Source organism: Panthera leo, chromosome C1 (assembly GCF_018350215.1).
Source record: "Panthera leo isolate Ple1 chromosome C1, P.leo_Ple1_pat1.1, whole genome shotgun sequence".
In the NCBI taxonomy this organism is placed as follows: Eukaryota; Metazoa; Chordata; class Mammalia; order Carnivora; family Felidae; genus Panthera; species Panthera leo.
The window spans coordinates 190,621,754-190,765,932 of NC_056686.1; the positions used below are offsets into that span (position 1 = coordinate 190,621,754).

The 144,179-nt window shown below is 40.6% G+C and overlaps 3 protein-coding genes and 2 non-coding genes across 12 annotated transcripts; 3 read left to right on the plus strand and 2 right to left on the minus strand.

Moving 5' to 3' along the window:
- Positions 1-29,131: 29,131 nt before the first annotated feature.
- Positions 29,132-58,550, minus strand: NDUFS1 (NADH:ubiquinone oxidoreductase core subunit S1). Of its 6 annotated transcripts, none has more exons than XM_042949885.1 (20): positions 58,454-58,544; positions 58,296-58,369; positions 54,093-54,157; positions 53,478-53,569; positions 51,672-51,779; positions 50,896-50,972; positions 49,745-49,826; positions 49,523-49,653; positions 48,896-49,081; positions 47,205-47,339; positions 46,409-46,523; positions 45,279-45,424; positions 44,438-44,566; positions 43,343-43,472; positions 40,695-40,855; positions 35,728-35,882; positions 33,592-33,767; positions 32,904-33,038; positions 32,730-32,802; positions 29,132-30,892 (listed from the first exon to the last, which is right to left on the minus strand). In XM_042949885.1, the coding sequence occupies exons 3-20, from the start codon at positions 54,151-54,153 to the stop codon at positions 30,801-30,803; spliced, it is 2,184 nt and encodes a 727-aa protein (XP_042805819.1). In that variant the 5' UTR covers positions 54,154-54,157; positions 58,296-58,369; positions 58,454-58,544; the 3' UTR covers positions 29,132-30,800. The 6 variants fall into 6 exon arrangements, with proteins under 6 accessions (XP_042805819.1, XP_042805814.1, XP_042805817.1 ...); XM_042949880.1 differs by having other exon boundaries at positions 57,249-58,369; XM_042949883.1 differs by lacking the exon at positions 58,296-58,369 and having other exon boundaries at positions 58,454-58,550.
- Positions 58,551-58,846: 296 nt separating this feature from the next.
- EEF1B2 (eukaryotic translation elongation factor 1 beta 2) lies at positions 58,847-61,710 on the plus strand. The gene is made up of 6 exons (XM_042953099.1): positions 58,847-59,207; positions 59,657-59,779; positions 60,421-60,547; positions 60,803-60,869; positions 61,279-61,404; positions 61,512-61,710. Exons 1-6 carry the CDS (start codon positions 59,128-59,130, stop codon positions 61,664-61,666), a joined length of 678 nt encoding a protein of 225 aa, XP_042809033.1. The 5' UTR covers positions 58,847-59,127; the 3' UTR covers positions 61,667-61,710.
- Positions 60,645-60,722, plus strand: LOC122229058. The gene has a single exon (XR_006206918.1). It is a non-coding gene; the product is annotated as a small nucleolar RNA SNORD51 (small nucleolar RNA).
- Positions 61,018-61,150, plus strand: LOC122229062. Its single transcript, XR_006206922.1, has one exon. It is a non-coding gene; the product is annotated as a small nucleolar RNA SNORA41 (small nucleolar RNA).
- Positions 61,711-69,057: 7,347 nt separating the features above from the next.
- CMKLR2 (chemerin chemokine-like receptor 2) lies at positions 69,058-103,398 on the minus strand. Of its 3 annotated transcripts, XM_042949886.1 has the most exons (4): positions 99,675-99,826; positions 94,882-94,959; positions 81,556-81,625; positions 69,058-72,295 (listed from the first exon to the last, which is right to left on the minus strand). In XM_042949886.1, exon 4 carries the CDS (start codon positions 72,263-72,265, stop codon positions 71,198-71,200), a length of 1,068 nt encoding a protein of 355 aa, XP_042805820.1. In that variant the 5' UTR covers positions 72,266-72,295; positions 81,556-81,625; positions 94,882-94,959; positions 99,675-99,826; the 3' UTR covers positions 69,058-71,197. The 3 variants fall into 3 exon arrangements, with proteins under 3 accessions (XP_042805820.1, XP_042805821.1, XP_042805822.1); XM_042949887.1 differs by lacking the exons at positions 94,882-94,959; positions 99,675-99,826 and adding an exon at positions 103,359-103,398; XM_042949888.1 differs by lacking the exons at positions 81,556-81,625; positions 94,882-94,959; positions 99,675-99,826 and adding an exon at positions 74,560-74,682.
- Between the last annotated feature and the right edge of the window lie 40,781 nt (positions 103,399-144,179).

The following is a 144,179-nucleotide window of genomic DNA, read 5'->3' on the forward strand; positions in this document are numbered from 1 at the left end:
ACTTTCTGTGTCACAGAGTGGAAAAATGTGTGTTTTTGTTAGAGTTGATATGTTGTTAGTTCTTAACTTCCAGTGTGCTGCCAGCTGTATAAATCACTTTTAATATATTGCAGTGGTTGTCACAGACCTACTTTTTTTAAATGAGCACAGCTTAGTAGATAAATGGGATCAAAGTTACCCAAAGCTGAGGTAGCACCGAGATCCGAGAAGGGTACCGCCCACTTGCAACAATTCCCATGGACTCTTACTGGAGGAGAATAAGTTACAGAGATATTTTCCTATTTTTGCGAAGAAAGAGAAGAATACCAGAAAAATTATCAGAGGAACTTCTTATATGTTCTACAGGGAATGATGAACTGAATCTTGTACTAAAAGTTATTTTTCTGACATACGTTGGCCAACCGAGTGGGAATGGATTTGTGATGTTAGTGCCTTGAATCAACAGAATATTTAATTTCTCTCATTTAAAATGTATTGCAAAGCATTTAGAAATGACTGATGACTCCACTTAAAAATGTTTATTTTTTGAGATGCCAAATTTAGAAGAAATTCCCATAAGGTAAAAGTGAGTTCAGATAATGCATGTATCAGATAATTATTATTTTCATGTTGACCCCATCTTTGTCCTCTAAATTTGAATACAGTACCTGAATACTTTGGGTTTTCTTTTTGTGGCCTTTTATTTTTCTCTGTAGTAGAAAAATCTGAAATAATTAAGGTGTAAAGTTAACAGATTCTTATCATCTTGGAAACCTCAATTGTGAAGTTGTGTTCTATGTACAACTTTTTAAAAAACATTTGGAGAGCAAACACATTGGTCATAACAAGGAAATTACTTCTCTTAATGTGGAACTCTAGTGGACTCAAAAAACGGGTTTTTGAACTTGTTCCTATATATGATGTGACCTTATAGGTATGCTTTACATTTTCAAGAAATTAAGATGTGTTCGCTTTAAGCTGACTGCACCCTTTTATGCAATCCCTCTTGTGACACCCAAACTTATTTGTGTGATAGGGATATGGGATATGATGCATAATCTTAGCATCTCAGTGTCTTTCTCTTTATAAAGCTTGACTTGTACATGGCTATAATCCATGATGTTTATCCACCAGCTGAGCTAAATAACCCAGACCTGGGGAATTACAGCTTAACCAAGAAAGAAATCTCACTACATTTTGCAATATTGGTGAATTTAATTGGCCAGTATTTCAGGTGATAATTGAATTCCTTTTAGGTGCTATGTCTCCCCAGTTCCTAGATGCTAAAGGTGCTAACAAAACTACTGACATAATTAATCTTAAATAACCCTATTTTTGCTCAATAAAATTCCCAATATTCAAATCTGTCTAACATTATTGAGCACCTAGTGCATTTTGGTAACCTTGTTGGACACTTTATGTATGTGCTCTCATTTAATACCCCCAAGAGCTCCAAACAGAGTTATTTTTCCTTCTTTTCTCTTCTCCTCCTCCTCCTCCTCCTCCTCCTCCTCCTCCTCCTCCTCCTCCTCTTCTTTTTCCTTTCTTTACTTAAATACTGTTGGGATCACTTCTTGGCCCTAAAACTTACTAAAAAAATTTCAAATTCTCCTCTAGAATTTCCAAGGTGCCTGCCACAGCTCTATGTTCTGGATCTGGAAATGCTAAATTCCTGCCATGTGCTCTGTGCCAAAACCAAATGTTGAGTAGCCAGCAGTTGGAGCCCTCTTCATCAGTGACAAGTGGCCTAGCTCACCTTCGTGAGCTGGTAACTAAGTCTCTCCATTGTGTTAAAGAACGCAAAAAGATATAGTTGCCAATTGAAATAGCACTGTGATTGAGAGACTTCCTCTTGATCCTGAAAACTAACAGTATATGTTGTAAAGTACTAGCATAATTGGAAATGCCACCTGTGGTTGTCAAGTTATGCTATTTCATAAAGATCTAGTTAACGGATGACAGTGCATCCATGAATGCCAGGTTTACCTTATGTGATACGTGGAGCAATAGTGTCTTTTATTTATTCTGTTAATTTCGGAAGCCTTAATTTCACAGTTTGGCCTGTAGGTGAAGTAGGGAATGTTTGCCTTAATATTTTTACTATTGGAATCTTTAATTGATCTGTATTTTGGTATTAATGATTGTAATTTTGTAAAAATTAACCACCTTATTGTGAACATTATAGTGAAGTGAAGAAAATACCACCTGTATATCCTTTAAAGGTCTCATTCATAGATTGTGTGGATTTCAAGTGGAAGAGTTTTGCATACTTAATATATTAGACATCTTTAAGCAATAAAGCCATGACTTTATTGGCAAATGTTTGCTGACAGAATCATTAAATGTTTAAAAAGACAGTGACAGCAGACATGGTTATATAAATTACACATGGGATTTTTTTGGAGGGATAAGGCTATGGATATAAACCTTCCCTAATCATACAAATGTTTTTCCTAACATTTCTAAAAGCGGACTCTAAAGGGGCGCGTAGGTGGCTCAGTAGGTTAAGCGTCCGACTTCAGCTCAGGTCACAATCTCGCGGTCCGTGAGTTCCAGCCCCGAGTGGGCTGTGGGCTGATGGCTCGTAGCCTGGAGCCTGTTTCCGATTCTGTGTCTCCCTCTCTCTCTGCCCCTCCCCCGTTCGTGCTCTGTCTCTCCCTGTCTCAAAAATAAATAAACGTTAAAAAAAAAAAAATTAAAAAAAAAAAAAAAGCAGACTCTAAATTCGTATCAAGAGTCCGTAGCCAGTGTAAAAACTCCCAAGGAGGTGAAAAGACAGGAGTGGGGTGTGCGGTGTGTGTACAGAGCCTGAGTTTTCAGAGCCACGCTATTAGGATGGCCATAAACACAGTTTTTTTTCACTTGAAGCATTGCTGTTTTGGAAACATTTGTTGGTAATGTTTCTATCTAAAACAAAGATTTGGTTTTATTGTGGTTACCGTGTCCTACAAGACAATGTTTCTGAGACCGGCATATTTGGCAGACATCGACACCATAGTTGTAGATTATCGGAGTATGAAATTTCTGTAATACAGATTCACCTGTAGTCAAAACACACATGATCAGGTAATCTCCAAGTTCTAAACACCTAATCCAGGGGCACGGAGCCCTGGAAATTACGACCTGATGCCAAACCAGAAACCAAGAAAAGTTGTTTTATTTAATCCCCGCAAGGGCCAAAAGATATCCTCCGGGAACCTGATGGTCACTGGCAGCAGCAGGGGCAAGACGTGTCCCTGGTGCCGTTTCACTGCCTTATCGTGCTGTAGGCAGAAGAATGTAACAGCCTAGGCTGTCTGCCTTCTAGGGCCGTTCCATGGACTACTAACCTTACACTAAGGAAAACAACTCTCTAACTGAAGTTACGGTTTAGGTAATGATTAGTAAAAAGAAATACCCAAAAGCAGTATTAATGATTGGATTTGAGTAGAATTATAAGTGATGGTCAACCTTTGCTATAATTTCAAATGAAAAACTGTCCCTAAAGTGGTGGTTAGCTAAAACATTGTAGTAAGAAGAGAAGTCCATAGAGCCCTCAGAATAACAAGCAAAGGTCAACACGAAGATTACAGTGTTCGTTTCTGCTACATTCCTGGGTAAGGGAACTTTTGTAGACCCAGTGGGAACTTAACCACTATTTCCATGGGAAAATAAATTCCAGGTTCCAAATAGCTCATCTACAATGATGTTCTGGAACATGTCCATTAATTAGTTTGGACCTGCTACACTGTGACATCTTTGTCATATATTTGTTATAGAATGCCAGAATTCAATAGTAAGGTTGGAGAAAGGGGGGGAATTCTCTCATTCAGTTAAAGTAAGGAGTAACTAGGGGCCCTTGGATGGCTCAGTTGGTTAAGCGACCGACTCTTGAGTTCGGCTCAGGTCACGATCTCATGGTTTGTGGGACTGAGCCCCGGGTCTGTGTTGGCGGTGCAGGGCCTGCTTGGGATTCTCTCTTGTTCTCTCTCTGCCCCTCTCCTGCTCACACGCCCGTGTGCTCTCTTTCTCTGTCAAAATAAATAAGCGTTACAAAACAAAAAACTTCCTATCTTCTCAGTTTGTTTAAAAATATAAATAAGGGGTAACTGTTAACACAATTCAAACAGCTGATTCAAATTCAGGTGAGGAGGATGATCAAATTATAAAACGGTAAGGCCAATTGTACACCAGGAGGAAGACCTCAGTAACCAAAAGTTGTATTTTCACCTTAGCTGCATACATTGGTGTTTCTGTTTTACGCATATCTGGGTGCTATATGAGCTTACAAGTAGGTGTTTGCTTTTTTTTTTTTTTTTTTTTTAAGTTTATTTTGAGAGAGAGAGCGAGGACGAGCCGGGGAGGGGCAGAGAGAGAGAGAGGGAGAGAGAGCGAGAATCCCAAGCACGGTCTGTGCTGGCAGTGCAGAGCCCAACACAGGGCTAGATCACACAAACGCATGAGATCATGCCCTGAGCCAAAATCAAGAGTGGGTCACTCAACCGACTGAGCCATCCAGGGGCCCTGCATTTTGTTTTATTAAGGAAAACCAGAAAGAGAAAGAAATGGACAGAAGTAGATACGATTCTACTAAAAATTACCCAACCTCATTCTTCTATTAGGTCATTGCTGTTTTTTTCCCCACGCCACAAGCCACGGCCATTCTTGTCTTCATGCCTCCTTTCTGAGCTCTGCCAGTTAAATCCTTGAGTTTTCTAGGTTTTGTTTGTTTCGTTTGTTTGTTTGTTTCCACATGTGTTCCTCTTGTGCAAAAGGGCCTGATGTGGTTGGGAGTTCAGCCATCAATCAAGGCTATCTGGTTCAGGAACTTGGCTTTACCACTTTCCTTGGTAGTGTGATCCTGGGCAAGCTACTTAACCTCTCCGTGTCCTCCTTTGTCAAAATGAGGTTTACAGAGTTGTGAGGATTCAGTGGCATAGTGCATGTAAGGCCCGAGGCAGGGTCTCCTGCACCTAGTAAGTGCTATGTAAAGGTCAGCTGCTCTTTTTGATTGCTTGCCAATAAACACTTTACAGGCAGTACGGCTCAAGGTCAGGGAGAACTGTTTTGTTTTTGTTTTGTTTTGAAACACTACCAAGACAGTGGGCTTAGCAGCACTAGACACAAGTTGACCTCAACACAGAAAAAGATCAAAGACTATGATTATGGTATACCAAATATCTGCATTAAAATATAAACAGTCCATTGACTTTTTTTCCAGATAGTGTTGAATACCCAGGTAAGTGACAGTCTGCAATAAAGAATTTTAAGTTTAGCTGAGATTTTTGGTGTCCTTCAGACTCCATCAAAGTGTTAAGAAATATAAAATGGGGTACAGGAAGAGTACACACAGAATGCACAACAGGAGAATATGGTCACCATTATTAACCCCTCCGTTAGCCATCCTAAAGAATGAGAAATGCATTTCAGCTTCAATATGAGGTATTGAAGAAGAATTTGCTGACAATGAATCATAAAAAAGATGATGAAACATCTTCAAAAAGAGCCATCCCACAAAGGACCGAGTAGATGTTTGATGTGTAACATTTCCAACTAACTTGTTTTAGCGGGCAGGTATTCGTTTTAAAATGCAAATACAGTTCAGGGTTAAAGTGTGGGGTTTAGATCAGAAAACCATGTGTGAATCCAATAGCTAATATTTATTTACTAGCTATGCAAACGGGCAAGTTCCCTAGTCTCTCAGACCTCAATGCTCTCATTCTTAACACCATTGCTTGAATAAGATGATTTATAGGACCATCTGTGGTATAATATCTGACACCTAACAGCCACTCCACAACTGTCCATTCCTATTTCTTTTCTCTGAATTCATAGAAAGCAACTGGAATCAAAGTAGGACTTTCATTAGAAAATGGAAAGGGGCCAGAGGGCGCCTGGGTGGCTCAGTTGGTTAAGTGGCTGACTTCAGCTCAGGCCATGATCTCGTGGTTCATAACTTTCAGCCCTGCGTCTGGCTCTGTGCTGACAGCTCAGAGCCTGGAGCCTGCTTTGGATTCTGTGTCTCCCTCTCTCTCTGCCCCTCCCCTGTCTCTCTCTCTCTCTCAAAAATAAAACATTAAAAAAAATTTTTTTTAAGTATTGAACAAATACCACATTAATTAGAACCCTATTTACATATTTATTATTTGCTTGGAAGATTTATGTGAGATTTCTCTTTGAAGTTATTAGTGGTCTTGATGAAATGAAAGTTTAATTTTAAAAACCATGATTGAACTATACATTTTCACAGCGAGAACGGATTCAGCCAACACAAAGCCACAAGTGTTTTATTCACTCAGCTATGTGCCAGACTGATAGGCCTTTACCTAGAACTTGGCTCCAATGGAAAATGATCACAGGGGTCTTCCTTTATAGGGTACTAGGTGATATAATGCCAAGAGAACTCACCTCAACTCTGTGGCATATTGTGTTTGAAACAGGGAACTTAAGAAATCAACTTCGCAGCTAATGACCTACTAAAAAGAATAGAATGATAGAACGGAAAATATCCAGAGTCATTGTGGTCAAAGTTTATTTCACGAAACCGTTCCCTTCAGTTACATGCGCACGTATGTGCTTTTATGGTGAACCTGAACAAAAAGTTTTAGAGCTACTGCTGTGTATTCTGAGGCTGAAATTTGTAGCGTCCTGCAGGGGATAAGTAGTGAACCAGACAGGCCTTGTCCTCGTGGGCTTTACAGCTGAAGCGTAGGATAAAGGTCTGAACAGGCCTAGATTGAAGACTATAGGGAGAGGTGGAGCCGGAGAGGCGCATGAGACCAGTGGGCTTAAAAATATTAAGTTTCTTTTTCTCTTTTCTCAACTGCTGGCCAAACATTCTGGGGGCAAATCTGCTGGCTGATGAGAGAACACGTGACCCTGGATAGGTTATCTCATGAAAATGCAGTTTGTCCACGCAGTTTAGCTTGCCGTATCTCAAAGACGTTGTGTGGTCAAGGATGAAAGAAAACCTGGAAACACTAGGACTTCTGTGCTTGGAAAATATGAACAGGGTTGTGATTAAAGTCACTGAAGGAAGTAGATCAGCTGAACATTAAATCGTTTACATAAAGTCAAAGATAACTAAAATCTCAGGTGAAGTATTTAAGACTAAAAGGAAGTATTTTTTCACCCAGCAAGCTCTGACCATGTAAAACTTAATTCAAAAGGCGGAATTTGTGGGGCACCTGGCTGGCTCGGTTCAGAGATTGTGTAACTCTTGATCTTGGGGTTGCAAGTTCAAACCCTGCATTGGATGCACAGGTTACTTAAAAATAAGGTCTTAAAAAAAAAAAAAAGATAGAATTTATTGCAAAGGTTAACTTTGTAACAGTTGAAAATAGGAGACTCAGCCCAAATTGGTTAGCCTTCCTTCAATTAGGGAAATATTTATTGAGAGCTTGCTGGGCACGGCACTCGGACTCTGTGGGGAAGTAGAAGATAGTACATAGTTGGGCACAGGGAGCTTACAGGCTAGCTGCAAAGATAAATAACATCCTGGAAGCCCTGGAGACAAGCAAGGGCTCACAGTAGGGAACCAAAGGGGCAGAGTAAGGAGAGAAGGCCAGGTCCAGGCCCTACTGGGTAGCTCAGTGACCCTGGGCTGCTCTCAGAACTCTGAGCTTCTTTCACTCCTTCTAAAAACCTGCGAGTGTGCTTGTGTACGTTCAAGAAAAGATGTGAAAATCTATAGCACAGTCCTGGCACATGGAAGATCCTAGATGAGTGTTTGTTGAACCTAAAGGGAGAGGGTTTTTATTTATCTGGGACAGAGGAAGTGGTATGAGGTAAAGCAAGAGTGCTGTGTCTTACAGTATCACAAGAGTGTGCTGAAAAATAGAAATTAAAGACGAAAGGTAGGGCCCGAGTGAGAGAACTTCGAAAGCCAAGCTGAAAAATCTAAACAGATACAATAGGCAATAAAGAAGCATTATTTGTACTTAAGCAAAAAGGATCTTCTGCTATTTAATTATTCAAGGAATACCTATTAATCATTTATAGTGTGCCGGGCACTGCAGTTAGGATACTGGGAAAACAGTAGCCCCTGCCCTCAAGTGGCTTCACTCTGGCAAGAGAGAAGAGAATTATTGTTTTAGAGATGTTTTAGTTTATACAGATCCCACTCTAAAAAATGTAAGTACCATGAAGGCTAGGGTTTTTTCCTTTATTATTCTTATTTTTTATTTTAAAAGGTTTTTTTAATGTCTTATTTTTGAGAGAGAGCAAGAGTGGGGGAAGGGCAGAGAGAGAGGGAGAGGCAGACAGAGGATCTGAAGCTGGCAGCACAGAGCCCAATGCAGGGCTCAAACCCATGAACTGTGAAATCATGACCTGAGCCAAAGTTGGACACTTACCCAACTAAGCCACCCAGGCACCCCTTAAATTTATTTTTCTTTATTCATTTTTAAAGTAGGCTTCATACCCAATGTAGGGCTTGAACTCATGACCCTGAGATCTACTGACTGAGCCAACCAGGCACCCCTCCTTTTTTTTTTTTTTTTAACCTATTTTGTTCACTAAGCGTCTAGAAAAGTGCCTGGCACAAAATTTGCACCATAAATATTTATTAACTTAATAGTTTAGATTTTGAATTCTTAAATAGTACAATGTCTTCAAGACTATTACATAATTAAGATATGGCTATTTGAGGGCACCTGGGTGGCTCAGTCGGTTAAGCATCCAACGTCAGCTCAGGTCATGATCTCGCAGTTCACAAGTTTGAGTTGACAGCCCAGAGCCTAGACCCTGCTTCGGATTCCGTGTCTCCTTCTTTCTCTGCCCCTCCCCTGTTCGTGCTCTGTCTCTGTCTCTCTCAAAAATGAACATAAAAAAACGTTTTTTTAAAGATATGGCTATTTTATAGGTTGAATGAGAAGAGTTCTGAGGAAGCAAATGTGGACTTTCAATCTCACTAAGAGTCCCAAGGTGATTAGTAAAATATCTGTACAATTCTAATGATGCCAATATATTCCAATTGTCCATATTATAGTGTAGGCTAAAAAATCTGGGAGCAGTGGAAAGTATGCTACTTTTTTCTATTGGCTTATTTCTCTTGTACATTTTTTATTGCCAAAAAAAACTTTAAATGTATGCATACTCTATTTTTAAATGATTAATGCCACATCATATTGAAAACTCTACAGGTTAAAAAGTAATATAAAAGATCACCTGAAATAAAAACAAACATACAAGAGAAGAAAAATATGGTTTTATGGGGCACCTGAGTGGCGTAGTTGGTTAAGTGTCCGACTCTTGATCTCAACTCAAGTCATGATCTCACAGTTTGTAAGTTCGGGCCGCACATCGGGCTCTGTACTGATGGTGTGGAGCCTGCTTGGGATTCTGTCTCTCCTTCTCTCTGACCCTCCCCTGCTTGTGCTCTCTTTCTCTCTCAAAATGAATAAATAAATAAATCATTAAAAAAAAGAAAAATATAGTTTTAGTTACAGTCTTTTGTATGGAAACTCTGTAGCATACTTGAGGAAAGATCTTTAAGTATTCCCTTCCCCCATTTTGTAGGACATAATCAATTATTCCATCTGCTCTTTTGGGTAACTTAGCATCTGCTAATTGACTAACATTCTTCCCTGAGTTTCCTGTAGCCATAGATGGTTCTAGAACATAAAAACAAAAGATATCTAAGAATAGCTTTCATAATACAAGTTTCCTTTAAATTATAGAGGAAAAAGGGAGGGGGTGGAGGGATGGGTTAAATAGGTGATGGGGATTAAGGAGTGCACTTGACGTGGGGAGCACAGGGTGATATATGGAATTGTTGAATCACGATATTATACACCTGAAACTAATATGATACTGTATGTTAAGTAACTGGAGTTTAAATAAAAACTTTAAAAATAAATAAATAAATAAATAATAAAGTATAGAGGGGGGAAAAAAGAATCAATATTGACCAACTGGGAAGAACTAAATAAATATTTACATAGTCATAAATCATTTTAGTTTTCCCAGAGATTTTATGATGTTTTAAAGTATTAATATATAAAGCAGAAGCAATTAAGCAATTTAATACCAACAGAATTTATACTTCAGATGGGGGAAGAATGGATCATCTCAGTTTGTGGTCAGATACACAGATGCTTCCTGTTACTCTGTCCAGAACGATGTTAACATTAACCTCGGAGGAGGCCGTTAAGCCAGTCTTGAGCTGGAAATGGTAAGCATTGTGTTTCTCTCTATGGAGGAAGGAGGGAAGAATTATGTTACCTAAAATGTACAAGCAGCAAAGTTAGAGTACTTTATACAGTTATCACTGATGATGTGATAAAGCATCATTCAATCCACACCATATGTGTCCATCTCTCTGAAATAAAGCTGACAAAAAATTATAGGGGAAGAGACTCATGATACCATACTTGGAAAGCTCATGGAGGGGCACCTTGGTGAAGCAGTCAGTTAAGCGACTAACTCTTGGTTTCGGCTCAGGTCATGATCTCATGGTTCATAAGTTTGAGCCCCGGGTCCTCTGCACTGACAGGGCAAAGCCTGTTTGTGATTCTCTCTCTCTCTCCTCCTCTCTCTCCCCACCCTCCCCCTGCTCATGCTTGCTCTCTCGAATTAAATAAACTTTGAAAAAAAAAAAGAAAGCTCTTGTAAATACTCCATGTAGTCCATTTGTCCTTTTTTTTTTTTTTCCCCTATTAGAAGGGGGTTTCTATCTTGTCTGAATCAAACTGTTTGAATGGTGTGTTACTGAATTCTTTTTTGGTTGCCTCTCTTTATCCTGACTTGAATTCAGAAAATTTCTGAAATGTTCATTCTTTTAAACCGTAAAAGGATTTTGTGTATTTGTTGTTTATGCCAACTCTTTAATTTGAAATAAAAAGAAAATTCAAAGAGCAAAGCAATAACCGCAAAAAGCCTCCACAATGTACTAAGTTGTCCAGATTTTCATTTTTGGATTATATCCATTCATAGTATTTGCTTTCATTAATCTGTATCAGCACATCAAAATCATTACAATGTTAAAGCACACTAAGTCTTCCAAAACATACCAACTCTTCCAAAATTAAGCTTTCTTAAAGGAAAACAGAACTACTAAAAAACAAACAGTAAGCGACTATTTCAGCTAAGAATCTGTTATTTATTTTTTTTAAAGTTTATTTTGAGAGAGAGAGAGAAATGAGCGGGAGAGGGGCAGGGAGAGACAGAGAATCCCAAGAGGACTTCATCATGACCTGAGCTAAACCAAGAGTCAGACACTTAACTGACTAAGCCACCCAGGCACCCCTCAGCTAAGAATCCTAAAGTACCACTACAAACTCACTGTTTGTAACAACTGGAAAAACCAAGTTCTAGCAAGTGATTTGTTTCCGGTTACATAGCCTAGCCAGTTCTAGAGAGAAATGACTGTGTTTTGTTGTAGTTTTTGTTGTTAACTAAATTGCAGATTTCACCAGTTTACCACTAAAGTCCTTTTTCCACTCCAGACACTCAGTCTTTCCTTGTCTCTCATGATCTCAACTGTCTTGAAGAGTACTAGTCAGGCATTTTGTAGAATCTCTCTCCATTTGGGTTCCTCTTATGTTTTCCCATGATTAGATGAGTTAATTTATTTTAGGCAAGAAAATCTCGTATGCGATGTGTCCTTTTCAGAGCACCCTATTGGGGCATGATGTTGAGATATGTTATGGTTGCCTGTATAGTTTTCTTCCGCTGCCAGAGTAAATCACCACAGACCCAGTGCGGTAAGACACCACCCGCTTATTATCTCATGGATTCTAGAGGTGAGAAGTCCAGGCAAGTTGAAGCTGGGCTTCCTGCTCGGGGTCTCACAAGGCCGAAACTGAGGTGTCAGATGGCTGCATTCGCATGTGGAGCTCGTATCCTTCTTCCCAGTTCATGCAGGTTGTTGGCAGAATTCAGCTTCTTGGTTATAGAACTGACCTGTCTTCTGGCTATCTGGCAGCCAGGGATCACTTTCAGTTCCTAGAGGCCACTCTCAAGTTCTAGTTGTGTGGTGCCTCCACCTACAATGGCAGCAGGAACACCTCCCAGACAATCCCTCTCACACCTCGAATCTCTGACTTCTAGGCCAAGATTTAAAAGACTCAGAAAGGGGCACCTGGCTGGATCAGTTGGGAGAGCATGGGACTCTTGATCTCCAAATTATAGGTTTGAGCCCCATGTTGGATATAGAGATTACTTAAAAATAAAATCTTACAAAAAATAAATAAGTAAAATAAAAGGCACATATGATTAGGTCAGGCCCCAACCCATCATCTCCCTTTCTTAAAGTCAACAGTGTCACATAATATAACCTCATTACAGGATTTAAATCCATTATATTCACAGCCTGGAGGCAAGGCATATATATCAAAGGTAGCAAGGACAGAGGAAGTGAGCAGACATCTTAAAATTCTGCCCGACACACTAGTGATTATTGATCTTGATTACTTGGTTAAGCTTCTTCTAGATTTCTCCACTGTCAAGTTATAATTATATTAAAAAAATTGTAATTTAAATATATCATGGGAGGGGCACGTGGGTGGCTTGGTCGTTTAAGCATCCAACTTCCACTCAGGTCATGATCTTATGCTTTGTGAGTTTGAGCCCTGTGTTGGGCTCTGTGCTGACAGCTCAGAGCCTGGAGCCTGTTTCAGATTCTGTGTCTCCCTTTCTCTCTGCCCCTCCCCTGCTCATGCTCTGTCTTTCTCTGTCTCAAAAATAAATAAAAAACAAAAAATTTAAAAAATAAATTAATAAATAAGACTTAAAAAAATTTTTTTAATGTTATGGGAGACATACTTTGAACTATGTAAATATTCTGCTTTTCCTCAAACTTTCTCACATTAATTTTTTCCCCCACATTAACATTCTTCAATGGAATTGTCCACTCTCCTCCATTTATGTATTTATGTATGTATTTATTTTATTATGGACTCATGCATATATATTTATACTTAATTTGGGGAGTTATAATCCAAATTATCATTATTTTGTTGTTCAACTTCCAGCTTTAGCCATTGATACCTTTTTCAGGTAGTGTCTGTACCCTTTTGACATACCCTCAATCTTTTTTGAGCACTTCTTCACTTTCTGATACCAAAAGATGCTCTAGATTCAATTATATTTTTTCCTACCCCAGCCCTGGAATAAATCACTTTTCCAAGGATAACTCCAGTTTTGTTTTGTTCATTTTTTCATTTCATTTATTTTTAAAGTAGATTCTATACCCAACATGGGGCTCGAACTTATGCCCTAAGATCAAGAGTTGCCTGCTCTACCGACTCAGCCAGCCAGACACCCTAAGATAACTCCAGTTTTAATCCAAGAGAACTAGAAGTAAATTTCAGTTTGTACTGACTACAAATTAGTGTCTCCATAAATTAGGTGCAGATTAATGAATGTATAATAGAAACTTGCTGTCCTAACAAAGTGCCACAAATTTAGTGGCTTACAAAAACACGGTTTAGGGTCACCTGGGTTGCTCAGTCAGTTAAGTGTCTGACTCTTGATTTCAGCTCAGGTCATAATCTCATGGTTTGTGAGATCAAGCCCCACATTGGGCTCAGCACGGAGAGCATGGAGCCTGCTTGGGATTCTCTCTCTTTTCTTCTCTGTCTTGCTCTCTTTTTCCCTCCCCCTCCTTTCTCTCTCCCTCTCTCAAAAAATAAACTTAAAAAAATACAATAAAATGAAAACAACATAGATTTTTAACTTACAGTTCTGTGGCTCAGAAGTCCAAAATGGGTTTTACAGGGCTGAAATTAAGCTATCAGCAAGGTTGCATTTCTCTGGAGGCTCCAGGGGATACAATCTGTTTCCTTGCCTTTTCCAGCTTCTAGAAGCTACCTGAATTCCTTGACTCATGATCTCTTCCTATATCTTTAGAACCAACAGCACAGGGTCTTCCAGTCTCCTCTGTCTCTTGTCCTTCCTCCTGTCTCGCTGTATTAGGATCCTTCTGATTACATTGGGCCCCCACTCAGATAATTCAGAATAATCTCCCCATCTGAAGATCCTTAACTTAATCATACTTACAAAATTGATTTTGCCATGCAAGGTAACATATTCATATGTTCAGGAAATTAAGACACAGACATTTTGGGAGCCATCATTCAGCCTACCACATGAATATATTTAGACTAATTAATATATATGGACTAATGGGACAATCAGGCCACATAAATCAAGCAAAAGGGAAATATCTCTTTAATAACAGGTCCCTTTTTATTTTTTCATAGCTCAGTAAGTCACTTTTTTAAAAATTGCAGTACGGGGGAGTCTGGGTGGCTCAGTTGGTTAAGCATCCGATTTCAGCTCAGGTCAAGATCTCACGGTTTGTGAGTTCAAGCTCCGCATTGGGCTCCATGCCAACAGCGTAGAACGTGGAGCCTGCTTTGGATTCTGTGTCTCCCTCTCTGTCTGCCCCTCCCCCACTCACACTGTCTCTCTCTTTCTCTCTCTCTCTCTCTCTAAAAAAAAATAAACAGGGGCGCCTGGGTGGCACAGTCGGTTAAGCGTCCGACTTCAGCCAGGTCACGATCTCGCGGTCCGTGAGTTCGAGCCCCGCATCAGGCTCTGGGCTGATGGCTCGGAGACTGGAGCCTGTTTCCGATTCTGTGTCTCCCTCTCTCTCTCTGCCCCTCACCCGTTCATGCTCTGTCTCTCTCTGTCCCAAAAAATAAATTAAAAACGTTGAAAAAAAATTAAAAAAAAAAAATAAACAAACGTTAAGAAAAAGTACGAAAACACAAAATAAAATGTATTTAAAATTTTTTTTCAATAAAAAGTAAAAATTGCAATATGTTTGTAAATATGTCTAAATCCTTCATAAAAGTAAATGTCGGTAATCTTCCATTGGTAGGACATTGGTTTTGATTTGTCCTCCAGCAGGAGTGAAGAACTCTTGCTGATCCATCTATCTGTCTTCCTCCTCCATTTGCCACCAAGAGCACAGAATTTTACAGGATCACACGCAGTTGTAAAAGCAATGATTATAATTTCCTATGATGCATTACTCTGTGGACCAAAGAGCTTGATTCATATAACCTGTATGCACTTTGCTGGTTGGGAATTACATTGCTGGAACTAAATGAAAAAAAAAAAAAATTAAACACTCTCTTCATACTCTTGGCTTTAACTGTGAATTTACTTTTTATTCATGTATTTATTGAGCTAATGTTTGAATGCCTGACTGTGCAAGGCACTGCAATAGGTACTTGTGATGACTACTACTGGGCATGTAATAAATCATGATTCAAAATAGGGGATATTGCTTTTAGTAGCTAAACCTCAGGGAGTAATCCAGGTATCCAAAATTTATATACTTATTTTCTGTCTGGAAGTTACTTCTAAAGACAAGGTTTCCCCATTCTTATTACTTTCAACTGACTAGAAATAAAATTTTTGATATAAAGCATTATGTGGAAAAAGCCATAAGGCTTTCTACTCTAGTCCTAAACTATAGATGGGTTGCACTAAATCACAGACTTCTAAACACACATTTTTAAAAAAGTAATCTCTACACCCAATGTGGGGCTCAACTCACAACCCTAATATCAAGAGTTGGATGCTCTACCAAACTGAGCCAGCTAGGCATCCCTAAGTATACATTTTCATTCTTTCTTTTTAAAGGATGAAATAACAACTAACACTTATTAAGCACTACTCTTGCTTAGTGCTTTATATATATTATTTAGTTAACTCTACGAGGCAGGTGTAATTATCCTTGTCATTTCCATTTCAATAGGTAATAGTAATAGAAATGACATAGCTGATAAGTGGTCAAGCCAGGATTCAAATCTGGGCAATTAACTGATTCCAGAACTTTCTTTCTTAACACACAAATCAGTGTGTACATTAAAAAAAAATTTTTTTTTTAACATTTATTCATATTTTGAGAGAGAGAGAGAGAGAGACAGAGTGCGTGCAGGGGAGGAGCAAGAGAGAGGGAGACACAAAATCTGAAGCAGGCTCCAGGCTTAGCTGTCAGCACAGAGCCTGACGCAGGGCTCAAACTCACGAGCCGTGAGATCATTAGCTGAGCTAAGTCGGAGCTTAACCAACTGAGCCACTCAGGTACCCCACAAATTAGTGTGTACATTATCACATAGTGCTGCCACCCAGTAAATAGTGTTGGATATAATGACTGCCCCAAAAAGAGTGAAGAGAAATTTTAGAAACAGCTTCAATGCTGCAAACGCTTAGTAAATCAAAGTCTTGTTGAGTACACACGCAATAACTAGAACTTAAGTTCATCATTGAGTTCGTTGTCTATTTGATAGCATGACTCAGAAAATATAGGTCCCAGCACAGTTATTCAGAATAAAGTAGAACTTCATACTAGTATCTGTTTTGCATTGGCAATTACTTTCCCATAACTGAGGAGGACTGCTGTCGAGTTGGGTATTTGTTGATTTATTTGTTATGATTTATTCAAACATTTATTTGAATGCTTGTGTCCCTTCAAAAATTATATGTTGAAATCCTAATGCCCAGTGTAATGATTTTAGGAGGTGGGACCTTTGGGAGGCGCTTCAGTCATGAGGATGGGGCTTTCACGGATGGGATCAGTGCTTTTATGAAAGAGACCTCAGGAGCCTTGTGCTCCCTTCTACCTTGTGAGGCACCGTAGGAGGTGGCAGTCTGCAACCTGGAAAGGGCCTTCACCAGAACCTAACCATGCTGGCACCCTGATGGTGGACTTCCAGGCCCTGGAACTGTGAAAAATAAATTTGTTCATGAGCTACCCAGTCCGTGGTATTTTTTTATAGCAACCCCAGACTAAAACAATATTATTTTTCCAGTTCTTGGGAAAATCCTGAAACTCTTGAGTATAAAAATTTTGGCTGCTTAGTGATAAATTCTTTAAAAATATTCTAATCTGGGGCACCTGGGTGGCTTAGTTGGTTAAGTGTCTCAGGTCATGAGCTCACGGTTCATGAGTTGGAACCCGTGTTGGGCTCTGTGCTGACAGCTCAGAGCCTGGAACCTGCTTCATTTCTGTGTCTCCCCTCTCTCTCTGCCACTCCCCCCCTTGCATTCTGTCTCTCTCTCTCTCAAAAATAAGTAAATGTTAAAAATTTTATACATACATATATACATATATATATATATATATATATATATATATATATATATTCTATCTATCCCTAATTAGAAAGAATGTTTTTCTTGTTTATTTCTACATTTGAGTACATACATGTGTCATTCATAGAAAGGTATAGTTTTCTATTCCAAAACACCTAAGTGTAAAATATTTTCATATTAGGAGTCTGGGTGGCTCAGTCAGTTAAGTATCCGACCCTGGATTTTAGCTCAGGTCATGATCATACAATCATGAGGCTGAAATTGGGCTCTGCACTGGGCATGGAGGCCAAGATTCTCTTTCTCCCTCTGCCCTTCCCCTGTTCATACATGTGCTAAAAATAAATAAATAATATTTCCATGTTGAAGTTGGTAGATATTTCCTAACTTAGTTTAAAAAATATATAAATCTAGGGGTGCCTAGCTGGCTCAGTCAATAGAGCAAGCAACTCTTGATCTCAGGGTCGTGAGTTTGAGCCCCAGTTGGGCATAGAGCTTACTTAAAAAAATAAATACACACACACACACACACACACACACACACACACACACACACAAAGTTGGAAAAGGGGGAAAATGGATTCAATTTATATCCACATTTGTACAAATATTTGAAATATGGATACACTCAACAAGAAAGAACATTATTCAAGATAATTGAAAGTTTTAGAATAAAATAGAAGATGAAATTTATAAAAAGTGACTTATATAGTCCAGTAAAATACACATAATCTAAGATATAATTTGAAAGTTTTGTCAGCATATATATGACCACATATGACTAATTTCTACTAGATTGCTAATCACTTGGAAGTGATTCACAAATAGGGTTGTCTATCAACAAATTTAAAGAAATGGAAGATAGTATCCTGAAGGACCAATAAATTATACAGCATAAGGGTTACTAGTTAATAAATGGATTATTTTTCTACATTTTTCTATTTTCCAAATTTATAGAGAGGCAGTTACTCAACATTTGACAACCTAGATAACTTCAGACTCTGCTCTGGGTGATTTGCTTATTAGTTTACCCAAGACCAAAATTTAAGACCTTAAGCCATATTACGAACATAGTTCTCCTAAAGAAGACATAGATATTCATTATTTAGGGGAAAAACAAAGTGCTAAAAATTCTTTTCTTTTTTTTTTTTTTTAAAGGACGTTTGTATTAGCTTTGGAAAATTGATGACCAGCATTGGAAACTTTGTTCAGGGCACTTGGGTGGTTCAGTCAGTTAAGCATCCAACTCTTAGTTTTGGTTCAGGTCATGATCTCACAACGAGCTCCATGTCAGGCTCTGCACTGACAACAGGAAGCCTACTTGAGATTCTCCCCCTTCCTCTCTCTCTGCTCCTACCCTGCTAGCTTGCTCTCTTCCTCAAAATAAATAAACTTAAAAAAAGAAAGAAAACTTTGTTCATTAATTTATTCATAAAATATTTATAGTAAGCCTACCTGATAAAAGTATACTAAGACTTATACAGATGGTCACACACAATAAATGGTTGAGAAATTATTGTCTCTGCCCGAGTTTCTAATGCACATGTATGAGTGAAGCACATGTATGCATTTAGTGACCCAAAAGATACCAGATCTCAATTTCCTAATGGGCCCTATAGTTCTCTCGCCTGGTTCCTAGATAGGTATCCCTCCATTATAAGTGTTCTTAATGATACATATGAACAATGTATACATTCATATTTGTGTCTCTAAACCCATACGTGGGAGATAAAGTAAGTAGTACTTAATGTCCCCATTTTACAGATCAAAAAAAAAAAAAAAAATCAAAGACCTTGTCATTATTTTTTATTTAAAAAAAAATTTTTTTAACGTTTTTTTAATTTATTTTTGAGACAGAGACAGAGCATGAACAGGGCAGGGGCAGAGAGAGAGGGAGACACAGAATCGGAAGCAGGCTCCAGGCTCTGAGCCATCAGCCCAGAGCCCGACGCAGGGCTCGAACTCATGGACTGCGAGATCGTGACCTGAGCTGAAGTCGGACGTTCAACCGACTGAGCCACCCAGGCGCCCCAAAGACCTTGTCATTTAATTCAATCACTGAACTACCATGACCCAGGCCCCAGTCTAGGGCTCTTCGGCTTGCAATTTACTTGTGTGCACTCCTAATCAAATAACAGCAATGATAGGAGGAAAGGACCACTTAGATAATCACTCCCTCAGATAAAGGACTAAGATGACTTTCTAGTACTTCTGCTAGTAAATTTTTATTTTATGTTCTATTTTATTTTTTAATAAGATTTATTTTATTTACTTATTTTTAAATTGTTTATTTTTGAGAGAGAGAGCAAGCAGGGGAGGAGCAGAGATAGGAAGACAGAGGATCCAAAGTGGGTGCTATGCTGATAGCAGGGAGCCCGATGTGGGGCTCCAACTCATGACAAGATCACTAACCTGAGCTGAAGTCAGATGCTCAACCAGCTGAGCCACCCAGATGTCCTGCTAGTAAAAATTCAAATACCGTAAGAGGACAGCATGTTGCCTCTGATAAAAATGCTGCCTCCCCCAAACAAATGATACATTTGGAGGAGAAACTTTTCCTGTTCAAATAAAAGTGTGTTGCTCTTTGACCTCATAATGTCATTTCAAGGAATTTGTCCTTACTGATATACTTAGAAAATGGGGCACCTGGGTGGCTCAGTCAGTTGAGCATCCACCTCTTAATTTCAGCTCAGGTCATGATCCCAAGGTTGAGGGATCAAGCCTCACATCAGGTTCCATGCTGAGCATGGAGCCTGCTTGGGATTCTCTCTTTCTCTCCCTCTATCCCTCTCCTGTAGTCGTGCCCTCTCTCTCTCAAAAAAAAAAAAAAAAAAAAAAAGTAAATATTTATGTACTAGGGTATTCATTACTGCATTATCTATATTAAAAAAAAAATCTGGGGCGCCTGGGTGGCGCAGTCGGTTAAGCGTCCGACTTCAGCCAGGTCACGATCTCGTGGTCTGTGAGTTCGAGCCCCGCGTCAGGCTCTGGGCTGATGGCTCAGAGCCTGGAGCCTGTTTCAGATTCTGTGTCTCCCTCTCTCTCTGCCCCTCCCCCGTTCATGCTCTGTCTTTCTCTGTCCCAAAAATAAATAAAAAACGTTGAAAAAAAATTAAAAAAAAAAAAATCTAAAGGAATCTAGAGAAAGGCCTAAATATCCCATCAACAGGGAAGAACTATAGCATAGTGGTTAAGAATTGCCTAGATTCCAATCCCATCTGCACAATTTACTAGCTATGTGATCATGGACAAATTACCCCACTGTGCTTTTGGTTTACCAAAAGCTAATAATAGAATTTACTTCATTGGGCTATGATATTTAGAACAGTGCCGAACCCACAGTATATGCTCAATACATTTTAGCTATCATTATGGATAGGAATTGGGATAGATTTTGGTAGAGGCACACAATGGATGACTAAGTAACTAGTAAACTAGTAAAGAGAACCCTATATACTCTACTTAACCAGAAAGCAATCTCTGCCAACTTAGTCTCCCTCCAATGCCTAAGAAAAAAATTTAGCTAAACTTAAGTTGGCTAAACTTAGCACATATATACTGAAGAACAAAGAGTAAATTCTTTGAACTCTGGTGGAAAAAGCATTTGGGGGTTTTGGAGAAGGAAGGTGAGAAGCTTTGGAGAAACTGGAGTGTGAGGAGAGAAGAGGGTAGCCAACATTTTTGATGCATTAGCTTTGTGAGTGGGTTCAGGAGAGAAAAGCGACCAGGGAAAGAACTAGGGGCCTTATTAGAAATTGAGATTGGTATCTTTTTGGTCACTAATTGCATCCATGTGCTTTACCGCATCAGAAACTCTTAGCAGAGACAATAATTTCTCAACTGTTTATTGTGTGTAATCATGCTGAGTCAGAGAGTGAGTCAATGCAGCTCTCTGGGAGGGAGGTACTCACATGGGAAAAGGAATGACCTCTTCTGGGCAGATAGGCCAGTTTAGGAAAATTCCTTGCCCATGCCCTAATCATTGTATCTTGGTGCCCGGGAAAAATTACCTATTATTCCCAAGAATGAGCAGTTGAGTTGTTCTACTCACCCTTGAGGATCAGGCATAATAACTCAAGTTAACATCAGATGTTCACATATACAGAGCACGTTGGGTACTGCCCAGGGAATAAAATTGAATAGGCACAGTTCTTGCCTAGTAACCTTAATTGTCAAGCTATTAAGGATATTAGCAGGTGACTGTTAAAAGCACAGAAGCTCCTAATAATCTCTTTAGTAGTTCACCTGGCAGAAAAGTTTCCTACCCCTCTTAGGGTGTTTTTCATTTTCCTTGTTAAAATTGCTTTTCTTGGGGCACCTCTGTGCTGACAGCTTAAAGCCTGGAGCCTGCTTCAGATCCTCTGTCTCCCTCTCTCTGCCCCTCCCCTGCTTGCACTCTGTCTCTCTCTCTCTCTCAAAAATAAATAAACATTAAAAAAATTTTAATTGCTTTTCTTGCACAGGAACTTAATGAACTAAACCATAAAACATGAATGGAAGAACTAATTCTCATCAAAAAGTTCACAGTAGAATAAGATGTGGATTCTTAAGACTCAAATATATTATTGAAAATGATTACGTATCTCTTTTCTGGCCATCAATAGGTTTATACAGGGCACCGCATGTTCCTAAAACCATTCCCTTACAAGATATTTGTCCTAATATTCCAGTTTCAGATGAGGGTTTTACCAAAGGGCAATACATTTTCTATACCGAGTCACAGTGAAGGAAAGATGCAGAGTACAGGGGAGGACAATGATAAATTGGAACTGGTAGAAAATGCATCTCAAGTATAAGTGGGAACGACATGAGAGGGAAATAATAGGTAAGAACACTTGAGGCAAACCACTAGAGATAGAGTGAAAGGAATATGGAACACATCTCATCTCCTATGGAACAAAAGGTTTAAAGGGAGATGGACACGCACATTGGCTGGTAAAGTGGATAAAGGAGAGGGCATAGGTCACAAGAGTGAGGACACACACAGGAGTTACTGAGGAATAACCCCAATTTCCCAAGGGAATGCTGCTGCCCAGGGATACACTACCCTTCCTTATCATTCCCTCCGGGTTTGCAGGTACAAAACAAGCCCCAACCCATCAAGAGGTGTGGCTGTTTAGTTCCTGCTTCTAAGTAAATAATACATTTCCACTTCATGCTTTATGGGAATTGTAGTTTGAGATTTGGGGAGCTAAAGGAAGGCATATGTTATCTTATTACTTAACTTTATCTACATAATGTTGCCCTTCAGATAGAGACCAGGTTGCTTCCAGTCTTTTTTTTTTTTTTTTTTTTAATGTTTATTTTTGAAAGACAGAGTACGAGTGGAGGAGGGGTAGAGAGGGAGACACAGAATCCAAAGCAGGCTCCAGGCTCTGAGCTGTCAGCACAGAACCCGACTGGGGGCTCGAACCCATGAACCATGAGATCATGACCTGAGCCAAGTCAGACACTTAACCAACTGAGCCACCCAGGCGCCCCAGGTTGCTTCCAGTCTTAAAAAAAGAAACGAAACAGGCAAAAAATGTGTGGCCCTTATTCTTCTTGACAGGGGAAAAGGAGATTAATGAAATTTAGTCATGCTTTACTGCTCCTTTTAGATTTCCAACATTATCCCAGGCCTTTCCAGCAGCAAAGTAGATGCTTCTATTCTAGAACAATGGGGTGAGGTCACCCTATCCCTAGGAATACGAGGAAAATCCCAAAATCTTGGAAGAGTTTAAAGATCTCAGTATGCTCAGTTCCTGTCCTAGTTTGCCTTTGTGATTACAAAACTTTCTTTTTTGGGGGTGTCTGGGTGGCTCAGTCAGTTAAGCATCTAACTTTGGCTCAGATCATGATCTCATGGCTCCTGGGTTCAAGCCCTGTGTCGGGCTCTGTGCTGACAGCTCAGAGCCTGGATGCTGCTTCAGATTCTGCCGCCCTCTTTCTCTGCCCTCCCTGTCTCATGCTCTGTCTCTCTCAAAAATTATAAATAAACATTAAAAAAAAAAAAAAATTAAAAACCCAACTTTCTTTTTTTTAATTCAGAAAAAAATTAATATACAGTAGACTGTTGGCAGAGAGGTTACTTATCCTGCTGAATAATGTAGTAAATCCTTTAAATGGAAATGGAATGGAAGTCCCTAGAAAACTACAGTTCGGGGTCCATTGTGGTGCTCAAACTGTGATACTAAATATGTCACCTGAGGAACACTACTTCGTTTGGACCTAGTACTTACCAATCTATAGCACCCCAGCCTGGACAATCTGCAAGCAACCTAACAAAGACTCATTTCCTCCTATAAATAACCTTAAGCCCACAAAGAACATTTCAGTTACATATGCCAAAGATCCTGAGCTATATTTAAAAGCTTAAAGAATTTGAGCCAAAGGGAAGGGCCTCAATGCTATCTAGTATATAACAAGACACTTACCAACTCTGTAATGGATACAAAAGTACTAGAGTTGTGTATGTAGTAAGTAATTAGAAAATAGTTATGGATTAATTGATATATTATAGAAACTTCATTTTATAGTTGTTAATGGTCTCTGGCTTTCCTTCTCTCTCTATTTCCCTCTTCACTGCTGTGGTACAGACTCGGGACCTATGGCAGGAACTAATTGTCCCTCAATATTCACCCTTGTGGCAGTTTTAATTCTTTGACACTCCTCCCATGGGATGTATGTTTCCTCCTCCTGAATCTGGGTGCACTCTAAGACTGTGGACAGTGGAAGTGATGCTATAGAACTTCCAAGGGTAAGTCATAAAAAACCTTGCGGCTTCCTCATTGGTCTCCAGGAATGCTCTTGCTCTTGGAGCCCTGAACACTCTACGATCATCCTGAGACTGTCATGCTAAATAGGCCACAAGAGATGCTCTTGAAGACAATCCCATCTGAAACTGTCCTTCTAGCATTCCAGCCCAGGAGCCAAACTTGTGAGTGAAGACACTATCTGGGAACGGAGTCTTCCCGCCACAGGTGCTCCAGCCCCAAGCTGTTTCAGTCATCTTGTAGAATTCCATTCATCCAGCTGAGGATCCAGCCTTATGGAACACAGATCGATCACCCCATCTCTACTGTGCCCTTTCTGTACTTTGCACTTATGGAGTCATCTCATAAGCATAGTAAGATAGTTGTTGTTTTATATAATTAAGTTTTAGGGTAGTTTGTTACACAGCAAAAAATAACTAGAACACCATCTCTTAGAATCTTTGTTTTAGGGGCACCTGGATGGCTCAGTTGGTTAAGTGTCTGACACTTGATTTGGGCTCAGGTCATGATCTCATGGTTTGTGGGACTGAGCCCCACATTGGGCTCCATGCTGACAGCATGGGGCCTGCTTAGGATTCTCTCTCTCTGCCCCTCTCCTGATCCTGCTTGCTCTCTCTCTCTCTCTCTCAAAACTAACTAAATTGGAATCTGTTTTAGTTAGGTAGATGGCTTTAGTTGGGTATATTTCCCAGCCTCCTCTCTTGCAGATGAATGTGGCTATTAAGTCTTACCTATAATATATGAGTGGAAATGATGCAATTTCTACGTCAAGTCAATAAAATGTTAAAAGGCAGGGTGCCTGGGTGACTCAGTCGGTTGAGTAGCCAACTCTTGATTTAGCTCAGATCATGATCCCAGGGTTGTGGGATCCAGCCCCACATCAGGCTCCACGCTGAGCGTGGGGCCTGCCTGAGACTTTCTCTCTTTCTTCCCTTCTTTCCAATTTACACACTCTCTCTCTAAAAAATAAAGTAATAAAATAAAATAAAACTCTACTTCCTCTCTCTCATCCATCCATGTCTTGCTGGCTGAAACAGTGATAATTGGAGCAGCTATCTAGGATACATAGATATTCCGGATGGCTATCACAGACTGGATTCCCCACGTAGCAGACTCTGAGAAGAGTTTAGTGTACAGAATATTTATTTAATTTTTTTTAACGTTTATTTATTATTGAGAGACAGAGAGACACAGAGCATGAGCAGGGGAGGGGTAGAGAGAGGAGGAGACACAGAATTCAAAGCAGGTTCCAGGCTCTCAGCTGTCAGCACAGAGCCCAACACGGGGCTCAAACCCACAAACTGTGAGATCGTGACCTGAGCCGAAGTCTGTTGCCCAACCAACTGAGCCACCCAGGCACCCCAGTGTACAGAATATTTATTAAGGAGTTTCCTGAAGGTCAACACCTGTTAAGGAGGGAAAGAAAACAGGAATGGGCAGAGGGAAAGGCTGAGCTGTAGTGCAGGCCCAATGACAATCTCATCCAAACCCACAAAGAGCTCAGAAGCTAAGATATAAGAAAGCCCTTTAGAGTTGTCCTCCAGTGGATCTAGAAGGTCAGGCCTTTACACTCCCACATGGGTCAGTCATTGTATGTGAGTCATCCTACCATATGCTTTTGCTAGGTTATAATTACAGCATATTAGTGATCTATTATTACATAACAAAATAACCCAAAACTTAGTGGCTAAAAACAACAAACATTTAGTACCTCAGTTTCTGTGTGTCAGGAATCTGGAAGTCTATGGGTTATAGCCATCTCAACTGGGGGCCAAAGGGTTCAGCTTACTCAAGTGGTTGCTGAATCCTTAGCTGATGACTGCTGGTTCCTTAGCACATGGTCCTTTTCATAGGCTGCCTATGTGTCCTCTCAACACGGTAGGTGGTGATCTGAGAGGGAGAGAATAAGAGAACATCCAAGATGAAAGCCAGTCTTTTAAAAACCTAATCTCAGCAGGGACATCCCTACTGATTACAAGTGAATCAGTAAATCCAGCCCACACTTAAGGAGAGGGGATTACATAAGGACATATGGGCATGAATCCCAACAGGCAGGGATGGTGGGGGTCATTTTCAAGGCTGCCTACCACACATAACATGCGCATAATTTTGTATCCTATTTTTAGTTGTCATCGACTTTGATGTTTTGTTTCACTACATATTCATTAAAAAAAACCTTTTTTTTAATGTTTATTTTTGAGAGATACACTGCGAGCAGGGTAGGGACAGAGAGAGGGGAGACACAGAATTCAAAGCAGGCTCCAGGCTCTGAGCTGTTAGCACAGAGCCCAACGTGGGGCTTGAACTCGTGAACCACAAGATCATGATCTGAGCTGCAGTTGATACTTAACTGACTGAGCTACCCAGGTGCTGCTACATATTCTTCATTTAAATAAGAGTATTGGGGTACCTGGGTGGTTCAGTTTGTTAAGCACCCGACTTCGGCTCAGGTCATGATCACACAGCTTGTGGGTTTGAGCCCCATGTCAGGTTCTGTGCTGACAGCTCAGAGCCTGGAGCCTGCTTCAGATTCTGTGTTCCTCTTTCTCTCTGCCCCTCCCTCACTCGCACTCTTGTCTCTCAAAAAATGAATGTTAAAAAAAAAAATAGTAAAAAACCCAGCTGTTTCTAATTAAAAAACCTGCCTCTAATTTGTCCTTAATTCTCTATTTCCACAATTACAAAATGCATATGTAATACTAGATTTCTTTCTATAGTCCTTTCCAGATCCAAAATTATATGCTTCCAAATAAATGTTATTCATCTTGTGATCTCTTTACATACCAATTCAAATTAAATATTATAAACTAATGACTAGTCGTAAACCACCCATTTGCCATGTTTTTCAATACCAACATATGCTTTGTAGTGTAAGTTATTTTTGAAATATTAAGATGTCAAAGATCTTGAATATCAGTCATAGGTAAATCAATCTTCAAAGTTTTTCAATGGTAAAATTCACAAATACTTTAAGCAAAAGGTATTTGTTTCCAAGATCCTTGTTCTCTTAAAATCTAGACCTGAGATCTAGTCATAGTGTTCTCATTAACATGGTCTCTTAGGCTAAATTAAACAAAATAAAGTACTATGCAATTAAGATATTTTAAAATATTCGTTATTAAAAAATTATTAGGGAGTTACTAGCGATCTTCATCATTATTAAAAGGTGGCCATTTTTGTCTCTCTATATTTTTTTCCAATAGATCTTTATCAGATTTTTTCCCACTCGTTTCCAAAAGTTGAGTCAATCACTAACAAGGTCTAGGCATGCTAAGACACGACTAGCCTCACCAAATGTCCTAAAAAAAATAGCCTGTAATATTAATGTGTATCATAATTTCTATTTGAACCCTCATTTTCACAGCCATACAAGACCTTTGCTACCAACAGATTTGTAGTATTACCAGGGACATCTTAACAGTAGTCATGACATGTTAACATTAAAAAAACAAAAAAACAAAAAAACAAACAAACAAAAAAACACCTCTTAGCACTGCTTTCTTTTCTCATGTGTTGAATAGTGGCAGTGTAATTGGTTAGAGTAACAATAAGGCTGAGTTTATATTAGCTAGAAGTTTATGTTGGCAAAAGGATCCACTGGCCTCCTTTGTGCACATCAATAGCTCTGACCCTCTATTACCTTACTATCTTACTACCCTTACTTTACTAGCAAGTATTTTCCCCCTCTTCTGATAGCATTGTTTTTATGGTTTTGCTCTTAGAAGTAATCTCTTTTAAGGGTTAGAGCGCAACAGTTAGTAAATCTACTTGACTGGTAAAAGTTCTATCAAAATAAGCAGAGTTCTACATAATAAATTTCACAACCTTGGTGGACGGTCTGTAGTAGCAGTGTTTTGTTGATTAGGTTGACCTTGGATAAGTCAATTTAATTCCTTGGAGCCTTAGGAAAGGAATGCATTTCTTTAGAAAAATGTAAGCTGGAGGTTATATTAGGCATGACTTTCATAATCAATAGTCTGAGTTTTTCACTTGATTCATTTAGAATGGAACTTTTAATTTTAGGATAAAGAACTTCCATGGGGGTGCCTGGCTGGCTCAGTCAGTAGAGTGACTCCTGAACTCTTGTGAGTTCAAGCCCCATGTTGGGCAGGGCACAGAGTTTAAAAAAAAAAAGAATTCCCACGGATGGTTCACTGCAACCTCCTGAAACTGAGCAAAATTTTGAGTACACGTTTTCCTCTAATAATGGTCTTCAGTTATTGAGCACATTAAACATTTACTATGTGTCAGGAAGAAAGCTAAGAGTTTCATAGGTTTTCTGACCTACTCCTCAAAACAACTCTTTGAGGTCAGAAGTAAATACAATTATTCGATTTTTATCCCCGTTTTACAAACGAACAATATTAAAATTTTTCTAAATACCTTTCCAAAGTTGAACTAGATCTGTCAGACCTGGCAAGAAGTGGTGTTTAAACAACTCAGCAACAAACAATAATGATTGTATACTGAGTATTATTAAGAAGGCATAATACTTTTTATTCACGTATTTGTTATAATACAATTCACAATAAATTTGGGGAGCATTCTGTATGGAGCTTAGGCATTAAGATTCTTCTTGTACATGTACTCAATTTTCATACTGTCCAAAAGGTTTACATTTGAGGCAACATGGGACAATAAAAATATCTCGAATTTAAACTCCCTTACCTTTAGTCTGTAACTCTGTAGCTTTAGGCAAGTTACTTCATATTTCCTGGGTCTCAAACCTATTAGTTGCAGGTTTTTTTGTGAAATTAGACATAACGTACTTCAAGCTTTAGTGATACATATTTAGAAGGTCCTCTTTTTTTTTAATTTTTTTTTTTTAACGTTTATTTATTTTTGAGACAGAGAGAGACAGAGCATGAACAGGGGAGGGGCAGAGAAAGAGGGAGACACAGAATCAGAAGCAGGCTCCAGGCTCTGAGCCATCAGCCCAGAGCCCGACGTGGGGCTCAAACTCACGGACCACGAGATCGTGACCTGAGCTGAAGTCGGACGCCCAACCGACTGAGCCACCCAGGCGCCCCTAGAAGGTCCTCTTTAAATGATATTACTTTTCCCATTGCTTCTTAGCTTCCCTTTTGGCTAAGATCAAGTGTAAATGAGTATCATTCTTCCTGGATATTTTCAGACTGGTTTCTTCACCCAAAGGGACTTGGCCGTGAGCCTTTGTAGACCTTCTCACTGCTGACCCTTTCATTACTTAGAATCATAATTCCATCAGCCAGGTTAGTCTCACCTATATATATTTCTTTTCTATCTGGGAGCTCTTCTTCAGAAAGTCTTTTTTTTCCCTAGCAACCACCCTTAATGTTTATGTCCGCAATAACCTTACTATTAAGCATTACACGATTAATAGGCACTCATCAGACAGACTTGCATGTTTACTTTATGTAAAAACAAGCCAATTTTACAGAGCACTACTTACCCCAGACAGAGTATTCTTTAAAGAATTACAAGTTCAACACGCACTGCCTAGATGGCAGCCCAAGGATTCTGGACCAATTTGGTTATATGTCACCCCTTCTCCACTTGAACACAATGTTCCCTCACCAACAAGCCTATGAAATCTACTAACATTCACTGAAAAGTACTGTGTAAAATACAAAACAGCATATGCCACATATGCCCCCTCGAGGTCAGCTACAGTGCTAAGGGGACAGAAAGGTTGTGCTGAATTCAAAGGCTTTAAGCAAGAATTTGTATAATTTCAGGCAACTTAGAATTTTAAGTACTTTAAGCAAAATACATTTCTTAATGTTTTACTAAAGAAGATAAACAGTTCTGAAAAAGCTCTTACAAGGTGACACATTTTGTACAATTTTTAAAGATAAAGTATCGATGACATATTATTATTTTAAAAATCTTATTGTATCAAGAATATTGCATCCTATAATTGGGCTAAGTCTTTAGTGAAAATAGGAATAAGGATTATAAAACAAAAGGATTCTGACCACAGATTGTGAAAAAAATTTAATAAATTAGATTATCTCCTAGGTTAATTGTAAAATTTTTACTTACTTTTTAACAATGAAAATTATGAAAGCTGTCAGTTTTTCTTCTATTATTGGAATAATTTAGTTCATTTAAGACTACAGATGGTGTTAATATAATGAATATGGAACTTCAATAAAGACCTAAATTATATCTCTTCACTCCTTCACTCTAGTGGTGTATGTGTGTGTATAATCTCTTACACAAAGAAAAATGTCACATAAATCACCGTGACACAGAAACAGATTCAAGAGAAAACAGAGAAATGGACTATATATTAAGCTTCTCAATGCTAATTCTTAGAAGTAATAACCTATAGGATCTGTATTAATGGGAGGCAATTATGTGTAGCAGGAAAGAACAATGGGCTTTGGAGTCAGAACTAAGCTTGAGTCCTCGACTTTGCTGTGACATTGGGCAAGCTACCAAATACCCCTAGGCTTCAGTTTCCTCATCTGTAAAATGAGAGAACACTATCTCAGTGAGTTGTAGCAAGGACAAAATAAGACAATACACATAAAACCAGAGTGCTTAGCATACAGAAAAAGCTGAATAATCATGATCTACCATTATTATGATTAATTATAATTGTTCAAATACATATCTGATGTAGGATTATATTATATATATATTTTCTATTTACCCAGCTTGACAGAATGCTTAGATCATTAGCACTAGAAAACAGTGGCTCCTAACGGAAGGACCATTTTACAAACATAAACGATCAATGAAAATAAACAAAAAACTCCTATTTTAAGGATTTTCTTTATATGTGTCACAAAGATTACCAATGCTTTTATGTGAAAGAGCATCTGTAAATATGTTCATTAAACTATTTAACAATGTTTACATACAACACATAAATGTTTTTGAAACCTCAAAATTCACTAATAACCGCAATATCATTTTCAAATAAGCATGGTACAATCTTAAATATTACATCATTCAGATTATTTTTTAAACAGATAAACCTGTAGGAGATCACTCCAACATAATTGTCCATTAATTATTTGTAACAAAACAGGGTTCCTAGTAGATGTTTCAGCAAATGGATGGCTCCTCTACTGCTTGGGCACCTTCTGTGACAGCTTTGACACATTTGGCCATTGTCTGTGAGGCTCTGCTAATTGAGTCTGAAAGATATTTTAAAAAGTGCATTTTGATAATACAATTTTTAAAAAAGCACACAGTAAAACTTTCTTGTTGCACATATTCAGGAACAACAAAAAAAGACTATAAAACCCTATTGAACTATATGTAACGTGAGAGCAACAAATTCAGAAGTCCCTTATTAGCTAATAAATGTTTTTAACAATTACTCCTAGGAATGATTAAATACTTATATATAAACAGCCATGGAGTGTCTGCGTGGCTCAGTCAGTTAAGTGTCCGACTCTTGATTTTGGCTCAGGTCATAATTTCACGGGTTCATGGGATCCAGCCCCATGTCAGGTTCTGTGCTGCCAGCACAAATTGGTATTCATTCTTTCCCTCTCTCTCTCTACTTGTGCATGCTCTCTCTCAAAATAAGTAAACTTAAAATAATAATAATTATATACACTCATACAACGTGCTAGTATGCAACATTAAAAATATTGTAGAAAATTATTAAAGACAGGTAAAACATGTACAAAATACTATTATTGAAAAAAAGTTTATAAAATAGTATGTATACTAAAATCCACTGAATTGTACACTTTATGAGTGAATTTCATGGTATGTGGATGATATTTCAATAAAGCTGTCAACCCCCCTCCCCCCCCATAAATGAATAATCATATCTTTTGTTTAAATAAATATATGTGTATATCCCTGGATGCCTGACAAAATGTTAAAAAAATAAATATAGTTATTTTTTTGGATAGTGGGATCATAGTAATTGTTTGCTCTTGGGCTTAAGTATGTATTCTATAACAAACATAACTAAAAAACAATTAACAATAATCTTAGATACAAACTTAAAAAATTAAAAAATACACTATCTGCTTTGATAGACAATTATTTAAAATCATTTTTAAATTACCTCATAACACAGATATTATATCAGGTGTTATTTTATACCAAATGGAAGATTTGCAGTAAAGAAGTTTCAGTAAGTCTGCATTCCTTAAAAACATTCCTAACAATATACATCAGAAGCACTGGTTTTGTTTGTTTGTTTGTTTTATTTATTTTTTTATTTTACTTTTGAGAGAGAGAGACAGACAGCGTGAGCAGGGGCGGTGCAGAGACAGTGGGAGACACAGAATCTGAAGCAGGTTCCAGGCTCTGAGCTGTCAGTCCAGAGCCCGATGCGGGGCTCGAACTCACGAACCATGAGATCACGACCTGAGCCCAAGTCAGATGCTTAACCAACTAAGCCACCCAGGCATCCCTAGAAGCACTGTTTAACATGAGTCACATTCAAATGTTTTGACATTTCTACTGTATTTCTCAGAAAAACCTTAGCAATTCTGGCTGTCACTTACAAAAATGCTTCCTAAATTAGTATACAATGATTTTATACACAACAGTAAAATTTTATATTGAAAACATGCTTACATTTCAAAAAAAAAAAAAAAAAAAAGAGAGAGAGCGTAAAATCAGATGATACAAATTACATTACTTCTGATGTTTGAAAATTTTCAAAGATTAAATAAAAATATCAAATATTCTTAATAACAGGTTGGAATCTTTTTTTTTTTTTGGCATTTATTTATTTTTGAGAGAAACAGACGGAGAGATTGAGCGGGAGAGGGGCAGAGAAAGGGAGACAGAGGATATGAAGTAGGCTCCGCACTATGAGCACAGAGCCCAATATGGGGTTCGAGCTCATGAACCATAAGATCATGACCTAAGCCAAAATCAAGTCAGCCGCTTAACAAACTAAGCCACCCAGGCACCCGAAGACGCTGGAATCACGATGCTAAATTAGGTGATCTTCTACCTTCCCACCTTCTATATTTGGCAGGCATGCTGACAAATGCATACCTGTCATGTAGAAGTCTTTTATTGTTAGCTGAGGTGGAACAAGCGGATCAGCAAGAAGTTGCTGGTTCACTAGCTACAACAACAAGAACAAAAAAGCATGAGATCAATAATAGAATTGAAAACTAACACCAGAGGATACACTAGTATGAAAACTGCATACAGGCAAGTTTTTACCTTGGAGAGCTCATTTGCTTGCTGGAAATAATTGGCTCCTTCGACATCATCATATCGGACAAGATTAGGAGAGACTTCCTCCAATCTGTTCCTTACTTGATCCAGAGTATCATATGGAAGAGTCATACCTGCAATCTATACATATCAGGTCCCCAAAATTGACACAAAGCTTTAGTACTTAAAAATTCAAATCATACATAATTGCAACTATAGTGAAATAATGTTGTACCAATGAAAATTCTATTGGCGTTCATTAGCATGTATATTGTGGTTAAGTGGAGAACACAATGGTCAAAACTTTTAATTCATAAACAGCTATCAGTATGTAATTTCTCTTTAGAAATTAGACTGATTATGAAATAAATCATTAAAGAGATAATGGTATGCTAAATCTGAATGCTTTTGCTAACCTGATACTGATCATAAACAAAATCTACAGACAACTGTGTATAATTTTAAATCTCATGATGCCTTTTTTCTTTTTTACAATAAAAAGAGTTAAAAGCAGTATTTTTAGGCAAAAAATAAGCCAAAAATAAAAACACCAATATCAAATTCCCATTTTCTGAACATATTTTTCCAACAGAGATTATTCAAATCATCTCTGCACTTCAGACTTGGATCCGCTTTGTCTTTGACAAGCTAACAAGTCAAACTTCCCATTAGCAACATCACTAAGAACAAATACCTCAGAGAGGGCTCTTATAATTTTCCAGTCTTCTCTTGCCAAGCCAGGAGGTGTCACTGCTACTCTTGTCTGCTGAGCTCGGCCTTCAGTATTGACATAAGTGGCTGACTTTTCTGTGTAAGCAGCGCCTGGGAGAATAACATCAGCTATTGGAGCTCCAACGTCTCCATGATGTCCTGTGAAAAGACGGAAAATGCAAACCATATTTTAGCAAAAAATTGATTAGGTACCATACATGAACCCAGAAGATACCCTTTTGTAAATCCCATTAAGAATTTAAAGTGTTAAAAAACAAAAAATAATTACAAAATTGTTTACCAAATTACAATATACAAAACAATATAAAAATTTTTTGGAATAAAAAGCCCACATTTCAACTCCCTTCCCAAAGAAATTACTGATAAGCATTTGCTATGTATCTTCCCACATAAGTTTTTGCAAATACAGAAATACACATAATACCACACATATATGGGCAACTAGCTATATTATTTCTCTTGATAATTACAAACTAGAAATGCTCAGGTATATGTAAGTGAAATTTGGTAAAGTAGATGGAAATGGTGGAGGAATAAAAATGTAGGACAGGAATGACAGTGATAATACTAAAAACACAATAAACAGAAAACTATACAAAATAGCTTGCTGAAAAACTGAAATAGTATAATGAAAGTTTTAATAGTTTAACAAAACTGTTAGAAGAAAAAAGAACTTGAGTTAAACGAAATATATAAAATATTTAGTCTCATTTTTGTACATACATAGAAAAATACATGAAGCACACATTTCAAAACCATCATCAATGATTATCTCTGGATAGGATTAGGAGATGGATGTAATTTATGTATGTTGCTTTAATTTTAACAAACAAAAAATACAAAACATTATATAATGCTTTTTACGTGCCATTGGCAATAAAAAGCCTATTAATAAATTTATGGTGTTTGTGTAAAATGAAGTAGAGAGTTATGTAATACTTTTCCCTGTAAAATATCCAGGAACACTCTGGACTCCATCTATTCCAGGGAAACTTGATTACATTTATGAGTAAGAGTTCAAGAAAATGAGTCAAATACAAAGAAGCCAAAGGAGTACTGTCAAATATATTTCATTAAATGTTCTGTAACATAACACTCATGATTTTTTAAACTTTTTATACTGTTTATATAAAAGTGCTTTCCTCTAATTATATAATAATGGTAAACATTCTTTGAAAAGCAGAATTTTAGTGCTACATAATATTTCACTGTATAAATAAACCATAATTTAACCATTCCTGTTACTGAAGCATTTAGGCTTCTTTTAATTTTTTGTTATTAGGTATCATCAGGTAGTAATTTTTTTTTAATTTTTTTAAATATTTGTTTAATTTTGAGAGAGAGAGAGAGAGAGAGAGACAGACAGAGAGAGACAGAGTGAGAACAGGGGAGGGGCAGAGAGAGAGGGAGACACAGAATCCAAAGCAGGCTCCAGGCTCTGAGCTATCCGCATAGAGCCCAATGCAAGGCTTGAACTCATGGAGTGCAAGATCGTGACCTGAGCTGAAGTCCGATGCTTAACCAACTGAGCCACCCAGGACCCTTAAGTAATTTTTTTTAAAGTGATCTCTACACCCAACATAGGGCTTGAACCCATGACCCTGAGATCTAGAGTCAGAAGCTCTACCGAATGAGCTGGCCAGGTGTCCCAGGTAATAATTCTTTTTTTCTCCAGGTAATAATTCTCAATTGCAGTATCAACTATGTAACTAATAAAACCTATGATTTGGTTTTTAAAAAATATTGAAGGGCGTCTAGGTGGCTCAGTCAGTTAAGCATCTGACTTCGGCTCAGGTCAAGATCTCACAGTTCATGCGTTCGAGTCCTGCATAGGGTTCTGTGCTGACAGCTCGGAGCCTGGAGCCTGCTTCGGATTCTGTGTCTCCCTCTCTCTCTGTTCTTCCCCTACTCATACTCTGTTTCTCTCTCTCTCTCAAGAATAAATAAACATTAAAAAAATATATTAAAAAAATATTGGGGCGTGTGTATGAAATTCTTGAACGGAAAATATTCAATCCACTAAATATATTGCCATACAGTTTCTAATCTACACAATATTCGATTCTCTTCTGTTTCTGGTATCACAGATGCTACTTACCTTGATAAATAATGAAACAATCCTTTGGCAAATCCTGTCGAGTGATACAACCTCCATCTGCTCCCAGGAGAAATAGCACTTTGGGAGGGCTCTTACGAATTGCTTCCACCCCAGGTTTATAGCCAAGGTCCAAAGCAGCTACTTGGCTTGCAATCCTGTAAAACAATCAGATTTTTAGCACACCTGCAGTGTTATCATTATAAAAAATTAAATGTGATTCTTGAAATGATACTTAATCTCTTTTCTATTCAATGCTGACAAAGACCTTCCCTTATCTTCTTTACCCATTTTAAATAGATGTCAAAACCAGAAACAGCAGTTTTTTACTGTTTTAAGAATGGCAAACAAAGAAACAAGGTGCTGAGAATTATTAGAATAATTGTGGAAACATTATGCCAATTGAAATTACCCTAAAATTGGTTCTTAGTCAACACAGTAAGCCAAAAACTGTCATTAGATAAAAATTAGACGATTTTGAAAACCGAAAGGGAGAAATTAAAACACTACCCATAAGACTGTAACTTGGAGAAAACTATAATTAGTTCATGGGTGTATGTCCTTATGGAGTTCTTTCTATGAACATATACTACTCGTATAAGCAGAAAATAATCCTTTAAAGAACAAATCTGAAATAACTATACTCTGAACAACTCAGTCTTTGGTCTAATTTGCTAATGTTAACTTTCCTTCTAGAAATAGTAGCCATTCTGAGGACCTACTATATATAAAGCAGATTGGTGTTTTACCTATTTGTTGGGGGAGGAGAGCAGGTCAAACCAACTCCTACCAGATGCTACTACTCTGTCAAACTCTGACTGGATAACGTCAAAAGAATGAAACGTTTTTAAAAAAAGTGTAAGATATATATAACGAAAACTACAGAACAACTTTGAAAGAAATTAAAGACCTTACTAAATGGAAAGACATCCCATGTCCATGGATTAGGAGACTTACTACTGTTAAGACAATACTCACCAATTGAACTTATAGATTCAGTGCAATCCCTATCAAAAATCCCAGCTGAATATTTTACAGAAACTGACAAGCTGATCCTAAAATTCATATGGTTTGCAAAGGATCCAGAATAGCCAAACCTATCATGAAAGTAAACAAAGTTGGAAGACTCCTACTTCCCAATTTCAAAACTAATCCCTGTGCCCCAATAGTATTTTTTTAATGTCTTGATACCTCTCTCTCAAAGATCTGAGCAGAGACTCACATTAACTTATGACAGTCTACCTCATCCTGGAAAAACAAACTCAGTAAGCCTAAGTTTTGCCTTTGCAATAAAAGATACGTCCTAATAAACTAAAATGAACTTTTAAAAAAAGGAAATCTTTTAATAATGAAATGAAAAACAAGGTTAATAAATTAAAAATTACATCAAAGTCAGTGCTCTCTAGAATGAAAACCGACAAAATGATGGAACAAAAAAAGACATTTTCTCTAAGGGTGCCTGGGTAGGTCAGTCGGTTAAGCATCTGACTCTTGGTTTCAGCTCAGGTCATGATCTCACTGTTAGTGACTTTGAGCCTCGTGTCGGGCTCTGTGCTGGCAGTGCAGAGCCTGCTTGGGATTCTCAATCTCCCTCTTTCTACCCCTACCCCACTTGTGTTCTCTCTCTCAAAAGTAAATAAACTTTTTAAAAAATGTTTATTTATTTTTGAGAGAGAAAAAGAGCGCAAATGGGAGAGGGACAGAGAGAGAGGAGACACAGAATCCAAAACTGTCAGCACAGAGCCTGACACAGGGCTCAAACCCACAAACCCCAAGATCATGACTTGAGCTGAAGCCAGCCACTTAGCCAGCTGAGCCACCGAGGTGCCCCGATAAATAAACTTTTTCTAAAAAGGCATTTTCTCTAAACCCAGAGAAAAAGGAAATGAGAAAAATTATGAGGGAAAAGAACCAAAAGTCTGAAGGCCACCAATGCATAACAAAAGAAGCTTCTGCATGAGAGCAAGTAACTAAGTAAACCAGTAACTATGATATTCCCAGGCAAAGGTAATGACAGCTGAGTGTCACCACTTATATTCTGGTAGAATTTTCTTTAACATCAAATATAAGGAACCCTTAAAAATCAAGAACCAAAAGGCAAGCAAGCAGACACGTACACCTACATATTCTCAGGGACAAAACTGAGATTACAGGAGATTCTCTTTAAAATGTTAAATGAAATGGTGAAAAATTACTGACTATTAAAGGAAAAAAGACTGTCACCTTTGTACTTAGCCAGGTGTTTATCTGTGAGAAGGAACCAGAAATACATTGTTAGACATTCAGGAATTTTTTTGAAGTTATTAATTTTGGTATCCATTCAGAAACACAAAACTGTATGAATAAGGACATGGATGCAAGGGTGAACTAAAAATAAGAAGTAAAAATTGTGACCAGAAAGGATCCAGAGGTGTTGGTTAAGTCTCCAACTTTGGCTCAGGTCATGATCACATGGTTTTTGAGTTCGAGCCCCATGTCGGGCTCCGTGCTGACAGTTCAGAGCCTGGAGCCTGCTTCCAAATCTGTGTCTCCCTCTCTCAGCCCCTTGCCCACTCACACTCTGTCTCTCTCTTTCTCTCTCAAAAGTAAATAAACATTAAAAAAAATATATAAAATATAAAGTTTTTCAAAGTGTTTACAAGATTTGCAATGCCAAATCAAACCAATAAAGGAGAAATATAACACTGAAATTAATGTTTTAGAATGTATGAAAATACTTCTAAATGAAAACAATTTGCCTATCATATTTAAAAATGGTTAGCTTTAATCCTTAAACAAATTTGAAAAGTAATACGTGGGGTGCCTGGGTAGCTTGTAGGTTAAGTGTCTGACTCTTGATTTCAGCTTAGGTCAGGATCTCAAGGTCGTGATATCAAGCCCTGGGTTGGGCTCTGTGCTAAGTGTGGAGCCTGCTTGGGATTCTCTCTCTCTCTCACTTTCTCTGATATTGCATTATTTTTAAAGACTAGCGCCTCCCCCCAGATTTAAAAAAAAAAAAAAAGCTCAACATGACTCTTCATCAGGGAAATACAAATCAAAACCACAGTAAGATACCACCTCACACTTGTGAGAATGGCTAAAATTTACTACACAAAAAACAACAGGCGTTGGAAAAGATATGAAGAAAGGGGAACGAACACTCTTGCACTGCTGGTGGTACAGCCACTCTGGAGAATAGTACGGAGATCCCTCAAAAAAGCCACTCTGGAGAATAGTACGGAGATCCCTCAAAAAACTAAAAGTAAAACTACCCTACAATCTAGCAATTGCACTATTAAGCATTTACCCAAAGGATAAAAAAAATACAGATCTGAAGAGGTACATGCACCCCAATGTTTACAGCAGTATTAACAATAGCAAAACTATATAGAGAGCCCAAATGTCCATCAGCTCATGAATGGATAAAGAAAATGTGGTGTCAGGGCGTCTGGGTGGCTCAGTCGGTTGAGCATCCGACTTCAGCTCAGGTCATGATCTCGCGGTTTGTGAGTTTGAGCCCAACATCAGGCTGTGTGCTGACAGCTCAGAGCCTGGAGCCTGCTTCAGATTCTGTGTGTCTCTCTCTCTGCGCCTCCCCACTCACACTCTGTCTCTCTCTCCTTCAAAAATAAATAAACATTAAAAAAAAAAAATGTTTTCAAGAAAATGCGGTGTGTGTATGTATGTGTGTATACACACACACACACACACACACACACACACACACACGACAGAATATTACTCAGCCATCAAAAAGAATGAAATCTTGCCATTTGCAATGACATAGATAGAGCTAGAATATATTATACTAAGCCAGATAAATCAGAGAAAAACGACTATCATATGATTTCATTCATATGTGGAATTTAAGAAACAAAACAGATGAACATATGGGAAGGAGGGAGAAGAGAAGAAAGGGAAATAAACCACAAGAGACTTTTAACAATAGAGAACAAACCAAGGGTTGATGGAGGGAGGTAGGTGGGAGATGGGTTAGATGGGTGATGGGGATTAAGGAAGGTACTTGTGATGAGCACTGGCTGTTGTATGTAAACGATGAATCACTGAATTCTACTTCTGAAACCAATATTGCACTATTAACTAACTCAAATATAAATAATAAAATATAAAATGAAATGAAATGAAATATTAAACTAGGGGTGCCTGGGTGGCTCAGTCAGTTGAGCATCCGACTCATGATTCTGGCTTAAGTCATGATCCCAAGGTTCTGGGATCAAGCCCCACATCGTGTGGGGAATCAATCTCTCTCTCTCTCTCTGCTCCTCTCCCCTGCTCACTCTTGCTCTCTCTTAACGAAAAAAAAAAAAAGACTAGCATCAATTTACATGTTAATAATAATGAAATAGCTAAAAATTTATACATATTCATGATATTAAACAGCCATTAAAGTTTATAAAAAATTTCTAATTACAGGAGGAAATTTTATCAGGTAATGAAAATTGATCAAAACCAGGTTACAAAACTGTATACACAATATGATTTCAACTATATAACTAGAAAAATATTTACACAGGAAAAAAAGGACCAGAAGTAGCAACAGTAATTATCTGTAAATTGTGGAATAAGGATAATTTCCATTTTTGTATACTTTGTTCTCTTTCCAACTTTCTAAAATAAATTTGCGTTATTAATATAGTCAGAAAAAAAACTTTCCTTACATTGAGTTCTCATGTTTACATTTTTATCATTTAATTGAAGTCACAGGACTTGTTGCAATTATTGAACCAAGGTATACTAATAGGGTACAGATTTTCAAAATTTTGTCAGCACTGCTTTTTCAAATATTTTAAATATTATTTATTATCTCAGGTTCTTCTCACACAGAAAATAAAGGTTTTAATCTATTTTGCATCTGCTACAGATGCTGCTAAATATTAAGCTGTTTGTAAGTCTAAATGTGACAATGTAACAGAATACATGTACACAAATTACTTGAATTTTACAGTATATAAAACAATTACTCAACATACCTATGAAGGATATTCATAACTTTCCAATCACTGGTAACACCACTACTCATCCGAATCTTTTGAGCAATGTTGGAAACAGCTGCAAGAATTGCTGCCCCATCATTTCTTTGGAGTGCAGAACTGCCTAAAACCACCATTGGTTTTTTAGCTTCATGTAATACCTATTTAAAAAGAATTTTGATTAAAAAATCTAAACAATCAACTAAATCTAATCAAATTTGCATCTACGATATGTTGTGTCAAGTTTTAGTTTCAATGCAGAATGCCTTTGATTTTTACTAATCAACATATAGACATACATCCAACCAGATTTAACCAAAAACATGTTGTCAATGCTACGGTGAAATGGCTAAGTGAGAATCAGATAAAACAGACTTTCTAAAACTAAGTACTGAGAATGAAAGACTTTCCCAAATATCCTTTGGTCAGAATGATTATGGGTATGTCCAAGAAAAACTGGGCAACGTCCCTACAGACATTTAGTTGGTACCGTCTAAGAGGAAAAACCACACTCAAGTACCATGCTACAGTCTATCTACCCACCATGCCCCAGACAAGGAGGAAGAGGTAGGGAAAGCAACCATCACTAGGATTACAACGCAGAATAGCTAAGACTTTAAGGGCTCTGCTTCCTGAATGTCAAAACATGAAGGGAAGTGCATGCCAAAAGCAAAGGAAACAACAGATTTGGTGGAGGATAGAAAAATTAAAAGCTGAAGACTATATAGCTCACTCTCCTGTCCACCTTCTATATCATTCCTCAATAAATAAGCGGCCCAAAGCAAAGAATCAGCATGAAAATTATGCCTAACATACTAGGGGAGGACATTTATCACAAGAGGAATTTCCCAAGAAAATGTGAAGTGTGCAGAGAAATAGTTTTCAATAGCCTCAAAGAAAATGAAAAACACGCTTTTTCTCGCTTGAAAAGAAAGGCTTAGAAGAGTGGCAAAACAGAGAGTATTATACAATAGGACATTTTGTCACAGAACTCAGGAAAGAACTGAAAGAGAAACAAATTAGTGATGAACGTCATTCCAGAAACAATAAAAAACAAAATAAAACAGGACTTCAAAAATAGGGACAAGAAAGACAGGCAATACAAAATCATATAAAGCAAACTGAAAAAGAATAAAAGAACAAAGGAAAAATGACAGAAAAAGACACAAAAGGGGATCCAGTATCTGCTTTGTTGGTTCATTCTTTTTTTGTTAGCAGCACATCTTAACTAAGAGAAAACAGACTTAAATCTAGTATAGAAAAAAAACATACTTATCATCTTCTGGGGCATGGAGATAGGAATTAGAAAAGAGGGACACTTTTAAGTAAGTATTTTTTTTATATTTTTGATCACTGCAGTTGTAATCATGTTTTTCCTATTCAAAACAAAGGAACTGGGCTTAGCTGCCTTGTCCCACTTGACTACACCTAAAGCTACACCATCTTGGAACGATAAGGAGAAGCGCACACGCAAACACACAAGGAAGCAAAGGCACAGAGGATAGTAAAGCAGGAAGGAATGTCCTTCCATGATGACATCCTTGGACAAACACAACATCTGTCAAACTGCCTACCCTCCAGAGCCATTACATGAAAACCAGAAACTTCTTTCATTTTTTTAACAATCAGCACTCCACCATACACACACAAATACTAAAGTAAAAAGAACCTTGAAACTTCACAATAAAAGGTATACCATGTCCCATAAAAATGTGACAGAGAACCACCATTAAGATATTCTGGTGAAGTTATTAAATTTCAAAGATAAAGATCTAAGTATAAAGTATCAAAAAAAAAAAAAAAAGTTTCTTTGGGCGGCTCAGTTGGTTAAGCGACTGATGCTTGATTTTCACTCAGGTCATGATCGCACAGTTCTTGAGATCAAGTCCCACACGGAGTTCTGCGCAAACCCCTGGTTGGGATTCTCTCTCCTTCTCTCTCTGCTCCTCCCCTGCTCAAGCTCTCTAAATAAGTACCTAGACAGTTAAAAAAAAAATTAGGACAGGGGTGGGGGGAAATATGACTGACATCACACTTCTCCACAGTAACAAAAGGCCTTGTTTATAAAGTTCACAAAGAGAAAAAAAAGAGTGTGGCTCAAGAACTCTATATCCTGCCAATGCTCTCTTCAGGAATAAAACAGACACTCCCAAGCAAGCAAGAACTCAAGGTATAGTGTACTTATGAGCCCCTCTTGGAAAAGTAAATTAAGACCTATAAATATCAGACAGCAATGAGATAAATGTAAATAAAGTGCTCAGTAGGGAAGGACTGGTGAAATTTAGAATAACTCTTGCAATAAAGAAAGATTTCCTGAAGTTTAATTGTTTCAGGTTCACTTCAATTTCTTTTCTGATAATTTCAAGTAAAATTAAACCATGGTACATAAAAACAGCATGTATAACACGATCTCGTCTTTGTTTGCCTATCCATCCATCTTGCTCTATACATGAATAGAGATGACTATGATGGTTCATCAATACTTGTTTGGGTTGGTGGAATTTGGGGTAATACTTTACTTTCTTCCATTTTCTTTTCTGTACTGGTGTAATTTTTAACAGTAATCACACATCGCTATTATAAAACAGTAACTTTTTAAACTAAAAATGCAAAATTAACAAAGGTAGGTACATATAACTTGAGAGCACCTGGCTGAACGGATGGTTACCCAAAGCAATCTCCTGAAGAATTTTGGGGGAATCTCCCAGATGGTCATATCTGTAAGTGAGATCCACTGGGCTGCCAATAAGGGCCACTTTTAAGTCATTATGAAGCCAGCTGAAATAAAAATGACAAACTTTTAGAGCTAAATTACTAAATCAGAATAGTCATCAGTCTCATCAATGCTAGGGTCTACATTTATGTTACAAATGTTAAAAACACAAAAACACTCACAGAACACTTAACCTTAACAGATACAACTTATTGTGTACCTTTCAAAATAATAATGCTGTTAAGAATACACACCAAGGTAAGTCAGTGAATTAATTTGCTGTTAGGAACCCTACGCAACCTATAAATAAAACTTTTAATTTTAGAATAAATGATTTATAATTTTTATTTTGCCTTATCACAGCAGAGCCAGTCATCTCCTAATTATCCATTAAGGCCACTTTAATATAGTTCCTGAAAATAAACTACATCATTCATATTTATTCTCTTTGATAGGCAAGTATAGAACCAGCTCTTCTAAAAATAGTTACAAATGCAGTGACCACATATTGTTTGTCTGAGACAGTGCTGGTTTTCATCTGTTACCCTGGAGTAATTAATTCCCCCTTTCACTCTCAACAGTATCACATTATAGACAAATTATACCAACCTATTTATAAATCTCTAAAATATGAAAAGATGGAGGTATTCTACAAAATACCTGGCTTTGCTCTTCAAAAAAATGTAAAAAAAAAACAAAAAAACAAACAAAAAAAAACCCTGGAGAGTCATGACACTAATTGCAATGTGTGACTTAAACTGGATCCTGGGCAGGAAAAAAAAATCATTAGAAAAAATTATAAAAGAAATTATGGAAAAATTGGTGCATCTTGAATTATTTCAAAATGAGAAGATAAAGTAAAACGATCAGCAGGAGAAGAGGGAAGGAATGGACTGATTAGAAGCAGCCCTCCAATTATCTTCTGGGGTCTCATTCCGACTAACACTATTAGGAATCAGCTAAGTAGTCATTTTTCAGATGTAAAACAAATTATTATATAACCAGTTTTTAAACCCTGAATATTACTAACCTCTTTCGAATTCTAGCATTAAACAGTGGCGCCTCAAAACGCGGATTTGTACCAACCAGAAGGAGAACATCTGCCTCTTCCACACCAGCAATTGTAGTATTAAGAAGATAATTAGAACGCAAATCTGTGCTAGAAATACAAAATTAAAAATGCAGGTTTACTAATACACAATGACAATCCATGCAACATTCTCATGTCCACAAACCCAAGGTATTCCCAGACAAAAAATTCTTAGGAAGTATTTCTAAATTACATCAAAGTTTCATATACTTATTATTGATAACTGGATTCTCTAATAGTTCCTGGCTTGACTTTGGCCTATATATGTGAAAACAAATTGGTGGGTATGATGGAGAATCCAAGTGGTCACATATCAGCCATATGTGTATTTTCTCTTTTTTAAATTTATCTTTTTAAGTAAACTCTACCACCAATGTGGGCTTGAACTCAGAACCCCAAGATTAAGAGTCACCTGCGGGGCGCCTGGGTGGCTCAGTCAGTTGAGCATCTGACTTTGGCTCTGGTCACGGTCTCAGAATTCATGGGTTCGAGGCCCGTATCAGGCTCTATACTGATGGCGCAGAGCCTGCTTGGGATTCTCTCTTCCTCTCTCTCTGATCCTCCCTGACTTGCACTTTCTCTTTAAGTAAAAAAAACTTAAAAAAAAAAAAAAAAAAATCAGGAAAAAAAAAAAAAAAGAACCACTTGCTCTACCAACTGAGCCAGCCAGGCAGGCGCCCAGATGTACTGATTTATACACAGCTTGTCACAACAACAACAACAACAACAACAACAACAACAACAACAACGCAAGCCTAGATGCTAGATTCATACTGCTCACCCAGCTCCTGCAGTGGGGAAGACCTCTTCAGTGCACAAGGTGTCAGAGTCCACTCTATTAAGCAAATCTTTGAGAGCTACCAGGGCTTCAGCATCCACCAAGCCACCTGCAATTGCTGCCACATCCTTGCCTTGAACACTCTGCAACTAGAAATGGACGCAAAAGGTATCACCAAAACACCTCCGTTCAGCAAAGACCACTGCTCAGAACACAAAGCAATAGTTATCTGTAAGTATAAAAAAAAAAGCAATGAACTTCTGACTTAAAAGGTTTACACTAATTATTAATATAAAAGTGAGAAGCAAAGGTGTAGATGAGGCTAATAATACCACCAGCTTGGAGGGAAGCTGTTTTCTATTAGAAACAAAGAGGTCTCATAATGAAGTTTGGAGAATGAAGAGTGAGGAATTACAGCTAAATACAATTTCTTCTGAAGTATCCACTGTTTCCTCAAGTCCTTTGTGTATGTTGCCTTTGTCTCTGGCTAGAAAGCCATTCTCTCCACTTTTGCTCTGGCAAGTTTGCATTCATTCTTAGATTTTGCCTAAGTCACCTTACGTAGAAGGCATCCCTGATACGCTAGTCGTGGTTAGGCACCCCTCTCTCTGAGACATGACTTCCTGCACAACTAACTGCAGCAGCACATGATACCTGACTGACTCTGCATCTTTCCTGACTACAAAATTGTGGGAAGTAGGGACCATATATTAGTGGTCTCTATAGCCCTACTTCCAGCATGATATCTGGCATTTGGTTCTTTTGTTTTGTTGCATTTTTTGTTTTTTGATTTTAGAGAAGAGAGAGCAAGTGAGCACAAGTAGGGGAGAAAGGGGCAGAGGGAAAGAGAGAGAGAACCTTAAGCAGGCTCTACATTCAGAGCAGAGCCCGATGTGGGGCTCGATCCCACAACCCTGGGATCATGACCTGAGCTACAATCAAGAGTTGGATGCTCAATAAAGACTGAGCCACCCAGGCGCCCCTCTGGCATATGGTTCTTAATAAATGTTCATTAAATGGAAGGCAATCTTGGTAAAACAAAAGAAGTGAAGAGACATACATGACCCCTCTTTGTTACAAAGATGTCCCTTAAAAATTACAAATACTATTTATTCTATATTTCATTTTTTTACCATTCCAGCTACACGAGAGAGTGCATCTTCCCAGGAAGTGTAGGTTAAAAGCCCCTTTTCATTTCTGACCATTGGCTCGGTTAGTCTTTGACGTTTTAGCCCATCATAGGCAAATCTAGGTAACAGAAAATACACCATTTACGGAATCTTGCTAGAGGCAACTATAGTTTTCAAGTTTAAAATATAAAAGAAATGTTATTTAAATACAGTACTGGTTAAAGTGTCAAACAGAATAAATACCTGAATACAAATAATTACTTCAGGTCTTTTGAAGGATAAACTAATAAATTATTTTATGAACACCATCTGAAACTAAAACATCTAAAAAGTTTGGGTTCTTATGATTTGTTTTCAGCTACCTGAATACTCTTGAAATTGTAACACATAAAAATCTGACAGCTAAAGAAGCCAATCATTTAATCACTTTTTCTTTTTTTTCTCAAATCACTTTTACTTATAAAACTTGAATACCTCCAGATATTTTATCAAAATTATCACGTGCAAGCTCTAACTTATATTTAGCTTCTTTTCTCCAATGAACAAACTGGAATAGATTAAATATATTAATCCCCTTCAATTTTTCCAACTGGGAGGAAAATGGTATTTGTCAAACTTAGTATAAGAAAGCCATTGATATACCTAGGACTATTAACATTAGTGTTGTCCAGTTCTCTATACAAATAATCTAGATTAACTAATTTACAAGAATAAAGACAGTCCCTTAAAATTAAAGTGACTATAAAATTTAGTTTAAGTCAACTGCAAAAGTGAAGGAAAACAATGTAGTAGCACATACCTGGTTTTATCAGAGATCCACTCTTCATTGATGTCCTCATGCATCCTTGGCAAAATCCGCATCACCTCTCCAGTTCTTGTGCTTACCACAATATTACTTCCAACTGCATCCATTACATCAATGGATTCCGTCTTTCTGAGAAAATAAACACCTATGTTTACCACATTTATTCTGGCAATAAGGACAAAGTTTCTGTTACCTGGTTTCTCAAAAACAAAAAAATTTACGATGACTTTCCTTTCTGAATTTCTAAAATTAATGGGACTCAGAGAAACTGCAATAAAAAAAAATACCCTCGTATTTGAATACGTCACATTAATTCCTACTGTAAAAATAAAGCTTTAATAATTGTTATCTAGGGGCACCTGGGTGCCTCAGTCAGTTAAGAGTCTGACTCTTGATTTCGGCTCAGGTCATGATCTCATGGTTCGTGGGTTTGAGCTCCGTGTTGGGCTCCGCACTGACAAAAATTTCTTAATCCGGGCTATCAGCGTGAAGGCTGCTTGGGATTCTCCATCTCCCTCTCTCTGCCCCTCCCCCACTTGCGCTTGCTTGCATGCGCATGCTCTCTCTCTCACAAAAATAAACTCTAAAAGAACAAATAAATGAATAAAAATAGGAACTGTTAAATAATACAAAAGCCAATGGTAAGGGCTCCAAATGGACAAATTTGATTATCAAGATAAATAGCAAGAGAGTAAGATTTTTGGGTATGGCCAATTAAAAAGTCTGATAAATCCTCCTCACAAAAAGCAAAAATAAAGCTGGACAAAATTAACAAAAAACAACCAATTCAGCACTTTGGAAATCTTCCAAAGGCAAACACCATCATGAGAAGCTTTTATGTGGGGCAAAACTACTGAACTTCAAGCAAGAAGCATAGAAATCAGTGGTGGTGTGTCTTGGGGCCTGTTCTCATCCCCTTCCTACCACCTGAACAGGAGGCTCTGCCAGGCTCAGGGAGGCTGTGGAGATGGAAGTTTCTTTTCTGCATGCATTATGGGAGTTTCAGGAAGCAAAAGAGAAAAATCCCTACTTGAACATTTCACCTATGTACTGTGCCCCATCCCCCCAATCTTTTTATATACATAAAATACATGGCTTAAAACACAGAATTTTGAGATACTCCCACATATTCTAGTGGAAGTCTAAATATGGGGGGCAATTTAATGATAGGCTTTAGAACCTTAAAAATACCCAAATTTGTTGCAACTACCTACTCCATTTCCCAGTCAGAAGAATCAGAGATATACGCGAAAATTTATGAATAACAATTTTTATCATAGATTTACAACTATATAGAAACAAACTAAAATGTCTAATAATAGGAACTGATTAAATAAAGGATGATATAGCCACATGTCTGAAAACAATATACAGTGAGAAGAGACTATAAATTTTAAAACATCAAGACAATTTTACTCTTTGGAAGAACAAGTGAATAAAATAATTATGTGGTTAAGTACTTTGGAATCAATCTCCAAGAAAACTATAATTAATTTGCCAGATCATCCTATCCTTTAATCTATCTACTTACTTTCCATTAAGAGGGTTTTACTTAAAGCAAATACATAAAACCTTAGCAGACCAAAACAATTAGAATACAGGAAGAAAATGAATCTTAAATTTTTTTGAATACTAGCCAATTAAAGGATAAAAAACAAATTGTCAAAAATTACAACACTGAATACCTTGTTTCCCAAGGGCGGGCAGTAAAAGCATAGGGCTTCGAAGTCAGGGCACCTACAGGGCAGATATCAATGATATTTCCAGACAGTTCAGACATGAACATCTTTTCAATGTACGTGCCAACTTGCATATCATTTCCTCTGCCTGTTGTTCCCAAATCATCTACTCCTGCAATCTCACTTGCAAACCTGCAGGATAAAAATATACCATCAAATGGTAAAATCCAGCAAAATTATCTCCTTTCCTATGATCACAGTGAGATAATGATTTTCGAAACACCAAAAAGACACGAGTTTATTTTCAATGGTGAGCAAAGTCCTTGAATAAAAAATTGTTCAATGCTTGCATGTAATTTAATCACAGCATAACACAAACTGCACGAATCATAGGTATAGCTCAGCAAGTTATCAAGGAGTTAATGCTTGTATATTTTTATTTGTAAATTCCACAGAAGTTGATATTCACTGAAAGAGAACAATCCATTTTATTGGCTTATGCAGCAAACATTAAAAACATCCCTCTTCTCCTACCAAAAAAAAAGTTGCCTTTTTTCTCTAGTATTGTTATTCCACCAAATTTTGTGACTATTATCTGAATGATATTGCAGAAGACAGAAGGAAAAACATTACCTGATGCAGCGAGTACACTGTATACATCTAGTCATGATAGTCTTTACCAATGGCCCAATATTCTTGTCCTCCACAGCACGTTTCCCATCTAAAAATCTGCTCCTATCATTTCCAAACATCATGGACTGGTCCTTTAGTAGATTAGGAGAGAGTTAACATAATGCTGCTAATGAAATTAAAACCTGAGATAATCAAAAAGATTTATGAAGTTTGACAACATACCTGCAGATCACATTCACCTCCCTGGTCACAAATAGGACAGTCCAGTGGGTGATTTGCTAACAAGAACTCCATCACACCTTCTCTGTATGAAAAGTTGTAGTACACAAAATGATATAAATTTTTGGCACTCAAAATGGCTATCTAACCTTCAGGGATGTACCTTTTCATATAGTATTAACTTTACTTTTATTATCAAAATACCAACGTAACCATCATTCTAGTATTAGACACATAGTCTAAAAAATGCTTATAGAAGTCCAGGAATAAAGTATCATTAAAGAATCTAGAAAATTATGACTTTTAAAAACACAAAATTACCCAAAGTCACTAAATAGTCTTCAGAAAACATTAATTCAAAACAAAATAGGGTGCCTAGATGGCTTAGTCAATCAGGTGTCCAACTTCGGTTTAGGTCATGATCTCGCAGTCTGTGGGCTCAAGCCCTGTGTTGGGCTGTGCTGACAGCTCAGAGCCTGGAGCCTGCTTCGGATTCTGTGTCTCCTTCTCTCTCTGCCCCTCCCCTGCTCACACTCTGTCTCTCTCAAAAATAAACATTAAAAAAAAATTAAGAAAAAACAAAACACCCACACAAATGCACAGCAAAAACAAATATAATCAATGCCTATATAGTAACAGTAATACTTTACTACAATAATCTCAGTTCAATAAGCCCCAGACTCACTATTCATCATAAGTTGAACAGGTTACTATATAAGAGATTCTTTTTCAAGTTTATTTATTTTGAGAGACAGCACGAGCAGGGGAGAGGCAGAGACAGACAGGGAGAATCCCAAGCAGGCTCTTGCGCTGCCAGTGCAGAGCCCAACATGGGGCTCAATCTCATGAACTGTGAGATAATGACCTGAGCTGAAACCAAAAGTCAGACACTTAACCGACAGAGCCACGCAGGTGCTCCTAAATAAAAGCTTTTTTTTTTTCTTTCCCCTAAATAAGAGCTTTTAATGCTCAAAACCATAAATACCTGACTTCACCTCCTCAACATGTACTTAATTCCACTGCTCCTAGAAGTCAAACGTGCCAACTTTTTCAAAACTTGCTACTGAATTTCCCATCTATGGGCAGGTCTAAATACTGAAATGAACAATTTTCTTCTCTAAGAAAAGTTACTATGCTAAATAACATGAAAGTACCTTGCTTTCTTAGATTTCTCTGAGTTTGTCAGGATATTCCAACCTTTCATTACTGGCATGGCACAAGCTGCCACAACCTGGAATTTCAATGGAAAAATGTCTAAGTATTTGTATTTAGTTGTAATTATAAGCAACCCAACATATAAAACATTCAGCTATACATTTGAAAATAAGCCCAGTATCTTTGAAGATTCATTTTTTTCCTTTTCATAGTCACGATACGATAATCTGACACTTTACATTTCTCTATGAAAAAAAAATAAGATCTTGTACTTCTAAATTCTATCCTCCTAGTCAATGCAACTCTATATAGAGACTCTGAAACAGAACATCAAATAACTGTGTTTTGATTAGCAGGTACTACTGAATTAAAACTTAGAGGACAAAATGAAATTAAACAGAAAGTGAACCTCTTCATTGTAATCCCTTTCTCTAGTGAAAATGGCCCGGCATGAGCCCTTCCAATGTACTGCCTGGCAATTCCACATCCTAGTTGTCACACAGCCATTTGGAAATACTACTGCCAGCTGTAAGAAGTCACCTTTAATTTCTCAATCTGTTGTAATTATATAGTGCTTGCATTTATAAAGCACTTTCATCAATGCATTTCCAGTTTTGAAATGAACAGACTCAACTGCACAAAATAATAAATTTACAGATACAATTAAACAGGGCTAGGTTTCTCCACTACAACAATGATTCTAAGTAAAATTCGCTGCAAGATTTAAAGTTTTCTACCTTCTACAGCATGGTGTGGAATTTTAGGTATCAAGTACCTTAGGAGCTTTCTCAATTTCAACAAGGCACATCCTACAGTTTCCAGCAACAGACAATCTTTCATGATAACAGAATCGAGGGATCTGCATGCCAACCTTCTCACAAGCCTAGAAGACAAAGTAAAAAATTCTTGCATTAGAACAATCTGACCTCATCCTTGCTTTGCCTAAAACAGAAAAAGAAAGGCTATAACCACCTGCCTTATTACTCCTATCTATAAACATCTATACTTTTATACATTCTTCATCCCTAAAGAGATTTCCCTCCTTCTTTGCTCTTGACTCCTGCTCCTGTCTGCTCTCAAGCCTGCTCTAAGGCCTCAGCATGCCTATACCTTATGGAAGAAACTGAATAAATGAACCTCAGATTGTGCTGAAGGTCTGACTCCTCATTTCCACTCTGAACCATTGTCCATAAAGACACCCCTTCAAACTCTGTCCCCGTGGTTTCATATGTGGACTTCCCATGTACTAGATGCAGCGGGTATAGTAATAAGCAAGATCTTGTCCCAACCTTCATACCGGTTCACATTTCAAACGATTATACCCAAACCCTCATCTGGAGCCCTGACAGTTCACCACTTCTCCAAGTTTTAGACTTAAATAGTTCTGTGCATGGATACGCTCTATGGACAGCTAAAATTCAATCTATTTGTGTTCCCTATGATACATCTCCAAATAAGTTAACAAAGCCAGAAACCACAAAAATTTTTCCTGCTTTTCATTGTGCCTAAAGGCCTATCAACTCACTCTCACTGAATCTATCCTTTTATTTTCATTCCCATTGCCACTATCTATTTTAGGCCTTTAATTTTCAGTTCTACTAATGCAAGATACTCTTCCCTTGTGTCTCACACCAGTCTTGTTATTTTCCAAACTAACATCCTCTATGGTCCCTGCGATACAGCTTAACTGCCATGAAAACTACTGATAGGTCAAACTATAAGCTCTTTAGTATGACATATATCTTCTTTCATTGCTGAATCTATTATAGTAATTTGATTTCTTGTTTTCTCATCTTCTATATATACCTTATGTTCTAACAATAGCAAACTATTTAAAGCTTCTTTGTCTAAATATAAACACTTATCCTTTACAAATCTCCTCAGGGAGCACCTTAGATATCCCTAACATCTCTATCACTTCCTATATACCTGGCAAAAATACTCTCCACTGTACCTTGAACATATACTGTTATGTATTTATTGTTTACAGGTCTATGCCTGGCAGATAGTCTAAAAATGACTGCTAAATGAATAAAGAGCATTTAGTTCTTGGTAACTTGCAGACAGAATGAAGTATCACTTCTTCAAGACCAATTTTGTTAGTTCTGAAGGAATCTGGAGAAATTATATATTTAATGCATGAATTCATTTACCTGCTTTGTAGGACACATTCTTAAAAAATATTACTAAAAATAGAGAAATCACATGAAATGAAAAGCATCAAGCAGGTTCACAACAAACAAAAATTATCTTTTCCCCAAACTTACCTAAATTAACTTGTAATTCATTTTTGGTAACTTCAAATTTTAAATGGGTATATACTTGGAAGGCAGAAGTGAAACAAAATAACTGCCATAATTCACTGAAGAAAGTCAGAAACAGATAAATGATAGCTCACTTTGAAATGCCAACATTTTAAATCCAACTTACTTTCATATAATTTTACTGTCTATAGTTCTTTATGAGCATTTATCAAGGAATCTTAAAAATTTTTTAAGTAAATAAAGAGTGTAACAGAAATAAATTGATACAAAAAAAACCACAACTTATACAAAAACAAAGAATTGGAACATATGCCTACTTGGAGTACGGTAGTTCCTGGTTCCACCATGACAGACTGACCATCGACAAATACTTCAATTAAGTTGCTTGCTGCTGTGGCAGTTGTTCGAACTGACCATCAAAAATATTGAGATGAGAAATAAATTAAGAGTTGAATTCATTATAGCAGAGGATAATGGGTTAACTCTAACCTACAAGTCTAAAATTTTTCCTCATTTTACACTATTCCCTTCTATTTCTCTAGATGCAAACTGTTAGAATACTGAATTAAGACAAAAACTTTTCCAAACCTGAATACCAAGGTAGAATATGGCTGCCCACTTTTAATGGTAGTTAATTTAAAATTTTTAATACCATGGAAAGTATGTTCATGGGAATACTACTTTTCAGAAGCAGGACTGCTTTTTCCATTTTGGGACTGATAGTTCCTACTACTTTTTATTCCATGACAACTTCTATAAACTGTTTAAAGTTATATTTTTAAAATTATTCAATTTGACTAGGGTCATTTGTTTCTATTTTATTTAAAACAAATTATGTTTAGGGTCTTTTAAGAAACATTCCATAAACCAATGAATTGACAAAGACAGTAAATACAAAAACAGTACCCACAAATGCAAAAAAAAATACTCACCACATCCTTTATGAGACTTAGAAAGGCCTACTAAGGCCCTTTTTAGAGGTATCCTTAACATATTGCTAAGAATAAAACAAAGAAGAGTTATATTATCATAGGAAATAATAAAACTCTAATTACAAACTTTTGGGTAATGGTTTTTAAGTTTAATAGCACTTTACATACATTATTTCATTGAACATTCACAAGTCCTGATATTTTTCCTCAAATTCTAGAGATGAGAATACTCAGTCTGAGAGAGAGTAACTAACTGACTTGTACAATGTCAAGGAGCTAAGAAGGAATAGCTAGTAATCAAATTTACGTAAAGGGCAGTGTTGTCGTTTTTAAAGTATAAACAACCAAATGTAAAACACTACTATGTAGTAATATAAATTTTAAGAATAAGTGAGCTTATCATTAATACTATGTAAATAAGACCTTCTGCCTTCATTTCGTACCAATACTCATTCTAACATTCCATGTTCTTTTTTTTTTTTAATGTTTATTTATTTTTGAGACAAAGAGAGACAGAGCATGAACAGGGGAGGGTCAGAGAGAGAGGGAGACACAGAATCCCAAGCAGGCTCCAGGCTCCGAGTTGTCAGCACAGAGCCTGACGCGGGGCTCGAACTCATGGACCGTGAGATCATGACCTGAGCCAAAGTCGTACGTCCAACTGACTAGGCCACCCAGGCGCCCCTAACTTTCCGTGTTCTAAGCAGTCATCTACTAAATGTTCCTGAGATTCTGAGATGGCTCAGAAGTCCAAGCCTTTTAAGTATCTGGAGAGCCATTTTCTGGGCTTGGTACAATTATTTTACAGATTTGCAATTATAGGTCTGTTCTACACTCATTGGATTAATGAACTTCTTGAATCTTTGTATCTTTGGTGCCTATTTCCAAGGCTGATACACAGTAAGCTCTAAAATAGTGGTTCTCAGGGTGCCTGGGTGGCTCAATCAGTTGGACAACTGACTCTTGGTTTTGGCTCAGGTCATGACCTCATGGTTTGTGGGCTTGAGACCTGCGTGGGGCTCTGTGCTGACAGGGTGGGGCTTGCTTGGGATTCTCTCTCCCTCTCTCTCTGCCCCTCTTCTGTTCGTGCTTTCTCTCTCACAAAATAAATAAACTTTAAAAAATAAATAAATAAAGGGGCGCCTGGGTGGCTCAGTCAGTTGAGAGTCCGGCTTTGGCTCAGGTCACAATCTCACGGCTTGTGAGTTCGAGCCCTGCGTCAGGCTCTGTGCTGGCTCAGAGCCTGGAGCCTGCTTCATAGTCTGGGTCTCCCTCTCTCTCTGCTCCTCCCCCACTCATGCTGTCTCTGTCTCTCAAAAATGAATAAACGTTAAAAACAATTAAAAATAAATAAATAAATAAATAGGAGTGCCTTGGTGGTTCAGTCAGTTGAGCATCTGAGGCTTGATTTTGACTCAGGTCATGATCTCACCGTTTGAGATCGAGCCGGGCATTGGGCTCTGTGCTGACACCTCAGAGCCTGCTTGAGATTCCCTCTCCCTCTCTCTCTGCTCCTCCCCGATTCACACTTTCTCTCTCTCTGTCTTTCAAAATAAATAAAAATTTAAAAACAAATAAATAAAACAGTGGTTCTCAACCAGGTACAGTTTTGTTTCCCAGGGAACATTTGGCATCATCTGTACACACTGTTGTCACAGCTTGGGGGGAGGTTACTAGCATCTAGTGGGTAGAGGCCAGGGTACTACTAAACATCCTACAGTACACAGGACGGTATCCCGTAATAAATCTTTGTTGAATTACTGAATTACTGAAAGGAATAGAATTATATAAATAACACCCATTAAAGACATACGTAAGCAAACAGAATGTTAACTGAACTTTAGAGTTTTCATCCATTCATTTGATCATAAGGGCTTGGAACTGAACTTTTTGTCTACTCACTTGATCAAATGGGCTAAGCATCTAAATTATAATTTTTCACTTGGAACTTCTAAAAATGGAAATTATGTGATCAGAATGTATCAATGTAGGGGCACCTGGGTGGCACAGTTGAGTGACAGACTCTTGATTTCCGCTCAGGTCATGACCTCATGGCTCATGAGATCCAGCCCTGCCTGGGGCGCTACACTGACAGCATGGAGCCTGCTTGGGACTCTCCCTCTCCCCCTCCCCACGCACACACACACACACACACACACACACACACACGCTCTCTCAAAATAAACTTAAAAAAAAAAAAAGTATCAACATAATGACTTTCAAAAGTAAAGAGAGTAGAAAACAGTATGTATACATAAGTTTTAAGCATAAAATTTCACATATCTATTATAGAAGAGGTATAACAAGCTTTCTAATTCAGACTTGTTAATTCATAAAATTCATTAATTCACAACTTGTGATACTGAATTTGCAGACATGAAGGCTACCACATACCAATGAGTGATTTTTGATAAATCAGAGTTTCTGCTTAATGTACAGATCAGGAAGCAAACAATACTTCTTAGATTATGTGGTATTAGGAGTTCAGTAAATGTCAATTAGAACTAAATTCAACATAGACAGAAATAGCCACTGAAAATCAGTTTCAAAGTCCTCTTCCTTGGTACTCCCTCTCTGTACCATAGGCACACATTGTGTACATAACTTTATTATTCCACCTACTAAACTGTAGGTTAGTAATTGATTTTAGTACCTACTAAACTGTAAGCTCCTTGAAGAGGAATAGTGCAATTTGGTCATTTCCCTTTTCCGAAGACCTAGCCCTTGAAAAAATAACCATCAAATAATCTTGTCAAGTTCCAAAATGAGTAAACTCTATCTTATTAAAATCTATTGCAATATAAAGGTAAATCTGAATTTGCTGAATTAATAGTGACAATGAAAATCAATAATCAATATTTCACACAACGTCAACACTTTCTTACTATTATTTTGTCTCCATACAATATAAAAGTATTGCCCACTTTAGCTAGGAAATCAAGCAGCAATAGGTGGTCTCTTGAAAATCCAGCAGGGAATAGTGCATAGCCCCAACAAAAGACAGTTTCACAAAACTTTAATCTGTACTTTACATGTATTTATCTACCGCGTGGGAATGGAGATAATCGCCTCCAAATGGGAAAATGTTAATGACCAATCATTTCTAAAACTAGACTGGACAATTTTAGCATAGGAACAATACAATATATTCCCTACCATATAGCCTGCATCCACGCACTTCTCTCCAAGGTACCACTCTATTGGAAGCCACCATCGTCTTGCCTGAACTATTATAAAAGCCCCCCCAACAGGTCTCCTGCTTTCTACACTGTTCCTACAGCCTCTCCCGTCTTCCCACAGGCTGTGGCCTCGGACTTCAATGCATTCCTTCAGAGCTTTCTGGCCTCTCCTTGTCCTTCTAATTCGGGCTTAAAAGCCATTCTTCAGGGAGACTTTCCTTGATCAGCCTGTCCTAAATTCCCCAACTACTCCCTAGTCCTATCACCCATTTTATTCTTCGTGGACTCGGTTCTAGTTCATAGCAGACGTTCGAGAACTATTTGCTAAATGAATTCTATGTCTAATCTCTGGCCGAAACTTAACTTCCACTTTCCTGGAATTAAAAAGTGCAGGTGCTCTGACAGCCTTATAGCAAACACCCTGCTTAACGATGCACACGCAACTCGGTGGAAAGAAGAACATTCCGTAAAGAAACAACTTGATGTTTATTCAGCAGACACGGTTCACGTTACATTTTCAACGCCCTCTATTCGTTCTCGAGCGGAGCTGGGGCGCGTCCACGGTCTCCCGGTACGCGCGTTAGATCCCAGGAACTTTTAAGCAACGAAGCTGTGTTGTCCACAATGCGACCTGGGGCAAAGCTTTTAAATATTTCCTACAGTTTCCCCACCAGGGAAAGGGATAAAAAATGTTCCCCAACGCACTCAATGGACAAAAGCAAAAACAACAAAAAACCCCCGAGGAGCGGATGGTGGCTAAGGCAATAGCGGCCAACAACGTACTGTACCAAGTACGTGTGAACTCGGTGGGGGCAGTGCTCAATCCGCGGGCCTAAGTCAAGTACATAGATCCTCTCCCGGGGAACAAAACGGCCTCGGCTCCACAAAGGGGAATGACCTGCATTTCCCTTGCACAGTGAAGGTCACCCACAAGCCTGTCTCCAGGCCAGCGCTCCCAGGGCTTCCTACTCCTCCACCAGCTTTCTGCTCCGAAAGACCAGAGACCATGGCTAACAACCCTCACCTGCCGGCTCTCGGGGGTGCCGGAGGCGGAGTGAGACGCGGCACCCAGTCAAGGACAAGAGTAGAATGAGTCACCTGGGCCAAAGGAAACAGTCTCGTCAAGAAATCAACTCCTGTGGCAAGAGGCACCTCAGCCTTCTCACCCAAGCACGACCTCACCTTCCCCCTGGAGCCGCCGAAGCCGCTCTGCAGAACTGTCTGCACCGCACCAACCCCCTCAGAGAGACCGGCTTGCTTATTCAATATGGCGGCCTCGGCTGACCTCGCCCGCCGGGCCGGAGAACGGGAAGCCAGGAGGGACTAGAAGCCCCAGATTCGACAATTTCCCCGCTCAGGTTGAGTTCGGCAATTTCCGTCAGCTGGCCAGGGGGCGGGGCGAAGGGCCAGTCGGTTGGAAGGGGCGGGAGCGGGGGCGGGGTGGGGGTGGTACAGCTTGGAACCGCAGTTCCGCCGGAAGTAGTCAGGCTCCTGAGGCCGGGCGTTTTCGGTCACTTCCGGCACTTCAAGGGGCGGTTCCTGTAGTGTTCCGGGGCCGCGCGGTACTTATTCAAGAAAAACCCTTTTGTATCAGTTTATTTCTAAACACAAAGGCCTGCTAATAGCACGTGGGCCGTTCAATTCAGAGCCACCCAGTTTTACATTGAGGATGAGGAGATTAACGTACTTTGACCTTTAACCTTCGGCCCCGTGCGGCAGAGGGAAACGCCTACGTCTCTATATAAGGCCTTTTCCGGCCTCCGGCGGCCCCTTTTCCCTTTTAGCGCTAGGCGCTGGCTCCCCGCGCTCGCGTTCTGTCCCCCCGCTGCTGCCCCGTTCCGCGATCAGCTGGCGCCATGGGTTTTGGAGACCTGAAAACCCCCGCCGGCCTCCAAGTGCTCAACGACTACCTGGCGGACAAGAGCTACATCGAGGGGTGAGGACAGGCTTCGGGCTGGGGCCGGGCTCCTGCGGTCGGGCCACGTGGCGCGGCCTCTGCCGCCGCTGGGGGAAAGGCAGCGGGCCTGCGAGGGGTGAGGGATTAAACGTGTGCTTTCTTTCCGTTGACGGGGTTCAGCCGGGTTTTCCCGCGGGTTTACTCGGTTAGCGAGTGTAAGCCTGTAGGTCTGGGTTAGAGGTTACAATCTTTGAGGTCCACCAAGTAGCAGGGATTTCTCGGGATAGCGCAGAGGACCAAACACGTGGTCCCTAATCTCAGGGAGTTTACTGAAAAACCGGGCAGCTTGGGTTGCCAGGTAGCAAATGGTCCAGTTCCCAGGAAGAAGTTAGACAGGGGTGGCGTTTGTCATTTATTTGCTGGCGTTGGTGGTTTTTTTTTTTAATTTCTTTTAAAGGCGAGTGTAATTATTTTTGCGTCCGCGGCAGGTATGTGCCATCACAAGCAGACGTGGTGGTATTTGAAGCAGTCTCCGGCCCCCCACCTGCCGACCTGTATCATGCCCTACGTTGGTATAATCACATCAAGTCGTACGAAAAGGAAAAGGCCAGGTAAGATTACCTTGGTATTTGTCTGAAGAGCAGGATGCTTTCTAAACTTAAACCCAAGATTTAACACCTGACCACATGGGACCCAGGCTACTTTAGTTTTGTTGGGACATTGTGAGCTAAGTATCTTTGTGACTTGAGAAGGCCAAGAGACTGAAGTCCTCCGTTTTTTCACAGAACAGGTAGAACATGGACAACAGCAGTTCAACTTTTCCCCACACTGCCCAGACAATGTGCCTCGACCCTGACCTGGGGGGCCCACCTCTGGGGTGAGAGGGTGGCTCATTCATTCAGTACTTGGCCATTCTTCTGAAACTGCCAACAAGGGTGGAAGTTTGGGGAAGTGGACTCCAGTTCACTAAGAATGGAATTGAGCGTACTTAATGAAATCTCAAACTGAAATACTCATACTGAAAGAGTAAATCCTAGTGAGTATTGAATGTAATCCCATCTCACATGCTACTAATGTTTGTTGGGTGAGGAGGTAAAGATGCAAAAGTGTTTATCTGGGAGTGGTTAGGGGTAAATTCGTAGTACAAAAGGGTTCTATTGATAAATAGGGATGGAAACAAGTTCTGGTGTATGGTCTGAAAAAGAACATCGTACCCACCTCATCGTGATCGAACTTAAATTCTTTTTTCAAGCCTTCCAGGAGTGAAGAAGGCTTTGGGCAAGTATGGCCCTGCCAACGTGGAAGACACCACAGGAAGTGGAGCTACAGACAGTAAAGACGATGATGATATTGATCTCTTTGGTTCTGATGATGAGGAGGTATGACCTAAATGGACACGTATGTCGAGCTTAGTTGTAGGCTCTGGTGAAATTGCCTGGATTTGAATTCTGGTTTCACCACTTGGTTACCCACCTGACTTAAAAATGATGAGTAAAACCAAATCACCATCTTTCGGCTGAGCTCGTGATGGATTTGCTTTTTTCTGATGAGACTGGTCTTTGTTGTGGTGGCCCGCTCGCTTTTGAGCTGAGGAACAACTAGCTTTGTGAAATGAATTTAATTTTTCTTCATAGGAAAGTGAAGAAGCAAAGCGGCTAAGAGAGGAACGCCTTGCACAATATGAGTCAAAGAAAGCCAAAAGTAGGTCATCTTGTAATCTATAATCTGTGCTGCTTTAATTTTATAATAATGTGAGTAATTTCATTTGAAGCTTGCTCGCCAAAATAATTTCCTCCTTTGTTGAATAGGTCAGTATTTTAAAACCCGTGTGGGTGGCTCTTCATAAAACTTCCACAGCTACTGGTCTGCAGCCGCTCTTACGGTAGCAGTTGTGGCATTCCTCTGTGGGAAAGAAACTGTCACACAATTAAATACCTCTTTCTTAGCACGACAGAAAGTGGGCATGTGAGTGACAAACAGATGACTTCTGTGGTTTTGTTGGGCTGAGGAGATGACCCACCGGAAAACAGATGACGATTTTAAAAATGTCTTCGACTAAAATGAAAAACGTAATTGAGTGTCTGAGTAATGCTGTTTGTGCTCTTTTTAGAACCTGCGCTTGTTGCCAAGTCTTCCATCTTACTAGATGTGAAACCTTGGGACGATGAGACAGATATGGCAAAACTAGAGGAGTGCGTCCGGAGCATTCAAGCAGACGGCTTGGTTTGGGGCTCTTGTGAGTTCGGTCTTTACTTTCTGAAAATAGTATCTGGAGTTTGCATAATTACCACCTTTGTCAAAGAACAGGCCTTTTCTAAGGTTTTTTTCTTGATGCTCTTTCAGCTAAACTAGTTCCAGTGGGGTATGGAATCAAAAAACTTCAAATACAGTGTGTAGTGGAAGATGATAAAGTTGGAACAGATATGCTGGAGGAGCGGATCACTGCTTTTGAGGACTATGTGCAGTCCATGGACGTGGCTGCTTTTAATAAGATCTAACGTTCGTTGTAGACAATTGCCCTTGAATAAAAGCTTGAAGACAACTGTTGATTCTGACTCTTACATGGGGTGGTTTTTATGTTTTTCCCATTTTGAGGGAAGAAACTCAATGGATGTGTAATTCAAAAATATAAATTTGGGTCAGCATTGTTAGTATTTAGCCCAAATTAGTAGAAATGGACTCCATCTTAGTATAGTTTCTGGACCCAATGCACGAGGGTACCACTTTGACCACAATATTGCAAGTTTCCTATTTGCCTTGTTTTCAAAAGAAACTCTATAAACTTCACTTGTGGAAATTTTGGATTAAGAAATTTGACGAGGGGTGCCTGGGTGGCTTAGTTGGTAGAGCGCCCAACTCTTGATTTCAGCTCAGGTTGTGATCCCAGGGTTGTGGGTTGGAGCTCCATGTTGGGCTCTGCCCTGAGCATGAAGCCTGCTTGAGATTCTCAAGCCTGGGTGACTCAGTTGGTTAAGTGTCTTCACTTCGACTCAGGTCGTGATCTCATGGTTACTGAGCCCCAGTAGGGCTGTCTGCTCTCAGCATAGAGCCTGCTTTGAATCCTCTGTCTACCTCTCTCTCTGTGCCCCCCACTGCATGCTCTCTCAAAAATAAACGTTTAAAAAAGATTTTCTGCCCCTTTGCCCTGCTTGTGCATGTGTGCAGGCACTTTCTAAAATTAAAAAAAAAAAAGATAAATTTTTTGCTAGATTTTTAGCCCTGCAGGTTTATAATGGTTCAGACCTTGGGTACTTTTGCAGGGAGTTAACCAAGTTAATACCCAGGCTGGTTTTCCTCAGTGGGGATGTTGGGAGTATTTTAATGTTTGCTGGAATACTTAATGAAACATTGGAGAAAAGGGAATTAAGTGTTGAGATGGACCAATGACTTCAATTGCAGACGAAGTATAGTAAAACCTTGGTTTGCGAGCATAATTTATTCTGGAAACATGTTTACAATCCAAAGCACTTGTATGTCAAAGCAAATTTCCCTTTAAGAAATATTGGAAACTCAGATGATTCGTTCCACAACCCAAAAACATTCATGTAAAAAGGGTTACAGTACTGTAATTTAATACAAAATACAAAGAGAAATTAACTTGCATGTACCTTTGAAAACCCTCATGGCTGGTGTGAGGGAGGTGAGAGAGGAGGGTTATTGTGTAGGATGACTTTCACCATCACTAATGAATGTTGACTACAGTACAGTTTTTTTATTTTGAAAGAAGGATCAGAGCGAGAATCCCAAGCAGGCCCCCCCCCCCCCCCGCCGTAAGCACGGAGCCCAGTGGGGCTCGAACTCAAAAACTGAGATCATGAGCTGAGCTGAAACCCAAGAGTCAAAACACAATTAACCCACCAAGCCACCCAGGCACCACAACTACAGTACAATGTTGAGAGACTTGTCATATACGTATTTAATGTAATTGGCAATAAGGCAACAGAGGGTCTCTATCTGTAGGCAGCCTGACCTAGAATGAAGCAAGGCATTCCTAAGCTTACTCTTGTATGGACAAGCAAAGGACTGCCCAGAGGTAGAGGTGCTTTGAAGTGACAAAAAAATACACTAGTGCCAGACACACTTCCAATGAAAAACTGATTTCTGCCAAACACCGCAGCCTGAGAGCAAGCATCTGAGCGTGGGAGACAATCACCCACGGTCCGCAGCGAGAAAGAGAACCATTGGTTTAGTTGTGATTTGACGTTTGGCACCATATACCACTTGTATTGCAAGGCCTTGCTCGTTTATCAAGTTAAAATTGAGAAATGTTTGCTCATCTTGCAGAACAAGTTGCAGTACAAGGTTTTACTGTAATTTGTTGTCACCTAAGGATCTTCAAGTCGGGGGTTACTTGAGACTGAAACTTCACACAATTAACAAATTCCACTTGAAAGCAGTATGATCGGAGATGGGGTGTGCAGTGTTACTAAAGGGACACCTGACCCCGAGGAGGGAAATCAGCTCCAGGGAAAGATTCCCAAATTTGACACAAATTAGAACAACCGTTCGTCAGGCAGATGCTGCAAGTTGAAAACAATGCCTCATTGACTGTTAAGGGAGAGCTTGTTTTAAGGGTTTTTGGCAGTGTGGTTTTTGAGTAGCAGTGTGTCTTGGGAAAGGTGTTTACAGGTAATTGATTCCCAGGCTGTGGTTCATAAGCCTGGCTTGGGTGTGGAGGTGGGGACTGAGTGGCACATTTTACTTGGATTTGGAAATATGAGAACCTGTTGGGAAGGGACTTCCATACTGCAGTCTTGCTGCAGGTAAATACTGAGATGAAGGCAGTATGTCTAAGTCAAGCATACTTGACTTCCTGGAATACCGGAAGCAGCCGCATCATGGTTTGGAATATATGCAACCTTTGGCCTTTTTTTTTTTTTTTTTTTTTTTTTTTTTTACCGTAGTTTTTATGAAAGAGTTTAGGAGTTATATCTCGAAGTCTTATTTTTGTGGTCCCTATAGACCAAAGAGATGAAATGATATGTTTGAGGTCAGAATTTTCCTAGCCAAACCAGACAGTGCTATTCTTTTCCTCTCAGTTGGATTTTCTTTATATGGGAGACCACTTGGGGCACCTGGGTGGCTTGGTCGGTTAAGCATCCGACTTCGGCTCAGGTCATGATCTCACAGTCCATGAGTTCGAGCCCCGCGTCGGGCTCTGTGCTGACAGCTCAGAGCCTGGAGCCTGTTTCGGATTCTGTGTCTCCCTCTCTCTCTGCCCCTCCCCTGTTCATGCTCTGTCTCTCTCTGTCTCAAAAATAAATAAACGTTAAAAAAAAATTATATGGGAGACCACTTTACATGTGGGAAATTGTTTACATTCGAAAGAAAATGTATTTAATCAGTACTTCTATGTATTGATGACTACAATCTGCACTAAGCAGTATTTCTACCCTCATGAGGAATTTTCCAATTGTCAGTGTTATGAGAGCCAGCAGAGGGCAGTGCTTCATTTTCTGGAGAACCAGAGCCTGGAGATTATGGAACTGTTGCTATGGAAAGATCGAGATGTAGCAACTGGTGAATAGTAGCCCCAAATCATTCACAATCGTTGACATGTTAAAGGGATTGAGCTCAGCCAAAATGTAACATATTGATAAAAACTAATGATTAAAAATTTGGTTAAAAGTAAAAGGAGTTAGTCAATTCAAACTGCAGCTGTCTTGCAAATCTCAAAATGATAAACATGTGACTTTAAAAATCTTCACAGCCTCAAATATTTTTATTGGTATCTTTTAAAGTACAGTAGCATAGTTCAGAAATCAAGGGGTTATACAGTGAAGTCTGTCTCCCTACCCCCCCACCCCCAGGCCTCCTGTTTACCTCCATAAAAGCAACCAATATCAATGTCAACAAGTCCTTAGGTCTTTCCAAAACTAGTCTGAACATAGAGTAACTGTAGCATACAATACAAGGTGTTCTGCACCTTTTACTTTGTCCATCGAAATGGATGTCTTGGAAATTATATCTTGGATATTCCATATTGTATTTATAAAGCTTCCTGGTTTGCTAATAGTTACATAATCCTTTGTCTCATAGCTTATTTCACTGGTCTGTTTATTGGAGCTTTCGATGGCCTTCAGTTTTCTGCTGTTAGAAGCAATGCTCACATTTCATGTGAGCCAATATACCGAGCGACCTGTTTTTGAGCCATGGGGCGCAGAAAGCATATGTATACATAGAAAATGAGATATTTTTGTTTGTTTCTGACTTTGGAGAATTAAGATAAAAGAGGCCACCTTTTTTTTTTTTTTTTTTGACGCCCCAGAAGTGATTGCAGTAACTCAGACCATATTTATTTTTCATGTTCAGCATCCCTAGCACAAGGCTGGGAACCGTGTGGCAATTCAAAATGATTCATTCAGTATCCTGTCAGATGCTATAAAAATACAAAAGAGTTAAGAAAACTACAATAGGGAGTTGTCTCAAACACATAAAATTGTTAAAAATTAGTCATTATGTGATTAGGCAAGTAATCCAAAAAAAAGTTCAGAGGGTCAGGGAAGGCTAGAATTGAAAAGTTTTTTTAAAGAAGTTGGGACTTGAGCTGGATGGACCTTGATTGGTAATTTGTAAAAAAAGGAAACCCACACACACAAAAGAAAGAAAACACGTGAAAATTCCGGAGGGGGGGGGGCGGTAAGAAGCAGAATGATAAAGGCAGGAATAAGAATGGACAGTGACACATTTGGGAGGCAATTAGATCAATCTGGCTGGTTTTTGCAGTATCTGTTTGGTATTAGGGTGGGGTCAGGTTGTACATTCAGCCTGGCTCCTGTGAGGGCAGCGTGGGGCAGAGACTTGAAGGTTTCCAAGCCAGATAATGACAAAGGCAGACAGCTTTGACCTGGAGATGGTGTAGATGGAAGCTTCTGAAGCAAAGGGCTGTTAAAACCCTAACATAAGTGAAAACGGCTAACTTACGGCATGTATACTCAATGAAATACTTTATGGACAATATAATTAAAAAGTAACAGACGCTAGCAAGATTAAAAAATACTGGAGTTTTTCCCTATTAGGAAAAGATAGGCTTGTGGACAAATACAAATACAAAAACCTTGGTGTTCACGTTTGGGGATATATGTGTACTCCCCACCCCCCACCCCCCCAAACAAATACAATTTAGCAATGGCAAATTTTTTGTCCTTACAATAAAAAAGTAAAAAAAATACATGCCTCATATACATTGTCCATTTTGAACCCCCTTGCAAGCCTATGAGATAAAGCAGACGCTGTTACTACCATTTTAGATGAGGAAACAACTCTGAGCAATGATTTGCCCGACGACTCACCTAGTGAGAGAGAAACTGAAACGCAGGTCTTGGCCAGGTAACGTGTTGGAAATAGAACGAAGAACATTCTTCATCCCTGCTTTTAGACAATTTAATCCTATTTCATTGATGTGACCCTTGCTGCATATCCTCAGTTAAGGAGAGTGAGAAGATAAAGTCACATAAGGGTACATTTAAAATGGATATTGAGACTGCTAAACATTCTCTCATTACGTGCTCTGTATGGATAATAATAGTTGCATTCCAGAAATGTCCCAAATGACCATCTGTTGTTTGGAAGGCCACTGGCCCGCATAACTTCAGTAAAGTAAAAATCAAAGGAAAATGTCCAGGGACTTCTCAAATTCATCCCCAAAAGAACTGCCCATATGTAAGATACTATTCAAACCTGACACCAACTTGTAAAACTTCTATCCTCCCTCCGTCCCTACAAAATGGGACTATTCTCTTTTTTTCTGATCACAGCCTGTTTTCCAACCTCTGTACATCTGCCCTTAATGTGTCACCTATCTGAAAATGCCTCTTTCCTCATCGGCACTTTAAAAAATTGCAGTCATTCTTCAAGATGCACTTCAAATACCTCTTTCAAGATATCTTTTATTCTGCTTCTGACCCTTTGCAGCCTCCGGACGCAGTCTTTTATAGAACTTCTATACTGTCTTGTTTTTAAATTCTCTGTGTAGCTCCCCTATGATTCCTAGGAGATTTTTACGTTCATCCAAGAGGAAAGGATCTAATATTTACTAAGCAGTTACTATGTCAGAAGGTGCCAAGAATTTCATTGATTAATACCAGCTAATAGTGATCAAGTTATTTATAGAGCTAAGTACCCTTCTAAGTGCTTTACCTGCATCAACTCATTTAATTTCCACAGCAACGTAGCAGGTACCACTATTATCTCCATTTTGAGATGGGAGAAACAGGTCCAGAGATTTGAATTAATGTAGCCACAAGGTCACAGAGCTAGGATGTGTGAGGGCCTTACTTCAAATCCAGATACCCTACTTCTGGAAGCCCTGGGACTTGCCTTCTTCAAACAGCTTCTATCCATTGAAGAGGCAGGTCTGACCCATTGGGTCTCTGCCTCAGTCCCCGAGAGCCTGGATTCTTTACTGTCCTGCCAGCTAGGCACTGAACTCCCTCACTCCCTTCCCTAATTGTTCAGTGCCTGTCCTCTCCTCCAGCCTCTGTCCTTTTAGTCACTCAATCCTGCTCCTAATCATTAGACCCCCGGAAAGCTTCACTAGTCAGATTCCAACTATCCGGGGAGGAGGCTTGGAGTCCCCAGGCCCAGGCCCAATGCTACTTCCTGGATCTACCCTCAAACTGAGAATAAAAAATTAACTCCTGTTTCTGCTGGGAAGTACTTGTACTGCTTGCTACTCTCCCCTAGCAGATTCCTGTTACTATCAGCGATTATCAAAGCTACTAACACTAGAGTTTTTAGCCTGGGATCTAAGAACGCTATTTTATTAAATTTTTTTTTTTTTTAACATTTATTTATTTTTGAGACAGAGAGAGACAGAGCATGAACGGGGGAGGGGCAGAGAGAGAGGGAGACACAGAATCGGAAGCAGGCTCCAGGCTCTGGGCCATCAGCCCAGAGCCTGAGGCGGGGCTCGAACTCACGGAGCGCAAGATCGTGACCTGAGCTGAAGTCGGACGCTCAACCGACTGTCGTGACCTGAGCTGAAGTCGGACGCTCAACCGACTGAGCCACCCAGGTGCCCCTAAGAATGCTATTTTAAAAGCCTGTTTCTAGGGAAGGGCTCCTGGCTAGCTCAGTCTCACATGCGACTTGACTCTTGACTGTAGGGTTGTGAGTTCGAGCCCCATGTTAGGTGTAGAGAATTTTTGTTTTTTTAAAATTTTCTTAATGTTTGTTTATTTTGAGAGAGAGTGCACAAGAGAGCACGAGTGAGCAGGGGAGGGGCAGAGAGAGAGGGCGACACAGAATCCGAAGCAGGCTCCAGGCTCTGAGCTGTCAGCACAGAGCCCCCCACCATGGGGCTTGAACCCACAAATTGTGAGATCGTGACCTGAGCCAAAGTCAGACACTTAACCGACTGAGCCACCCAGGTGTCCCAGATTACCTTTTTTAAAAAAAGCATGTTTCTAGGGAAAGGACCTGAAACTTTCATTAGATTCTAAAATGAATTCAGCATCCCTCTAAGACCTTTGTAGACCTTCTTTAAAGCATTTTTCTTTTTTGGAAGCCCTACCTTTCATGTCAAACACTGAAACATATTGAAATCCCATATTAAATGTAAATTTTTATATAATTACAAAATATTTCATTTGGCCGACATAAAGGTGTATTTTATAGACGTATAATTATTTATTAATTTTGACTTTTCAAGTTTCTCTTTTTGTATTCTAGAACCAATACTATTTTTTAAGATCTCAGATTTTTTTGAAGTTTATTTATTGAGAGAGAGAGAGAGAAATCCCAAGCAGGCCTTGAGCTGTCCTGATGCAGGGCTCAAACCCACAAACTGGGAGATCTTGACCTGAGCCTAAACCAAGCCTAAACTTGGATGCTTAACCAGCTGAGCCACCCAGGCACCCAAAGATCTCAAATATTTTTATAGGCCCTTGGTAAGCTCCTGCTTACCAGGTAGTAACATCTCCTGCTCCATAATTTCCTTCTGCCCTTGGTTGCCTAATCCTCTCCTGCGTTCTCACCCTTCCTTTCTCCAACAGCCTTGAGAATCTCTCCATTTGCTCGAGCTAAGGATGAGCCTATAGAGTTCTCTTTGTCTTGGATCCTCCAGCTTTTCTCCTGATCCGGAAATCAAGGCCTATCCCTTGAGGGCAAGTGGAATCTCTTAACCCCTCGTGGTACAGGGGGCAGACACTGACAATGAGTACCTTTCTTCCTACCCTCCCTCCATACTGGGTAGGGCAGAAACCATGAAATTTGGGAGTGACAGGTTGGGATATGCTGAGCTATGCCACACATTTTGGGGGAATAATTTCCAAATCCAGATCTGATTGTTGTATGGGCCAACAGTAAAGGACAGAGCCAATAAAGATCTGAGACTAGCATTTCTAAAAGCTGAGAGATGAAATAAAAAAGGATACTGACTCAAGAAATAATACATCTCCTCCTCCCAATTTTCAAAATAAAATCCGGAAAATATGGAAAGTTAAATGCTTTTAAAAATTGCAGTGAGTAACAGAGTTTGTATTCATAAAAGACAAGGATACCAGCAGAGACAAGGGACAGGAACAGGATCCTCAGGAAACCCCAAAATCAAGCAACCCCAATGTTTGTTCACTTCTATACTGGGTGCTCTTTCCTCTCTGAACAATCTACACTTTTCTTGGCTTTCTTCTGGCACTTATTACTGTCTACCTTGTTCTGGCATTGTTTTCATGCAGGTTTGATCTCTAGACTTTCTAAACTGTTAAGTGCCACATGCCTCTGTATACCCCTTAGACATTCATCTGTTTGCTAAAGGAATAAATGGATAGAAGGCAAAATACCATTACCGTCTAAAATGCAACAGATTTGCACCATGAAGAGGTCACTCACTGACGTAAAGGTATACTTCATTGGTCTTGTACTGGTGCCTACATCAATACAGTTATAGGAATAGAAGGTAGAAATATATCACTATGTCACACATGCTTTCTTTTTCTGAAATCTTTCTGAGATTGGGCTGGCCTACCTACTATCTAGATGTCAGGGTTTTACATTTACAGCAATGTCATGCATACTTGCACATACCCAGAGTTTTCCAAAAATGTTAAGTACACTGATACCATGAGGGATTAAGGATAGGAGCATATCCTCATTGACAGGTGGGGTCACCTCCCCTTGAACCTGAACTGACCTGGTGGCTACTTGGACCGAGAGAGTACAGTGGACATGGTACTGCATCAGGGGTCGGACATAGACTTTAAGAGGCCTAGAGATGTCCACCTTGGCTTCTTAGGGCCCTAAACTGTGCCATATAAGAAGTCTGACTACCCCAAGGTACCATGCTGGAAAAGCTGTGAAGAAAAAAGAGAAGAGAAGAAGGGAAGAACAGACAGTAGGGCAGAGAAGACAAGCTGTTCCCAACCTCAGCCACTGGGGTCATCCCGGTCCAGCTAAAGCTCCAGACCTTGTGAAGTGGAGAGATGAACCATCTCTCTGTGCCTTATTTGAATTTCGGACTCAGATTTATGAGATATAATAGTAATAAATTGTGATTTTAAGCAACTAGCTTTTGGGACACTTCACTAGGCATTAATAGTTCACAATGTGTTAAGCTACTATAACCATTACTTTAATTTATAAATGTATATACATAGATTTCATGAAATAAAGAAATTAAGTACATGCTGCATTTTTAAGACACGTCTAATAGGTTCCTTGTGCAAAACTGAAGTGAGCTTAAGCACATATTTTAACACTTTTGAAATGAGTTAATCATATATTTAATATTAAGATTTAGGACTTCCAAATTACTAAGGTTTAAAAAAATAGCTGATACTGTGTCACCAGTGGTGACTAATCCAATATGGTATAATTAGCAAAAATGACAGATAATTTAAGTTGCAGGGGGGAAAGAAAATGAAGATCTTTCCTAAGGTTTATACCCACACAAAAATGTAATGCCAATAAATTGACTAAAAATAACAACAAAAAGATAAGGTTAGTTCTGTACCTTGGAACCAAATAACCTGAAAGCATTTGTCAGGGGACCCACATAAAAGCTTTGCACTGATTTGTGGAAGAGTGATAACTCACTGAGCTGTTTCCAGGAGACACAGGTTCTTGGTCTCAGAGTTCCTGAGCTGTTCGCTCACCGTGCCAGAACAGCTGACTTCCCACAGCGTGTGCTTTAGTATCTCAGCAACCGAGGCCCGAAAGCGAGTTTGGAACTTCTTACTAATTAGGACGTAGAGGATGGGGTTCAAACAACTATTGAGGAATGCCAAGCCGGTGGAGAGGGGGATGCCGGCCTGAAGCACATGGTGGAAATAGCTACTGTGGTGGATTGTAAGCTCCCAAATGCTAAACAGGTGATAAGGAGTCCAACAAATCAAAAAGGCCATGACCACAGCGAGGATGGTCCAGAAATGCTTACTGGAGACCAGGATGCTTCGCTTCTTCACCTTGAATATGAGACACAAGTAGCAAATGCTCATTGCTAGCAAGGGGAAGAGGTACCCAACAATAAATTTCACCCAGGTCAGAACATGGTGCCTCACGAAAGTAAGGTCAGGATCATACTCGTGGAAATTGTTATAGCAGAGAGTGTGGTTATTGAACTCCAGAGTGTCCCGGAAGTATAGGGCAGGACCACCCATTAGAGAAGCCAAAAACCAAACGAACGTAATAACTATCAGGGAGTTCTTTAGGGTTCGGTGCCGATGAGATACGACAGGATGGATCAAGTGGATATAGCGGTCCAGACTAATCACCGTCAGGAAAAAAACACTAGCAAACATGTTCAGCTGGGCAATGAAGGAATTGGCCTTGCACAACAAGATGCCAAAGGGCCAGTGGAAATTCATGGCCACGTAGGAGATGTACAGAGGTAGGAAGAGAAGAAAAATGAAATCCGCAATAGCCAGATTGAGGAACCAGAGAGCGGTGACTGTCTTCTTCCACTTGAACCCCGTGAACCAAATAACAGTGGCATTTCCTGGAATACCCAAAATGAATGCGACACAGTATAACACCAGGGAGATCCAGTGAACAACTCCCAGGTGGGCTTTCTCCTCCAAATCAGACTCTGAGGAGTAATATTCCAGGGTATAGGAGTAGTTCTCAAATTCTTCAAATAATGTTTCGTCTAGATCTTCCATGACCTTGTCAAGTGGAGAATGAGGGTATCTCTAGAAGCAAATTTTAAAAGAAAGAAAACAATGTTTAAAAGCAGAAGAAATGTTCAGTGAATAAGGAACGCCAGGCTAAAAATATTGCATCTTATGAACTGGAAAAAGTATATTTTGGGATAAGATTTGTGATTATATTCCAGACGTCCAAATCTTGGTGAACCTCGAGTTTGCTCCGATTACTCTCAAAGCTGTAAGAATTGATTTTTGTAAAGTATTCAGTAAATGCCAAATTAAAACGACGCAGGTGTAATCCCTCTCTCCGTAAGACCTATAGGCCTGACTAGAGAGAATCTAACATTCAATAGGCATATATTAGGTTCTTACTCTGCACGATTATTTTATGGAAGGTACAAAAGAAAACAGATGAATACTTACACGGTGATGACTTCAAATCCCTTAGTGGTACCCTGACTTCCCAAGCTATGGACAGAGTTCCAACTGCTTCATCAATCCACCCACCTGGATGTCACAGACAAGTGCTAGAGATTTTAATACCCTATTTTGTATCCATTGATGTTTTGATTCTATGTTTATGAATGCAAATATGTCCATAAGAATTATATCAGTATGGAAGGCTTTTCAACCAAAAGGTATCCTTGGGAGTAAACTTGACTATGACCATTTAATTTCTGTATCAATTTCCCATAGAGTGCAGCTAAGCTTTACTTAAAATTTTGTTTTATTGAAATTCCTTTGAAGTAATTTGAATTAATGATCTTTTACATTTACAACAAAAATCTGATTTTTCTTTAAAGTTTATTTATGTATTTTGAGAGGTCGGAGGGGCAGAGAGAGGGAGAAAGAGAATCCCAAATAGGCTCCGTGCTATCAGCACGGAGTTTGGGTCTCAAACTCACAAACCGTGAGATCATGACCTGAGCTGAGATCAAGAGTCAGAGGCTCAACCAACTGAGCCACCCAGGAGCCCTGAAAAAATCTGATTTATTAATCATTTTATTTTGTTTATGTTTGTCCATACAAAAATGTGTCTATTATAATTTCACCCAAACTTAAATTCTCTTTCATGAGCTTTTCTCCCTCCTCCTATCAAGGGTTAAGAAGATGGAAAAGGCATCTTTTCAATCAGAGTAAAATTTTGCTGGGTGCGATTTTAACAACCTCAATTTTATTTCTTGTTATTTCTGTCTGTTATATTCAAAATCAAGTAGAAAAAAAGATGAATAGTTGCATTTATTTCATGGAGCTACAATCATGAATGGGGCAAATATGTAAGATCTGGGATTACAGTAGGGTTAGAATGAAGAGGTCAAAATGTCCCATGTTGCTCAGAGACATCTCCCACTCCTGCTAACGCTGAATTTATCATCCCACCTAAAATTGTCTGAGGAATCTGGCAGGGCATAATTAAAAAATAAAAGCAGGGGCACCTGGGTGGCTCAGTCAGTTGAGCATCTGACTTCGGCTCAGGTCACAATCTCATAGCCCTTGGGTTCGAGCCCCGCGTCAGGCTCTGTGCTGACAGCTCAGAGCCTGGAGCCTGCTTCAGATTCTGTGTCCCCCTCTCTCTCCGCCCCAACCCTGCTTCTGCTCTGTCTCTCTCTTTCAAAAAAGTGAATAAACATTAAAAAAAAAATTTTTTTTAACTAAAAGCAATTCATTAGCATCCTTCCAGACCCAGCCACCCTTCTTTATTTTTCAATATTCAGCTCAAATGCCACTTTTTCCTAGAAACATTTCTTGCCATCACCTTCCCCCAGATAATTATAATAAGAAGAACTATTATTATAAATAATAGTCAATGTTATTGGGAATTGTTTTGGTGCCAGGCATGTATGATATAACTTGATTCTCATAAGAATCTTATAAAGTGGGTAAGTGGTCCTATTACTATTCCCATTTATAAGAAAGGATACTGACGTTTGAAGAAGCTTAGTGAGTTTCTCAGGATCACACAACCAATAACCGGAGAGTCAGGATGTAAATTCAGATCTGTTGAAAACAGAGCCTGAGCTCTTAGCTACTACAACCGTGTATGACACTGTGCTCTTATTGTACTTAATATACTATATTGTCATTGGTTTATCATTGATTTCTGCCCTACCAAACTCTCAATTCCTTGAGAACAATGCCTGTCACCTCTGAACCCCACGGTCCCTAGCACAAGTCTTAACGTATCACAGGTGCTTAACAAGGGCTGAAGAAATGATTGGCTCTGCTACAAACCCTGTTCAGAACCAAAGGCAACAGGAGAGTTTGTGAGTTCACCCCCAAGTCACCGTCATCGCCAGAGTCTCTCTGACCTTGAGCACCCCCAGGATCTTGGCTTTTCTCTTGACACCCGGTCTTTTCCTTCATGTATCCTACTTCAGGGAGCAAGAATTAGCTTCTTTCTTGCCGCCCTTTGCTTGCAGGTCTGGGATCTAACTCTGCCCACCACTTCTGGTCCCTGACCCTCCTCTGTGTCAAATCTTTTCTAGCCTAATGTCTAACTCCCTGTCTTGGTTTTCTGCCTATATACTGGGACACCCTCACCTTCCTGGTGGTTATGACCTTTTAGGCTGTTAGGAATTCTGCAGCCCAACGGTCCACCCAGGTGGCGGTCTAAATCACCTTACAAAATCCTAAGCAGGAGGCAGAAGGAACCTCATTCTCCAAACACAGAAAGCCAGTGGAAGACCCCTAACTGCACTACAATGATTATGCTCACCAAAAGTCAGAAACCTCTCCCTTCCAATGCCATTACTGACCCTACTGGGCCAGAATGATCATAGGACCTGCTGAACGACACCAACCACCTCTGTTCCCAGTTCTCTTGGTGGAGGGGGGCAGCACCTTGCAAATGAGTGCCCTAGCTCGTCCGTTTCAGAATCCCTTCGAACAGAAAACCCTGAGGTTCACAGAGGTTCCCAATCTTCCAGAAAGCAGATGAGTTGACTGGACACAACGTCCAGTTAGTGCAAGCTGGAGAAAGATCTTCAAGAGTTGCTAAATGTTGCCCAGCTGACACCTTCACAGGAAATATAATCTAGGAATTCCCCTACAATTTAGAGCAGATGTTTTTGTGTGGTGATGATGGTGAGGGGTGTGGGTAGGATGGAGAAAAGAGAGAAGTAAGGCAGAGTTCAGCAACTGTCCCCCTGAGTCCTTGGACAGAGAGTTAACCCTTAAGGACGTATTCTTGTATAATTCTTTTTTTTTTTTAACGTTTATTTATTTTTGAGACAGAGAGAGACAGAGCATGAATGGGGGAGGGTCAGAGAGAGGGAGACACAGAATCTGAAACAGGCTCCAGGCTGTGAGCTGTCAGCACAGAGCCCGACGCGGGGTTCGAACTCACGGACCACGAGATCATGACCTGAGCCGAAGTCGGCCGCTTAACCGACTGAGCCACCCAGGCGCCCCAATCTTGTATAATTCTTATACCTTGCTGATATGTTGCTTTAGTTTATAGGCACCTCCGGACCTAATTAAGCTTCCAAATCTCACACCTACCCACCTATCTAGCAACTATATTAGTTTCATAGGGTTGACAAGACCAAGTGCTCTAAACTTAAAATCTTAAAATTTTAGGGGCGCCTGGCTAGCTCAGTCAGTTAAGTAGCCAACTCTAGATTTTGGCTCAAGTCATGATCTCACAGTTCGTGAGATCGAGCCCCGCAGCGGGCTCTGCACGGACAGTGCTGAGCCTGCTTGGGATTCTCTTTCTCCCTCTCTCTCTCTCTCTCTCTCTCTCTCTCTGCCCCTCCCATGCTCTCTCTCTCTGTCTCTTAAAATAACTAAATAAACTTAAAAAAAAATCTGAAAATGTTAAAACAAATTTTTTGTCTCACAATCTGGAAGCTGGAAGTCTGAAGTGAGGTGCAGGCAGGGTCGTTTCCTTCCTGAAGTGAGGGAGGTCTGTGAGGGAGAATCTTCCCTAGCTTCTGGTGGTTTGCTGGAAAACTTTGGCATTTCTTGGCTTGTACATGTGACACCCTAATATCTGCCTTCATCACCACATGGCGTTCTCCCTGTGTGAGTCTCTGTGTCCAAATTTCCCCCTTTTATAAGGCCACTGGTCATACCGGATTACGACCTACCCTAATGACCTCGTTTTAACTTGATGACCTCTGTAAACACCCTAATTCCAAATAAGATCACATTGTGAGATACTGGGGGTTAAGACGTCAACCTATCTTTTTGGGGCGGCCACAATTCAACCCATAACATTAACCTAGTGCTGGCAGCCACCATTTCTGAATTGTAATCACTCATTCATTCAGTACGTATTTAAAAAAAATTTTTTTAATGTTTATTTATTTTTGAGAGAGAGAGAGAGACAGAGACATGCAGACCATGAGCAGGGGAGGGGCAGAGAAAGAGGGAGACACAGTCTGAAGCAGGCTCCAGGCTCTGAGCTGTCAGCACAGAGCCCCATGTGGGGCTCGAACTCATGAACCACAAGATCATTTCAGTACGTATTTAGTAAGCGCCTCCATTTCTCAGGGACTATCCTAGTTAATTGTGCTTCCTCACTACATGAGACAATTACTTCCCTCTTAGTTTTTAGATTCTAGCAGAAGGGGATAGACAATAAAAAAGCAAATGACATGATGTGTTAAAAGGTGGTAAGGGCTGTAGAAAAAACTGGGGGGAAAAGAACAGAATAAAGGGAAAAGGTAAGGTGCTTTTAACTTTCAGTGGAGTGGACAGAGAAGGACTCTTTGAGAAGATGGCAACCACAAAAGATGGGGGGGGCACGGGGTAAGGGAGTTTGTTACGTGGATCTTGTAGGCGAGAGTGTTCCGGGCAGAGGGAACAGCCAGCGCAAAAGCCTACGGCAGAAGTGCCTCTGACACATTCCAGAAACAGTAAAGATGCCAGTAGAGCTAGAATAGGGTGAGCGAGGTGAGCAAGGGGAAGAGTAGAAGAAAGGAAGCAAGAAGGATGCGTGGGAGGTCAGATTGTGTAGACGGTTGAAGGCCGCTGAGGGACTCTGGCTTACACTCTAAGGGAAGTGGGACGCCATTGAAGGATTTTGAGCAGAGGTGAAATGTAATCTGTTTCTATTATCAAACAATCCCTCCTTCTGCTCTGCTGGGAACAGACTTTGGTGTGTGGTGGTGGCAGTGCGGCCAAGCGAATAATATAGAAGTAGCAAGACCAGTTAGAAGATTATTGCGAGACGCCCGGTCAGAGATAAGAGTGGATTGGATTAAGAGGAGAAAGGACTGGATTCCTTTTTTTTTTTTTTAAGCTTATTTATTTTGAGATCGAAAGAGAGGGGTGGGGGAGGGGCAGAGAGAGAAGGAGAGACAGAATCCCAGTCTCCACACTGTCAGCGCAGAGCCCACGGCAGGACTGAAACTCACGAACCACGAGACCATGACCTGAGCCAAAACCAAGAGTCGGAATCTTAACCGACTGAGCCACCCAGGTGTCCCGGGGCTGAATTCTATCTCTGTTTGGAAGCCAGAATCCATAGGTTCCTTGGTGGATCAGGTGTGAAAGAGGAGCGTCAAAAAGGACCCCCAGCTTTTAAGGGGCCCTCTGTCCCAGAGTCTAAGGCCTTCTACCACCCTTTGTTCCCTCTTCTCCTTGGCTGGGACATGGATCCAATGAGGAGATATCTTGTACCATGTGGATGAGGGAAACATGTTTTTTTCATAAGCTAGAAGAAGCTTGGGCCGTCAGATGACCTCAAGGAGCAGAGAGGCCCTACCTCTTCGGACTTCCTTTCTCTACGTGACTAAGTGAGAAAATATTTGCCCCGCTATTGTCTTGGGCTTCTGGTAAAGCAGCGGGGCCTGTATCCTAACTAACTTAGCTCCCCTAGACCTTGCCTTGAAGCACTGGGCTGGAGACCTAGCAGTGCCCACCTCCCATGAAGGGAGGCTGTAAGAAACCCTCAAGGAAGGAGCTACTCTTAGCAATGGTCATGGCTCCTGGAAACATACTGGCAGAGAGAAAGCAGGGAATCTTCCCTTAGCGACAGCAGAAAGAGGAAGAAGCTGCCTTTGTAAGGGGGGAGTCTCTCTTACCCAAAGCAGCATTTCCATTCCTCTTAATTTTTTTTTTTAACATTTATTTATTATTGAGAGACAGAGAGAGACAGACCGTAAGCAGGGGAGGGGCAGAAAGAGAGGGAGACACAGAATCCAAAGCAGGCTCAAGGCTCTGAGCTGTCAGCACAGAGCCTGCAGCAGGGCTCGAACTCGTGAACCGCGAGATCACGACCTGAGCCGATGTCGGACGCTTAACCGACTGAGCCACCCAGGCGCCCCTCCATTCCTCTTTAGATGAGAAATGTACTTTCTGATTTGCCATAGTCACCACCATTTCCAAATCATTCATTTATGATACTTTCAAGAATACTGTCAGCACTTGAATTTGTAATCTTTGCTTAACACTGTGCCCTGTATCTAGAAAGAAATAAAATGATTGCAAAATAAAACTGTACACATACGAGACAGAGTACAAATAAAGTATGGATAATGCAATCTCAAAATTACACCTGCAATCTCGGGGCACCTGGGTGGCTCAGTCGGTCAAGCATCTGACTTCGGCTGGGGTCGTGATCTCACGGTTTAGGAGTTCGAGCCCCACGTGGCGCTCTGTGCTGACAGCTCAGAGCCTGGAACCTGCTTCGGATTCTGTGTCCCCCTATCTCTCTCCCCCACCCCTTCTCGTGCTCTGTCTCTCTGTGTCTCTCAACAATAAATAAATGTTAAAAAAAAGTTTTTAAAAAAAAACAAAGAGCAAAAAGAGAGACAAAAAGAAAGCAGGAAAAAAATGTGTCCTCAATCTAATCATGTGGGTACGTGCACACACATAACACACATGTGTTTTGAGAAGTGATGGAAGGCTGGCAATCAGACTCAGTGGTGAAACTGGAGAAACATCGGGGCAATAGAAATGAGCCTTGCTGGGCAGTAACCAGAAATGGAGATGAATAGCAAGCGAATTAAGTCTTTGAACCCGGGCTTAAAGGAAACCCTGTCATTTATTACATAGGCAGAGGCAAACAGTCTTGGCTGGCAGTGACTTTCCACTGAGACCTCATATAGCTTTCTCAATTTGGAAATGCTTGGAACAGCACAATAAGAATGTCAAGATGAGACGTTCAGACTTGCCTGAAAAGAGGAAATAGCTACTGTATTTGTCTTAAACCATATGTGCTGCTGAAAGGCAAATAAATAACTGTGCCTGAGATAAAGACTAACAGATATACGTGACCGTAAAAGCTTCTGAGTAGCCACTTAACTAGGTGCCAGGCTACGCGGTGGGTGTGCATATATGCAGATCCATCAAGTCTGTTAGAAATGGGTGATAAATGCTCGGTGTGGAGCAAAGGTCAGAGGACTACCCCTGAAGTCTGTGGTTTGGTTTCCAAACAGTATGAAGAGCGATGTTTACCGCAGGGATTCGGATTCTGAGGGGACCCAAGTTATCACATTCCTGGGTTACATTTACCCAGATACTCAAGTGGCCAACGTCTGGTCCTGGAGCAGAGAACTGTATTTTTAATTAAATAAATTGGTCTCTGATCAATTCAGATTTAATAGATAGTAAAGTCTGAACTCTTTTCTGAACAAAGAGATTTCACTGCAAGAATCCTGGCAGAAAAGTGTGGTGATAAATGGTCTGTAAAACCCAGATGATTTGGGGGAAGGACATCTGGTAGAAATGTGTATCATTAAACTTTTAAATGTGGCTTTAAACTTTGAAACTTTTAACTGTGGCTTGGCGATAGAGGGAAACATTTTGTGTATCTACCTTGACAAAACAAAAGGATTCCTTCTGGCAGAACATTTGGTGAATGCAAGGGGGTTTAATTTAGTTCCACAGTGATGAGTTAGATGGATTTTTATGGACCATTGCAAAAATGTACACCTAACAGAATCTTAAGAGAATTTAGTCTCTAAACTCCTTTGAACAGAGAGAAGGATATGGTGTTGTTGATCTTTGTCTATGTGGATTGCCCGTGTAGGGTCCCCTAAAAACCTGGTAAAAAAGAATTGAAGAGCTGAATGTGTCTCCTTTGAAAACCTTGAGGGAACATGTATTTTGCTTCTGAATGAATGACAGAAATGAGTGGAACAGATCAATGGACACGACAGAGAAACTCCGGTGAAAACCACAGATCGGTGACCCAGCAAAACTTTATTTTTCAAGGGCTGTCTTCTTAGGGAAGAGAGATTTTTTCTGAAAAGCATATGTGTATGTGTGTGTCAGTTGGCGGGGGAGGGAGGGGAGCTGGGGGGAGTTATTTGGGAGCATTGCTCAGTATTTTCCACTAGCTATCAAATGTAAACTCTATACCACACCCCAGATTATACCCAAGATGTCTGACACCAGTAGAGTATTTTGCTACCCTTTGGATGAACAGTCTCTGCTTGGAAGATGTTGAAGTATGGCCAAGTTTTTTAAAGGCACCTGTTGATTGTTTAAGGGAAGCCAGGGAAGTTTAAATGGAAATTAAAGGCTGGGCGTGAGACTGATGGCTCCTGCTGTTTGGGAGGTGGTAGAATAGTGATTGCCACAGAGTTTCTCCCATCCCAAGCCCTGGCATGACACACACCCTAATAGAGAAGCATCTTGCCTATCTGTCGTTCCTATGTCGTTTGCTACTACTTAATGTCAGACATGAAGATAAATAACGATAGTCCTTGGCATACTAGGAGGCTGGGAGTATTTTGGTTTGGCTCAAAGAAGGGGAGTGTTCTGGTAATGAAGGCCTTTGAATGTCGTGCTTAAGTATTTGGATTTCATTCCATTGCCAGTTGGGAACGAACAAAAATGTGTGTAGCTGGGAATGACATCGCCAAAGCTTTGTTTTTGTAAGGATCATCCGGCAGCAGTTTGGGAGAGTGTTGCCACGATTGAAGACAAAGAGGGAAGGGCCTTAGGCATGAGAGTGAGAATAAAGATGAGGGAGACATCGTTTGAGAGACGTTCACTTCGGAAATTAATAGAAGCTTTCAGGAAGCCTAGCTAAACTGCGTATAACCTTCACAATAACTTTTTTATTCAGCTGGCATTAAGGTCAACCTCAGATAGAAGAGCCAACTAATTTTAGGCATACAGATGTCTTATTCACTTTTAAAGCCAGTGGGGTTGGGAGAGAGTTCTTCCTTTATGGGAAAAAAAAACACAAGTGAATTGAGTGGAAATGAAATGATACCTATTTCGTTCTGTTGGGATCAAGGTCTTTTCATAAAAGGCACTTGCCGGCTGACTAGAAGTGTAACCCCCACGCTTCACTTGGACAGTTGAAGAAGACGAAGCACATATTTGAAAAGTCAATGCCTACTTACGTTTCAGGTGTTTTAATGTTCCACCCAGAAGTTAATATCCAGATTTGTGCAATCCGTATGGCCCTGTGGACTGCGAGGAAACAGAGAATGGTTAACCTTGGGTCAGGGAGAAACTTTTAGGCTTAATTTCTTTGCAAGACTTTCAGCTAATTAACACACAGATATAATTTAAATATCCAGCAATAAGGGCACCTGGGCGGCTCAGTCGGTTGAGCATCCGACTCTTGATTTCCGCCCAGGTCAGGATCCCAGAGTCACGGGACTGAGTCCCACATTGGGCGCGGTGCATAGTGCCTGCTTGAGATTCTCTCTCTCTGCCCCGGCCCCGCTTACTCTTATGCTCTCTCTCTCTCGCAAAGAAGTTAATAAAGAAATAAATATCCAGCAATAAAGTGGTCTATGGGCTCTGGAATCAGAATGTCTGTTGTCAGATCCCAGTCCCATCTCTTCCTAGCTGTGGTATCTTAGACAAATCAGCGATTCCCTCAAAACCTCAGTTTCCTCATTTGACAAATGGGCATAGTAATAGCACTAACTCATAGGGTTACTGTGATAATCACAAAAGGAAGTCCTCAAAAGGTGGTTTGGCTCAGTACCTGGCACATTAAGCGTGTTCAGTAATTGTAGCTATGGATTATCACCAGTTCAGGACTAACCAGAGTGGGAAACTGGCTGGCTCCTGTGAGAAGGGCATTCGACTCCTGGGGCACCTGGGTGGCTCAGTCGGTTGAGTGTCCGACTTTGGCTCAGGTCATGACCTCGAGGTTCGTGGGTTTGAGCCCCGCATCAGGCTCTCTACTGTCAGCGCAGAGCCTGCTTCGGACCCTCTGTCCCCCTTTCTCTCTGCCCCTCCCCTGCTTGCACACTCTATCTCCCTCAAAAATAAACAAACATTTAAAAAAAGAAGAGCATTCGACTCTTGATCTCGGGGTCCTGAGTTGGAGCCCCATGTTGAGTGCAGAGATTACTTAAATAAATAAAACATTTAAAAAATATAAATAAATAAACAAACACTTGTTTTGTTTTGTGGGCTTCTTATTTTTCAAAATATTGAATCTGTATGGAGTTCACACATTGTTAGATTCCTCTTTTCTGAAGGTGTTTGAGTTGGGGGCTGCCATTATTATCCCCAAATCTGGCCAAGAGTGGTGAAAAAATAGAATACCATAGAGCATTATAGTCTTCTTACTTCTCTCGTTTATAAAGCTACTTATTTACCTCTGAATAAAGATATAGTCTAGGTCTTTTACATTTTTCTTTCTTTCTTTTTTTAATGTGAGCTCTATGCCCAACATGGGGCTCAAACTCATGACCCTGAGATCAAGAGTTGTGATCAAGACGTACATGCCCTACCAACTGAGCCAGCCAGGCACCCCAACATAGTCTAGGTCTTTATCTCACTTTTTTCCAAATTTTATTCAGAGTCTGGGAGAATCACCATCATCAATAATGTAATGTTTCAAAGCCTTAGTCACAGCAAAGAGAATTCCTCAAATCTGAAAAAGATTTTTCAAATCTTTGAAAAGGGATTTTTCAAGTAATTTTTTAGCAGAAGGAATATGGGTACTGAATTTGAAAACCTTGGGGCGCCTGGGTGGCTCAGTCGGTTAAGCGGCCGACTTCGGATCAGGTCATGATCTCGCGGTCCGTGAGTTCGAGCCCCGCGTAGGGCTCTGTGCTGACAGCTCAGAGCCTGGAGCCTGTTTCAGATTCTGTGTCTCCCTCTCTCTGACCCTCCCCCATTCATGCTCTGTCTCTCTCTGTCTCAAAAATAAATAAACATTAAAAAATAAAAAGAAAAAGAAAAAAAGAAAACCTTGATGGCACAGGACTTGTGTAACCTTATTTTTGTAAAGCATATGACTAGACCACTACTGGAGATCCGACTTTTCCCAGTTTTGGGATATTTTCATTCATATAAACAATCAACACCAAAGCTTTAATCCTTTTTTAGTGTCTCCCGGCAGTGTTATGTCTCCTGAAGAATGGATTTTAGAGCACCTCACAGAGTACATAACTTTTCATAAATAGATACCACCCATGGTTTAAATTCAGCAAAGTCTGGGCCACACAGTGGAAGTCTGCAGCTACCATACCTGTTTGCTATTCTATTTCATCATTAGTTGGCACTAAAGACATTTTGCTTCTCAATCACATATTGTCAATGACATTTACAGAATAGGGGCAATACTGGGTTTAGGGTGGAGACTGGGCAGCCATTGGATTCTTATTTTAATTTATATTAAGATATTTCCTTTGTGAAGGAAAAAGAAGGCTATTCTCCTGCAGGAGAAGGAACAAAAGTCAAGGGACTTGTAGAATAGACCGAAGTTGCAGCCATTTCACAAAACAATACTGTTTATCATTCAGAGAGGTAGTAAGTGAACTTGGTCTCGGAGGTGGAAGAGAAACTGGTTTTGGTTGCAACAGTAATGTTTTTTTCAACACGACGGCAAAAATGTGCGGGGTGGTGGGAAGGGCAATGGTGCTAGAACTTCCTCCCATTCATGGAAGATTATGCCTTACAATATATATTTATATAATGCCTGACAGTAGCTTTGCCTCCCCACCCCCCACCCCCCAAACTGGGAGGACGTAGGAGGGAGTGTGGGATAAAGTGTAGTCGTGGAAGATAAAATAAAGCCTAAGTTGAAAGTCTTTCCAGTCGGTCATTACCAAACAGTTGGGTGCCAGAATCATTATTTTGATGGTTTGGAGCCATTCGTCATGAACATTTAAAATTATTTCATGCTAATAACTGCAAAGCTGGCAACCTCAGCTCTCCACTTTGTCATGGTCAATCTGTATCAGGAGTAGTTTGTTGAGGTCGGCAAAACAGATTTTGAAAAGACCACCGGAGGGTGAAAGCCGTGTAAAAGGAAGGACCTAGGAGACCGAGGGCACCTGAAAAGTTACATCTTTGCTGGAATGGCTGGAGGAAACCAGTGAGAAGGGAAAACTGAAGGAGTCTGATAGCTGTCTTCACATACTTTAAGATGAGGAAAAAGTAAGACATTACTGTGTTTCTCATGTTGGAGCTAGGACAAAAAAATGTTGGCATAACAGCCAAGAAAATTTGGCTTAGTAGAAGCAAGAATTTATAGCTGTTCAAAACAGAGAATGTTAAAAAATCTACCAAACAGCAAATGGAGCAAACAGATACATCGCATTGGGTGGGCACTAAGGGGGCTCGGCACAGCCAGGCTGCTGGTTGGGGATGTTCCAGAAGGCACTGATGCACGCACAAAGAAGGGGTCTTTAACACCATTCTTTCTTTATTTAAAAAAAATTTTTTTTTGATGTTTATTTATTTTTGAAGGAGAGAGAGACAGAGTGTGAGGGGAGAGGGGCGGAGAGAGAGGGAGACATAGAATCTGAAGCAGGCTCCAGGCTCTGAGCTGTCAGCACAGAGCCCGACGCGGGGCTCGAACCCGTAAACCACAAGATCATGACCTGAGCCGAAGTCAGACACTCAACTGACTGAGCCACCCAGGCGCCCCCTTTTTTTAGTTTTTCAAATGTTTCTTTATTTATTGAGACAGAGAGAGCACAAGCAGGGGAGGGGCAGAGAGAGACAGAGACACAGAATCCAAAGCAGGCTCCAGGCTCTGAGCTGTTAGCACAGAGCCCAACATGGGGCTCAAACTCACGAGCTGTGAGATCATGACCCGAGCCGAAATCTGACACTCAACCGACTGAGCCACCCAGGCGCCCTACAGTCTGTTTCTTATTAAAACAAATGAGAGCCATTTACCTCAATACACTACTGTGGATAGTTTGTGATCTATCTCTGAACATCTGGATATCTCACTCTATAAATTAATTCAGGGACTCCTTTGCAACTTACAATTACAATAATACTTTACAATTATCCCACTTATGGGAATGTTTCCTTATCGTTTGTCCCCCTTGGTCCACCCAAAAGTTCAGATTGCATGGCACAGGGCCAAGATTAGGGTGAGGCAAGTGAGGCGGGGTCAGACAAGTGTAGGGCCAGATCCTGACTTCACTTAAAATTTTGGTATTTTGTTCAGAAGATTTTTTTTTTTTTTTTGCATTCATTTTGATTAATGCAGTTTTTGGTACTTTGTACAATTTTGCATCAGTTGACTCACCCTGGTGCTGGCCCTGCCATTTAAGTCCGCAGGTACTAAGTAGCCTGGTGTGTTGAAAGAGCACTGGAACTAAGGAGACACCAAGTCTTAGTTCTGTGTGTCGCCAGATGCAGGACTTTGGATGAGTCCCCTTCCCATTTGGGATCCCAGGCATCTCATCTAATTTTATTAAAAAAAAATTTTTTTTAAGTTTATTTAACCATTTGTGAGAAAAAGAGAGAGAGAGAGAGTGCTCAAGGGGCGCAGAGAGAGAGAGAGAGAGGAAGAGAGAATCCCAAGCAGGCTCTGCACTGGCAGCACGGAGCCTGACGTGGGGCTCAAACCCATAAATGGCGGGATCACGACCTGAGCTGAAACCAAGAGTCAGACGCTCAACTGACTGAGCCACCCAGGCGCCCCGGTGACATTTAATTGTAGACTTTTATGAGAAGCTGAAAGATGGCAAGACAGTGTATTCTAGGTCTTTTACTACTCCAAGTAGCACCGAATCTGGTGCTTTGCACAGAGTGGGCATTCGAAAAGTGTCTTCTAATAAATGTGGGGGTTTTTTGTTGCACACGGAAACGAAATTATAGACCAATTTCCAAAACGAAAAGTCCACACAAATTAAAAACATTCTGCAAATAAAAATCAAGCCTCCCCAAACAAGAATATTATCCGTCTTTCATTCTTCCCATAAAAAAAAAAAAAAGGAATTTGAAATCATTGCTCTTTGATTTATTTAATTATGGCAAATTCTTATTGCTTCTTTTTTTTTTTTTTTTTCTGGGAAATATTCTATTCAAATATTTCAGGTCTTTAGTGAAGCAGACTTGTGTAATCATCCAGCCCTCAGGGATTTCTTTCCATCTAAAGATACTAGTACCACCCTAATGAGTCAGATTTTATAAAATGTAACATCTGGGAGAAAAAAATTATAAACATGCAACCGTACCCAAAACAGCTGGAGAGCTGCAGGAGAAATAGAATCTCCACTTCCTAACTAGTTCTTCCTGCCTAAGTTTGCATAGCTAGAAGGTAAGGAGAGAAAGCATTTACATTTTCTCCTTTTCTTTCCTTGACTAAGAAAGAAAGAGAAAAAGAAGGAAGGAGAAAAGGAAGGAAGGAAAGAAGGAAGGAAGGAGGAAGGAGGGAGAGAAGGAAGGAAGGAGAGAAGGAAGAGAGGGTAGAAGGAAGGAATAAGAGAGGAAGGAAGGAAGCAATAGATTGCAGTTCAGTGGTAAAACTTATGACTGTATTTTAAGAGCTTTCCCTTGTTCTTGGCTCATTTTATAATTGGCATCTTTTCCGTTTACTTAACGCTCTAGAGCGGTAGAAAAGAGAGAGGAAAGAACCACTTCTGAGGCCTCTTAACTACATTATTTTTGTAAATTGGTCCCGGACCCAGTAACTATACAGTAAAAGAATTTGAATTTATTTAGTATCTTTCTTTCATATTTGATAGGACTCATGCTGACCCAGAAACAGAGGTGTAGTACTTGAGGAAAAGAAATGGGGTCTTGTGAAGGTCATTAAGCATGGTGGCTCATGAGAAAGAATGGACGTATGTATATATCCACTGTTCCTACTGCTCAGTACTTTGGATAACTCAAAAGCCAAGGGTTTCATAGGTACTCAAATCAGCACCTATCCAAGTAACATAATATATCTTCATTGAAATATAACACAAGCAGTTAATCTCCTGGCAAGGAACTTGGAAGGAACTCACTAACAAAACACTTGATATAATAATAATAATAATAAAAAATTTAAATTCTACTTTTAGAACAGGTTCTTGTATCTTTTCTGTTCATCACAGATTTTCTCTAACAAGACAAAGTCAGACAAACTATTTTAAGCCTAAAGTCCAACTATCAAAAATTATTAAAAGCAGAAAAGACACGGCAATTTTAAATTCATCTTTTTTTCCCTAATTTAATCCTAGTTAACATATAGTGTAATTATGGTTTCAGGAGTAGAATTTAGTGATTCATCACTTACATATAACACCCAGTGCTCATCTTAACAGGTGCCCTCCTTAATGCCCATCACCCATTTAGCTCCTCCCCCTACCCATCTCCCATTTACCCCCTCCCCCTTCCCAACACCCCTCCAGCAACCCTCAATTAGTTCTCTGTATCTGAGTCTCTTATGGTTTGCCTTCCTCTCTGTTTTCATCTTATTTTTTCTTCCCTTCCCCTATGTTCATCTGTTGTGTTTCTTTTTTTTTTTTTTTTTTTAATTTTTTTTAATGTTTTTATTTATTTTTGAGACAGAGAGAGACAGAGCATGAATGGGGGAGGGGCAGAGAGAGAGGGAGACACAGAATCGGAAGCAGGCTCAGGCTCTGAGCCATCAGCCCAGAGCCCGACGCGGGGCTCGAACTCACGGACTGCGAGATCGTGACCTGAGCTGAAGTCGGATGCTTAACCGACTGAGCCACCCAGGCGCCCCACATCTGTTGTGTTTCTTAAATTCCACATATGAGTGAAATCATACGGCATTTGTCTTTCTCTGACTGCTACATTCATCTTCAAAACCGCCATACAGAATCACATTAACAGTAATCATAGATAGCTTGAGTTGAAGACACTTTAGTTTTGTCTCCATTAAGATAATAAAATTTTGAAGGTTCTGAAAAGAGATATCCAGAATGGCCTTTCTATTACTTCTCAAAAATCAAATTCCACCATACACACCTGGAAAATGAGACCATAAGGCAGTGTCCAGAATGTTCGTTAGAAATTATCTCTCTTCTCTCACTTCAGAATTCACTTGTTAAGCAACACCCACGTTGAACTTTATGTCAGTTACTGTACAAAGCAAATCATCTTCTCTGACAGGTTTTCCTAGCTGGTAATGTGCTTAGGTAGCAGTTACGGGCCCTGAAGTTTTTTCCTAAGATGGATCTGGTAAGCCTACATCAAAGAGATACAGAAGATGGACTAATGGCTTTTGCAGGGCTTTTTTAAAAAATATACTTTTTTTTAAAAGTTTATTTTTATTTAATTTGAGAGAGAGATAGAGAGCAAGTGGGGGAGAGGCAGAGACAGGGAGACAGAATCCCAAGCAGGCTCTGCGCTGACAGCTCAATGCAGGGCTTAAACTCACAAACCGTGAGATCATGACCTGAGCCGAAGTCAATGGTCGGGCGCTTAACCACCTGAGCCACCCGGGTGCCTTCTTATCACCCAAGAGAAGGGAGTCGATGTAGCCCACCTGGGCAAGGTCCCACTCAACCACCTCCACTCACATTTCCACAGTGTGTGGCACTCGCCAAAGGCATGGAGACTAGTGTCCTGGGGCAACGGGTTCCAACATTTAGACGTGCTAAATTTCTGCACCAACACAAGATTTCTCCTTGACCGTGAGCTCAATGTGAATCAAGAAAGGGATGTGACTGAGGCGCCTGGGTGGCTCAGTCGGTTAAGCGGCCGACTTCAGCTCAGGTCACGATCTCGCGGTCCGTGAGTTCGAGCCCCGCGTCGGGCTCTGGCCTGATGGCTCAGAGCCTGGAGCCTGCTTCTGATTCTGTGTCTCCCTCTCTCTCTGCCCCTCCCCCGTTCATGCTCTGTCTCTCTCTGTCTCAAAAATAAATAAAACGTTAAAAGAAAAAAGGGACGTGACTGCTTAAAAAAAAAAGAAAGAAAGAAGAAAAACAAACAAACAAAAACCCCTGTGATTTTGCCCTCGAGCTGTTTTAATAGAATTGAGGGAGAGTTTGTCCAACTCTGCTTGAACTGGTCAGGTTGCACCCGGGGTTGTTGTATTCTTTTCTGAGAATTACAGTTTAAGAGGAACAATGGTAAACTGGAGCATGTCCAGAAAAGAGAGAACAGGATGGAGGGAAAGCTTAAAACTGTATCATGTTGAGGAACACTGAATGAATTGGTGGAAGCTATTTATTCTGGAAAAGAAAGAACAGGATAACCTTTTTTTAATTTATTTTTTTAGTAATCTCTGCACCCAACATGGGGCTCGAACTCACGACCCCAAGATCAAGAGTGGCATGCTCTTCTGACTGAGCCAGCCAAGCGCCCCTGGGTAGGATCACTTTTTCAAGCGGGTCAAGGTCTGGTATGCAGATGAGGGAAATTTATCTGGCTGGAGAGCAAAACTAAGGACATGAGAGAAAAAGATATTTGAGCTCAACAGAAGGCAAACTTTCTGAAGACTATAGTGGTTAAAAATTGGCATTTATTCATTTAAAAAATATTTCTCAAAAAAAATTATTTTTTAATGTTTATTTTGATTTATTTTGAGTGAAAGAGAGAGAGGCAGAGAGAGAGGGAGAGAGGGCCCAAACAGGCTCCGTGCTGTCAGCACAGAGCCCAACGCAGGGCTCGATCTCACCAACTGTGAGATCCTGACCTGAGCCGAAGTCAAGAGTCAGACGCTTAATTAAACCGACTGAGCCACCCAGGCGCCCTTTATCAGAAAACATTTTTTAAAATATTTATTGAGCATCTGCTATGTGTTGTGGGCCCTGAAGAAAGAGTAGTGACTGGTGGTGAACAGAACCCGTGGAGCTTTCATACTAGTACAGAACTGGGTCAGATGATGGCACATTTCTCATACTTGGAGATGTTTAATGAGGCAACCACAAACTGAGGATTTTGTGGGAGGACACCAGGAATTCAGTGTGACTGGGCTTGATGACGTCTAAAGTCCCGCCAACCCTGAAACTCTCTGTTTGGGTTACTCTAACGTCGTACCGGATACAGTTCGATGGCTCTCCTGGCCATTGGTCAGAATGTACAGTTCTGATTCTGTGGGTTAGCGGTAATTTCCCAATCAATGAATATATGCCGTGCTGCCTTCACTAAGTATTCTTGGAGGGGTGGGGTGGCATGAAGGATAAAAGGAGAGGACAGTATAAAATTTCTTTCACGTGTAATGTACTATGAAGGGAAACACTTTTCTTATTTCTCATTTTGACTCCCAAAGATGTGACTGCCATGTCTATTTCTTTTCATCTGTTGCAACTTGCCATTTTTAGTTGGGGAAATGGGAGTGCTCCCTTTACAAACCAATTTCTATTCTTTAATCTCTTTGGAAGAAGGTGAAGTAGGGGCACCCGGGTGGCTCAGTCAGTGAAGTGTAGGACTCTTGATTTCAGCTTAGGTCATGATCTCACGGTTTGCGGGACTGAGCCCTGTGTCAGGGACTGTGCTGACAGTGTGGAGCCTGCTTGGGACTCTCTCTCTCTCTGCCCCTCTCCCACTCTCTCTCTCTCAAAATAAATGAATGAACATTAAAAAGACAAAGAAAGAAAGACAGTGAAGTTAGTATGGCTAAAGATCACAGAATTGTAGTCTATTAAAGTGAAATGAGATGTCAGAGACAATTTAAATCTACTCCTTTCGTTTTATACATGAAAAAAACGTAAAGTGGAGCACTTATAAATATCTGAATGCTGAGGAGGATGGGTCGAAATAAATACCTAAATACTAAAGACAGAAGCACTAATATTACTAGGATTTTAGGCAGAACATTTACTTTGGGCCAAGAAAGTTTTATAAAGAACCATGCAGGACTTCTAGAAATTACAAAGTTAATATTGAAATTTATGTTATTGGATGCATAAAATAATAGGGTAGACCCAGCCAAAGGGAGACTATAAACCTGAAGATATATCTGGGGGCGCCTGGGTGGCTCAGTCAGTTAAGCGTCTGACTCTTGATTTTGGCTCAGGTCATGACCTCATGGTTTCATGGGTTCGAGCCCCTCTCTCTGCCAGTGCAGAGCCTGCTTGGGACTCTCTCTCTCCCTCTGTCTCTGCCCCTCCCCTACTTGTGCTGTCTCTCCCTCAAAATAAATAAATAAACTTAAAAAGAAAAAAAAAAGAAGATATATCTGAAGCAGGTACCTAAAATGTGGCACAGAGAGATAATAAGATGGAAAATAGGGAAAAAGGCTAAAAAGTAAAAGGCGAAGAGGAAAAAGCCCTAACATATTATGAAATCAATGTTGCAGAAGGGAATGAAGCCTTGTGTTAACCAGGTGGTTAAAAGTAGGACCACTATCAAAGTCTAGGTTATATGTGGGTGTTTTGATCATCTAATAATAGGATTATAAATAATGGCCATAGTATTCCTGATCAGGACAAAAGATGACTGATTTGGGGATAATTCAATCTGGCGATTCTCAGAGGTACCAAATGTCTTCTGGAGAGGAGAGGGTACATATTGTTCTGCCGTGATAGCATCCACAGACCCGTGTGCCTTCAATTGAGGAAGAAGGGTCATTTTTGAAAACAGGATCCCTGGGGCCTTCACCTAAATATAGAACAACTCCCTAAAAGAATAAAATCAGAAGGACAAAAACTCATTCTAGAAGGAAATCAGGACCATGATTCTAAGACCTTTCGTAAAATTATGAAATGCTTGTAAATTTCTCATATTGACCATGTTTCTGTTATTTGCTATTCTCTTCTAGCGATTAACAGTAAAAGATTGAAGATAAAACTAAATGTTTGTGGAGCAAAGAGTATGGCAGTTGGAGAGATGTGCAACAAGAGAAGTGGGCAGAGTCAGCTATGGCGGGAGCAGAAGGTGTCTGAGTTGGTGGGGCCCCTCAAAGATAAGGAGAGAAAAGGAGCTGGTTCGAGCCTGGCTCTGAAGCTGAATAGCAGAAAAAGACCATGGAACTCTCCAACAATGTAGTCACTGCGGTCTACATAACTTTTTGTGCCTTAATACATTCGTTCAGTTGTGAAGTGACCCTGTAGGTAGAACCTTCTTAGGAAGGCTATTAGTAACTCAAAAGCTTGGTGGAGTTATGTTGCTGGCAGTATGGTACTCCAGCTACTCCGGATATTTTTAAAGCACTTTTCACTACAAAACCTCTAAAAACACTAGATTAAACAGGGGCACCTAGTGGCTCGGTCAGTTAGCATCCAACTTCAGCTCACGTCATGATCTCACGGTTTGTGGGTTCGTGAGTTTGTGGGTTCGAGCCCAGCATCGGGCTCTGTGCTGACAAAGTTTTATTTATTTAAAGTTTATTTATTTATTTTGAGGCAGAGCGTGCACATGCAAGAGGGGGAGGAGCAGATAGAGAGACAGAGACAGAGAGACAGAGAGAGAATCCCAAGCGGACTCTGCACCATCAGTGCAGAGCCCGATGTGGGGCTCGAACTCAGGAACCGCGAGATCATGACCTGAGCTGAAATCAAGAGTTGGACGCTTAACCGACTGCGCCACCCAGGTGTCCCCAAAAATCATCTTTTTAAATGTATGGCTGAACTGGCAAGAAAGAAAGGAAAATTCTTAGTGGCCTGAACTGAAATGGAGGGATCAGGAATCCAGAGAGACATCAAAACTGTAGACTGTCCCATGGCTTATGCAACCTTTCCTTTGTTGTTACCACCATGCAAAGCTCAGAATATATAATGTAGAACCTGGAAATTTCCTTAAATGCCTGGAACCAATAAGTCTCCCAGGTTTTGGTGAGGGGCTCTGTCTGCATGTTGGGGGCACACTTTTCACCTCTGCTTTAGCCTCTATTTTCTGCTTGCAGAACCTTCAAGGTCATCCAGAGGTGAAAGCTTAGGGCCTTTTCCTGGCTTTCTTGGCCATGCACAGAACCCCAGGCATGAGCATAGCCTATTCTTGCATGTGGCCTTCTGGATTCTCAGGTACACATCAGAGCTCTTCAAGGCCTCTCTGTATGTCTCATTCCTCAGTCTTTCTTTTAAAGCTTTTGGTTAGTCTAATGCTTTCCCTCCACTGGTGTCCATCACCTCAGGCAGCTGAAAAGCTAAGTAACTGCCTGTTATTATTTTTGACAAATGCTTCTGGGGAAAAAGCTTTTCACAGTAGGTGAGCTGACTTAGGTCAAATATAGATAGTCTTGCAAGTGAGTTTTTCCAAGAAGCCACCAGACAGGTCATAGAACAGTTCTCTGGGGATGAAGCTTTGAAGGATTTCCACAACTGCTTTCTATTCCTTTCAGTTGCTGCCTGGCTGCTTGCTAGTCTTCATGGAGAACGAATGCAGGCTGCTGGTTTTCAAGAATATTGCAAAGCAGGATGAGACCAGGGCAAGTTAAAAATGCCACACAGCTCACTTCTTTTACTGTGATTGAGTAGTTTTGAATTTTGTTGTTTTTGTTTGTTTTTATGTATCTTTATTTAAAAAAAATTTTTTTAATTCATTTTTGAGAGACAGAGAGAGACAGAGTGCGAGTTGGGGAAGGGCAGAGAGAGAGGGAGACACAGAATCTGAAGCCGGCTCCAGGCTCTGAACTGTCAGCACAGAGCCCCCTGTGCAGGGCTCGAACTCACAGAACTGTGAGATCGTGACCTGAGCCAAAGTCAAGACGCTTAACCCACTGAGCCACCTAGGTGGCCTTGTTTGTTTGTTTATTTCAATTTTTTTAATGTTTATTCATTTTTGAGAGAAAAAGAGAAAGAGACAGAGGGCAAGCTGGGGAGGGGCAGAGAGAGGGAGACACAGAATCCGAAGCAGGCTCCAGGCTCTGAGCTGTCAGCACAGAGCCTGATGTGGGGTTCAAACCCACAAATCATGAGATCATGACCTGACAGAAATGGGTTGCCTAACCGACTGAGCTACCCAGGCACGCCACCCCTTGTTTGTTTTTTGGGTTTTTTTTTTTTGTTTTTATTATTTTTTTTAATTTGCATCCAAATTAGTCAGCATATAGTGCAATAATTATTTCAGGAGTAGATTCCTTAATGCCCCTTACTCATTTAACCCATCCCCCCTCCCACAACCCCTCCAGTAACCCTGTTTGTTCTCCATATTTATGAGTCTCTTTTGTCCCCCTCCCTGTTTTTATATTACTTTTGTTTTCCTTCCCTTATGTTCATCTGTTTTGTCTCTTAAAGTCCTCATATGAGTGAAGTCATATGATTTTTGTCTTTCTCTGCCTAATTTCTCTTAGCATAATACCCTCCAGTTCCATCCACATAGTTACAAATGGCAACCCCTTGTTTGTTTTTAATGAACACTCCCAGATTGTTGCAAGCTTTTGGGTAAATATCAGAGTTATGTAAAAGTTGAATGTGACCATTTTGCCAGCTTCTTGTTGCTTTGTGGAGGAGAGAACTTTCAGAGGTCCTTACTCTGCTATTTTTGCTCATGTCACCTGAATAAGGAGTTTGAATAGGCATATTTTGTGCATATGGGAACCACGTGCCTCAAATAGCATGGTGTTCTTTTAAAAATTAGGCTTATGGAATCTAAGAATAATAATGTAGCCCACTTACTAGTTAAGCTCCTATGGAAACACACATAGTTTTCCACCACCTTCTTCTCCTTCCTAAACTTGCTTTAGTTGTAGAGACCTATAAAAGTGAATGAATGAATAAATAAGTGAATCAATCAACCAGTCAATCAAATTTGTGACTCATCAGAGGGTCCAGTTTAGGGACTTAAACACAATGAATATTCAAGGAATGATGCTGAATCAAAATATATAGGCTCAAAATAGGCAAAGTTGACCAAATCTGTATTATATTTTATCCTACACGTAACAGTAGCAAGTCTGTAGCTTTATATTTATCTCATATGCACTTGTGGCTCCTATATTGAAGATTTCCCACTTCCTTTAATGTTTATGGGATATATCTTAGTTTGAGTGGAAAATGAGCACTATCATATAGTTTTAGCAGTGAATTCTTTCTATTAAAGACAGGGGAAAAAGGACAAAGGAGGGATGGAAGAAAGTAGGGAGGAGAAAGGAAGATACCCCTGTCCCTTTGTCATGGTGGTGGCCATTGACAAATTTTGAAAGCATTTGACTAATACCTAGCAGAGGTAATTCTTTTCCATCAGAAAACTTATAACTAGCTCAATTGAGGGACATTAGTTAAAGAAGCTTGTCTGGAAATAATCTGAAAAGATCCTTGTGTCTCATGTCTTCCTTAATTTGTTATAATGAATGAGTCATAATATTTTAAGAGGATTAGAGCTGCTTATAATGAGTGCTACATTTAAGGGACTAAAGAAGCTTTAGTAACAATATAATATAATGTGATTATGGTACAACATAATATGATGGGACAAGATAATATGATTCTTTCATTTCCTGTTTTCACTTGCAAATTACAAAAAAAAAAAAACCAACAAAGCAGCTTTTTCTTTCATTCTTTGTTAGAGAAGAAAATGTGAAGGTTAAATAGTATCTGGCTATGTATACTCACACACACAGATACTGTGTTAACTCAATTTTAAATATGTGTAATAAATTTGGTGTAATAAATCATTTTATCTCTTTACTTCTCTAAGACTCTCCTTTATTAATAATGAATATAAAAGCAGGCCTTCAATGGCTTTCTAGCAAAGGTAGTGCATATCTTAAAAAATTACTTTATCTGTATTAATACTTAAAATCATCAAATTAAAAGCAAACTGTGTTATTTTCCTCAGTTCTTGTGACATTAAGTCACAAGACTCAAATTTGAAAAACACTGAAAAATAGGAACGTTCTTCAAGACATCAGGCCTGGTCTGATTAGTCTTTGTCAAGGAAAAACAAATAGAAAGATAGTTCCATGTTAAAAGAGAAAAGAGGGGTGCCTGGCTGGCTCAGTCAGTTAAGGGTCTGACTCTTGATTTGGGTTCAGGTCATGATCTCATGGTTTGTGAGTTTGAGCCCCACGTTGGGCTCTGCTTCGGATTCTCTCTCTCTCTCTCTCTCTCTCTCAAAATAAATAAATAACCTTAATTTAAAAAAAATTTTTTAAGAGAACAGAGCGGCGCCCGGCTGGCTTTCAGTAGAGCATGCAACTCTTGATCTGGGGTCATGAATTCAAGCCCCACATTAAATGTAGAGCTTTCTTTAAAAAAAAAAAAAAAAAAAAAGACAGAGGGGCCTGGGTGGTTTAGTTAGCTGAGCGACTGATTCTTGTTTTCAGCTCAGGTCATGATTTCACGGTTTGTGAGTTTGAGCCCCGAGTTGGGCTCTACGCTGACAGTGCAGGGCCTGCTTGGGATTCTGTCTCTCACCCTCTCTCTGTGCCCCCCCTACTCTCTCAAAATAAATAAATAAACTTTAAAGAAAATGGGGAAAAAAGATCAAAAAAAAGTAATCTGTGACTAGTGATGAAACATTTTTTTTGTTTATCTTTTTGTGTTTGTTTATTTATTTTGAGAGAGAGAGAGAGAGAGCACAAGCAGTGGAGGGGCAGAGAGAGAGAGAATCCCAAGAAGGATCCCAAGCAGGCTCCAACTGTCGGTGCGGGACCTCACGTGGGGCTCAGACCCACCAACGGTGAGATCATGACCTGAGCCGAAACCAAGAATCAGACGCAGGTGTTCCTATCTTTTTTTTTTTTTTTAATTGAGGTATACTTATGGCACAGTCTAGGTCCCCTTTCCGGGTAAAATGTTGCCCTAGCTCCTGGGGAGCCATCAAGAAACAACGTCCAAAAAAAAAAATTAAAAAAAAAAAAAAAAAAGAAACAGCGTCCAATTAGCAGCCCTTCAGGGACTGCTGTTACTACACCGAGTTCCCTTCCCAGGGCCATGCCCTTCTAGAGTGGCTCACCTCCAGTGATGGCTGAAATGGAAGTAGGAAGTCCTGGCCATCATGCCCCAGTGGGGGATAATTCTTACGGGTCCATTTTAGCTTCCCAGGTCCACCTATGGAGACGGTCCTACCTTTGCAGCTCAATTTCTCCCCCTGCCCAGTTGTCTCTCCACCTTCTACACACAGGAATGGATCCTAAGGGCACAGCCTCATATCCGATCATTAAGCTGTCCCTGAGTCTTCTTTTAGAAGAACCCAAACTATGACACATGATAGACATCAGACAACCTCCAAATAAGGAACTTTTTTTTTTTATGTTCTGTTTTCTTCAAAAATGTCAATGTCATCAAAGACAAAGAAAAGCTATGGAAATGTTCCAGATTAAAAGACTAAAGAGACATGGCAAGTAAATGTAACATCTGATGCTGACTGCATCCTATACGAGAGAAAAATAAAAGGCCCAAAAGAACATTATTAGATCAACTGACAAAACTGGAACATGGATTAGAGGTTGGCTGACAGTATTGCATCAACTTAAATTTCCTCTAATTATTAATATGCAATGGTTATGTGGAAGAATGTCCTTGTTCTTAGGAAATAGACACTAAAATATATAGGTAGGGGCACCTGGATGGCTCAGTTAACTGTCTGACTTCGGCTCAGGTCATGATCTCGCAGTTCGTGAGTTCTAGCCCCACATAGGACAGCCTGCTTCAGATCCTCTGATTCCCTCTCCCTCTCTCTCAAAAACAAATAAACATTAAAATATATATATATATGAGGAGAAGGGGGCATGAGTTGTGCAACTTCCTCTCAGGAAAACTACATGGACGCATACACAGAATATAAAAACAAATGGAGCAAAATTTTAACAATAGGTAAAAGGGATTTGAAAATTCTTTGCCATCTTCTTGCAAGTTTTTTGCAAGCTTGAAACTATCTTCAAATAATACATTTAAAATACATAAATAATTGGGGCGCCTGGGTGGCGCAGTCGGTTAAGCGTCCGACTTCAGCCAGGTCACGATCTCGCGGTCCGTGAGTTCGAGCCCCGCGTCGGGCTCTGGGCTGATGGCTCAGAGCCTGGAGCCTGTTTCCGATTCTGTGTCTCCCTCTCTCTGCCCCTCCCCCGTTCATGCTCTGTCTGTCTCTCTCTGTCCCAAAAATAAATAAAAAACGCTGAAAAAAAAAATTTAAAAAAAAATAATAATAAAAAAATAAAATAAAATAAAATACATAAATAATTATAGGTCAACCAGATACAGCAAAATGTTAGTCATCAATCTAGATTATAAGTATGTAATTGTTCTCTGCACGATATTCCTTCAACTGCTCTGAATGTTTGAAATTTGTCATCATAAAAAATTGGAAAAATACACAGACTAGGATATTTGTTATGGCTCAAGTATTTAAGGCTTGCAAGACTATACTTTTTGGAGCATGATGTACTGATTTCAGATAGGAGCCACAAATTGAATGGTTAATATATCTATGATTAAATGAGAGAATACATATCAGCATGCCAATTAGACGCCCTTGTCTAAAGTAGCGCTCTTTAAAAATTTTTTGTCAGTGTTTATTTATTTTTGAGAGACAGAGAGAGACAGAATGTGAGCAGGGGAGGGGCAGAGAGAGACACACACACAGAAGCTGAAACAGGCTTCCGGCTCTGAGCTGTCAGCACAGATCTTGACTCAGGGCTCGAACTCACGAGCCTTGAGATCATGACCTGAGTCGAAGCAGGGACTCAACCCGACTGAGCCACCCAAGCACCCCTAAAGTAGCACTCTTTAAATCATTATTTACCTCTTCACTTAAGGAAATCCCATTAGATATACAGTGTAAGCTCTGAGTCCCAAAACTCTTTTTTTTTCTTTTTTCAGTTTATTTATGTATTTTGAGAGAGACAGAGAGAGCACAAGTGGGGGAAGGACAGAGAGAGAGAGGGAGAGAGAGAGAGAATCCCAAGCAGGCCCCAAACGGTCAGCTCAGAACCCGATGCAGGGCTCAAGCCCACAAAACCATCAGATCAGGACCTGAGCTGAAGCCAAGGGTCAGACACTCAACTGAATGAGCCACCCAGGCACCCCAAAACTGTCTTTTTAAATTCTCCGCTATATCCTTAGTTGCAAGAACAATTCCCAGAACATGGAACAGGCCCAATAAATATCTGTTGAAAGAACGAGTGAGGAAGAGCTTAAATAAAGATGATTTTGGTATAGTTTAATAATTATACCTACTAACCATGAACTCCTGTCATTATGGTCAACATGAAATTTGGCTTTACTTGTTTGGCTTACTTTCTCTTTCTTATTACAGGTTGGGAGAATCAGAATTCTGAAATTGTTTCAGCAACCCAGTAGTTTATCTGGATAAAGCTGAGCCAGGGAAGCTTGAGGTAGTGTTGCTGGGCTCCGGGAGGGAGCAGCAGAGCCTTCAGGAAGCAAGCCCGTTGGGAGATTAAGTGTATAGAGTGACCTTGAGGAACGAGGTGCAGCTGCTCCTGGGGGCCTCGGAGGGAAGGACTCACCACACAGGACAGAGCCGACTTGAATCCCGGAGAGCTGATGCTCCACCACGCGTGGAGGAACGAAGTCAGCCGGCTACAGGAAGCCATGCGTCGGAGAAGATAGCTTAGTTCTTAAGCAAAGCATCGACACTCACTCAGTAAGGCCAGAAATAAATAAAGCTGCGGGAGACGGCTCAGCCAGGAGTCAGAATGCAGAAATCAGGACTGGAGCAAGACCCGAGAGGAGCCTAAACAGATGTGGAAATAGAGTGCAGTAGCCTGGCAATCAGTTTCGTCTTATTTGGATGTTTGCCCACGTGGAGCTGGGTGGAAGTGTTAACCACAAAACAACAGCCTTCCCATGATCAAGACCTCCCAGCAAACCACTGGGGCTTGCTGATGGTGCTGGTGGCTAACAGGGGCTCAGTCCCAACTGGCAAGTGTCACCCTGAGACACAAGCTGCTGTTGTTTGAGGGCACCCTTTACATTTTACTTGACTGTACTGTACTTAACATTTCTACTCCCAGCTCCGAGTTGAGGCAAATTGACTAGAGTATAACCAAGAGCCTTTTTAATTTTTCGTCTTTATCCCCCTGCCCAGTACCCTCCCACCTCATTTTCAAATCTAGAAAGCTGATTGCTCCTTAGGCAACTTTTATTTAAAATCATTTGTTGCGGCGCCTGGGTGGCTCAGTCGGTTAAGTGTCCGACTTCAGCTCAGGTCATGATCTCATGGTTCATGAGTCCGAGCTCCACATTGGGCTCTGTGCTGACAGCTCAGAGCCTGGAGCCTGCTTCGGATTCTGTGTCTCCCTCTCTCTCTCTGCCCCTTTCCACTCATGCTCTCTCTCTCTGTCTCTCTCTCTTAAAAGTAAATAAACATTAGGGCACCTGGGTGGCTCAGTCGGTCAAGCGTCCGACTTCGGCCCAGGTCATGATCCCGTACTTCATGGGTTCGATCCCCATGTCGGGCTCTGTGCTGACCAGCTCAGAGCCTGGAGACCTGCTTCAGATTCTGTGTCTCCCTCTCTCTCTGCCCCTCCCCCACTCTGTCTCTCTGTCTCCCCAAATAAACATTAAAAAAAAGTAAATAAACATTAAAATAATTAATAACAATAATTTGTTTAAATTTATAATTAAATATAAAATTATCTTTTCAATTATGTAATTAAATTTAAAATTATTATTTTATATTGAATAATAAAAACGTATCCTTTTAACTAACAGACCCAGCAGATATCTAAAGTGTTTCCAGGGTGACATCTTACTGTTTAAAAAAAATACACACACTCCTCAACCTCATGACACACTGGAGTGAGAATTAAAATCAATACAGTGGTCTTAATACAGAACTATACCGTGAGACATGATTTGTAGGTGTCCCGAAAAATATGATTTATGGCTGGGTTTTATTTCAGATACCTTACCCATTTACAGTGATAGTACCACACAATGTTTCTTCCATTTTCTTCTTCGATCTATTTCATTAGAAAATACCCAACCCGGGGCACCTGGGTGGCTCAGTCGGTTGAGCGTCCGACTTCAGCTCAGGTCATGATCTCATACTCTGTGAGTTTGACCCCCGCGTCAGGCTCAAACGTGCTGACAGCTGGGAGCCTGGAGCCTGCTTCAGATTCTGTATCTCCCCCTCTCTCTGCCCCTCCCCTGCTCATGCTCTGTTTCTGTCTCAAAAATAAATAAAAAACTTTAAAAGAAAAAAAAGAAAATACTCAACCTAGTGACACCTGTGTGGCTCAGTTGGTTGAACGTCTGACTTGATTTCGGCTCAGGTGATGATCCTAGGGCCGTGAGATCGAGCCTGGCATTGGGCTCTGCGCTGAGCATGGAACCGGCTTGAGATTCTCTCTCTCTCCCCCTGTGCCAACTCTCTTTCCCTCACACACTCTCTCTCAAAAGAAAATGCTCAGCCCACTGGCCTGAAAGAGGACTTTACTAAAGAAGTCACCGGTGTGTCCAAAAGCTAAGTTACTGGAGGAGGAGTTATAACTCCAAAAGCGGACTAAATTAGTGTACCAGCAAAGCAAAGGCTTCACTTCCGTGGATTAATGTACAGTTTTGCAGTAAGAAAATTCTGGAAAAAAAAAAAAAAACTATTTTAATTTTATTACAAAATTTATGAGTTTTAGTTTAGTATTTATTTATTTTTTATGTTGAATTACATATAAGGAAATGTCCTAATTTCTTCAGGATTTAGGGCCTGTCAGGAGCAACTGTGAGAGACATTGAAAGGGGAAGAAAGATTCTCAGTGTCTTTCCTATCTGGTGTGCCTTCTCAGCTTCTCTCTGCCTGTCGCTGTCTGAGTGTTTGACAATTGCACACATTGTCAACAGCTTAATACAAATGATCCTTGTCCGTAGAAATATGAATGAATTGTGTCTACTGGAATGCAGTTGATTATTGTCCTGTGAATTACTGATCAGTTTTGCCAGTTTTGCGACTGTTTCTAAATTCATGTCAACATTCCTGATGGCCTATATATGCATGATACTTTGAATTCTCATTTCAACCCATGGTAACATCTCACCGAGTCCATCATTCATTAATGAGTTAAAAAAAAAAAAACAAAAAAAAAAAACCTTGTGACACGTTAATTTTATGTGAGTCACGATTTACCTGTTTAAAAAATTCTCTTTTCATAGATCTTTAGTCCAAAAGTGTTGCTCCGACCTTGGGAGGACAATGAAGAAGGAGGAGGATGGAGGCGTGGTAAGGTTTTTAAAAAGTGTGTATGAAGTTTCTTTCCGGTCCACTCAATTTCCAAGACCTACATTTACCTTCCAGTCCTAGGATAATGATGGGACTAAACATCAAGGTGGGGAAGCACTTCCTCAGAGGGGTGGGGGGCTCAGTGAATTCCAGGCAAGTGGGGAAGGGCTTCAGAGGAGAGAATTCTGATAGCACCCCAAGTGTGGCACTGCGGAGGCAAATTCTTTCTTTAGGGATCCCAGACTCTCTTCCCTGCACCCCTATCTGTCCTCTTTAAAGACTGTGTATTAGAAGCCAAGTCCCTAATATGACTGTTGGAATCGAGAGACCGAAAGCGAGATTAATAGAATTGCTTTGCACAGCCAGAACATTAACAGAGTATTCAAGAATGTGCAGCCTTCCTTTTATCTCTCTCTCTCTGTCTCACTTTTTTTTCCACAGACTGAGGCCACTTTAATCGCTGCTGCAGCTACTCAAACAGAGGAAGAGAGCCAAGCTCATGCTCTAGCCATCCCCAAACTCTAAATAAACTGGTGAGATGTGGCGCTTTGCCGGATCAACGCTGCAGTTTGAGAACACGGCAGGCCTTCGTTGGCCCGAGGACACTTACCTGGCTCACCATCGTGGGATGAAGAGAAGTCACAGCAGCCCCCAAAGACACTCCAGTTATGCCTCATCTGTCACTGCCCTCGCCCTCCACTCTCCCTCGGGACATCTAAATATATCAAGGGTGTTTATATGTAGAGTTGAATTCTGGTTCTATTTTTCCTTTCCAGTCTGTCTTCTTTCTCTGTCACCCTCATCTCTTTAGTTGTTGAACTTCCCTCTTTCCCACCAGGCCCTCTTCATCTTGTGCTTTGGTGAAATCCACAAACCATCATAAGCATTTCTGGGCAGTATTTTATGGTAGTTAAGGACTAGGGCCCTGGAGTCAGACAGACCCTGGTTCCAAACTGCAGTTCCACTTATTACCTACCTGTGTGGCCTTGCGAAGTTAGTCAAAAGTTCCAAGCCCCGATTTCTCCATCTGTAAAAGAGGGATCATAATAATATCTACTTGATTGGGTAGCTGTGGGGATGAAATGAGGCAATCACGTGGAGCTCGGTGTCTGAAGCATAGTTATTTGTCACTATTATAATTGTTTTCCCTAGGCCTCCAGACCTCTAAATCCCATCTTCCCTCTATTTCTAGTGTATGTCTATTTCCTATTGTCTTATTTGTAAGTACTATTTCACATTTGTTCCCAATCCAACGTAGAAACTGGTAAGGTTTAGGACATCCTACCCAATATATGGCACCTTGGCATATTAAATAGCTTAAGCTGAAGGAGTTTGAGAAACAGCAGCAGCAGAAAGGACTCTCTGACCTCCCTTGTCTCCCTTGAAGCAGGTCATAGGAGTCTCACGTGACAGATGCCCTCCATAGACCCCGAGGAAAGGGCATCCTTACCTCCAAGGAAGTAGGGACTCTGAGAAGGATCTGAGCAACAAACCTTGCCATGTTTCCCCCACTTTACTCTCTCCGCTCACAACCCTTCGTCTTAACACATTCTCAGAGGTTCTCATTTTTGGTCAGGATAAAAACACTCCAGTATAACGGTTTCCTCAGGTCTTCGTTTCCTTATGAAGGCTCCCGAGTCATGCCAAACTTGTATTAAGCAATCTGTATGGTTTTCTCTCAATATTCCATCTTTTGTCGCAGGGACCCCAGTTGAGAATTTAGAAGGGGAGGAGGAAAAGATATTTTTTTTCCTCCCCGATAATGGCAAATCAAAGACAGTGGTCCCACATACCACATCTTTTTTTTTTTTTTTTTTTAATTATTACAGCCAACTTCAGTTTCTTCATCTGTGATCTGGGGAGAAACCCCATCGAGAGACCACGGCTGGGTTGTTTAAACAATTATAACAAGATACCTTCTGTACAGATGTAGCTCTCACAAACACGGTGAATATTCCTAAAAACCCACCGGACTTTCTGCAAGAAGCGTGGCAAGCACCAGCCCCACAAAGTGACACATTACAAGAAGGGCAAGGGTTCTCTGTCCGCCCAGGGAAAGCAGCATTATGACAGGAAGCAGAGGCTAAGGTGGGCAGACTGATTTTTCAGAAAAAGGTTAAAATTACAAAGAAGTGCTGAGGCTTGAATGTGTTGATCTCAACTGTAGACGGAAGAGAATGCTGGCTATTAAGAGAAGCAAGCATTGAAAGCGATCTAGCTCTAGGGGCGCCTGGGTGGCTCAGTCGGTTGAGCGTCCGACTTTGGCTCAGGTCATGATCTCACGGCTCGTGAGTTCGAGCCCCGCATCATGCTCTGTGCTGACAGCTCAGAGCCTGGAGCCCGCTTCATGCTCTAGGTCTCCCTCTCTCTCTGCCCCTCCCCTGCTGATGCTGTCTCTCTCTGTCTCTCAAAAATAAATAAACATTAAAAAAATTAAAAAAAAAAGAAAGTGATCTAGCTCTAAATGTCATATTTGTTTTATTATGAAGATGATATAATCTTGAAGTTATGTTCACTTAAAAAAAAAAAAAAAAAAAAAAGAGGGGCCCCAGGGTGGCCCAGTGGATTGAGCGTCTGACTCTTGATTTTGGCTCAGGTCACAATCTCAGGGTCATAGGGTCAAGCCCCGTGTCAGGCTCCGAGCTGAAAGTGCAGAGCCTGCTTGGGATTCTCTCTCTTCCTCTCTCTCTGCCCTTCCCCTGCTTATGCTCTGTCTCAAAATAAATAAACAAACATTAAAAAAAAGAAAAAAAAAGAAGAAGAATAGGGGTGCCTGGCTAGCTCAGTGGGTAGAGAGCATGTGGCTTTTGATCTCCAGATCATAAGTTCAAGCCCCACACTGGGTATAGAGTTTACTTAAAAAAAAAAAAAATACACAGGATACATATGTGTCTAGCACAGTGCCTGGTTTATAGCCAAGAATTGTGATATATCATTATTATTATCTTACTTTATTAATCTTTGAATTAGGGTGTATTATGAAATAATTCACATAACTAGCATGAACTTTGTTGACAGGCTGCAAATTCTTAGGCTTCCAGCTAATGTAATGATCACAGGCTGTAATCAGAGGGCTCATTTGATATTATTCAGGATTGGTTTAGCTAACATTTTGGATTTATGCTTCATTCTAAGAAAACATCGGCTGAAACATACCACTGTGAGCAACAAAATAATGGTTTCCTGCTGTTACTGTAAAGCTGCATTGTGCTCATTCCTTCCTTTCCAAAGTAGGACATTCTGATCCTGTGATAATGTTCTACTGAAGGAATTTATTTATTTTGCACCAAATGATTCGTGTAGATGAGTTCATTTCTTGTGCTGAAGACGGGTCTAACATAGCTGGGACTTCTTGCTGTGATCTCACTGACTTGCTGTCATCCAACTGGCTAGAAAACACAGGAATTGTCTGGCTCAGCAAGAAGAAGACCAGCTTTTCAAAAGAAATTCTTTTGGGGCATTCTCTCAAGTTTGATGAATAAGTTATTTACCGATTGCTTAAGAAAAAACGTAAAATGGAAGCAATGGTCATTCTTTAGGAAATTACTGAAGAACACTCAGTGGACTTGAGCAGATTCCATTTCACATGGCAAAAAAAAAATAGATGTAGTTTTTAAAAATCAAGCTTTTGTTTATTTGAGGCTGAAATAAATGAATGTGAATATTCTTTTTTTTTAATTTTATTTATTTATTTTAAGTAATCTCTATACCAACATGGGGCTCGAACTCATGACCCCAAGATCAAGAGTTGCATGCTCTTCTGACTGAGTCAGCCGGGTGCCCCAGAATGTGAAGATTCTTGTAAATATTTTAATAAAAGTTTAAAATGGACAGACACTCTCTACAGTCATTTTCCCCTCCCTGTGTTCTGGGAAACACAATACCTTTCTGAATAAATCTTTTTTATAGTGTTTGATATATTATAATCCTTCCTCTGATATAAGCAATTTTAAGTGTGAACTGAAGTTCAGAATACTTGCCCTATTCATTATCTCAACAAAACAAAACAAAGAAAAAAAAAACAAAAGGCAAACTATGGAGAAACGCCATGTTTATACATGAAATATTATTCCAGAGCAAAGCCCCTCTCCCAGATAAGGCAAGAAGAACTCGGTCATTTTACCACCTTCTAAAATTTCCCCCATCTTCTTGGTTAGTGCATGTGAAGGACTATACTGAAGTAACATTTTGTATGTGAGCATGTTGATAATGAGAAAATCACCCCAGAGGTGAAGGGCTATTTCAATAGGGCTAATGAAATAAAAGCCCATGTGGGGCAGAAAGGCAGTCAAACAAAAAAGTCACGTTTAACATTAGCTATCTGATCGGGTAAGAGTAAATAATTTATTATTTGCTTTTTTAGTTTATTTATTTTGAGAGAGAGAGAGAGAGAGAGAGAGCGCTTGAGGGAAAGGCAGAGAAGAGAGGGAGAGGGAGAGAGGGAGAGAGGGAGAGAGGGAGAGAGAGAGAGAGAGAGAGAGAGAGAGAGAGAGAGAATCCCAAGCAGGCTCTGCACCATCTGAGTGGAGCCCAATGCAGGGCTCAAACTCACAAACCGTGAGATCATGATCGGAGCCCAAATCAAGAGTCAGATGCTTAACTGACTGAGCCACCCAGGCGCCCCAAGAGTAAATAATTTATATCAACTTAGTATTTTTCATTATGTAGCTAAACAATTGATTTGACTAAGCTTTTATTTCCTGAACTTGCTGGTTGTTTTTGATTGGGGAGCAAATCACCGGCTCTACTGAAGGGTAAGTGGTATTTTCAGATGTTAGTTCATTACAGTTCATTCTAAATGAACTCTTCTCTGACCACCACCAGCCTGTCCCTCAGTCTCAATCAAGGTCACTGCTCTATATGCTTTACTTATAACTGTTAGTTATATATTTGAATACATAATAAATGTCTCTCCTCCGACAGGCTGTAGTTTTTGCTTGCCTTTATACCCCTAGAGTCTAGCTCAGTGCCTGGCAAACAGTAGAATTCAAAAATATTTATTGCCTGGCTGAAAGCCTACGTTAGTGGCTTTTGATAGAAGACATTTATGCCCATGGCATCTTGACAATAACTAACAATAATTTTTATCTGAGAGGGCAAAGGTAAGTTTGAGGTGAGAATTTAAATTCTTGATTATCATCAAATTCGTTAGTTCCTGTATTCAGTTCCTCTTTTTTATTAGAGGTGTTAAAAGACTGTTGAGTGCTTAGGAAAGCTAGCTTCCCTCCTGAAGGATGTGTTAAATCTGTTCAGCCACTTAATTAGACAAGGACTTTTGGTTGACAATGGGTCTTACTTCCAGGAAAAGGTGATGAAATTTTCCTCTAAAATCTTACAAAAGCAAACTAGTTCACTATTTCATGAGTAACTCATAATTAAAACCAGTTCACCCAGTGGCGCCTGGCTGGTCCCATCAGTGGAACTCTTGGTCTCAGGGTTGTGACTTTGAGCCTCATATGGGGTATAGGGATTACTTAAAGATAAAATCTTTAAAAAAAAAAAAAAACAGATAAATAAAAAAGAAATAAAACCAGTTCACCTAACCACATGCAAAAGGAAGCAAATACCAGGCACACCTATTTATATAATAGCATTTAACACATTGTGGTAATACCTAACATTTCCTACGTATTTTGAAGTACAATACGATGTTAAGCCATTTTACGCGCATTTTCACATTTAATTCTCTCAACAACCCTGTGAGATACTATTATTATTTCCATGAGGCAAAGAGAGCTTGGGCACTTAGCAATAGTGTTGAAACTCAGACAAGAGTTCTGGGTCTGTCTGATTTCAGGCACTTCCTTCTTAAACCTTGTGCACCGTAGTAATTATCTGTGGAAGTGTTTTCTCCCTTACTAAACTGTGAGAGCCTTATAAGCAAAGATTATGTTTTAATCATCCTTTCTTGTTTGTTTGTTTGCTTGTTTTTGAGAGAGACAGAGTGCTCTAGATAGGTAGAGAGAGGGGGAGACAGAGGATCTGAAGTGGGCTCTGTGCTGACAGCAGAGAGCCTGATGCGGGAGCTCAAACTCACAAACCGTGAGATCATGACCTGAGCTGAAACCAAGAGTTGAACGCTTAACTGAGCCACCCAGGCACCTCTTGTTTTACTCACGCGTATGTCTCAAGTACAGAGCAGCCTGCGGAAAGCCTAATAGGTGCTCAATAAAAATTTAGTGTTGGAGGAGAAAGTGCTTTCTCAGTCATCAAAACTATAGTATGTGTACTAAGGTTTCAGTGTTAAACATAGTTAACTATATCGTGTATATAAATAAAATACACAAATCTAACAAATATTTAGACAAAATAAAACAAGTAATTATACACGTAAGTATCCTACTATTTTTTTTTATTAAATTAGTAATCCATATTTTCTGTTGAAGCATAAGAAACTGCCATTTTGTTAGGTCAAAAATGGTCAAGTCAAATAACAGCACTTTTAAAGGATATAACCTAATTGAAAAATCTATGTCAACTCTTAATTATATAATCAGGCAGAATACTCCATTACCATATTTTTTTTCTATGCAAACAGAAGTGCATCATTATAAACCACCAATGAGAAAGTTCTATGAAAAATTAAGGATGTCATATCCATAAGCACTATGTTCCAGGTCCGGGGATCCAACTGTACGTACAAATTATTTTTCATGAAATTAGGGACAGTGTGGTCCTAATGAAAATTCAACACCACACATATTTTTTTAGATTCGGCTTGAATTCTCTTTTCCAAGCTACCAGGTTGCAGACCTCCTTTCAAAGTCCTTCTCCACAAAGTCCTCCCTTTTTCATAGCAACTCTGCCTTCATCCCAAGACCTGATGCACCCCCTAGTGTTCCTCAAACACTTCTGGAATGATTATATTACATGTGTTTATAACGATCACGTTTTGTTGAATATTGAGGCCTGTTATATGCAATTATGTCAAATATTTGAAATGGCAGAACTAAACCCAACTGACTCATTTATTATTATTATTATTATTATTATTATTATTTTAATTTTTGAGAGAGAGAGACAGACAGCACGAGCAGGGGAGGGGCAGAGAGAGGAGGAGACACAGAATTTGAAGCAGGCTCCAGGCTCTGGGCTGGCAGCACAGAGCCTGATGCGGGGCTCAAAGTCGTGAACTGCAAGATCATGACCTGCGCTAAAATCGGACGCTCAGCCAACTGAGCCACCCAGGTGCCCCCATAGACAATTCTTTAATAACATTTTGGGGGGGGGGCATAAAAAGAAAACACAAAATTAGAACTTCAGAGAGAAACCCTAGAAGCCATTTTAAGCACCAGTGAAATCTGCTTCGCTTCTGCATGACTCCTGAGGGAACACTATGACCCTCCTTATTGAATTCTTTATGCGTTAGACTTTATGAAATGAATTACCTTCTTGGCTTCACCTTAGCTGGAACTTTGTATTCATGAGATTGCCTTTTTGACAGTAACACCAACAAGGCCTCTTGTTTTTGGTGTCCTAAAAAGTCTGCCTAACCCACCCGTGAGCCTGAACCCTTTTCCTACTCTCTTTTCGTCTTCAGTTTAAAAAGAACACTCAAAACAAAGTCCACTTGGGAATTTCCTGGTCCTCGTTGAGTCAGCCTGACTTTGAGCCCAGCTGTATTAATGGATTGGTTAAATTCTGAAATGCTTTATGCAGATCAGCCACACTGGCAATACAGGTTTTCAGGACTTCAGTGAGAGCCTTCACTGCCGGATTGAGTTAGATGTGGATTCCTTAGGAGAGTAGTCAGCAGTATTACTGAAAACAGCAGTGAAAAACATCAAGTGTTATATAAATATATTTCTATTGTAACCTGAAAATCCCTGTTGTTGACAGTGGACACAAATGGGGTCGTATTTAGGGTGTTAATTCGGGATTCATTGGGGCGTCTCCATTTTTCTGATGTAGTTCCACTGTGCTCGCCCGAAAAATATATCACACTTGAGAAGAGTTCACCCAAAAGTATTCCCAGGGCCTCCAGGAGGTTATTGCACGTGTTTGAGTACAAGTTCGCACCCCCTGGGCGCCACAACTCTTATCAGTGCACTGCCCGAGCATGGGAATGCTTGTCGCGTCAAAGCTGGGTAGGGCTTTGGCATGAAGTGAGGGTCGTGGAATGGAGAATTCTCTTTCATTGATTTTTTGTTGTTGTTGTTTTTGTTAGCAGAGACCATAAACAGGGCTTCTTGCGCCCTGGATGCTTTAGTGGAAACAGCTCTCTGCTTTTCACCTGCATGCTGCTCTCACATCCCTTGTCTCATGGGTCAGAAGTCTGTGCTCCTCCCTCCTAGCAAGTGCTTCCACAAGCTCCTCGGGCTCAGGAGGACTTCTGGTGGGTACATCCCATCAGTTACTCAGTCAAGTCCAAATCTTGTCATCTCACTTTGACTGTGTCATGGGACACTGACTCTCACCTCCTCCATGAACTGTTAAACTGAATATGCCTGTTCACATCCCTCTCTGCCTTTCTAAACTCCACCTTCGGTAGGCACCCCATACTTCTTTTTTTTTTTTTTTTAATGTTTATTTATTTTGAGAGAGAGAATGAGCATGCACATGACAGAGAGAGGGGCAGAGAGGTAGAGTGAAAATCCCAAGCAGGTTCTGCCCCATCAGTGCAGAGGCCAATGGCGGGGTTCCATCCTACAAACTGTGAGATCATGACCTGAGCCAAAATCAAGAGTCAGATGCTTAACCAACTGAGCTACCCAGGCGCCCCAGCACGCCATACTTCTAAACGTTTTTAGGTTAGGGGCTCCTGTCTAGCTCAGTCAGTAGAGCATGCGACTCTTGATATCAGGGTTGTGGGTTCGAGCCCCACTGAGCATAGAGATTACTAAAAAAATAAATTAAAAACAGATAAATGGACAAACAAGCCTTTTTGGTTTAATAACTTCATTCTGTTCCCAGGCAGCATAGCTTTAAGCTTACCAAGGGCAAGACTCTTCCTTTAAAATTCTTATGTCTCCTTCTACCAACCTAGCCAAGGATTCCATCAATAACTGTTTGATTGAATAGGATTATGAACAGGCACCTTCTTTTAGCTAATGATAAACAAACAATCCCTTTCTCCCTGGCAAAATGGCAAATAATAATTTCCAACTTCCATCTTTTTTTAAAGATTTTTATTTTTATTCATTTTTTAGATGTTTATTTATTTTTGAGAGAGAGAGACAGAGACAGAGACAGAGACAGAGTATGAGCAGGGGAGGGGCAGAGAGAGAGGGAGACACAGAATCCAAAGCAGACTCCAGGCTCCGAGCTGTCAGCATAGAGCCCCCAACTCAAGCTTGAACCCACAAACCGAGAGATCATGACCTGAGTCGAAGATGGATGCTTAACCGACTGAGCCACCCAGGCACCCCCTGGTGCTGGTTTTATTTTTTTTAAGCAATCTCTACGCTCAACGTGAGGCTCGAACTCATGGCCTCGAGATCATGCCCTACCAGCTGAAGCAGCCAGGTGCCCCCCAACTTCCATCTTCCACATGGAGGTGAAACAGAGTAAGACAAAACAAAAAAATATTTAAACCATTCAAAAGTCCTAACACACTTTATTTATTTGATTTTTGAATTCCTTTATCACAAATGATGTGTTTATTTGCACATGTCCTGCAGAGAGCTGCTGCATGCCATATTTCAGACACCGAAGTTCACAGGGGTTCGTTGATTGATGTTTTAATAATGAACAAGAGTGGCCAATGAGGTCCACATCAGATGGCTGGCTTTCCCCCGGGTCAGTTCCCCTCACAGAGAGAAACTCTTCCACGGGCAAAACCAGGCCCTATTTAACCTTTACCCTTCCACCTGCTAATTACTCATCTGACCAATATATTAATTGGGCTGACGGTACCATGGCATAATGTCTTACAAAACACTTGTGCCTGAATCATGTATACTTGGCTCCAACTGGCACGATTTTCTTAAACAATGAAGAGCATTTTTCGGGGCGCCTGGGTGGCTCAGTCGGTTGGGCCTCCGACTTCGGTTCAGGTCATGATCTCACGGTTTGTGGTTTGAGCCCTGCGTCGGGCTCTGGGCTGACAGCTTGGAGCCTGGAGCCTGCTTCGGATTCTGTGCCTCCCTCTGTCTCTCTCTCTGCCCGACCCCTGCTCATGCTCTGTCTCTCAAGAATGAATAAATGTTAAAAAAAAAAATTTATAAAAAAAAGAGAGCATTTTTCATCTTATTTGAGTATCAACGGAATAATCAGAGCATACTATGATGATTGAAGAATATGAAAAAACCGTCTGAGTGAAAGAGTTGCCTCAATCAGTATTTATTGGGTGTCCACTGTATGTGGCACTGTATGTAACGAGCATCCATTATATAGATCTCACTGAGCAGTGACTCAGCCAGACATTTAAAACGGAGGCAGGGGGAGGTGGATTGTGGTGCTGGAAGAAACCTGGCCCATCAGTTTTATTTGAGAGAAAAGGGAACTGAGGTCCCAAAGGTTTGCTTCAAGCCATGAAACAAGCTAAAAGCTTCGTTGGTGTTAAAGCTCTGCGGTGACAGGCAAAATCAAAATGGCAAGTGTAAAGATGTGCCCTCACACCTCTGAAGCATATTTGGAAACTGTGCAATTCAAGAGAATGCTATTAGGTGTGCCTAATACTACTTCAGACTTCACTACTCTCATTAGAAGTTTTATAAGGCAGAAACCTTTACTAGTCAATGTTATCAAAGAAACCAGCTGAATTAGAACTGAAGAGCCCCCATGAGATCAAATATTTAACTTTTTTTGTGGTTTTTATGAAAGCTGAAGACCGAAGAAAAAATAGGAATTTTCAGTATGATAGAGTTTTTAAATCACTAAAGTAATAGACTATTAGAGAAAGTTCAGGAAAAAAAGAAGAGCTATATCACATGAAGAGGCCCAGCATCCACCAGTGTGGCATAAAAATTATTACTATTGGGGTGCCTGGGTGGCTCAGTCAGTTAAGCGTCCGACTTCGGCTCAGGTCATGATCTCACGGTCCGTGGGTTCGAGCCCCGCTTCGGGCTCTGTGCTGACTGCTCAGAGCCTGGAGCCTGTTTCAGATTCTGTGTCTCCCTCTCTCTGTGACCCTCCCCCCGTTCATGCTCTGTCTCTCTCTGTCTCAAAAATAAATAAACGTTAAAAAAAATTAAAAAAAATTATTACTATTATTATTATTATTATTTTGAGTAGGCTTCCATGCCCAGCACAGAGCCCAATGCAGGGCTTGAACTCATGACCTTGAGATCAAGACCTGAGGTGAAATCAAGAGTCGGACACCTAACTGACTGAGCCACCCAGCCACCCCTAAAAATTATTTTGAGCAGAAGGCACCTGAGGTCCCCAAATAACTCAATTGTCATAAAGCGCCTCCTGGAGAGCATTCTGGGAAGACTGACTCCTTATTAGAGGTGACATCTGTACACCACCCCTAAACAGACAAGGGCCCAGTCAGTTATCTTTCTAAAAAATCATTTGTTTTCCCATTCCTTTATTAAGGGATGGTATATAAATTAGGAAATCATAACTTATGATTTCCTTCCCTCAACTTCCTAATTAAGATGGTATATAAACCCAAATTCTAACCATCTCTTTTTAAAAAAAAAATTTTTTAATGTGTATTTATTTTTGAGAGAGAGACAGTGCAAGCAGGGGAGGGGCAGAGAGAGAGGGAGACACAGAATCTGAAGCAGGCTCCAGGCTCTGAGCTGTCAGCACAGAGCCCGACGCAGGGCTTCAACTCACAAACCAAGAGATCATGACCCAAGCTGTAGTCGGACGCTTAATTGACTGAGCCACCCAGGTGCCCCACTCCAGTCAGTTTAATTTGCCAGCCTTCAGAACTGAACCTAAGAGAGTAAAGTTTTCCCTCCCTAACATACCATCAGTTTACCATCGGCACATCATAAGCTCATTATAGGCTCATTACCACTACTATTTTGAATACTTCAGTTTTTTTCAACTGCATTTACTTTTTACATAATTAATATTATTAATACTGTTAATATTACAAGCACCCATTCATGATGCTACATAATCCTCTAAATTATGATTTCCTAATGCCTGCAAGATATTTCACTGAGATGCTATATAAGAAATCCTTAACTAGCCTCCTACCATTGGATATTTGACTGCTTCTGATTTTTTAAAAATTGTAAATGATTTGGAAAAAATAATTTTGAGCATACAGCTTTCCTCCTTTCAAAATTACGCGCATAGGTTGTCTCCAAGTGCTGTGGCCTTTGAAAAGGGAATATTCAGTTAAATATCTACCTCAGATGACAATTAGTGGTAAAGTAACAAGATATGTGACATTCTGTTATAAACTAAATGACTGAAGTCCCAGGTAAAATCATAAATAAAGACCATGAGAAAACTGAAAAAGCATCTAGCGTCAGGAAGATGTGAAAACGTGAGGAGAATTTAATTCAGTCAGAGGAATTACTTGAACTAAGTAATTGAAGACCCACAGAAAGGTCCATTGGTCTTTTATTTCTTTCCCCTACACAACAAACAAAAAAAACACTGGTGGATTCATTAAGCAACAAGTTTGTGGAAGCTTGGGTGGATGAGTTTGTTTTAAGCGAAAAAGGGCCAATTTGAAAGAATAATTGCTGGTGAAAGTTATCAAATTTTCATTTGGTTTTCATTAGCTTTTACTGGGAGGAAAGGATAAACTATTAGACCAAAAGCAGCTGGCTCCCACCTCCCAAAAGAACAATCACGTTAGATAAACCTTTTCTCCCAGCAATTTCCCTGCATTTAGTCATTTGTCCTTCATTAGGAGAGCCCAGGTACCAATTATCCTAACAGGCAATTGATTATGAGATTTCAAAAATGCAGCAACAACAAAGAAATGTTTGTTCTGAAGAACCACAAGCTATTCCTCTTTAAAAGGGAGGAAAAAAAAAAAACCCACAACAACAAAAACCCAACCAACCACATTTACAGCTCAGTTTAGAACTTTCCCCCTACCTTGTCATTTAAGGAGGGCGAAATCAATTTTCATCTCAGAGCACCATTTTCTCCTACTAGTTTTCTCTAAGTGGCCTTTCCACAAATGATGTTTGATTATTTCTGAGTCACAACTACTTAAAATCCACATTTATGAGCTGTAATTTTCTAGGTAAAAGCCGAGGAAATTACTCAAAGTTCTTTGTGCCCTCCCACCCCCTCCCCCGAGCAACACCCTCATGTTCTCTCTTTCAGGGTTTGAGGTTTTAATCAGCAGCAGTAGCAAACCTGGTTATGACCTTCCCTAAAAACTGTGACAGGACCAAAACTATGAATCTGCACATAGAACTTTTCCTAAACTATCAGGAGTCCTTTTTCTGGTCTGCCAGCTGGTACTTAGTCAAAATACTGTTTTGTAAATAAATCATCTGCAGAAAATCCTCATCAGGTCGGCTGCAAATGTGTCAGTCTGAGGAAAACAAACAAGAAAGCACTTACCAGCTAATTTACTTTGAGGAGAGAAGCTATTTTGATGCCTGGGTGTGACCTCCCCGCTCCAGAATGAAATGGAGGGTGGTTTTCAGAACGGCTACGTTGTACACTCTTTCCCAGCCTCCTCATTTGGCTTTTATCTGGCTTTTGAAATGACACTGGAGGAGAGTGATGTTGGGTTTCATTTGAATGTGGTTCTTCCCTTCCTCCACCACCCTCCACAAAAATGCATCATGTATTCCAGGAGAAAAGTAAACGATGAACAAACAGCACAGATTAATTCTTTTGCTCAGCCGTGTAAGTGTGTATAACTGAGGTTTGTTTTTTGAATGGAAACCATTGCTATTGGCTGCAGTGCCGCAGGCTGAAAAGTGATGGGGGGGGCACCCATCCTTCCTTTGTTTGATGGGCTTTTGCTTATGAGAAGTCAAGTTAAATTTCATTCTGACGGTGGAATGAAAAGAACCTTAGAATGTCAAAGGAGAGCTCTTCAATTGCACAGCGAACTGTAGGGCTCATTAGGAGAGATTTTACTTACCGGGTTAAAGTGTGTTTCTGACAGTGGAGAATTGTAATCACACATTAATTAGGTGTTTTAGTTTTTATTTCTTTATCTAGATGGGCTGCCAGAGAAAGCTCTTAGGAGCCGAGGAAATTGACGGATTGGTTTTTTTTTTTTATCCCTCATCTCCTTCTGTGGTCCCGCAGATGTGAACACATCTGTGTATCTGAGGTAAGGCTCAGAATTCAGAAATTCACAGGATAAGAAACATGGAGGCAAGCCTTGAGGTGGTTAGCTTCCCTCTGCAGAGCTAACGTGTTTTTTGTAAGCTCTAACAGCAGCTCGATCATGTGATATTGGAAATTGAACATTAGGTCACAAAACATTGTTAGGCCAGCTAATTGAACAGCCTTAGGTGAGCTGCCAGAGACAAACGCAATTTTGTATTTGACTGAAGGATAGCAGAATATGCCATCTCAAAACATGCCTCTGTGGCATAAAGATTATTTTGAGCTGATTGTTTTTAAGAAACTGCAGACACACAAGAAGCTCTGAAAACAGAATGGAAGTTACCCTTTTGTAAGGGAAATCTATATTTATAAAGGAAATTTACATTAGAAAGGGGGACTGTATCAGGAAGCGAGCTATTACCAGAGATGACTTTTTCACCTGAGAGACTGTCTGCTTGGCAAGGCAACCTTTGTTTACCAAACATTTCGTCTTCTCACCTTCCTGTGAATTTCCTTCCCCGGCTTTTAGCACCAGATCCCAATCCCTTTCCTTACCTCTGGATGGTATGTAATCCTCAGTCTTCTGGTCTTTCGAGTCTCATATTCTAGTGGGGCTCCCGTATATATGTAATTAAAATAGTGGGTTTTTTTTTCTCCTCCTGTTAATCTTTTTTTTTTTTTTTTTTTTTTTAACAGGGGGGAGCCTTAGCCAAGAACAGTGAAAGGTAGAAGGAAAATTATTTTTCCTCCCTTTCATGACCAAGTCTAGAAAATCTAAAGCAGCAATGCTCGTGGGGGGGGGGGGGGGGAGGCGGGGGGAGGAGGGAACATATCAGAATAACCCTAGGGGATGTGTGCACATGCTTTTTCAATATATATATATCCCTCAACCCCATAAGGATATACCCTCTCCAACATTTGCCCGATCCCTTGATTCCACAGAAAATAACCACTGTTAATAATCTTTGCATATTTCTTTTCAGTATTATCTGAGCATAAATATGGTCTTTGGAGGAGGTAGTCGTAGAGCTCTCTGCTGGAGATTCGTATCTAGTCACCAGTTCCTACTCTTTTGTATCAGCAACATTAGCATTTGTTAGTAGTTGTAGGTATGGGGCACCTGCGTGGCTCAGTCAATTGAGCGTCCAATTTCAGCCTAGGTCATGATCTTGCGGTTCATGGGTTCAAGCCCTGCCTCAGACTCTGCTGTCAGAGCAGAGCCTCCTTCCTATCCTCTGTCCCCTTCTCTTTCTGCCCCACTCCCCATTCTTATTTTCTCTATGTGTCTCAAAACTAAAAATAAAACATTAAAAAATAGTTATATGTAAACTTCTGTAATCATACCAAAGTACAATTTCATCCACAAAAGACATTTTGAGAATTTGGGGAAGAGTTAGTTATTTTACAGAGTTTTGACTGTATTTTTTGGCAATAGAGCAGGGAGCATTGAGTAGCAAACGATAGAGAAGATAAGAGAAAGGACAGTTAGCAAACGCTTACTAGGTACCAAGCACAGTTTAAGCACTGAAATCCAGGAAAGCGTAAGCATTTCTTCCCCCAGGATTTTATTTGTAAGCAATCTCTACACCCAACACGGGGCTCGAACTCACAACTGAGATCAAGCATCACATGCTCCACTGACTGAGCCAGCCAAGCCAACTGCCCCAGTGTAACCATTTTTGTTTTAATGTTTTAGTTACCTCTGAAAACGCTCTGAAAACGACAGAAGTGAAACATACGCTTGCTTAGCTTTGAAACCACAGAAGTGAAACATATGCTTACTTAGCTTTGAAATTGCTACCAAACAATCAGGAGCAGTAAATAAAATCTCTCGGCTAATGAACCCTATAGTTTGCCATGCATTTGAGAGAGCTCCCCTTGGACATCGTAACATGATGCCTTATAGTTGATCCATTATTCAAAAGCAGTTGAAGCTGAAGGGCTCACGTGCACTAGAGATAACTTACTTGCCACCCCACGCATGCAATAGATGCAGTGGACATCAGCCAGGCTACTAGGTGTATTGGCTGAGCTGGTGAGTCACTTCAATGGAGATGGCTTAACAGAGCCTCTACTGGATGTTGCATAGTTGTCCTGAGCATTCAGTCTCCAAACACCATGCTTTTAAGAGACTTAACCAATTGGGGGCACCTGGATGGCTCAGTTGGTTGAGCCTCTGACCTTAGCTCAGCTTATGATCTCCTGGTTCAGAAATTCGAGCCCCACATCAGGCTTTGTGCAGACAGCACCAAACCTGCTTTGGGTTCTCTCTCTCTCTACCCCTCCCAAGCGTGCTCTCTCTCTTTCTCTCTCAGAAATAAATGAACATTACAGAAAAAATTTTTTTAATTAAAGAGACTTAACCATTAGCCTATCTGTCTATGAGAAGAGATGTTTCTGGAATTGAGTGAGTGGGGGGAAGGGGCAGGAGTAACTTCTGCCACATAAAAGGATTTCAGACCCTCCCCTGTTCATGCTCTGTCTCTCTCTGTCTCAAAAATAAATAAACGTTAAAAAAAATTTAAAAAAAAAAGGGGCGCCTGGGTGGCTCAGTCGGTTAAGCGGCCGACTTCGGCTCAGGTCATGATTTTGAGGTCCATGAGTTCGAGCCCCGTGTCGGGCTCTGTGCTGACAGCTCAGAGCCTGGAGCCTGTTTCAGATTCTGTGTCTCCCTCTCTCTGACCCTCCCCTGTTCATGCTCTGTCTCTCTCTGTCTCAAAAATAAATAAACGTTAAAAAAAAAATTAAAAAAAAAAAAAAGGATTTCAGGACAGTGTCACCACATTCTAAATCATTGCAAATTCTCTGAAGCCTGTTGGGGGTAGGATTTCAAGGGGTCCTTTGAGAGGGGCATGTGTGTGTAAGCAGGTCTGTAGGGCCACCTTGGCCCAGAAGAGAAGATATGAAGTGCCTCTATCATATTTTTTGGTTAACGGTATGCCTCTCTTAAAGAACTTTTCTTCACTGATGCTTGAAATTTCACTGTTAGAGAATCGTTCTTTGGAAAAGATGACATTTTAAAAGAAAAGCTTTGTATTAATTTAGTGAAGCTCTAATAGTTAGAATGGGTCAGGCAATTTTAATATGGCCATCCCCTCTCCGCACCCCAACCCCACCAGAAAAAACATTAGGGTCAGCCACTTGGTCTCCCTTCTTTTGATAAGATCAAGATCGTTATTCTTTTCCTTTCTTGTTTGATGTTAAAATAGGTTACTTGCCCCAAACACCCGAGTACTCTGATGATAGAAATTTCAGAAGTAGATATTTGGGAAAATACAGTGAGGCCACATTGATTTTGTTAACGATAATTTCTAAACTTTTTGTTGTCACTGTTTATTTAAAAGAAAAAAAGAAAAAGAATTCAGCCTAGAACATTGGAAAAGAGATAATATACAAGCAGACATTTTCTTATTAAAGAAGCTGATTTGTGGGGCACCTGGGTGGCTCAGTTGGTTAAGCTCTTGCTTTTGGTTCAGGTTCATGAATTCGAGCCCCAGATTTGTATCCTGCTTGGGATTCTGTCTCTCTCCCTTTCTCTCTGCCCCTCCCCCCTGCTTGCTCTCTCTCTCTCTCTCTCTCTTTCTCTCTCTCTCAAAATAAATAAACTTTTAAAAAAAAAGAAGATGGTTTGTGAAAAATGGGAAAACTTCACTTCTTTTCATTTTTTCTCTGGTCATAGAGAGAGACGACTGTCTCTTTGTTTACATGCCCTTCTTCGGCCTGTTTCTTCAGGGTCAGAGATTAAATTTGGGGGCCTTTATATGTTGAGCAGTGAGGCTGGAACCATGCAAAGCTTTTCCTAGACTCTGAAATGGACTCACAGGCGCAGACTCAGTGGCTCTGAGAGGTCACATTGATGAGCCAGGCTAACCTGACCAAACACGGCAGCTTTTATGCCACTTAAAGCAGAGAATTCTGAAAGGCCATTAAGGACAAAGCCCTTCTCCAAATTCTTGCTTTTAATTCCGTATGGCCCCTGCAGGAACTGAGCCTGGAGGATGCTCAGGAAGTCTGTTGGAGGATTTAGCTATACATCTTTTTAATTAAAATACACAAAGGTCTAATTACCTGCGGAAATATGGGGAACGGCTTGTATTGTTATCTCTTATTTGAATAAACCTTCTCTTTTAATATGCCAAATGACAAATCAAATGAGATCTACATAGAAGGATTTAGACTGGTTCTCTTCACTACGACATCTCAGATGCTGAGGGCCTGAAGCTTTTGCAGAGTGGAGCGACCCCCTCTCAGAAGGTCCCCGCGTCGAGCTGGTGCAGTGAGGCCTCTGCAGTGAGGCATGTGGGCAAAGGCTTCAGGGCTCTGGGTTAATAATTTCTCTGGGAGAACTGGTCGCAGCCACTCTAATTCTTGGAAGAAGTATTTCCTCTTTTTGTAACCAAGGGAAGTAAATAACCTTGTTCACTTACTGCCCTGGAAAAAGAAATGTGGTTTGCCAGTGGTTAAATCAATCTGCCGTATGTCACTTAGTCAACAGGCATCTGGGTGACACCATGCTTGGTCCTGATTCAAGAGAAAGGACTGCTCTGGGAATTCAGGCCCCTCCCAACCATCTACTCTAATTATGCTACTTTTCTCGTTAAACTGCTGATTATGGGTATGATGTCAGTACATCTGTATTTTTCTAAAATGTCACATTTTGGGGAAGGAAAAGGATCACAGAATAAAGCATATTTTCTCGACTTCTGTAACTGGTTCAATCACTATTTGCATTTTTCATTAGGAAATTGGTAGCCCGGGGGCCTGCTGCAGCTGCACACGCGTTTTGTTCCTGCTGCACAGTGTTTTCCAGAGTTTGAATTAATTTCCATCATTTAAAAATCAGGAGATGTCACATCGCCGTCCTGATGATCATCTCCTCGTGGAAAACTGGACAGAGCCGGGAAACAATGGGTCTGCGTCCCAAAAGGACACCGTCGGAGGAGGCCGGGTAGCGGTGGTTCCCGGTACCGTCAGCAAGGCGCTGCTTTCCGGCTCTGTCCCTTTCTCCTGCCCTCCCGACTCCTGGACAATATCCATCTGACCCTCCAGGAATTTGCCCTTTCAACCCGTGCTCCTTTCTAATTCTTTTCCTGTTGAATTTCTTCAATTTAGGGAAATTGAGTACACAGAGAGGTCATCAGGCAATCATTTTTAACCACATGAGGAATTTTAGGTTTGTTTTTGTAAATAAAAATGAATCCTCTGCATTTCCCTAGTAAAACCTGAACGCATTACAAAATGTGATTAAATTAACACAACCAACTTTAACCTGCTTAACTAGGATCAGCGATATGCCAAAGGAGGGACATGGGGCGCAGACTGCCCAGGTGCAGGCAATAGGGAGGGCACTGTCTGTAGGGAATTTAAAAACAATAATGAAACCAATTAAAGCCCTTCTGCTTTTTGTGTGATCACCGCGTGCCAGCAATGCTGAACAAGGTCAGCGATGAAACACTCCTCTCAAAAATCCTTTTGTTGGCTCAAGGTTTAAAGAATTGCTTTGAGAACTATGAGTTTAATTTTACATATATAGTATATCCAATATATTATGTACATATATATATACACACACACACATTTTATTTTACAAGGTGTTTAAAAAAAATTTTTTTTAACGTTTATTTATTTTTGAGACAGAGACAGAGCATGAACGGGGGAGGGTCAGAGAGAGAGGGACACACAGAAACCAAAACAGGCTCCAGGCTCTGAGCGGTCAGCACAGAGCCCGACGTGGGGCTCGAACTCACAGACCGCGAGATCATGACCTGAGCCAAAGTCGGACGCCCAATGGACTGAGCCATCCAGGCGCCCCTACAAGGTGTTTTACATGAAAGTTTATTACTTGTTCTTATTTTAATTTTTAAATTAATAAACTTTTTTTTTCAGGAATAGAATTTAGTGATTCATCACTTACATATAATACCCAGTGCTCATCCCAACAAGTGTCCTCCTTAATGCCCCTAGCCCCTTCAGCCCATCCCCCCACCCAACACCCTGCCAGCAACCCTCTGTATTTAAGAGTCTCTTATGTTTTGTCTCTCGTTACTTATTTTTTAATAGACGATGTAGTTTACATGGAAGTAAACTGGAAAAGCTCCCAATTATAGAGACATCCCCAGTGCCAGGCGTGGCCTCAGTTCTGCTTTCTTTTGAGATGAAATTGGTAATGGTTCCAAATCGGTACAGTTCCTGTTTCCTCACTGTGATACTACGTACGCTTACATTTAAACTATAGATTTGAAACACACAGCGAAAGCACATGGTAAAAATCAAGAAACAGAATTTAAGTCGTTTCCATTTCTACATTCCATGCCACCACTTGGAGCTTTTAGTTATATTTAAAATGGGAAACAGTGAAAGAAAGGGAGAGCTGCAAGGTGTGGTATATTTTGTTCGGCAAATGTAAATTTTTAGTTCAAAACTTTTTCTTTTTTAACTGAATTTGGATAAAACTTTTAAAATAGAAAATCATTACACACACACACACACATATATATTAATGTTTATTTTTTGAGAGAGAGCGAGAGTGCACATGAGTGGGGGAGGGGCAGAGAGCGAGGGAGACACAGAATCCAAAGCAGGCTCCAGGCTCTGAGCTGTCAGGACAGAGCCCGACGGGGGCTTGAACTCAGAAGCCATGAGATCATGACCTGAGCCAAAGTCAGACGCTTAACCAACTGAACCACCCAGGCGCCCCATAAAATTGAAAATCGTTTTTAAAAATTGTTTTAAAATGAAAGACTGGGATGGCACGCCTGGGTGGCTCAGTCAGTTGAGCATCCAACTCTTGATTTCAGCTCAAGTTGTGATCTCAGAGTGGGTCGTGGGATCGAGCCCAAGGTGGGGCTCTGCACTGAGTGTGGAGCCTGCTTAGGATTCTCACTCTGCCCCTCTCCCCCTAATTATCTCTCTATAAAAATTACTTACTTGGGGCACCTGGATGGCTCAGTCGGTTGAGTGTCTGACTTCAGCTCAGGTCATGATCTCACAGCTTGTGAGTTCGAGCCCTGCATCAGGCTCTGTGCTGACAGCTCAGAGCCTGGAGCCTGCTTTGGATTCTGTGTCTCCCTCTCTCTGCCCCTCCCCTGCTCATGTTCTGTCTCTCTCTGTCTCAAAAATAAATAAAAACATTTTAAAAAATTACTCAATTAATTAATTAATCAAAAAAATGAAAGATTGGAGGCACCCGGCTGGCTCAGTCTGTAGAGCATGTGACTCTTGATCTCAGGGTTGTGAGTTCAAGCCCCACATTGGGTGTAGAGGTTACTTAAAAGTAAAATCTTTAAAAAAAATAATAATAATAAAATGAAAGACTGATTCAAGAAGTAAAAGCATTACAGCAATGATGTGATTTAGTAGTTGCCTAAATTGTACCTTCTGCAGACAGATCAGTTTCATTAAAATTCAATTACTAATTGCTGATGTAGAGAAGTATCTTTTTCTCCTATCCATTTAAGTGGGGTTCCTGGGAGAAAAGACAGATTAACAAGAGAAAAGCATACACATTTATTTAATATAAGTTTTAAGGTCATGGGACCTTCATAAGGAAATAAAGACCTGAAGAGTGTTTTATGCCAGGTTTCATGAAGAATGAAAAGTCATGAAAAAAATGTGGTGGGACAAAGAAGGGTATGAGCAAAGTGTATAAACTGGGGGAACAGCAAGGCCCCTTTGTTCAAATTCCTCCTGGTGTCATGGATGTAAAGATGGATATACTTTCCTCAAGTATAGGGAGGGCGCCTTTCCCACAAGGCTTTCAGGACCTGCTTCAGGAGAAGGTCAGAAGGTTCTTCCTGCTGCCCACGCTCTTTCGCAAATTCCTTCATGCTTAATATATTCAATATGTCAAGGTGCCATATTTTGGGGTAGCATGTCCTGAGCCTTGTCACTGGATAGCTATTTGCATGAAATATTATTATATCAGACAGCAACCAATGGATGTGCAGTCAAATTGTTAGTAAGACATAAAAAGAAGCAGTTAGGCCTAGGAACTTATGTACATTTTAACAAAGGGTGTTTCATTGTGGAGAAGTGAGAGACAAAAGGAGAAGGGGAGGTGGACTTCTGGGGGTGATAAGTTTGGGGAAGCTGACTAAAAATGTATGGTAGATAAGGGTTGTTTTAGTAAGTGCTACAGTCTGAATGTTTGTGTCCACCCCCCACGGCAAGATTCATATGTTAAGTCCTAACTCTCCACCCAGAAAGTGATAGGAGAGGGGGGGCCTACGAGAGGTGATTGGGTCATGAGGCAGAGCCCTTGTGAATGGGATTAGTGCTCTTCCTGGTACATGAAGGGAGACAATTTTTTTTTTTTTTAAGTTTATTTTTGAGAGAGAGAGAGAGAGAGAGAGAGAGAGCATGAAGGGGGGAGGGAAGGGGCAGAGAGAGAGGGAGACACAGCATCTGAAGCAGGCTCCACACTGAGCTGTCAGCACAGAGCCTGACGCGGGGCTTGAACTCACAACTGTGAGATGGTGACCTGAGCCAAAGTCAGACGCTTAACTGACTGAGCCACCCAGGCGCCCCGAGACTCTTTTATAAAGGGGAAATTTGTTACCTTTACAAAGGCGAATTTATGTCCTGTCTTTAAGCAGAAGGAGGGAGAACAGAGAATCCCTTCGGCGTCTGCTGTTTCTTAATTGCTTTCAACTCAAAATAATCCTTACACCAAAGTGGCATATTTGGGGGTGGCATATGTTTCAATAACCTCATAGACTCAGCAAGATGCGCTCAGAAGCACTCGGTTTTTTCTGTGGCTGTTGGAGCATTTGTTTTTAAAAAAATTAAAAAGTTGTTTTTCTTTTATAAAATTGTGGTTAAAAAACACGTAACATAAAATTTGCCATCTTAACCATTTTTAGATATACAGTTTAGTAGTTCAGTATTCACACTGTCAGGACCTAGATCTCCAGCACGTTTTTCACTGTTTCGTTTTTTTGTTTTTTTTTTTTAAATTTTTTTTTTTTCAACATTTTTTATTTATTTTTGGGACAGAGAGAGACAGAGCATGAACGGGGGAGGGGCAGAGAGAGAGGGAGACACAGAATCGGAAACAGGCTCCAGGCTCCGAGCCATCAGCCCAGAGCCTGACGCGGGGCTCGAACTCACGGACCGCGAGATCGTGACCTGGCTGAAGTCGGACGCTTAACCGACTGCGCCACCCAGGCGCCCCACGTTTTTTTGTTTTTTTTACTTTCGGTGTAGTTGACACATACCGTTACATTAGTTTCAGGCGAAGGACACAGTGATTCAACAAGTCTACGCATTATGCTGTGCTCACCCCAAGTCTAGCTGCCACGTGCTGCCATATTATGCTATTAAATACCATTGACTGTATTCTGCATGATGTATTCCTTTCATCCCTGTGACTTACTCATTTCATAACTGGAAGCCTGTGCCTCCCACAGCCCTTCATCCCATTTTGCCCATCTTCTCACCCCCCTCCCCTTTGGCAACCACCAGTTTGTTCCCCCCATTGGTAGGTCTGTTTCTGCCTTTCTTTTTCAGTTTCTTCATTTGTTTTGTTCTTTAGATTCTACATGTACGTGAAATCAAATGGTGTTTGTCTTTCTCTGTCTGATTCATTTCACTTCACGTAATATCCTCTAGGCCCATCCATGTTGTCGCAAATGGCAAGATCTCATTCTTTTTTATGGCCGAGTAATATTCAAGTGCGTGTGTGTGTGTGTGTGTGTGTGTGTGTGTGTGTGTGTGTATTCCACATCTTCTTCATCTATTTATCAATGGAAACTTAGGTTGTTCTCATATCTTGACTATTGTAAATAATGTTGCAATAGGCATAGGGGTGCCTATATCTTTTCAAATTCATGTTCTCATTTTCTTTGGATAAATACCCAGCAGGGGAAAAGAACTTTTAAATCTTCCAAAGTGCAACTATATACCTATTACAGTAGAACTCCTGGTCTCATACTGAATTTTGAAAAGACATTCGAAAAGGGATGCCTGTCTAGCTTAGTCAGTGGAACATGTGACTCTTGACCTTGAGGTCATGGGTTTGAGCCCCACATAGGGCATAGAGATTATTTTTAAAAAATATGTTTCAGTGGACAGGTCAGGCAGAGAAGACCTCAGGCTAAGTAGCCAGCACAAAGAAAGACAGTGCAGGGAGCAAGGGACCAACTTCACAGCAGCAATGTGGATAGAAAGAATGGAACACGAAGGTCCTGCCCAAGACAACCTGATTTGCCAGGAGAGGCAGAGGTCCAGGTGGAGTTACCGGAGAGGCTAGAAAGGGGTCCAGGCCACTAATTTTACTATGGTCTTTGAAGATGCTGGGTATCCTTGGACTGAAACTGTCCATGGAATGAGATATCAGCTGCTTTGTTTAGACTTCGTTGCTTTGTAGTCAATGCCACACCATAATACCTTCCACACCACCCACCCATTCAGAATAATTAACCCATGCCAGAATAATTAACATTTCTCAATTAAAGAATCAGAATGATTATCACAGAATTTTCAGAAAATAGAAAAGAACATAACATGACGATTAAAATCACTCCAATCTCCACCATTTAGAGAGTAAACCCATGACATTTTGGCATAGTTGTATACTTTAATTAATTAGTTAATTAATTAATTTTTGTACATAATCTCTTCCCCCAGCATGGAGCTCGAAGGGACGACCCCACAACCCAGAGATTGAGAGTTGCATGCTCCACCGATTGAAACAGCCAGGTGCCTCTATTTGTAATTTTTTTTAATTTCTATATTTTATTTATTTATTTATTTATTTATTTATTTATTTATTTATTTTTAATGTTTATTTATTTTTGAGAAAGAGAGAAAATGAGCCAGGGAGGGGCAGAGACAGAGGAGGACAGAGGATCTGAGGAGGAGTCTGTGCTGACAGCAGAAAGCCCAACATGGGGCTCGAACTCATGAACTATGACACCGTGACCTGAGCCAAAGTGAGAAGCTTAACCGACTGAGCCACCCAGGCGTCCCCCAAATTTCTATATTTTAAAAATATTATGCGAGATTAGTTTGTACTTGCAATTTTGTGACCTGACCATTTTACTTACACTATGAGCATTTTTCCATGTCATTATATATTATTCAAAACCATATTTTTAATGACTGCATAATATCATACTCTACAGATGTTCTTTAAGGCATTTTAAAAAGTGGCAATTTTACTGCCATCCTAGAAAATGAGAGTTAAAAAGTGGCAATTTTATTGCCATCCTAGAAAACGAGAGTCCTATCTTCAAAGCAATTCCTGGGATCCTATGCTAAAATAAAGCACTATCAAGCTGGATCCCAGAGATAAGCGTATTTTATGAACTACTGAAATGAAATATAAAATCCTAGCACAGGAAATAAAAAAAAAAAAAAAACCCACAAAACCCTAGCGCGGGCTGCAATTTAAGCAAATAGAAACAGAATCTGGTACTTTTTCTGTCAACAAATAACTCAGAAAGCTTTTCCATAAAATTAAATAATGATGTGATGTGTTATCCACTACATTTGTAGCAGCATAATTACAATAATGAGACACATTTAATATAATGAGACTCCATATTTTTAAAATGCTAAGTCACGCCAAGCATGCTGTTTGGTGTTGCCCAGTTATTAAACCATTTAATATTTCCATTTAAATTTTATGAGGTCCAGGAAGCAAAGTGAGAAGAAATTTTGTTGAATTATAAGCATATTAGGTGGGAAAATGAAAGCTTCTCTTGCATCCTCCAGAGTCAGTTAGCAACAGAGTTGCAAGTTTATAGCTTCAGTTAGAGTTCAGGAGCTCTCGCCAATGAATACAAATTTATGGCACTTTAAAGAACATACTTAATATTTTATTTTCTTTCCTGTGATTTCAGCTACCAAAGTATTGCAGTAAATGTCACACTTGGGAACTTACCTGGGAAAACTGCCCCCAAACCATTATGGTGCCAGTACACATAAAGGTGATCAATGCTAAGACCGGGGCACTCGTGGCCAAAACAGAATATGGACATGGTATTGAAAAATCATTCGCTGGGAGAAAAAGCCGAGTCGGATTGATTAAGTAACACTGCACTTTGAGATCAAGAGTCCTGAGAAAGGTGTTGACCACACATTTTCTAGGAGGGGTCTTTGCTCTCTAGAACAGACTCTAGATTTTGTGATCAGTCATTTGATGCAGGGCGAGAGGGGAAACCAGCACATATTGACTGCAAAATCTGGGCTTTAAGAGAACCTGGATTCTAGTTCTGACTGCTCTCCCACTAATTGGCTGAATGGCTTTCAGCAAGTTTCAGAAATTCCCCAAACCCTGGTTTTCTTATCTGGCGAATGATAATGATATTACCTGTATCCCAGTGTTGTCGTCAGGTTCCAATGAGACAGTATCTGTAAAGCACATAAACAGTAAGGTCTCAATACGTGCTTATGTTCTTTATTACTCGTCATCTATTATGCCTTGCCCTAGGTACTTTCCAGTTAAAGTATCTGTTGATGAGGTGCTATTAGCACCTATTCACTTAGTAGCAGTGACCACAATTGCCTCCTCAAAATCCATTCCTTCCTTCTTTCTCATCACCAGAGCCACAATTTTATTTAGGACAGCAGTGTATCCAGATAAAACACTACATTTCCCAGCTTGCCCTGAAGCTGAGAATGGCCACTAAGATTTATGTGGAAAACATTGGCTGGGGCTTCAAGGAAAGCTGGCTGTGTTTCAGAGGTATGCCTTGGAAGGTCAACAAGATGAATGAAGCTTCAGCCGCTTTTTGGAACTATAATGGAACAAGAAGTGCAGGGAAGAAGTTACAAAAAGTCTAGAATCCTGGAGGTCTCAGCCTTGAGCTTTTTTTTTTTTTTAATGTTTATTTATTTTTGAGAGAGAGATAGAGCATGAGGGGGGCAGGGTCAGAGAGAGAGGGAGACACAGAATCCAAAGCAGGCTCCAGGCTCTGAGCTGTCAGCACAGAGCCTGATGTGGGCCTCGAACCCACAAACCGTGAGATCATGACCTGAGCCGAAGTCGGATGCTTAACCGACCGAGCCACCCACACACCCCTAAGCCTTGAACTTTTTTTTTTTTTAATTTTTTTTTTAACGTTTTATTTATTTTTGAGACAAAGAGAGACAGAGCATGAACGGGGGAGGGTCAGAGAGAGAGGGAGACACAGACTCGGAAGCAGGCTCCAGGCTCTGAGCCATCAGGCCAGAGCCCGACGCGGGGCTCGAACTCACGGACCGCGAGATCGTGACCTGAGCTGAAGTCGGCCGCTTAACCGACTGAACCACCCAGGCGCCCCAGCCTTGAACTTCTTGAGGCACTCAAGGGAAGTCAGCAACATTTTACCTCCCCAAACTTACTGTTTCTTGAGAGATATAAGCCTTGAATGAGTTTAGGTCACTATTACTTTGAGTTTGTTGTTATATGTTATCCCAAGTGTAGCTCACTTTTCCCACACCATATTAGAATCCTTGAAAAATGATGACACCTTCATCATTCAAAGGATCATTATAACAAAGTCTCATTTTGTGAAGTAACCTGAATAAGTTTGTTTGTGAAACAAACCAAAAACCTGAGAATCTACCTCACAGTGTTTTTGTTAGAATGGAATGAAAAAGAAAGGGGTGCCTGGGTGGCTCTGTTGGTTGAGTGTCAAACTCTCTTTTTTTTTTAACATTTATTTATTTTTGAGAGAGACAGAGACAGTGCGAGTGGGGGAGGGGCAGAGAGAGAGAGAGGGAGAGAGAGAAACCCAAGTAGGCTCTGCATCGTCAGCACAGAGCCCGATGCACAGGGCCCGATGTGGGGCTAGAACCCGTGAAACCGTGAGATCATGATGGAGCCGACACCAAGAGTCAGACGCTTAACCAGCTGAGCCACCCAGGCGCCCCCAAACTCTTGATTTCGGCTCAGGTCATGATCTCACGGTTCGTGGGTTCGAGGCTTGTGGGATCCCAGGGTTGTGGGATCGAGCCCTGCATTGGGCTCCTTGCTGAGCATGGAGTCTGCCTAAGATTCTCTCTCTCCCTCCCTCTCTCTGCCCTGCTTATGTGCATACTCTCTCTCTCTCTCTCACACACACAAATAATAATAATAAAATAAAAAAATAAAAAGGAAAAAACACATAAATTGACTTGTCTAATACAGTCCCTGGCATGTGGTGATTATTTGGCTTATAGGGGCTAACACTAGAGGGCTATCATGAAAGAAAACAAACTAGAAGAAAATCTTGCTTTGTCCTTGGAGTAGAAACCAAGGACAATCATTTTTATAGCTCATTAGTCGACATTCTGTATTATTATTATTTCCCTAAACTCATTGTCTGATACATTCATTATTCAGGAGGATTCTAGCTCAGACGTGATTAAGAAGGCAAGGCATAAAGGAAAGTCGGTGGACTTTCTTCAGAAGGCTGGAAGCACAAGAGTGGCCTGTACGTATAGAGAGTGGCAGGTAACAGCTTGTAACCTCCTGAGGCTGCTTCTGGGATGTGAGAGAAATCATGTAATTGTATCCCATCTCACGTTCCGAATGATTATGTCAGGTAGGATGTAGATTCAGAAAAGTGCAGCTGGCGGGGGGCGGGGGGGGGGGGGCGCCTGGGTGGCTCAGTCAGTGAAGCAGTTGACTTCAGCTCAGGCCGTGATCTTATGGTTCGTGGGTTCGAGCCCCGCGTCCGGCTCACTGATGTCAGCCTGTCAGCACAGAGCCCGCTTCAGATCCTCTGCCCTCTCTCTCTCTACCCCTCCCCTGCTTACTCCCTCTCTCAAAAAATAAATAAAAAACATTAAAAATTAAAAAAAAAAAGAAGAAAGAAAAGTGGAGCTTTGCCAGGTCCTGATGGCCTGGCTCCTCGTTTCCTGCTTCTCTACTCGTGCTGGGGTTACAATGGCAGTATCCCAACACAGAATAGGAACAAACTCGGTGGCTCCGTGTGAAGATTTTGAATGGTGGAAACACACACAAGGCCCTTCCCCTGAACCTGTGGCGGCCACGTGACTAACGGTCACTTTGAAACCCTCAGGGGGATGTCACTGCCAAGAGCCCCGAGTGAGGTCACCGTTCACGTGCTGAGGAGCATTTTTGCATCGGCCCAGTCTGCGTTCGCATCAACTTGTTTTTAGTTAAGCTGTAAAACAGCAATAAGACGTCAGAGACAACTCCCAGACAATGCGTATTTGCCTCATCTTCAGTGGAGTCTCACTGGACTTTGGAGACAGGTTTCTCTGAAAATTCCTGGCAGTGTGCTAAGACACCTTCTTGCACAGCAACAGCGTTCAGGATGGTGTGCAAACCATGCTACGGATAAGGTTACTGCTTTCCCAGCATCCCGTCTTGCTTATTCCAACTATGACATAATTTAAGTAGAAGGAAACGTTTTCTATGGCAGCCGTTCACAGAAATGTCATACGTATGTGGCGTAGAATTGGTAACCACATTCCAAAATTATAAACCATTTGGTGACATCGTACAAGCTAACTCAATGCTCTGCTCTATAGGAGACACACCGAAGTCAACGGGATAACGGTGCTTCTGCACAATGGAGTCTTTCGCAGGTGAAAAAGGAAGAAAGAGGATCTCTCTGTCCTCACAGAAAGTGTTCTGCAAGATAGATGTTAGTACTAAAAGGTGGGTCCAGAACTGCATTATAGCATGCTATCTTTTGAGGAAGACAGGGTATGCACATATGTATGTATGTATGTGTGTATATATTGACCAAGATTCTTTGCTTGACTAAACTTTACTAGGGCTCCCCATGAACCTTTTCCTCAATAATGATTCTTCCTTGTAGAAGTCAGTTTTAGCAAAACTCCTGCTAAGTCACCTTAGGAGAATTCCCCACCATGATAAATAGCTAATACATGTGTGAAACTAGCAGACTCGTCTCCAACATTCAAGAAACCAAGCGATTTCCAAGCCTTGGGACTATGCCCCTAGGTCCCATTTCAAGGCTCTAGACCTTGGCAGGCTTATTCATCCTCCTCAAGGGAGAGAACTTCTTCAGGATGACCTCTAGGGAAGTCATAAAAGAGATCTGCAAGGCCTGAGTAACAACTTCAGTCTCAGAAAGAACTGGATAGGAAAAAGCTGGATGTTTAATCCACTTAGATGGACTTTGGAAACAGCAATATGGCTGCTTGGTTGCTCCTAAGTCTACCTCTCAAGTCCTTGTGTATGGTTTACCCAGCATGACTCACCCTAGAAAGGACAAATTGCATGATATATTAGACAAACAGTGGTTTGGATCCTTCCCACGGAGGAGAGTGGACTCTCGCTAAGCTGAATTAGCAAGGTTCTTGCTAATACCAGATTTTATAAGGAAGTGCACAGATGGGCCAAGAAGAAGTTTCAGGAGCCTGACTAAAATTTTTTTTTATTTTAAATTTTTTTAATGTTTATTTGTTTATTTTTAAGAGAGAGAGAGAGAGAGAGAGAGCACATAGGGGAGGAGAAGAGAGAGAGAGAGCCACAGAGTGTGAAGCAGGCTCCAGGCTCTGCACTATCAGCACAGAGCCGGACGCAGGGCTTGAACTCAAGAACGTGAGATAGTGACCTGAGCCAAAGTCAGATGCTTGCTTAACTGCTTAACCAAATGAACCACCCAGGTGCCACTGACTAAAGTTTGATTAAAGAATCTTTGTTAAAAACCATATTGTTTTAAACAATTTAAAAACATTGAATCAAATGAAAAGAATATTAAAGACCCAAATATCCTCTTTGGGTCTCTGGCCGGGTCCAAGAGTTAAACTGACATAATCTTGAAAGATTAACAAGAGAAAAGTATAAAATTTTATTAAGTCTTTACACTTACAGTGGAACCTCCACAAGGGAATGAAGCCTCGATGTGACCAGAGCAGGACATTTTTATACCTTTTAGACAACATAAGCAGAAATTTGTGAAAAACTGGGTTTCAGCTAAGGGTGGGAAATGGGGAAGTATTAATTAGGAAGATAAGAGTTAGGTGAACAAGGTTTGTGTGTACCCATCTCTTGGCCCCAAATCCCCTGTCTCCAGTAAGAGTGTCTTCTCTCCTCCTGGCACAGGGAGGGCATCTTTTCACATGAGAAATTTATCTCCTGCTTTCAGGAGGACATAGGAGGGTCAGAGTGTTTTTCTTGTACCGGCTCTTTCTCAAATGCCTTTAGTACAAATTATCCAATATGTCCCTGTGGCATATTTTGGGGTGACATATTCTGGTGGCCTTCAAGAACAATCCTTTAAAATTAAAAATGAACTGGGGTACCTGTTTGGCTCAGTGGGCAGAACACACAACTCTTGATCTCGGGGTCATGAGTTCAAGACCAACACTGGGCATAGAGCTTACCTAAAAAAAAAAAAATCGAAAACAAACAAATTAATGAACCTAACTGTATGTCAAGCTGGTAGCATATACACACACAGAAAAAAAAGCACTTTAAGAGACTTTAAAATATAATCTTTTGCCTGCACATCCTTATGGAATATAATTTAAGAGCTTGCAAAGAAGTTTTAAACTGCAGTCTACAATTAATGTTAGTACAAATAATGGCCCAGCATCACTGTGGAATAATCCTGCCTAAAATATATCGAACCAAATCTAATCAAGTCTCTGGATGTAACTATTGCTTTCTAGAAAATGCAGGGGATGGATAAAAAGTTAAATGACATTATGGGAGGGGTGGCTGGGTGGCTCAGCTGGTTAAGCATCTGACTTTGGCTCAGATCGTGATCTCATGGTTTGTGAATTGGAGTTCGAGTCCACGTTCGGCTCTGTGCTGACAGCTCAGAGCCTGGAGCCTGCTTCAGATTCTATGATTCCCTGTCTCTCTGCCCCTCCCCTACTCACGCTCTCTCTCTCTCTCTCTCTCCCTCTCTCTCTTAAAAATAAGTAAACATTAAAAAAAATTTTTAAGTGACATTATGAGAAAGCAATCAGCCACATTCAAAGTACGTTACATTCTAAAGGATAAATGATTTGCCAACAAATCTGTAAGTGTGAGGAAGAAAGGGGTAAGAAAAAATATTATAAAATAAAAGAGAATTAAGGGACATCATAACCAAATAAAATGTGTTGACCTTATTTGAATCCTGACTGCTTTTTTGACAATCAGATTAATTTTCATATGCACTGGGTATTAGATAAGTAAAGGAACCCTTGTTAATTTTACCAGGTATGACAATGGGAAAGTGGGTGGGTCAAAAATCTTATGTTAGTAGTGAGTAAGGTGATGATCATGGAAAAATTGTTGTGTTAGTTATCAATGCATGCTCACGTACTAACAGTTTCAATCTTATGATACCTGGGTAATTAAAATACTCCAGTGTCCTAATACTAAACTAAAAGATTTAAAGAGAAGTAGGGGTGTCAGACTGAAATGCTTCAGAGATGATCAGTAGGTCACAATGGGAAAGGTATTCTTTGGTTTAAGCAACAAGGAAGTCACTGGAAAATTTAAGAAGATGCAGACCAGATGATTTGGAGTTTAATTAGTGAGGGAGGGTTTCGAGCACCGAGATCCGAGACGGTGAAATTTATTTTTGAAGAGCTGGAAAGACACTAATAGAAAAAATAAAAGCCATTGTAATAGCACTAGTAACTAGTGGGGTTTCAGAAAGGTTGGTTTGCTGCCTTTTTTTTTTTTTTTAACGTGAAGCAAATCTATAGGGAGGAAAGGGAGTTCTCTTTTTTATTTCTTTCTTTCATAATTTGGTCCATAACACCATACTCTCTCTTTTCCTCTGCCAGAGAGACAGTGTTCCAGAGGGTGTATTGTCTTGCCCCCTGGGTCCCGAAGGAAGTAAACTTGGAGCAAATCTTCCAGCCAAGGCAGGATGGATGGGTAGTGAGGTAGGAAGGAATCTTTCCTGTTTTAAGCCACTGACATTTTAAGGTTTGTTATTGTAGCAGAACTCAGCCCATCTGACTTAGGAATACTTTCCTTTTCTTTTCTTTTTTAAGTAAATTCCACGTCCAAGGTGGGGCTTGAACTCACAGCCCTGAGATCAAGAGATGCATGCTCTAAGGACCAAGCCAGCCTGGTGGCCCATGGGATACTTTTTAGTATAACAAAATCTAAAAGATGCTTAATGAATTCTGATAGCAGCTTTTCTCAGGGAGACATTGGTGACAACATGTCTCCTATGTGGCTGAGGGAGGAGTTCGTGTCACCCACCGTGCATTCTCCCTGTGTCCCATAGTTTTCTGTGTCTCCTGTGGCAGGAACAGTGGCAGGTAATCATTGGCTTTTGTCTGTTGACTCCAGGAACAGCTGCATGACTGTTCTGTTTCCAAAGAAGATTTTTACATATCTTTTCACAAGAATGGCTGCAGCCGCAGGATGAGGCACTGCAGAATTAGGAAGTCTCAACAAGAGCCCTTGGTAAGCGTTCAAAGAACATGACTGAGGAAAGGAAAGGTTAGAAAATCTGACTCAGTCCACGCCTGGAAATTCTGAGACGCGAGCGCGATGGAATATTAGGGACTCCTTCCCCATCTGGAGGCAGGATCTGGAATTTGTGACCTGCCCTGATCGTGCTGACGTCATGCAGGCACTGCAGTGGTAACTTAGCAACTCTGCCAGCTCTCCCTCCGTGGAGCCCACTGTGCAGGAATGTGATTAAGTCGCCCATGGCACCAAATCCTAGCTAATGCTTCAGAGGACCAGGCTTTGTCTTAGAAATATTTTCCAGTGGATAGAAAAACAGCTCTTTCTGGCTCACTGCAGGGTCTGTCTCTGAGGGCGAATGGAACTGCTGAGATGGCAGTTTATTCCAGTGAGGTAGCCTCAGCCAGCTGCTGGGAGGCTGAGCCCATTTACCCTATGGGCAGGTTTGCCAAGGTAGCAGGGATCCCTCAACAGCCTCAGCTGGGTTCATCCAGGATTCAGACTTGCTGCGGCATGATCTGGGAGGCTGGCAGGTGCCGGGGGCTGGGCTTTGGGCATCAGGAGCCTCATGGAAAAGAAATTCACTGATTTGGCTCAAAGACAGTGACAGAGCAAGTGCTGGGGGCCAGGGGCTTTCTGAGGACAGCATGGTGGGTGTCTGTCACTCAGATTGTCCTCTGTGAATGCTCTCTGAGCTGCGCTCCTGAGTCCTGGGAGGAGGAGCTGCACTTAACATCCAGTGGAAATGGACAGAGCTGATCCACTTGTAACCTCAGACGTGCAAAGGGGCAGGAGAGAGTACTCCGAAGCCTCATCTGAGCGCAGCCTGCTCTTTTGATGTCCCACAGGCTCTTCCCACGGCCACCTCTGATCCTGCCCCCATTGCACTCCCTACCCACCCTCCACTTTGGTGGCCAGTTACCAAGAGGGCCCTGGGTTCCACCTCAAGGGCCTAAATACTTCATTGGCTAAAAGGCTTTCTCAGGTCCAGGCCCGGGGCTGAATGCGTCGGTGCCAACCTCCAACTGATGAGGGACAGACAGGTACATAACACTCCCCCCACCCCAGCTTTCTAACCCTGCCTTGGGACAATTCTGGGGCAGTTCCACACAGCTCCCCAGGGGTCCCAGCGGGACCCAGACAAACTTGCCCACACCGGTAATCCGCTCATTAGCATATCTTTCACTGGCTGCTCTCTCCGGCTTGGAGCTCCCTTCACTCCCACCTTCTCTCCTGCTTCCTAGCAACCCCTCCCAAACAAACTGCCTGCACCTACGCCCCTCCTGGGGGGGCTGCTTTTTGGGAAAATGTAAACCAAGACACCCACTCTCTGTATTACCTGCCTCGCCACCAATTTAAATTCTCTAACCTCCCTTCATTCTTCGGGCCTTTCTTCTTGTAGCTGATGTCGAATTCATACCTCCACCAAAGCAATGCACCACCTTCTTTGTAACATGCCGCATAGCGACCTAGAGATGCTGTGTTTTTGAAATTTCAGTCTTCCTTTCCGCTCTCCCCCACCGGCGTCTGCATGTAGAAAGAGGCAGAGGAGACAATTCTTTGTCTCTTGATATGAACAGTGCATGGACACAGCCCCTTGAAAGGTAGAAGTCACTGCTGTGAGCTTGCTTTTCACTATTTTTACTTCCACCCAAAAGGGTATTTTCCTCACTGGATGCTGCTGGGGAAGGCAGTGGACGCAGTGACTCACGGGGTGAGAGCAGGAAGGACATCAGATCTTGGCGACATCGAGGTAGCTTCGGAGGCCCTGGTGCCCGATGTAAATGTGGAGTGAGGCAAATGGAGGGTTGCTTCAAGAATACATTGAAGGCACCCACCAGAGATGAGCAGCACCTTTGGGAGGAATTTGAGGGAGGCCTGGAATTCCCACAGCACGGGCGAGAATGGAATTGAAGCCCTCCTTTTAGACACTGTCTGTCTTGACTGGTGTGGCCCAGAAAATTATGCATTATGCTAAGACAGCTGTGATTATTCCCCATGTACTCTAAATTGCTTAATTTGGCTGAGTGGATACACGCTAATCCATTCCCTGGTGAAGCAGACACAAAGGGATATTTCCCCATAAAGCAAAGCATGATGACAGATATGATGGGAGACTGGGGGAGCCATCATGGTTGAACTTGGGCAGAAACTTACAGTGAAAATGCCACAGAGGTGAGGGCTCCTTAGCATCCTGAAGAAAGCCTAGCATTGGAAATGATTTGAAAAGGTGAATCTGTTAAGAAAAACTCAGCCAGGTGATAGTGTAACTTAATTCTTTAAAGGAATCAAATTCAGAGAGAGTAACTTTAAGACTATGTAAGCTGTTAGAACCTTAGGACTCAGTGAAAACTCAAAGAAATAGCCTTTATTGAATGTGTTCTTAACTTGGGGACATAAAGTGCCTAAAACTGGATGCAGACTGTTTCTCAGGAGAGCATTTCTAGTTATGGGTGCCTGGCTGGCTCGGCAGGTGGGGCATGCAACTCTTGATGTTGGGGTCCTGAGCTTGAGTCCCACGTGGGGCCTAGAGATTACTTTCAAAAAATAAATAAAACGAAAAAAAAAAGAGAAAGGATTTGTAGTTTCATCAGATTCTTATTGGGGAATCTGACCCCCAAAAGATCAAAATCTATTGGTATACTTTAAGAATACAGAAACCAAGGCATCATATAAAGCTACCTACATGCAACCTCTGTCCTGTTTCTAATCTCGTGTGGACTGTACTTAGAACAATAATGGTAACAGCAACAGGCGTCACCACCACCTTAATGAGCCTGAGGATCGTGACAGCCAAGCGGACTTAACGTGCTATTGTATATATGGAAAGCGTGGGTTTTATACTCAATGGTAATGGACTCAAATTCCTATTTATATTGCTATTTAATAATTATATGACCTTCACCTGGTAACTTCATCCCTTTTTGCCTATTTTCTCATCTCTAAAATGGAAATCCTATCTCATATGTTGCTGTGACGATTAGTATGGATATGTGTGGCCTCCCTGGAATTCTTTCTTAGAAATTTTTTTTTTAATGTTTATTTATTTTGAGAGAGAAAGAGAGAGAGAGCAGGGGAGGGGCAGAGAGAGAGAGAGGGAGACAGAGAATCCCAAGCAGGCTCTGCACCGTCAGCACAGAGCCCGACCTCACAAACCGAGAGAGCATGACCTGAGCCCAAATCGAGAGTCAGACACTTAACTGCTTAACCGACCGAGCCACGCAGGCGCCCCTGGGATTACTGCTTTTACTGTCAGAGCCCTCTGTCACAGGATGTAGATGGGTTGCCATAAAGGTTGGGGTTCGTCAGGGAGATCAGAATCTACTCGAGCTGGTTTCGGTAGAAGAGTCACCACAATTTGGAGGGCTGAAGAAACAGATTGCATACTGAGCATCTAGAAAGGAGTCTCAAGGGGCGCCTGGGTGGCACAGTCGGTTAAGCGTCCGACTTCAGCCAGGTCACGATCTCGAGGTCTGTGAGTTTGAGCCCCGCGTCGGGCTCTGGGCTGATGGCTCGGAGCCTGGAGCCTGTTTCCGATTCTGTGTCTCCCTCTCTCTCTGCCCCTCCCCCGTTCATGCTCTGTCTCTCTCTGTCCCAAAAATAAATAAAAAACGTTGAAAAAAAAAATTAAAAAAAAAAAAAAAGAAAGGAGTCTCAAAGCCAAACCGCAGAACAAGGACACCCCAGAAGCTGCTGCATATCCTGTGGGCAGGAGGCCATCTACTCAATCGGGAAGCTGCACGAGGATTGCTGGCCAGGAGGTCATGCCATCGTTATTTCCGTCATGAAGGCGTTGCGAATTGGAGGTCGGCCTCCATAGCTACTGGCTTCAGAACCACAGCACACCTGTGACAGTAGACCCTGCCATCTGACGGCAGTGCCCAGAGAGAAACCACATACCTTTGCAGATAAACCACATACCTCTGCGACCACTTATGAAACAGGAGCATAGAAACAAAAGCAGGGCTCTTACTTACCTCATAATCTGATTTGAGGAGCCTAAATCATAGCCAGGGCTTTAGCTCAAGGGGTTTGGAAAATGTAGGATTTTTTTTCTTTAATCTTTTCATCATCTCATATGGGGGGGGCACACTAGAGAGAGATTAGAATGCGTGCTTAGCGCTAATCTGCCACATGCACTCCGGAATGTTTGGTCAAGGTATTTTTATGTTTATTTTTTAAAAGTTTCTAATGTTTGTTATGGAGAGACAGAGCATGAGCCATCAGCACAGAGCCCGATGCGGGGCTGGAACGCAGAGACCGCGAGATTGTGACCTGAGCCAAAGTCAGCCTTTAACCCGACAGCCACCCAGGCGCTCCCAGGGCATTTTTATTGTTATCTTTTTATTATTTTAAATTATAAAAGTAATACACATGAATATATTCACTTTGCAGAAGATGAGAACAAAACAAACTTATGGAGTAAAAAGTGAATGTTCACCTCAGTTCCTGCCTTATTTCCTGTCAGGAAATTACTGACACCAATTTACCTTGCCTCTGCGTTACATTTTGACTGTACACGTATCTCTCTCTATAGGTACAACACACGTATCTGAGATGAAAAGCAAACAAACAAAAAAAACATAAATGGGGCACCTGGCTGGCTTAGTCAGTAAAGCATGCGCTCTTGATCTCAGGGTCACGAGTTCAAGCCCCACATTGGGTGTAGAGATCCCTAAAAACAAACAAGTGTTAGTGTCCCATGGTATGAATATATCATAGTTTCAGTGGTGGTGGGGGGGGTCAATTTTCTTGCTGAAATATTTAGAGATTTTACAATTTTTTTTAAATTGCAATGTTTTAATTTATTTACTTTTTTTTTTAAAGTTTTTATTTATTTATTTTGAGAAAGACAGAGACAGTGTGAGCAGGGGAGGGGCAGAGACAGAGGGTGAGAGAGGATCCCAAGCAGGCTCTGCACTGTAAGCACAGAGCCCAATGTGGGACTCGAACTCATGAAACTGTGAGATCATGACCTGAGCTGAAACCAAGAATCGGACGCTCGGCCAACTGAGCCACTCGGGTACCCTTAATGTTTTTTGAATGTTTATTTATTTTTGAGAGAGAGAGACAAAGTGTGAGCGGGGGAGGGGTAGAGAGACAGGGAGACAGAATCTGAAGCAGGCTCCAGGCTCTGAGCTGTCAGCACAGAGCCCAACACGGGGCTCGAACTCACAAGCTGCGAGATCATGACCTGAGCCAAAGCCGATGCTTAACCAACTAAGCCACCCAGGTGCCCCTTTAATTGCAATGTTTTAGAAAAAAAAACACCAGCATAGGGGCTCCTGGGTAGCTCAGTCGATTGAGCATTCGACATCAGCTCAGGTCATGATCTTGAGGTTCATGAGTTCGAGCCCCACATCAGGCTTGCTGCTGTCAGTGTGGGTCCTCTGTCACCCCCTCTCCCCACACCTCCCCCGCTCATGCTCTTTCCCTCAAAAATAAATAAAAAAATTTAAGAAACCACACCAGCATATATTTCTCATGAATATGTGTGTAAATGTTTGTACCTATGTCTCAGAAGTGGAATTTCTTGATCAAAATGTGTATTCAGCCTAAGGCTTCATATACACCATCAAATTCCCCTTCAAGAAGGCTTTTCCAATTTAGACTGACACCAGCATTACATGAGAATACTTGCTTTCTATCACTCTTCCCAGTCCATAATATTATTCCTGTTAAACTTTCATTAATTCGATGGGAAACAAATCACACAGAAAGTATAATATTCTTTTTCTCAGTAGTATATTGAATTTTCTTAAAGATAGCTTTATTGAGGTGTAATTGATTTACAAAAAAACTGTACATATTTAACATATATAATTTCATGAGTTTGGACATTGAACACATGTATGCACCATGGCAAAGGTAACAAACATACCCATCACCTCTAAGTTTCCTCGGCTGCCTTTGTGTGTGTGTGTGTGTGTGTGTGTGTGTGTGTGTGTGTGTATGATCAAAACATTTAACATGACATTTACCCCATTTCTAAGTGCACAATACAGTATTGTTAACTATAGGCACTATAACACTTACTCATCTTGCATAACCGAAATTTTCTCTATTCAACAGCAACTCTCATTCCTGCCTGTCCTCAGCCCCTGGCAATCACCATACTGTCTTCTGCTTCTATAAGTTTGATGATTTTAGATACCTAACGTAAGTGGAATCATATAGTATTTGTCTTTCTATATGTGAATTATTTCACTTGGCATAATGTTCTCCAGGTTAATCCATGTTGTTACATATCATGAGATTTCCTTCTTTTTTTTTAATTAATTAACTTATTTTGAGAGGTACAGAGAGTGGGCAAGTGAGGGAGGGGCAGAAAGAGAGGGAGAGAGAGAATCCCAAGCAGGCTCTACACTGTCAGTGTGGGGCTCGATCCCATGAACCTCTGAGATCATGACCTGAGCTGATGTCCAGAGTTGAGCACTTAACCGACTGAGCCACCCAGGTGCCCCTCCTTCTTTTTTTAATGCTGAAAATGTATTTCTTTGTATGTGCACACCACATTTCTTTATCTATTCATTTGTCAATGAACATTTAAGTTGTTTCTATGTCTTACTATTGTCAATAAAGCTGCAATGAACATGGGAGTGCACATGTCTCTTTAAGATCTCAATTCCGGGGTGCCTGGGTGGCTCAGTTGGTTAAGCATCTGACTTCAGCTCAGGTCATGATCTCGCAGTTCGTGGGTTCTAGCCCTGCAATGGGCTCTGTGCTGACAGCTCAGAGCCTGGGGCCTGCTTTGGATTCTGTGTCTCCCTCTCTCTCTGCCCCTCCCCCGCTTATGCTGTGTCTCTCCCTCTCTCTCTCAAAAATAAACATTAAAAAATTTTTTATTAAAAGAAGAAGATCTTGATTTCAACTCTTGGATATGTACCTAGAAGTGAGATTACTGGATCTCATGGTAGTTCTATTTTTAATTTTTGGAGGGACACCCATACTGTTTTTCACAATGACTACACCATTTGACAGTGTGCAAGGGTTCTACTTCCTTCAAATCCTTGCCAACACTTGTTAATTTTTATTATGTTAACAATAGCCATCCTGACAGATATGAGGTGTTATTTCATTGTGGCTTTGATTTGTGATGATTAGTGATTTTGAACATCTTTTCATATACTTGTCAGCCATTTGTATGTTTTCTTTGGAGAAATGTCTATTCAAGTACTTTGTTTTTAATTAATTAACTAATTAATTAATTAATAAGTTTATTTATTTTAAGAGAGAGAGAGAGCGAGTGGGGAAGGAGAGAGAGAGGAGACAGAATCCCAAGCAGGTTCCCCACCTTCAGCACAGAGCCTGACGTGGGGCTCAAACTCACAAACTGTGAGATCATGACCTGAACTGCAGTCAGACGCTTAACCTACTGAGCCACTCAGGCACCCCTGCCCATTTTAAAATCAGGTTATTTGTTTCTTTTGCTATTGAGCTGTGGGAGTTCCTTTTCTAGTTTGGATGTTAACCTTTTATCAGACCGACGGTTTGCAAGTATTTTCTCCCATTCCGTAGGTTGCCTTTCATTCTGTTGATTGTTTCTTTCGCTCTGCAGAAGCTTTTTAGTTTGATGCTAGTCCCATTTATTTTTGCTTTTGTTGCTTGTGTTTTTGGTGTCACATCCAAAAGGTTTTGGTGTCATATTCAAGACGAATATCAAAGAACTTTTTTCCTGTGTTCTCTTCTAGAAGTGTTATGGCTTCAAGTATTCAAGTATTACATTTAAGTCTTTAATCCATTTGGAGTTAAGTTTTGTGAATGTTGTAAGATAGGGGTGCAATTTCATTCTTTTGCATGTGAATATCCAGTTTTCTCAACACCATTTATTGAAAAGATTATATTTTCCCATTCAGTTCTTGGATCCACTGTCAAATATTAGTTGATCATATATGCCTGGATTTATTCCAGTGCTCTGGAATTTATTCCATTGGTCTATGTATATGTTTTTACGCTGGTACCATATAGTTTTGATTATCATAGCTTTGTAGTACAGTATGAAATCAGAAAGTGTGATGCTTCTAGCTTTGTTCTTCATTCTAAAAATTGCCTTGGCTATTCAGGCTCTTTTCTTGTTCCATATGAATTTTAGGATTGTTTACTCTGTGAAAAACAACACTGGAATTTTGATAGAGATTTCATTGAATCTATAGATGATTTGGAGTCGTATTGACACTTTAATAATATTATTTCCTCCTATCCATGAACACTGGATGTTTTTTCCATTTATTTCCATTTTTTTCTCAATTTCTGTTATCAGTATCTTACTGTTTTCATTATACAGATCTTTCACCTCCTTGGTTA

What these genes read in the sequence shown, in the direction of transcription:
- NDUFS1 (XM_042949879.1), bottom strand. An exon ending in TAAGTCTCATAAAGGATGTG is followed by an intron (nt 53,570 to 54,092) that starts GTGAGTATTTTT and finishes TTTGATGGTCAG; the next exon opens with TTCGAACAACTGCCACAGCA. An exon ending in GTAACCATCCGTTCAGCCAG is followed by an intron (nt 40,856 to 43,342) that starts GTGCTCTCAAGT and finishes CTTTTTAAATAG; the next exon opens with GTATTACATGAAGCTAAAAA.
- CMKLR2 (XM_042949887.1), bottom strand. Translation starts at nt 72,265, where the DNA reads ATGGAAGATCTAGACGAAACATTATTTGAAGAATTTGAGAACTACTCC.
- EEF1B2 (XM_042953099.1), top strand. Translation starts at nt 59,128, where the DNA reads ATGGGTTTTGGAGACCTGAAAACCCCCGCCGGCCTCCAAGTGCTCAAC. An exon ending in TGAGTCAAAGAAAGCCAAAA is followed by an intron (nt 60,870 to 61,278) that starts GTAGGTCATCTT and finishes TGCTCTTTTTAG; the next exon opens with AACCTGCGCTTGTTGCCAAG. An exon ending in CGGCTTGGTTTGGGGCTCTT is followed by an intron (nt 61,405 to 61,511) that starts GTGAGTTCGGTC and finishes ATGCTCTTTCAG; the next exon opens with CTAAACTAGTTCCAGTGGGG.